The sequence below is a fragment of the Myotis daubentonii genome, chromosome X (assembly GCF_963259705.1).
Source record: "Myotis daubentonii chromosome X, mMyoDau2.1, whole genome shotgun sequence".
Lineage (NCBI taxonomy): Eukaryota > Metazoa > Chordata > Mammalia > Chiroptera > Vespertilionidae > Myotis > Myotis daubentonii.
Window position 1 is genome coordinate 124,437,201 of NC_081861.1, and position 130,605 is coordinate 124,567,805.

The 130,605-nt window shown below is 40.4% G+C and overlaps 2 protein-coding genes, 2 non-coding genes and 4 pseudogenes across 18 annotated transcripts in view; 5 read left to right on the forward strand and 3 right to left on the reverse strand.

Annotated features, from left to right (window-relative positions):
* The first annotated feature begins 16,956 nt into the window (after nucleotides 1-16,956).
* Nucleotides 16,957-17,683, forward strand: LOC132224696 (FUN14 domain-containing protein 1-like; annotated as a pseudogene).
* A 6,425-nt stretch (nucleotides 17,684-24,108) lies between these two features.
* On the forward strand, nucleotides 24,109-25,260 carry LOC132225256 (serine/threonine-protein kinase pim-1-like; annotated as a pseudogene).
* A 17,028-nt stretch (nucleotides 25,261-42,288) lies between these two features.
* Nucleotides 42,289-119,540, reverse strand: ZFX (zinc finger protein X-linked). 15 transcript variants are annotated; one of them, XM_059679057.1, is made up of 9 exons: nucleotides 81,552-81,885; nucleotides 71,968-72,264; nucleotides 64,634-64,722; nucleotides 60,772-61,338; nucleotides 50,661-50,801; nucleotides 50,090-50,233; nucleotides 49,267-49,419; nucleotides 48,593-48,733; nucleotides 42,289-47,778 (listed from the first exon to the last, which is right to left on the reverse strand). In XM_059679057.1, exons 3-9 carry the CDS (start codon nucleotides 64,692-64,694, stop codon nucleotides 46,595-46,597), a joined length of 2,391 nt encoding a protein of 796 aa, XP_059535040.1. In that variant the 5' UTR covers nucleotides 64,695-64,722; nucleotides 71,968-72,264; nucleotides 81,552-81,885; the 3' UTR covers nucleotides 42,289-46,594. The 15 variants fall into 15 exon arrangements, with proteins under 15 accessions (XP_059535040.1, XP_059535052.1, XP_059535041.1 ...); XM_059679069.1 differs by lacking the exon at nucleotides 71,968-72,264 and adding an exon at nucleotides 63,022-63,077 and having other exon boundaries at nucleotides 81,552-81,618; XM_059679058.1 differs by lacking the exon at nucleotides 81,552-81,885 and adding an exon at nucleotides 81,216-81,545.
* Nucleotides 69,662-71,352, forward strand: LOC132223712 (cleavage and polyadenylation specificity factor subunit 5-like; annotated as a pseudogene).
* Nucleotides 99,669-99,774, forward strand: LOC132225352 (U6 spliceosomal RNA). Its single transcript, XR_009450874.1, has one exon. It is a non-coding gene; the product is annotated as a U6 spliceosomal RNA (small nuclear RNA).
* Nucleotides 109,218-109,324, forward strand: LOC132225329 (U6 spliceosomal RNA). The gene has a single exon (XR_009450854.1). It is a non-coding gene; the product is annotated as a U6 spliceosomal RNA (small nuclear RNA).
* Nucleotides 116,093-118,858, reverse strand: LOC132223713 (histone-arginine methyltransferase CARM1-like; annotated as a pseudogene).
* An 8,260-nt stretch (nucleotides 119,541-127,800) lies between the features above and the next one.
* Nucleotides 127,801-130,605, reverse strand: part of EIF2S3 (eukaryotic translation initiation factor 2 subunit gamma) — a 13,505-nt gene continuing 10,700 nt past the window's right edge. Inside the window, exon 12 of the mRNA XM_059680085.1 lies at nucleotides 127,801-128,142. Coding sequence (XP_059536068.1) covers nucleotides 128,079-128,142 — 64 coding nt within the window. The 3' untranslated portion in view covers nucleotides 127,801-128,078. The remainder of the gene's footprint in view (nucleotides 128,143-130,605) is intronic.

Genomic DNA, 130,605 nt, shown 5'->3' on the forward strand with positions numbered 1-130,605 from the left:
TCAATGGATAGAGTGTCGGCCTGCGGACTGAAGGGTCCCAGGTTCGATTCTGGTCAAGGGCATGTACCTTGGTTGCAGGCACATACCCAGTAGGAGGTGTGCAGGAGGCAGCTGATAGATGTTTCTCACTCATCGATGTTTCTAACTCTCTATCCCTCTCCCTTCCTCTCTGTAAAAAAATCAATAAAATATATTTTAAAAAAAAGAGGACAGCTAAAGGGAGCTGTGGGACTATATGAAATGTAACAATATTTGCATAATAGGAGTGCCAGAAGGAGAAAAAAAGTGAGCAAGGGATAGAGAACGTGTTTGATGCAATAATGGCAGAAAAATTCCCTAACCTGGTGAAGGAAAAACTCACACAAGTCTAGGAGGCACAGAGAGTCCAAGGAAGAAAAACCCAAACAGGCCCCATGCCCAGAGACATCATAATTACAATGCCAAAAATTAAAGACAAAGAGAGAATCTTAAAGACAGCAAGAGAAAAGCAATTTGTTACCTACAAAGAAGCTCCCATAAGGCAGTCAGCTGATTTCATATCAGAAAGTCTACAGGCCAGAAGGGAATGGTATGAAGTATTCAAGGTAATAAAAAGCAAGGATCTGAAATCAAGATTACTATATCCAGCAAGGCTATCATTCAAATGAGATGGTGATATAACCCTGGTAAACATATATGTATATGCCCAATAGAGGAACAGCTAAATATATAAAATATATATGTAAAAAATAAATGTATAAAAAGACTTCTAGAGGACTTTAAGGGAGAGATTAATAGCAAAACAGTCATAACAGGGGATTTTAACACCCCACTGACTGCACTGGATAGATCTTCCAGACAAAAAATTAACAAGGAAACAGTGACTCTAAATGACACATTGAATCATATGGATTTAATTGACATTTGTAGAACATTTCACCCCAAAGCTGCAGAATATACATTCTTCTCAAGTGCACAGAGGTCATTCTCAAAAGTAGACCACAATTTAGGACACAAAACAAGTCTCTACAAGTTCAAGAAGACTGAAATCAGATCAAGCATCTTCTCAGATCACAATGGAATAAAATTAGAAATCAACTACAGTAAAACCACTCAAAAACATTCAAACATATGGAGGCTAAATAGCATGTTATTAAACAATGAATGGGTTGCCAATGAGATCAAGAAAGAAATAAAAAAACTTCCAGGAGACAAATGAAAATGAACATACAACAACCCAAAATCTCTGGAACACAGCAAAAGCAGTCCTGCAAGAGAAGTTCATAGCACTACAGGCCTACCTCAAAAAACAAGAAAAATTAATAATAAACTATTTAACCCTACAACTTAAAGAATTAGAAAGAGGCCCTAGCTGATTTGGCTCAGTGGATAGAGCATCAGCCTGTAGATGAAGGGTCCCAGGTTCGATTCTGGTCAAGGGCACATGCCTAAGTTGTGGGCTTAATCCCCGGTGGGGGGCATGCATGAGGCAGCCAATCGGCGATTCTCTCTCATCATTGATGTTTCTATCTACCTCACCATCTCCCTTCCTCTCTAACAATCAATAAAAAATATATAAAAATAAAACAGAGAATTAGAAAGAGAACAAGAAAAGCCCAGTGTGAATAGAAGGAAAGAAATAATAAAAATTAGAGCAGAGCCCTAGCTGGCTTGGCTCAGTGGACAGAGCGTCAGCCTGAGGACTGAGGGGTCCCAGGTTCGACTCCAGTCAAGGGCACATACCCAGGTTGTAGGCTCAATCCCCAGTGGGGGGCGTGCAGGAGGCAGCTAATCAATGATTCTCTCTCATCATTGATGTTTCTATTTCTCTCTCCCTCTCCCTTCTTCTCTAAAATTAATAAAAATATATTTTTAAAAAAGATTAGAGCAGAAATAAATGACATAGGGACTAAAAAATATATATTAAAAAATTGAAGAAACCAAGAGCTGGTTCTATGAAAAGATAAGCAAGATTGATGAACCATTAGCCAGATTCATCAAGAAACAAAGCAAGAGGATCCAAATAAATAAAATCAGAAACAAAAGTGGAGAACTAACAACTGACACCACAGAAATACAAAGGATTGTAAGAAAATACTATGAACAACTATATGCCAACAAGTTGGACAATGTGGATGAAATGGACCAATTCCTAGAAAAATATAATCTCCCAAAAATGAATCAGGAAGAATCAGAAAACCTGAATAGGCCAATAACAACAGATGAAATTGAAGCAGTAATAAAATTAAATAAAAACTCCCAGCAAACAAAAGTCCTAGTCCGGATGGCTTCACAGAGGAGTTTTACCAGACATTCAAAGAAGAATGAACACCTGTCCTCCTCAGACTATTCCAAAAAATCCAGGAGGAAGGAACACTTCTAAACTCTTTTTATTAGGCCAGCATTATCATAATTCCAAAACCAGATAAAGACACTATAAAGAAAGAGAGCTACAGGCCAATATCCCTGATGAACATGGATGCTAAAATCCTCAACAAAATATTAGCAAATTGGATCCAGCAATATATTAAAAAGATCATACACCATGACCAAGTGGGATTTATTCCAGGGATGCAAGGCTGGTACAATATTCGCAAATCAATAAACATGATACATCATATAAACAAATGGAAAGACAAAAATCACATGATCATATCAATAGACCCCAAAAAAGCATTTGACAAAATCCAACACCCATTTTTGATTTAAAAAAAAAAACTCTCAGCAAAGTAGGATCATATCTCAACATAATAAGGACCATATATGACAAACCGACAGCAAACATCATACTTAGTGGGCAAAAACTAAAACCATTTTCCCTAAGAACAGGAACAAGACAAGGATGTCTGCTTTCACCACTCTTATTCAACATAGTACTGGAAGTGCTAGCCATAGCAATCAGACAAGAAGAAATAAAGGGCATCCATATAGAAAAGGAGGAAGTAAAACTCTCATTATTCACAGATGACATGATATTGTACATAGAAAATGCTGAAGACTCCACCAAAATCTACTAGATTTAATAAATGAATTCAGCAATGCAGCAGGATACAAAATTAACACCTAGAAATCATGGGCATTTTTATACACCAATAATGAATTCTCAGAAAGAGAAACTAAACAAATAATCCTATTTACCATTGCAACAAAAAAATTAAGATACTTAGGAATAAACTTAACCAAGAAGGTAAAAGACTTGTACTCAGAAAACTACTACAGGACGTTGAAAAAAGAGATAGAGGAAGATATAAACCAGTGGAAGAATATACCATGATCATGAATTGATAGAATTAAGACCATTAAAATGTCTATACTACCCAAAGCAATCTATAGATTCAATGCAATCCCTATTAAAATATCAACAGCATATTTCACAGATCTAGAACAAATAAATACTCCAAAAATTTATATGGAACCAAAAGACCCAGAATAGCCACAGCAATCTTGAGAAAGAATAACAAAACTTGTGGGATCACAATACCAGATATCAAGTTATACTACAAAGCCACTGTACTCAAAACAGCCTGGTACTGGCACTAGAACAGGCTTATAGATCAATGGAACAGAACAGAGAACCCAGAAATTGACCCAAGCCATTTCACTCAATTAATATTTGACAAAGGAGGCAAGAACATACAATGGAGTCAAGAGTCTCTTCAATAAATGGTGTTGGGAAAATTGGACAGATACATGCAAAAAAATGAAACCAGGCCACCAACTTACACCATACACAATAATAAACTCAAAATGGATAAAATACTTAAATATAAGTCATGAAACCATAAAATCCTAGAAGAAACCATAGGCAGCAAAATCTCAGACATCTCTCATAGCAATATGTTTACGGATACTTCTCCTAGAGCAGTGATGGCGAACCTTTTGAGCTTGGTGTGTCAGCATTTTGAAAAACCCTAACTTAACTCTGGTGCCTGTCACATATAGAAATTTTTTGATCTTTGCAACCATAGTAAAACAAGGACTTATATTTTTGATATTTATTTTATATATTTAAATACCATTTAACAAGGAAAAATCAACCAAAAAAATGAGTTCGCGTGTCATCTCTCACACGCGTGTCATAGGTTCGCCATCACTGCTCTAGAGCAAAGGAAACTAAGGAGAAAATAAACAATGGGACTATATCAAAATAAACAGCTCTGCACAGCAAAAGAAACCATCAACAAAATAAAAAGGGAGCCCACTGCATGGGAGAACATATTTGGCAATGATACATCTGATAATATCCAAAATACATAAGGAACTCATACAACTTAACAAAAGGAAGACAAACAATTCAATTTAAAAATGGGCAAAGGACCTAAATAGATACTTCTCCAAAGTAGACATACAGATGGCCAAGAGATATATGAAAAAAATGCTCAAAGTCACTAATAATCTGAGAGATGCAAATTAAAATAACAATGAAGTATCACCTCACATCTGTCAGAATGGCTACCATCAACAAATCAACAAATCAACAAATGACAAGTGCAGGTGAGGGTGTGGAGAAAAGGGAACCCTAGTACACTGCTGATGGGGATGCAGACTGGTGAAGCTACTATGGAAAACAATATGGAGTTTCCTCAAAAAATTAAATATGGAACTGCCATTTGACCCAGTGATCCCAACTCTAGGAATATATCCTAAGAAATCCGAAACCCCATTCAGAAAGAATGTATGCACCCCCTATACTCATAGCAGCAGAATTTACAATAGCTCAGATTTGGAAACAGCCCAAGTGCCCATCAGTAGACGAGTAGATAAAAAAAAAAAAAAAAAACTGTGGTACATTTACATCATGGAATACTACGCAACAGTAAAAAAGAAGGATCTCTTACCCTTTGAGACAGTATGGAGGAACCTGGAGAGTATTATGCTAAGTGGAATAAGCCAGTCAGAGAAAGACAAGTATCCCATAATCTCACTCATATGTGGAATCTAATGAACAAAATAAACTGATGAACAAAATAGATCCAGAGACAAAGAAGCATAGAACAGACTGCAGAATCTCAGAGGGAAGGCAGGAGAGGGTGGGTGGGTGGGAAGAGATCAAAGAACTTGTATGCTGCCCTAACCGGTTTGGCTCAGTGGATAGAGCATCAGCCTGCGGACTCAAGGGTCCCAGGTTTGATTCCAGTCAAGGGCATGTATCTTGGTTGCGGGCACATCCCCAGTAGGGAGTGTGCAGGAGGCAGCTGATCAATGTTTCTCTCTCATCGATGTTTCTAACTCTCTATCTCTCTCCCTTCCTCTCTGTAAAAAATCAATAAAATATATTTTTAAAAAAGAACTTGTATGCTTATACGCATAACCCCATAGACACAGACAATAGGGTGATGAAGGCCTGGGGTGGGGGGCAGGGGCGAGCTAGAAGGGGTCAATGGGGACATAAGTAATACTTTCAGCAATAAAGATCTAATTTTTTAAAAATGAGAGAATCCAAACAAAGAGAGAAAGAGGCAATCATAAAACCAGTTTCCAGGGACAGTGAGTGGGAGAGGAAAAAAAGCTTCCATGAAGATAAGCATTCAAAAAGCAACAATTACGAAGGCCACAATGAAGCCCAATACCACAAAAGGAAGCCAACATGTAAGAGGAATCACACAGAATCCAGTAGGAATAATAGAACAATCTGAAAAAAATTTTAAAATAAATGCATTTAAAATGAACACACCAAAAAGCAGGTGGCTGTGAATCAAGAGCAGATGAAAATCTTGGAAATGTTTGTTAAAACACTGAAACAATGTTTTAGATGGCGCATTACTCAAGGTCCAGTCAGGAAAAGCAAAATCTAGGTATTTTCGACAAAAAGAACATAATGCAAGGAATGCATTACCCAGGTGACAGAGGAATGAGAAGACAGGAGGGGACCATGATGCATCCCAGAGATAAAAAAAAAAAAAAAAAAAAAAAAGGCAGGAAGCTACTGCCACCCCTATGGCTGAAAGGACAATAAAGAAGATTGTTATCAAACCCTAGCTGTTTACCACCATCCATGGGAACTAGAGTCACAGCTGCTGTGGCCATGGAAGTTATAGCTATCTGGCAGGAGATGGAGGCTCAAAGGAGACACAGTGGCTCCCAGATACATTACCCAAAGCCAAGACAGAGGGAGAAAAATACCACAGTTTCTCCCCTCCCTCTCCCTCAAGGCATCTGCCAATACCTTCCTTTGGCCAAACTACCCAGAAGGGATCATGGGATACATAGCTCCTTGTAACATGGAACACACGGGGTTAGGGAATGAATCTGAGAACAAACTGACAAATGGCCCAATATAATGAGATAAACAAGAGAGTGGGCCGCAAAAGGTGAATTCGTGATTTAGGAACCAGAGCTGCTGAACTCACTCAGAGGCAGCACAGTCACAAAACGATTTAAAATATGAAAAGGCGATTAAGGGCTAGGAGGGTAGGTGGAGAGGCACCAACACAGAGTTAATGAAAGTTCCAGAGACTGAAACTAGAAAGAATCAGGAAGTGGCAATATTTAAGGAGATAATGTCTAAGAATTTTCCAGAACTGAAGGCAGAGTCCCTTGATTGAAGAAGAAGAAGAAGAAGAAGAAGAAAAAGCTATTTCCAGGAAATTAGCTGTATTATTTGAACAAAGCATCCCACTGAGTACATTTTTTAAATCTTCAGAGCATTGAAAAGCTAATGAAAGAGTAAGGAAATATCAGGCCAAGAGAAAGCAGGAGCCTCCAGAATTAAACAGTTTCAAAGCCCAGAATTGGTTTTATCCCAAAGGGTTTGCTAATAAGGAACACTTGTGCTTCGATTTTAGTGGCTTCATGGGGAAATGTGAACACAGAACAATGCCAGGGCCTGCCCAAGGTAGGGAAAGTACAGGCAGACCTCGGAGATATTGGAGGTTCCGTTCCAGACCCTCCTCAATAAATCATCGCAGAAAAGCAGTCGTCATCTTTTTTGCTGGTGGAGGGTCTTGCCTTCGACTTGTAAAAAACACAACATCTGTGAAGTGCAATAAAGCAAAACGAAGTAAAACAAGGATGGCTGTAACCGGAGCCCTTTCCCATGTTAAGTTGGGACCTCACTGGCGTGCAAAGGGGGGGGGGGGAGGAGAAATCCTTCCCTGTGAAGTTGTGACCGTGAACTTGCAGCTCAGGTTCACACTGCTTGAGTAGTTCTGGGAATTGAGAGCTGTGTACCTGGTTTAAAGTGGTTCCAGATTGGGACTACCCCAAGAAGAAAACGCAAAGGCAACGTTTTTTGGAGGAAAGCGGCTTCATCCTAGGCTTCAGTGAATCTACAAAATAATTTTTCAAGTCCAGTCATCATAGAAGGTAGAAAATAAACAAACATATAGGAGAATAAGTCACCATGAGCTGAACCAGCTGAAACAACAGACTGCAGAATCAGACTTAACCAAAACTTTGGATACAGATTTTTTTTTGGGGGGGGGGGATGCTTACTTTATTTAAAGAAATAAAATAGCCCAGCCGGCGTGGCTCGGTGATTGAGCATCAACCTATGAACCAGGAGGTCAGGGTTCGATTCCCGGTCAGGGCACATGCCCAGGTTATGGACTCGATCCCCAGTGTGGGGCCTGCATGAGGCAGCCGATCAATTCTCTCTCATCATTGGTGTTTCTCTCTCCCTCTCCTTCTCCCTTCCTCTCTGAAATCAATAAAAATATATTTGAAAAAATAATAATAAAGAAATAAAATACATGATTAAAAATATCTACAAGAAGGGAAAAGTATAAAAAGTGACCCTTCTTGGTTTCCAATACCATTCTCCAATGAAAGGAATCAGGGCTCATTGGAGAAAAGGTTGTTCTAGGACTGGGGCAGGAAAAATACAAGATGAATGAGGAGCATCTTGAAGTGCCTGAAAGTAAAAAAAAACAAAGGCTCAAAAAACAAAACCATGGGTGTATCACAAAGAAACACAGGAGACAACCCGAAGGAGCTACTAATGGCCAAAGCTGGAACAATTGGGACAAGAAAAACGAAGTAAATAATGTAGTATTGAACTATAACCTAAAGTTATATTTTTAACGGATGTTTTATTGATTTTGAGAGAGAGAGGAAGGGAAAGGGAGAGCAAGAGAGAAACATTGCCGAAACCGGTTTGGCTCAGTGGATAGAGCGTCGGCCTGTGGACTGAAAGGTCCTAGGTTCGATTCCGGTCAAGGGCATGTACCTGGGTTGCGGGCACATCCCCAGTAGGAGATGTGCTGGAGGCAGCTGATCGATGTTTCTCTCTCATCGATGTTTCTAACTCTCTATCTCTCTCCCTTCCTCTCTGTAAAAAATCAATAAAATATATTTTTTTTAAAAAAAGAGAGAGAGAAACATCTATGTGAGAGCAATACATCAATCGGCTGCCTCCTGCACTCCCCCTATCAGAGATCGAGCCCAAAACTGGGGCATGTGCCCTGACCAGAATTGAACCTGCAACCTTTCAGTACATGGGGGGGGGGGGGGGATGACACCCAACCAACTGAGCCAGACAGCCAGAGCTAAAGTTATATTTATAAAATAAATATCCGTGAGTCCATACTGATGTCCATGTATAAAATAGTCAATATTCATTTATAAAGTAAATATCCATGAGTCCATACTGATATAAAAATTGAAAAAGAATTAATTTTTCAACAGAACAAGATAGAAGAAAATAAAACATATTTGAAGTGCTGAGAGTAAATAACTGCCTATTTCAAATTACGTATTTAATAAAAATATCCTTCAAAATGAAGGTGAAAGACAAATGTGTTTGGACACCAGGCTGATGGAATTCATCACCGGTAGAATTCCTAAAAGAAAATACTAAAGGGTGTCCTTCAGGCAGAAGGAAAATGATCCCAGATAGATTTGCAGGAAGAATGAAGAGCAAAGAAAGTAAATACATGGGCAGTTCTAAATTAATATTGAGTGCACAAAATGATAATAATGTTGGGAGAGTCTCCATATACACAACTACAATGGCATAGAGGTCAGGAGGAGGTATAAATGGAATCTTCTAAGGTTCCTGCCTGGTACAGGAAGTAGACAAAAAGGCCAGTTAACAACAGACTTTAATAAGTCAAAGATGCGTGTTTAATCTCTGTTACAATGACGACCCAGCAATTTTATTCCTGGGTATGTGCCCAAGAGAAATGTGTGCGCTGAACATGTGCATGAAAAAAAAAGCGAAGTGCAAAAAAGGTTCCCAGCAGCATTGGAGATAGCCCCAGATGTTGACAGAGAACGGATAAATCAATGGAAATATATTCATCCAGTGGAACAAAACCGAACCAAGGAGAGCCTCTATTACTGGACTTGCTTGACCATCTTTTCCAGCACAGGCACTGGAATGAATGAATTAATTTGCTTCACTCCGTTTAGGATTAAAAGCTTAAAAGTTCCCGAAGACTGAGTCACCCTCACATACTTTAGGCAACATGCTGACACTTTGGCTCTGTTGCAAAGATTAGAAGAAGAATCTGGCAGATGGAGCCTTCAGGGGCCTCTTTAGTTTCTGCAGCAGGAGTCCTGCCAGGTCCTCAATTTATCTTTCCACCAAGATCGTATGCACCTAGGGAATTGCCCAGGAGTAATCAGGCTTGCTGTTAGCAAGGCCAAACCATTAGGTGGTGTCCCCCTCCCCTCCCAAAACAGTCCATCCCTTTGGTCACTCATTATTCACATAACCCATCTTCCCCTATACACACTTTCCAAAATTCTGTTCTCTAAAATAATGTGATTCTTCCCCCACCCCTTACAACATAAAATGTACTCACACTTCCCAAAAAGAGACACACCAGTCTCCAAGTCTCCTAAGTTTCTGTGTCCAGCTGCAAGATAGAGATCTTTGGATCTGATCTGTTCCTCTTCAAATTCCATCACAATTCTGTAACCTACAGTCTAAATAACAAGTCTCCATCTTCATGTACGTGGAGAAAGGAGTCGGTCAACAGCACAAGAGATTCTTTTAAATGTACAGATTTCGCAAGGAAAGGAATTTGAGGATCATCTCTAATCTTTGTTTTTGCAACTAGTTGTGAGGTTTGCCGCCTCCATCACACAGTCATACTCTTGCCTTGCTGTGGGAGGGGTCCCAAATTGTAATCCCTGAGAGTCTGTGCCCTGTCAGTCCTGCCTGGTTAGGCGTCCTGTAGTCTTCCATTAATTTACCCACGGGAGACCCCTGACTCCCCTGGGTCCTCTGCCCCGCCCTCATAGGGTGGCAGCAAGCTATTTTGCATTAATCAAAGGCAAGTAACCAAGCCAATATCAAACCCCTCTTGGTTTGAACTTCACACCGTAGTATGGGGAAGAGGCCAGCAGTTTGTAACCACAGTGGCTCTCTAGATTCTGTCCCTGCTGAAACCAGGGACACTTCCTCATCCCAAAGAAAGAGGCTGGCCCAGCCGGCGTGGCTCAGTGGTTGAGCGTTGAACTATGAATCAGGAGGTCATGGTTCGGTTCGATGCCCGGTCAGGGCACATGCCGGGGTTGTGGGCTCGATCCCCAGTGTGTGGCGTGCAGGAGGCAGCCGATTAATGATTCTCCCTCATCGTTGATGTTTCTCTCTCTCTCTCTCTCTCTCTCTCTCTCTCTCTCTCTCTCTCTCTCTCTCTCCCTTCCTCTCTTAAATCAATAAAAATATTTTTTAAACTAATAATAACATTTTAAAAAATAAAACATTAAAAAACAAAAAAGAGAGAGGCTGCACTGCAGTGAGCTCAGTTTCTCACAGGCTCTCCTAGTGCTCACAGTAATGGGCGGCTGATTTTCTCAGAACTGGTGTGCATCACCTCTGGGTAGCTGGCATCCAAGGTCAGATCCACACCCTCCCCCACTACACACACACACACACACACACACACACACACACATATGCACACACTCGCACACACACCTGCTCTCCCAAGAGCCCTACAGAAAAAGAGAAAACCTGCCAATAAACACATGGAAAGCTTTTCAACCTCACCAATAACCACGGGACTACAACCTTAAAGAAGGAGAAATCATTTTTCACCCACCAGACTGGAAAATATGATATTTTGGCAAGGCATAGTAGGCAAATGGGCACTTTCCATACTTCAAGCGGCACAGCCATTTTGTCAGGCAATTTGGCAGTGTCGCTAAGACTGTAGCGTGCATGTTATATGGCCCAGCATCTCCCCTGTGAGGCATCTGCCCTAGAAAACACACTCCAGCACCGACAGGCAGGTGATGTTCACTGCAGCATGGGGTGTAAGAGTCAACATCCGGAAACAACCTAAAGGCTATCCTATGACAGAGAGAGGTAAAACATGGGGTTTTCATTTCATAGCCAAGAAGGAACTAGATCCACATGTATCAAGTGAGATTTCAAAACTGGATGAGATAGCTGAGTGGGGGGGGGGAGCAAGGAGGAGTTAAAAAAGTGAATGATATTGCAAGAGAGTATTATTTTTTAAAAAACAAGTACATGCATGTTTAGTATATAATTTTTTTTAAGTTCTGGAAAGATTTACTCCAAATTCATAATAAAGAGTGGAGGGGTGGGGAGGAGAGAGGCCTAGATAGGTTACTGTTGAAGAGGACTTTATCTGTATCTATGTGCTTATTTTCACCAGGAGAATGTGTTCATGTTTTATGCTTACAATTGAAAATTAATAATAAAAAATAATGCACGTTACTTTGGAAAGTAGATGTATCTTCAAATGTTCACTCACCTGATGTGTGGTAAAGACCTGCCTTTTGTGACATCCTCTTTGCAGGACTATGGTCTGAGTGGCCCCAGAAGCTTCCAGAAGTACACTTCTGGTGACGCAAAGTCTAACAAGCTAACCAGCCAGGCACAATAGAAAGTCTTTATGAGTTTTATCGAGCCAAATTCAAATAGGACACCTCTGAAGCTTTTGATATCCATCAAAATAGTGAGCCAGACTGGCCCTTGAATTAGTTACCTACTGCTGCCTAACAAATTATCCCCAAACTTAAGGGCTCAAAACAACACTTATTCTCTCACAGCTTCTGTGGGTCAGGAATTCTTATGGTGTTACTAGAGGTCCGGTACACGAAATTCATGCACTGGGGTGGGGGGGTCCCTCAGCCTGGCCTGTGCCCTCTCACAGTCTGGGAGCCCCGCGATTGATCGCCCCAAAGAGGTAGGCCCTACCGACCCAGCTGGGGCTCCATGATGGATCGCCCCTGCAGAGAGAGGCCCCACCCACCCACCACAGCCCGCCAGTCGGTGGCCTGGGCCTCCCTCTTTGGAGCGATCATGGAGCCCCCCGACTGATCGATTGCCCCGCTGGCCGGTGGCCTGGGCAATTAGGGGGCAATGGCCGGGCTCCTGATCAATCACATCGCACCCGCCTTGGCTGGCCTGGCAGCAGTGGCTGTCATAGTGTGGTCATCTGGAAGGTCATCCAGAAGGTCATTTGGCTGTCTGGTCTAATTAGCATATTATGCTTTTATTATTTTAGATTATTTTAGATAGTCAAGGTGTTGACTGGGGCTGCAGTTTCATCTGAAGGCTCTACAGGAGAAGGAGCTGCTTTCAAGCCTATTCAAAGGTGGTTAGCAGGACTGTCTCTCACAAGCTGTTGGACTGACGATCTCGGTTCCAATGAGGGCCTCAGGTTCTCACTGGTTGTCAGCAAGAGGCTGCCCTCAGGTCCCTGCCACGTGGATCTCTCCACAGTGTAACTCACAGCACGGCAGCTGGCTTCGTCACAACAAGCAAGCAAGAGGCACCAACGAGAGACACTTTGTGATGAAGACACAGGTCACTGTCTTTTGTAACCCAATCTCAAAAGGGACATCCCATCACTTTTGTTATATTCTCTTTACTAGAAGCAAATGACTAATGCCTCACACACTCAAGGGGAGATGAGCATTGTCAGGATCCAGTTCAGAAGCTACTACCACAGCCCCGTGAAGATTCTGTGCTCCGTTTATGCTGTGTTGAAATGGGCCCAGTGGGCCCTGGTCGGGTAGCTCAGCTGGTTAGAGTATTGTTTTGATAAGCCAAGGTTGTGGGTTCAATCCCCAGTCATGGCACATACAAGAAACAACCAATTAATGAATAAATAAGTCCAATGAATGCATAAATAAGTGGAACAACAAATCGATGTTTCTCTCTCTCTCTCTCCCTTCCGCTCTCTAAAATCAATAAATAAAAATATATTTTTTAAAATATATTTTATTGATTTTTTACAGAGAAGAAGGGAGAGCGATAGAGAGTTAGAAAAGTCGATGAGAGAGACACATCCATCAGCTGCCTCCTTCACACCCCCTACCGGGGATGTGCCGGCAACCAAGGTACATGCCCTTGGCCAGAATCGAACCTGGGACCATTCAGTCCGCAGGGCAACGCTCTACCCACTGAGCCAAACCGGTTAGGGCAATAAAAATATTTTTTTTAATGGGGCCAGTGGGAGAGGGGGAGGGAGTGCTCCAGGAATGGAGGAAATAGTATCCAAAAACCTCCTATCCTGGTGTTATTAGAGAGAATATTAGTAAATCCAGCAGATGGCACCCTTCACTGTGAGCTGGCACCCATTCCCTTGAGACTAGCACCTTCAGCCATATTAACGATTAATTTTCAAAGAAAAATAATACAATTCTAAATGATTGCTGTGATTTTCTTTTTTAAAATTTGTTGAAGATTTTGATATGTATGGTGTCAACTTATACCATAGCAACGTGTCAAGCCAGGATCTGAGTATTACTAAGAGAACAGTCATTTTCAACTAAGAGCATCTCGAGTCAGCATCACAACTGACAAATTCAGCATGTGGCCATTTGTACCTAACAAAAATGGCCATACTGTCAATTAACTTTTAAACCTTTCTTTGTATGGTTAAAATCTCGGGGTTGCTATAAATCTGAAGGGTCATCTAGCAGTATTTGCCAACCTCTAGTATGTGACTTATTAGTGGATCAGAACAGACATTCCTACAGGGCAGAGCAATCTTCTAGGTGGTTAATTTGAGTTCTGAGTGCTTGCTGTCTCTCTCTCTCTCTCTCTCTCTCTCTCTCTCTCTCTCTCTTCTCTCTCTCTCTCTCTCTCTCTCTCTCTCTCTCTCTCTCTCTCTCTCGTTCTCCAGGGGCTTGTGCTAATGGAGTAGCAACATGTGTTCTCTGCCTAAAACTTCCCCCAGAAAGCCAGCAATCCCCAACAGAGAGAGAGCCATTTCACTCCAGCCCTACAATTCTCAAAACAAGCTCCATGCCCAGCCAGTGTGGCTCAGTGGTTGAGCATCAACCTATGAACCAGGAGGTCATGGTTCAATTCCCAGTCAGGGCGCATGCCTGGGTTGTGGCTCAATCCCGTGTGGGGAGTGCAAGAGGCAGCTGATCAGTGATTCTCTCTTATCACTGATCTCTCTCTCTCTCTCTCTCTCTCTCTCTCCCTTCATCTTTGAAATCAGTAAAAGCATATTTTAAAAAAAAAACAGAAACAACAAGCTCCATTATCAGAGCCAACATCACAGCCATACAAGCAGGAAGTTTCCAACACAAACATGAGCATGCAATGATCACAGACTATCTGAGGAAATTCGCTGCCATGAAAGACAGGCACCAAGCTCAACCAACATGGAAAGTACCAGAGTTTGCCTCTGGTGTTTATGGAGGGATAGGGGTGCGTGCGTGTGTGTGTGTGTGTGTGTGTGTGTGTGTGTGTGTCCCCTTTCCACCCCACCTTCAGGAATCTAAAACATCACAAGGCTGAGGTAACAGCAGGAGTCTCTTTAAAAGTATGTACAGCACTGAAAAACTGAGGAGACATGAACTCTTTCAGCATAATTAGGTTCAAAATATATACCAACAGGCAGTTATCCTCCACAGAAACGTCTGATTGCTTTGTCACTTTCTCCCACAGGTCACAGCACCATGATGTCCACTTCCACCTTCAGGATCTAAAGTTTCTCCTCCCCCACCAAAAGGGGAACTGGACGGAGTACTGTAAAACAGACAGCCCACGACAGAAGTACTAAAAAGACCAAGGAACACGGGGAAGGGGCAAATACGCTGGAAATGGTTCAAGGAGGTTGCTCTCTATTAGCAGAAGGACTGGACATCGGAGCATCAGATGAGTTGAACGGATGAGGACAACCTGCCAAGTTCCTCTTTAGGCTGCATATGGCTTCGATTATGAAGTAAAGAACCAATGTTGTGTGCTTGCTTGGCTGAGGGCTTGGGTATGCTCCATCTTTTACCTCCCCAATCACACAGAACTTGGCTTTCTCCCAGCAGAAGACAGAGAGGAAAAGGTCATACACAGGGTGTTACTGACCATCCTGTCCCTTCCCCAATAAAGTAGGGGCCATAGGGCCTGGCCTACATTTTGCTATAAACCATCCTTGGGTATTTTTTTTATTGTCTAAAGTTTTACATATGTCTTCTTTTTCCCCAGTTGACATACTCCCCCCAGCCATTCTCACCCCAGGCAAGCCCCCACTGCCCCAGTGTCTGTGTCCATTGGTTATGTTAATATGCAGGCACACAAGTCCTTTGGTTGCTCTCTAACCCCCCTCCCCTACCATTTGTCTCTGGATCTATTCTTGTTCATCAAATTATGTTGATCATTATATCCCACATATGGGTGAGATCATGTGATATTTATCTTTCTCCAACTGGCTTATTTCGCTTAGCATAATACTTGGTATTTTTAATATTTTTTTCTTTTTTTTCATCATCTTTGCGTTTTAAAGTATGATAGTTGGCTGGATTTTAGAGTAAAACTTCTGTGAACAAGGAAACATTTTCACCATGAATATCAGACGATTGGAACAATGGAGTTGCCCAGACCCAAGTCGTGATAGATCTGCCGTTCACCCAGATAGCCCAGAGTGGAACCTTGGAAGGTCTGAAGTCAGGGCGGCAAATCTGGGGGAGAATATGCTGTTAGAACTGTATATATTGGAAAGAAACCCAAATATATACGGCATTCTGTAAGTCTACCACATTGAGAAAGTCTGAAGTTGTAAATCAGAGGTCATTTAAAACATAACCTCCTGCCCTAGCCGGTTTGGTTCAGTGGATAGAGTGTCGGCCTGCGGACTGAAGGGTCCCGGGTTGGATTCCAGTCAAGGGCACATGCCCAGATTGCGGGCTCCATCCCCAGTAGCGGGTGTGCAGGAGGCAGCTGGTCAATGGTTCTCCCTCATCATTGATGTTTCTCTCTCACTCTCTCTTCCTCTCTGAAATCAATAAAAATATAAAATAAAATAAAAACATAACCTCCTGCCCAGCTGGTGTGGCTCAGTGGTTAAGCATCGACCCATGAACCAAGAGGTCAGGAGTCAATTCCCGGTCAGGGCACATGCCCAGATTGCAGGCTTGATCCCCAGTGTGGGGCATGCAGGAGGCAGCCGATTGATGATGTTTCTCTCCCATCAATGTTTCTCTCTCTCTATCCCTCTCCCTTCCTCTCTCTCTCTCTAAAAAAAATTCAATAAAAACATATTTTAAAAAAACATAACCTCCACAGATGTCCAGTTTCTTAAGATATTAGAGTTGTTCCTGGATGGGGACAGAGGTCTTGTGACAGACATGCCTGCATTCACTCAAGTCCCTGGGACTGAGCAGCCTCTGTGAAGCTGGCAATAATATAGCCGGTTTGGCTCAGTGGATAGAGTGTCAGCCCACGGACTGAAAGGTCCCAGGTTCGATTCCGGTCAAGGGCACATGCCCAGGTTGTGGGCTCAATCCCCAATAAGGGGCATACAGGTGGCAGCCAATCAATGATTCTCTCTCATCACTGATGTTTCTAGCTCTCCCTCTCCCTTCCTCTCTGAAATCCATAAAAATATATTTTTAATTAATTAATAAGTAAATAGAATAGAATAGGCTTTAAAATCACTGACAGGGAACACTTGCTACCAGAAACATGATCAAGTAGTGAGAAGTAGCTCTTAAGGTACCAGATCAAAAAAGTTTGATCGTGACTAGAGATGCCAATGACATGGGACAAGAGTGGAAATTACAAGGATGGAGCATCGACCTTCAATACAGGCCGCTGGCGGTATAATGGCAATGCAGACCCCACCTCCCCAAGAATATGAAAGTGATGATGACTGTCATGAAGTGTTGGATTTAACTAAATATGCAAGAAGACACCACTGGTGGAATTGTGTTTTGGGCCACAGTCTGGACCTATGGTAGAAAAATACTCAGTAGCCACCCAGATTGTAATAGGTGGAGTGACTGGCTGGTGTGCGGGATTTTTGTTCCAGAAAGCTGGGAAACTTGCAGCAACCACAATAGGTGGTAGCTTTCTTCTCCTTCAGATTGCTTCAGATTGCTAGCCACAGTGGCTACGTGCAGATCGACCGGAGGAAAGTTGAAAAAGGTGTAAACAAAGCAAGAAGACGGATTAAGAAATGAGCAAAATCGCCGAAACCGGTTTGGCTCAGTGGATGGAGCGTTGGCCTGTGGACTGAAAGGTCCCAGGTTCGATTCCGGTCAAGGGCATGTACCTGGGTTGCGGGCATATCCCCAGTGGGAGATGTGCAGGAGGCAGCTGGTCGATGTTTCTCTCTCATCGATGTTTCTAGCTCTCTATCTCTCTCCCTTCCTCTCTGTAAAAAATCAATAAAATATATTTTAAAAAAAATAAAAATAAAAAAAAGAAATGAGCAAATAAGGCAGCATGTGAACTCAACAACATACTTGAAAGGGCAACAGACTTTGTTGACAGAACGTTGTGATATCCAGTGGATTTGTGGGAGGTTTTCTGCTAGGCCTTGCATCTTAAGGATATGAGTGTTCTGCCACAGTGGAGTCCAGAGTGACGAGAAATAACTAGCTGGACAATATCAAACTCACAACTCAGCATTTTGCCATCTGAAGTTTGGCCAACTACTATCTGCTGTAAAACAACCTATATGGTATGTGTGCAACAGTATTCTGAGCTGTCATTTATTCAAAGCAGATGTTCTTTATTGTGCTTTACAGTATAGTGCCAATAATTAAAAATGTGTATTATATCTACAACATTAGGGCTGACTTTTTTTAAAAAAAGATACTGTTTGCAATAAGCTGAAAAACTGTAATGCCCTTTTGTGGAAGGATTTAGAAATAGAATTATTAAAGATGTTAAACAGGTTTAATACCAATTTTAGATTGTTTTTCTCCGCAATTATCAGTTTAATAACTATAGTAAACAGTTTCAAGGAAGGCTCTTCTAAGGAAATATTACATGTTTAAAGCTTTTCTTCTTTCTGTTTTTGGATGTCTGTGGTTGATTATATATATATATATATATATATATATATATATATATATATCAACAATAAAGCATCAATTAAGTGACTCCCATGTTAGGATTGTTCATGAACCTAAGTTACCAAATTGTTTATTTGTTTGTTTGATTTTGAGAGCTGCCTCATAGCCCTAGAGAGAATAGCAGAATGGAAAATGGCTGCTATTCATTTGCCCAATTTATCAGTACATGTTGGTGAGAAGGAGAAAAGGCCACTACCTCAGACAGGAACAGCTATGACAGCATCCTCCCCCCAGCCCCTCCCCAGGGAAGAAAGCAGCAATGCTAGAAGGGTCAGAAGCACCAGGAGCACATCGAGTTGTCTAGGGAACTTTTGAAAAATACTGATGCCTGGGCCCTTCCCGCAGAGACTCAAGTTCAGGTGGCCTGGGCTGAGTCCTGCGCAGAGGAATTTTTAAAAATTATCCCAGGTAAATCTGATGTGCAGCTAGAGTTGAGAACCTCTGACCCAGGTTAAGGGTTTGTAATCCTAATTTACAGGCAAGATTTATTCAGCCATCTTAGACTTCTGGCAATCTTCAGAATTCTCACCAGTGAAGCTAATCTGAGGAAGAAAACAAGGTTACCATAGCTGGTCCCCAAAAGCACGATGAAATAGTAAAGCTCTCATTTCTCACATCACACAGAGCAGAAACTGGAGCGTGCCACTCCGTGACTCTAAAGCTTGGGAGAAGGAACAACAATGAGCCCAGGCTCAGCCTGGCATGGCCTCCGGGATGCCAAAAAAGTAATTAAACTCATGCCAGCAGGAGAAGGACGGAGACTGAACTGGAAATGTAGCCTCTGGGTGCCACTATTACATCCCGGGATTCTCTTTACAGAAATCTTCCAATACTTCCTTGGGAAAAGTGTGACCCGGGCTGTTTGTTATTCACAATCTTTCCTCACTGTGTTCAGTTTCTAAGGGAGAAAGATGCTTCTTAATGTGGCAGCTCTTGGGTTTTCCTTTATTGTGGAGAATCCACAGTTAATGTATAGGAGATTTTTTTTAATGTAAAGACCATAGAGATTCCACGTTGGAAAAAGAACAACAAAGGGGCTGGTAGGGAGAAGAAGCTGTATGGACCAGATAGTAGAGGGGATTTCAGAGAGCTGGAAAGTGATAGTGGGAGAGATTTTCAGAGATCTGTTGCCAGCTGTGTAAAGAGTACTGGGGAAGCAGCAGTGGGGAGAAGCAATGGTTAAGATGTTAGATAGGCATTAAAAATGCATTTCCTCTTTGGTTTTTCTCAAGAGACCAAGTAGAGCTGTAAATTACTCATCATGGATGTTGGCTGCTGACCTAGATTTCTTTGGATGGATGCCTCGCAGTAACTGGATCACATGAGGCCCTGACTTAAATTAAAAGTATTGAGAGTAGATACAACACAGAGAAAGTGAGTTAAAATTAATTATTAATATCTGGAGAAAGATTAGAGAGGCTATCACATTTATAAAGCAAGAATTGGTTGTTAAGAAACAAACTCATTTTAAGATTAAAAAAAAACTCTCTAACTGTAGAACAAGTTTTTCTGAGTGATCCTCTTAGAACACAGTGTAAAGGGGGAACAAAGGAGCTGAACACGTGAAAGTTAAGAGAACAAGGACAGAAGCATCGGCATTGATCTAATGAAAGTTCCCGAGTGGCTAAAGAGAATAGAGGGAAGGGGAATAATGAAAGAAATGAGATCAAAATGCCCCAGACGTAAAAAAAGAAAAAAGAAAAAAAGACACAGTTTTCATATTTAAAGAGTCAATCACAGGCCAAATAGGATCAGTTTACATTTTTTATCTGAATCTATTACGGTGAAATATCAGCACACCAAGAATAAAGAAAAAATCCTTAACATTTCCAAAGAGGAAAAACATATTGCCTTCAAAAGAACTAGAATAATATTATTCTCCGAATTCTCATCACTGCCTCTAAACGCTGTAAGAAAGAAAAGAATGTAGCTTCGACTATCAAGAGTGAAAACAGAATAAAGACATATTCAGACATGCAAAGAGTCAAAAAATGTACCCTCCCAAACCCTTTTCAGGAATTTGGAGAATGTGTTCCAGCGTGTTACTGTGTAAGCCTAGAAAGAGAAAGACATAATATTAAAGAAACAGCAAGTAGAACCAGGAAAATAAGAAGAAGAAATAATTTCAGGACAGCAGCTGCACAAATAACCTGGATGGATACCAAGCCAGTTGAAACAGGGGAAGGAGGCTCCCAGAGAAAACTTTTTGAGAACAAAATCCAACCCAGCAAATGCTGCATCAAAAAAATAAAAATAAAGAGCTCAAAAATGGCACGGCAGTCGTGAAATGACTGGTGAAGAACACTGTATCGATATACATATAGCGCGCACACTACTAACACTAGTAAACAACTGAAAGTTGGGATTATAAAATAGAACGCAAATTTCAAACACCTTGATGAAGTCAAATGAAGCATATAACAAAAACATGAAAGGCAGATTTTCTATATCTGGCCATAGTGGAGTAACTTGCTGCATACCAAGTCTCAGCAAGTACAACCAGAAAAACGAGGTAAGGTATTTTTTAAAATCTGTTTGAAGATATCAGAGCCAATTCAATGAGGGCTTTGAGAGCCAAGATTTAAAAAAGAGATGAGAAACACACAAAGATGAGACCAACGTTCATTTCTGGCTGCTTTTCCCTCCAAGGCATTTACTGATTCTAAAAAAGCAGCTGAAAGGCTGAGAGGCTTAGCAGAAGCGATGACTCATAGACCGAGGAGCTGAGCAGTGTTTCCAATAGTCTCAAAGGGATAGGGGGGAAATTAAAAGTTTAGGGTCCACCAAGGAAAAGAGGCTCTGATAAACACTCCATATTTTCCACTGGAATCTCAGAAGGGCCATATATTAGAAATAAGGATAAATCAGAAATGAATAAGCCCTCAAAAAGACTTACTCCCAGCTTCAAATCAGTTTAATCCCTGATTATATGAAGGAGAACTGCCTTTCTTTCAGCTGCCAGCCTAAAGCTAAAGTAAAAATATTTTCTTATTCTATAAGAAAATAACACTTTACAGAGAATCAAATTATCTCCGTAATTTTTCATACACAATGTCAAACACTCCCATCAGAAATTATTAAGAGGATTGTGGCCAAGATGGAGTAAGAGGATCAAATTTACCCTCCCACTGAAACAACCAAAAGATGAAAAAAATATCTATGAAACACTGGGTTACAAGACACTAGACATTAGGGCAACAAATGACAATAATGGGGAAAGCTGGGAGACAGACAAGGTGAGCCTTATGATCACCCCAACTACTGCCTTAGGTTTTGAGGTCACAGTGCAGGGAAGGGGAATCCAGCGATAGACTGGCAACCTCCCCGAATTGAGGAGACAGCTGAAAATCTGAGATCAAAATATCTAGATTCTAGCAGGAATGAGTTCCAGAGAGGAGAGACCTGCAAAAGAGAGGACTCCAGCTATCGGCAGAGAACACGTGAATGAGTTGTAAATGTAATTAAACTTGAGTATTTAGCAGAGAACTCAATAGGGTTATGTTACAAAATGCCCAAGGCCAGAGAAACAACCAAGTGAAGAGTTTAGAGGGAACAGTGCTAGCACTCAGAGTTTACCAGGGCCAAGAATACTGCCTGTTCCCACTAAACAGACTGGACAAACTCAAAATTCACAGGGAATTTGGCAGAGGATTCAGAAGAATCTTAGGTCAACTGTGGAGATAATTAACCCTAGACTAAACATTGTTCTGGTTCTATGTAACAGATCTGAAAAGCAGGACCTGCAAGGATCCGATTGTTTTCCAAGTAACTTAACTGTGTCACAGAATACAGCTCAAGAATGTTTATAGAAATACATTAGATAAATGGTGATGGAAAAATTTAAATGTAAAAAGAACTACAAAATTATCCATCACTTGACAAAGTACAATTCACAATGTCTGGTGTCCAATTAAAAATGACCAGGCATGCCGCCCTGGCCAGGTTGCATTGTTGCCCCATGCACCAAAAGTTTGCGGGTTGGATTCCTGGTCAGGGTACATCCCTAGGTTGTGGGTTCAATCCCCGGTTAGGGAGCAACCAATCAATGTTTCTCTCTCTCTCTCCTTACCTCTCTCTCTAAAATAAACCCCCCCCCCCACACACACACACACAACAACAACATATCCTTGGGCGAGAATTTTTTTTAAATTACTAGGCATGCAAAGAAGCAGGAATGTACAACCCAAAATGAGGGAGGTGGAATCAATCGATCAAACCAACCCCTAACTGACACACGTTAGAATGAATGGACAGGAACATTAAAAGAGTAATAAGAGTATTTCATATACTCAAAAAAGTTAAGACATGGAAGGTATTCTTTAAAAGACCCAAATTGAGCTTCAAGGAATGAAAATTACAATGTCTGAGATGAAATTATACCAAATAGGATAAATAACAGATTAATAATAGCCAAAAATTTTCCAAATATGATAAAAACTATAAACTCACAGATCCAAGAAGCTCCATGAATCCCAAGCATGAAAAACATGAGAAAAAATATATCAAGGCACATCAAAATCATATTGCTCAAAACCAGTGATCAAGAGAAAATCTTAAAAGCAGCTAGACAATAAAAAAAATCACAACAGAAAGACAGCACATTTCTCTTTGGAACAATGCAAGCAAGAAAACCGTGAAGAAACATCTTTAGAGTATTCAAAGAAATCAATCTAGAATTCTATACCAAGTGAAAATGTCTTTCAAAAATGAAGGGAAATAGAGACTTTTTCAAATTTACAAAAGCTGAAAGAAGTCATCACATGATGTGTGTTTTTACCTTAAAAAAAATTTATTTTTGAATGAAGAAAGACTCTACCTTTATTGAGAGGTATGATTAAGAATGTGTACACATCTGTAGAAGTATCCAAGGCTGTTTCTTGCTATGTGCCATTAGAGCAGCCGTGGGCAAACTATGGCCCGTTTGAAATGAATAAAACTAAAAAAACAAAAGACCGTACCCTTTTATGTAATGATGTTTGCTTTGAATTTATATTAGTTCACACAAACACTCCATCCATGCTTTTGTTCCGGCCCTCCGGTCCAGTTTAAGAACCCACTGTGGCCCTCGAGTCAAAAAGTTTGCTCACTCCTGCACTAGAGGGTAGTCTCCAACTCAGGCCTCAAGCTTCCTCTGAATAGCTTTCCGATTATACATGGTGAAATCACTCAGTTTACTAATCCCAGTCCTTCCACACCCTTCAGAAGCCCGAGTCACTCCTGCGTCATCTCTGGTTCTCCACTTTAGCACTGTTATCTGTAGCACTAAACAGCTGTTCTATATGGCTTGGGATAAAAGTCTAGTATTTTCATACATAATATAGGAATGATTTCAAATCAGGCACTCAAGATTTAAAATTATAAACTTATGAACAATAATAGATACAGAGGCAGAGCTGCCTCAAACTGATTGTCAAACTGCAGTGGGAAGGCCAGGGAGGGTTGGGGGGGGGGGGCAGGAGGGAGGGGGGTAAGAGATCAACCAAAGGACTTGTATGCATGCATATAAGCATAACCAATGGACATAAGACACTGGGGGGTAGGGGAGGCCAGGGGACTGTCAAGGGCAGGGAAAAAAAGGACACATATGTAATACCCTTTGTAATACTTTAAGCAATAAAACAATAAAAAGAAAAAAATAATGTAAAAAAAAAAAGATATGAAATACTGCAGGAATGCCAGTGCTTGAAGTGAAGATGTAATAGAAATCAGAATAACTAGGGCTCTCAGTTCTCCAGCTCTTGAAAATGCACATAGAAATGATGAGTTACCAAAAATTTTTTTAAAACTTTTTGGGCCGCGGCCGGCGAGAGGAGTTGGCGGTGGCAGCCGCAGCCTGAGCCCAGCCATAGGCGCAGCCGCCCCGGCTCCTGCGGCTCCTGAGGCAGCGGCTCCAGGCAGTCCCTGGCCCACACCCTGGAGGGTGGGATGCTCTTGTCCAAAAGCACCTCACTTGCCCACCTGCGCGCCGCGCCCTGCAACGACCTGCACGCCACCAAGCTGGCACCCGGCGAGGAGAAGGAGCCCCTGGAGCCGCAGGACCAGGTGGGCCCGCTTCTGGGCAATGGCGGCTTTGGCTCCGTCTACTCAGGTGTCCGTGTGGCCGACCACTTGCCGGTGGCCATCAAGCCCGTGGGGAAGGACCGGAGGATTTCCGACTGCGGAGGGCTGCCCAAGGGAAGCCGGGTGCCCATGGAATGGTCCTGCTGAAGAAGGTGAGCTCGGGCTTCTTGGGCATCATTGGGCTCCTGGGCTGGTTCGAGAGGCCCGACAGTTTCGTTCTGATCCTAGAGAGGCCCGAGCCGGTGCAGGACCTCTTCGACTTCATCACGGAGGTGGGGGGAGGGGGAGCGGCCTGCAGGAGGAGCTGGCCCGCAGCTGCGGGGTGCTCCCTCGCGACATCAAGGACAAGAACGTCCTCGTCGACTTCGGGTCGGGGACGTGCTCAAGGGCACCGTTTACACTGACTTTGATGGGACCCGCGTGTATGGTCCTCCAGAGTGGATCAGCTACCATCGCTACCACGGCAGGTGGGCAGCGGTCTGGTCCCTGGGGATCCTGCTGTATGACATGGTCTGTGGAGATCATTCCTTTTGAGCATGATGAGGAGATCATCAGGGGCCAGGTTTTCTTCAGGCAGAGGGTCTCTTCAGAGTGTCAGCATCTCATTGGACGGTGCTTAGCCCTGAGACCATCCGATCGGCCATCCGTTGAAGAAATCCAGAACCATCCGTGGATGCAAGATATGCTCCTGCCCCAGGAAACTGCTAAGATCCATCTCCACAGCCTGTCGCCAGGGCCCAGAAAATAGCAGCCTTTCCCTGGCAGATGGTCCAGGGAGAGGAAGCTTTTGTACCAGTGACACTTCTCACCAAGCAGCACAGTGCTTGATACAGCAACAACATTTACAACTCATTCCAGACCCCAGGCCCCTGGAGGGGCCTCAGACAGGGGAAAAGAAATTCCTCTGGGTGTCCTAGGCCTCAGTTCCTCGCAGATGCTCTCTCCTTCTCATAGGTGTGCAGCCAGCATTGCTGGACTCTGCAAAATCTGGGGTGAGGGGTGGAGTGGGGTGGGGGGTGGGGGTCAGAACCCTGTCATGGAACTGTTCCCTTCACTGAATACCCTGATGGTCAGGTTGGGGGAAAACAGGTTGGGGTGGGATAGGACTAGCACCATTTTTTAAGTTCCTGTCACCTCTTCCGAGTGCCTTCTGTGGGGACTCCGACTGTGCTGGGAGAAATACTTGATCTTGCCTCTTTTACCTGCTGCTTCCCCAAAAATCTGCCCGGGTTTGGTTTTCCCTGTTTTTCTCTCCCGCCCTCTTCTCCCCACCCTTCATATGAAAGGTGCCATGGAAGAGGCTACAGGGCTAAACGCTGAGCCACCTGCCCTTTTTCTGGTCTTCCTTTTTGGTTTTTACTTCACTGTTTCAAAGACAAGACCTCACACAAACACAACGCACAAACAATGCAAATCAACAAAAAAACTGTAAATGTGTGTACAGCTGGCATGATAGTGTACAAAAGGATTGTAGTTTATCTAATTTAACAAATTTTTTGCCTTGCCCTGACTGGCTTGGTTCAGTGGATTGAGCGTCGGCCTGTGGACTGAAGGGTCCCAGGTTCGATTCCGGCCAAGGGCATGTACCTTGGTTGCGGGCACATCCCCAGTACCGGGTGTGCAGGAGGCAGCTGATCGATGCTTCTCTCTCATCAATGTTTCTAACTCTCTATCCCTCTCCCTTCCTCTCTGTAAAAAATCTATAAAAATATATATTTAAAAAAAAATTTGCCTTTAAGTTATTTTACCTGTTGTTTTTTTGTTTTGGTTTGGTTTTTTTGTTTTGTTTTTTGGTTGTTGTTTTTCTGTTTGTTCGTTCGTTTGTTTGTTTGTTTTGAAAGATGCGCATTCTAGCCTGGAGGTCAACATTATGTATTTATTTATTTATTTATTTATTTATTTATTTATTTATTTGGTTCCCTTCAGCTCCAAGCTTCCACGGCTGCTGCCATAGTTTTCTTTTCCTCCTCTAACTTGGGGACCTTTTCGGGAGGGCTACCACACTTGCTCTGTTCTTAGGGTGATGGGGCTCAGGCGGGACTGCTGCAGGCCCCTCTCGCCTGCTTACCCAAGTGGGTGGGTTCTGTGGGGAGGGGAGTTGCTGACTTGTGTATATAGGGGTAGATAGCCGGAAACCAGTTCTGGACAGTGTGCCTTCCGGATCCTCTCTGGGGCTGTGTTTTGAGCAGCACGGAGCCTGCTGGTTTTATCTGAGTGAAATACTGCACAGGGGAATAAAAGATATATATATATGGCATCTTTTGAATAAAAACCTTTTATCTTAAAAAAAACTTTTTAAATTCTCACCCATGGATATGGTGTGTGTGTGTGTGTGTGTGTGTGTGTGTGTGTGTGTGTGTTTTAGAGAGAGAGAAAAGGAGGGAGAAAAAAACATTGATTGGCTGCCTCCCATATGCTCCCAAATTTTGGCTATTGTTAATCTGCTTCAATAAATGGTGCTGGGAAAACTGAATATCCACATGCAAAAGATCGAAATTTGACGTACTCCTTATTCCACACACAAAAAATTAACTCAAAATGGATAAAAAGACAAATATAAGACCTGAAACCATAAAATTCCTAGATGAAAACACAGAGAAAAGCTCTTTGACATTGGTCTTGGCAATAACTTTTTGGATATAACACCAAAAGCACAGGCTAAAAAGAGCAAAAAATAAACAAATGAGACTACCTCAACCTAAAAAGCTTCTGTACAGCAAAGGATACCATCAACAAAATGTTGCTACCTATGGAATAGGAGAAAATATTTGCAAACCACATCTGATAACGAGTTAATAGCCAATATAGACAAAAACCTGAATAAACATTTTTCTCCAAAGAAGACATACAAATGACCAACAGATTCATGAAAAGGTGCTCAACATCACAAATCATCAGGGAACTGCAAATCAAAACCACAATGAATTATCCCCCTCACACCTGTTAGAACGGCTATTACAAAAAAAAGACAAAAGAAGTGCTGGTGAGGATGTAGAGAAAAGGGAATCCTTGTACATTCTTGGTGGGAATGTTAATTGGTGTGCACATTATGAAAAAGAGTATGGAGGTTTCTAAAAAACAATTAAAAGTAGAACTACCATATGACCCAGCAATCCCACTTCTAGGTATATATCTAAAGGAAACAAAATCAGTATCTCAAAGAGATATCTGTATTCCCAGGTTCATTGAAGCATTATTCACAATAGCCAAGGTATAAAAACAATCTAAGTGCCTTTAATAGATAAAGTAAATGTATATATAAAAAGAGATTGTCAATTTAGATGAAAATAACTGCCAATCTAGAATTCTGTGTCTAGCAAACACATCATTCAAGAACAAATAAGATACAAAGACATTTTTAGACAACTGAGAAAATTTGCCACCAATAGACCTGTAGTAAAGAAAACTCTAAAGAGTATTCTTCAGGCAGAACAAAAATGATAACAGAGAACATATCAGAGAAAATAAGAGCAACAAAAACAATACATATGTGGGTAAAAATGAACACTCATATACTAAAAATAGTAATGTCTCAGAGGGTTTAAAACACAGAGAGAATTAAAATGTATGACAACAGTAGCATTTAAATTGGAGGAACTAATGTGGTTAAGGTGTTCTATAGTCCTTACATTTTCTCAGAGAAATGTAAAAGTACCAATTAACATTTGACTTTGATAAGTTAAGGAACTATGTTGTAATGTCCAGGGTAACCAGTATTTTTTAAAATATATTTTTTATTGATTTCAGAGAGGAAGAGAGAGGGAGAGAGAAATAGAAACATCAATGATGAGAGAGAATTACTGATTGGCTGCCTCCTGCACACCCCCCACTGGGGATCGAGCCTACAACCTGGGCATGTGCCCTGACTGGAATCAGAAATCGAACCCTGACCTCCTGGTTCATAGGTCGATGCTCAACCACTGAGCCATGCTGGCTAGGCATTAAAATGGTAAAAGAAACTTCTTTTAATCTGCAGACTAACAGAAGGGGGAAAATGGGGTAGTAAAAAACAATAAATATAAAATTAAGCAAGTAAGTAGATGAAATATGCATCTAAATTTACTCAACAATCTTGGCATCACCAAAGGTGGGAAAAACCAGATCTTCTGTGCCTAATGATGTGATGCAATATGAAGCATACAGCATCACCTATGAAGTCTTCTTGCCAAAAGAATTGAATATGAGCCTAATCAAGGCTTGACATCTAACTACCCCATTACAAGAAATATGAGCGATAGAAGAACAAGTTAAATGGCATTGCAAGGAAGCAAACAAATACAATTTGTGAGACATTCTATCCTACAAAAGGCCTGGTTTCTCTGAAAAATCAATTTCATTAAAAAAAAAGGTGGGTGAGTGAGTGAAGAACTCTTATAGAATAAGAGTCAATTAGAGAAATTTGGATATGGATTCAATAATACATGATAAGTAATTACTGTAAATGTTTCTTCATCTGATGATGGCATGGTAGTTCTATTTAATTTAAATGCCATCTGTTTGAGAAACACACTTGGCTATTTGTCTATGAAACTATATGATATCCAGGATTTACTTTTAAAGCACTGCAGCATAAAATGGGAGGGGAGAGATAGATGAAAGGGGATTGGCAAAAATGTTGATAATTATCGAATCTGGATAATAGGTAAACAAGGGTCTGTTATCCTATTCTGACTGTTTTTGTTTATGCTTGAAATTTTTATAATAAATGTAAAAAATATACAGCAGGTTAGGTAAATATTAAATATATCACTGATTAAAACAATTACAGTTAAAAGACTAAGATTGTAGTATTGATTTTTAAAATTTGCTTATATACTATTTACAAAAGATTAATCTAAGGCAAGCATGTCAAACTTGCGGCCCACAACGCATACTCATTAACGATTACTCATTTATTTCAGCCCTCTGTATTCAGCATGTCTCTATTGAAATAAACCTATGAAAATTGATGCTTTTGTTTTTTTGGGTTTTATTTGCGGCCCACATAAACATAAACCTTGTTTATTTGGCCCGTGTTAGCCTTTGAGTTTGACATGCTTGATAAGGCATGGTGATACCATAAGGTTAAAAGAAAAAAAGATTAAAGGAAAATGTTATGATATCTTTGTAAGCACATGGTAAGTTCTCTTGCCATTGCAAAGGACCGAGAAAACCAAGACACCCTTGGAAAACAAAAAAAAATGGGTAGACTTGCCCTAGGAAATATAAGAATTATTTTTAAATTATAGTAAGTCACGGGACGGCTATCCAAAATGCATAAAGAACTCTTTGAACTCAATAATAAGACAGATAGTCCAATTAAAAATGGGCAAAGGATTTCATCTTCTCCCAAGAAGATATACAAATGGTGAGCAAGCACATGAAAAATGCTCAACATCCACCTGGCTGGCATGGCTCAGTGGTTGAGCATTGACCTATAAACCAGGAGATCACAGTTCAATTCCCAGTCAGGGCACATGCCCCGGTTGTGGGCTTGATCCCCAGTAAGGGGGTGGGGGAGTGTAGGAGGCGGCTGGTGGATGTTTTGCGCTCACTCTCTCTCTCTCTCTCTCTCTCAAAATCAATAAAAAAAATATTTTTTAAAAGGGGGAGGTACCGCCGAAACCGGTTTGGCTCAGTGGATGGAGCGTCAGCCTGTGGACTGAAGGGTCCCAGGTTCGATTCCGGTCAGGGGCATGTACCTGGGTTGCGGGCACATCCCCAGTGGGAGATGTGCAGGAGGCAGCTAATCGATGTTTCACTCTCATCGATGTTTCTAACTCTCTATCTCTCTCCCTTCCTCTCTGTAAAAAATCAATAAAATATATTTTTTTTAAAAAAGAAAAAAAAAGGGGGGAGGTACCTAGAATGCTGTTATTCTGTGACAGGTAACTTCTGACTAAAGTTCTTTCTACTAGTACTAGAGAGAAATAAATCAGGAGCCCTGTTTCTCCATCAGGACAAGCTGCATATTTACAGACATTATCGCTCTCTTGCTGTTTTATTCAAGAGACATTGATTTCAAGCACTTAAAATTCTCAGCACAATAATGATCACACATTGGGGTGTGGGATGGAAGGGATTCTTTCTTCTCCGTATCATTTTATGATGACAAGACAAATCCAGGTCTTATATGTGAATGATGGGAATGCCCAAAGAAGCAAGATGCCAGTTGGAGAAGTAATAATTACACACATCATTTAAGAAAATTTCCTTCTGCTTAAGAGACTTGACCCCTTAGGAAGAAAGGGTTCAACAAATAACAAATCCCAAATCTGATTAAAATCACACACACACACACACACACACACACACACACACACCTAGATAGATCTTAGTGAACTTTTTCAATTCCAAAGATGAAGAAAAAAAATCACGTAAACTTTAAGAAATAAAGGAAGAGGCAAAATACACAAAAGAGAATAAGACCAGTATCAGACTTCTTATAACAATGAAGTTGGGGGGGAAAAAAAAAAACAGAAACATCTATAAACTGAGAAAGAAAAGGGATTGTGACCAAAAGTTTCTACCTCCCAACTAAGTTACCATTTGTCCAGGCAAAAGTAGTTATTTTGAGGTAGTCAAGGCCCCTGAAAGAATATACACCCACATACCAGATGTGAAAGCATAAACATGAAGTATCCATCAATCACACGACAATTTATTCAGCACAGAGATGTCAAATGGGGAAAGATGAAATGATAAGAAATAGCAGTAGCAATAAATCATGGAAAATAGCCTTATGTCTAAATAGATTATAACATGACTGATATCTATAAGGTAAGAGATAAGAAAGAACTGTCAAAATAGAAAACATATCAGACAAAGCTGAATTCAAGATCAAGTGTTAAAAAGAACATAAACAGATGGTCTGTTAAAGGTATACTTATGAAGATGTTATGTCAAATATCTATAGAAATCAAATTACATAAAGCAAGACTTGAAACTGCATAAAAACACCCTTATAGTGGAAGATGCTAATAGTTTTTCAAAAATTAAGTAGTCCGCCCTAGCCAGTTTGCACTTGATCTTAGCCAAAAGGCCGAGAAGCGATCGCCCTAGCCAGTTTGGCTCAGTGGATAGAACATCGGCCCATGGACTGAAGGGTCCAGGGTTCAATGCTGGTCCAGGGCATGTACTTAGGTTGCAGGCTCCATCCCCAGCCCTGGTTGGGCATGTGCAAGAGGCAATCAATGGAGGTGTGTCTCTCACATCGATGTTTCTGTCTCTCTGGCTCTCCCCTGCCCTTCTACTCTCTCTAAAAATCAATTGAAAAATATCCTTGGGTGAGGATTAACAAAAACAAACAAAAAAAATTAACTAGTTAAAAATTAGCAAGGATATAGAGGATTTTAAAATATAATCAGCCCTGGCTGGGTGGCTCAGTTGATTGGAACATCGTCCCATACACCAAAAGCTTTCAGATTCAATCCCAGGTTGGGAAACAACTGAGCAATGTTTTTCACATCGATGCTTCACTCTTTCTCTAAAATCAATAAAAACATATCCTCGGGTGAGGATTCACAACATTTTTTAAAAAGAAAATACAATCAACAAGCTTATATAAAACTAACTAGAGACCAACACTAAAGAGATTAATCAAACTTTTACTATTTGGAAATTAAACATATTAAAAAGAGGAAATTAAAACTGATAATGTGATCACTTCATAAAGTCTAATCACTAAGGTGTAGAACAGAAACTAATATAATATTGTATGTCAACTGTAATTGAAAAAAAACTTAACTATGTAGAACTATCTAGAAAGTGATAAAAATGAACAATTCATATGCAAAGAGACACAGCCAAAGCTATTTGTGTACCAAAGGAAATGCACAGCTTTCAAGGAGTTCTTTTTAAAATAAATTATATTTGAAACATAAGACATTTTAACTAGATTAACAACATCACCCAGAAGAAAATTGGAAAAGAAAATTAATAACAATGCATGAGGAAACTAATTAAATAGAAAACCAAAAAATATAAATAAACAAAATTGAGAGCTGCTTCTTTGATAATATCTATGAAATGGCTAAACCTCTGAAAGCCTATTTAAAGAAATATGAACATATTTATGAACATAGAGAGGTGAAATAGAAACATTCAGGATAAGAAAGAAGATGTAACCAGAAATACAAGAGCTTAAAATAATTATAAGAGAATATTGTGTGCATCTTTACGGCAATAAATTGAAAATCGAGAAGAGTGGTTCTCAACTTTGGCTACACATTGTAATCACGTGAGGAGTTTGGAAAATTACTGATGCATGGAGCCTCACTCCCAGAGATTCTAATTTAACTGGTCTGGGGTGTTGGATGTTCAAAGCTGCCCCGGGTAACCCTAACATTTTGGAACCCTGAATTCTTAGAGGGGGATGCGTGGTCCGTGGACCAACAGCATCAGCATCACCAGGGCGCTTGTAAGAAATGCAGAATCTTGGGCCCCACTCCAGAGCCACTGAATCTCAATGAGCACGTTCACATCATCCTCCAGATGATCTGTGTACACATTGTTATGCGAGATGTACTGATTCAGAGAAATGGACAGATGCCACGGGAAATATACGTGCCAACATTTATTTAGGAAGAAAGACTGATAGACGAATTCACATTGAAGAGATCAGAAAAGTAAACCTATCATTTATAAAGAGGCATCAGACCCAAATGCTTTCACAACTGAGTTCTGCCTAATCCTTAAAAATCAGACAAGGCCTCTGGTTTTTCAACCATGGCAGAATATCGAGCTAGAATTACATTCATATTCAAACCTGATCACAATGGTACAAAACAAGAAAACACCAGAATTATGAACATAGATACAAAAATTCCAATTCTAAATAAAATACTAGCCAATTTATGCTTCAGTATTTTGAAAGAAAAAGAAAAATTGCCTAAGTAGAATGGGGGGATAAGGACACATATGTAGTACCTTAATCAATAAAGAAATTTTTAAAAATTGCCTAAGTAGGGTACTTTTATCCTAGAAATATGAATATGGTTTAACTTTAGAAAATCCAGCACTGTAATTCAATATTCTTCATTACATCAACAAATAAAAACAGAAAATCAAGTCATTATATTAATAGGGCTAAAAGACATTTGATAATATTATTTTGTCATTGCTAATAAAATCTCTAAGTAAAATAATAATGGAAGGACACTACCCAACCTTGGAAAATGCTATTTTCCAAAACCACTATTATACTAAGTGGTTAATTACTGAAGTATTGCCATTAAAAGCAGGCATAGCACAGAAATTCCTGCTCTACTATATATTATTTATTCAGCATTGTTTTAGAAGTTCTACCTAATATAAGACACAAAAATGAAATAACTGACATCTTTTTGCCATATAACTGCACACATAGAAATTCAAGAGTACTAAAGCACAATTAGAATTGGGAAGATAACGTGGAAAAGTAGCTGGGTACATGAAAAGTATATAAAAGTCTAATAGCTTTTCTCTATACTTTAGCAGTATCTAGGTGGCTAAAAATTATAATGGGCTTATGAAAAGTATATGACCTATATATGAAGAAAGCTATGAACATTTTATTAAAAGATATAAAACAAGACCAGAATGAATGGAGGGATACGGATATGAAGACAAGATGAGAAAAATGCCAGGTTCGATTTAATATTAAAAATTCATGCAATTTGCCCGGCTGGTGTGTCTCAGTGGTTGAGTGTAGACCTATGAACCAGGAGGTCAAAGTTAGAAACGGGGTCAGGCCACATGCTCAGGTTGTGGGCTCGATCCCCAGTATGGGGTGTGCAGGAGGGAGCCGATCAATGATTCTCTCTCCTAATTGATGTTTTTATCTCTCCCTCTCCCTTCCTCTCTCTCTAAAATCAATAAAAACATATTTTTTAAAAATTCATACAATTTGAATAAAAAATCCCAATGGGTCTTCTTCGTGGGGTAAAATGATCTTAATGTTCCTATGGAAGAATAAATGTCAAGAAAACTATGAGAAAGAAAAGAACTTGCATTCTAGATATTACAGGTCACCATCGAGCACCGTGAGTGGAAGGATATTATTGGCACAAGAAGAACAAAGAGATCGGTAAAGCAGAATAAGACTTCAGAAATTAATCCAAGGTTATATAAGAACTTATCACACCACAAAGTGTCATTTCAGTTCAAGGGAGTAGAGGATGACTTACTAAATAAACAGCGCCGTAATAACTGGCTCTCTATCCGAAAGAGAAAAAGAAACTAGACCTACCAAACAACACACACGGAAAGAACACCCCAGAACAAAATGGCGGTGGAGTCTCGATCCATTGATCGATAGATCGATTGCTGACCTGGGTCCCCGCAGAGCTCAGGTGGATTGGGCTGAGCGACAGTAGCTGGGACATCCATCCCAAGCGCAGGGACATCGATCCCAAGCGCAGGGACATCAGCAGACAAAGGCTTGCGGCCTGAGGATAGCGAGTGGATGCAGGGCTGCGGGTTCACTGGGCGGTGGGGTCAAAGGACTTTAAGGATGATTACGCCTTAAAGGGGTAGCGACTGGCTTTCCGCACTTCAAGGAAGTCCCTCCGTAGCCTTTTTCCTCTCTTTTCATTTGTGGGGCCTTTATAAACGCTGGGTGAAAAAGATTTGTTATTGTGGTTGTTGATGCCAAGGAAAAACGCTGGGTCTTAGGAGTCACCGAAACCTGAGTTCAAATCGAATCCTATTTTCTCGCTGTGTGTCCTTGGGTGAGTTCCTTCACCTCTCTGAGCCTCAGTTTCCTCCTCCGTGAAATGGCATAATTAGTTCGTTTCACAGAGGATATTGTATAATGCAAGTTTTAGTACCGTGCCAGACAAATGATATCAGTAAAGAAAAGCTTGTATGAAATTTCACTCTAACTTAGCCCCACAGGCAGCATTGCATTCTCAGCTTCTCTTCGTTGTTCTGTCGGTGGGGGACTCTTGATATATATATTTTTTTAATTTCAGAGAGGAAGAGGAGGGAGAAAGAGAGAGAGAGAGAGAAGCATCAGATAAGAAAGAATCACTGAACGCCCCACACTGGAGATCGAGTCAGAAACCCCGGCATGTGCCCTGACTGGGAATCCAATCCTGACCTCCTGGTTCATAGGCGATGCTAAACCACTGAGCCACACTGGCTGAGGTCTCTGGGTCCTGTGTGTCTCATTTATAAATAATTGCTTTGGAGTTAGACCTGAGTTCAAATTCAGGAGCCTAGCGACCTCTGACAAGCCCTGTCCCCTCTCTACATTTCATTTTCTCCCCGTGAAGGTGAGCTTGATAATAGCGTGCATCTAGGTTGAGATGGTCATTAAACCTGGCTGCCGATCTATTCCCACCATATAGGGAGAACCCTGCTGGGCTCAGTCAGCAGTTGGTAATTATGGCACTTCACCCTTGAACAATACTCTTTGCAGTCTCATGCTCTTGCGTAGTTCCCCATGAAGTTGGCCTTCTCCAGAAAAGATTGATTTTGAGCAGGTCTCATGGGAATTTTGAAGTAAAGGAGAGTCTGAGACCTGTCTCTTTGTATTAAAATCTTGGCTCTGACCCTTACTAATGGTCTAACCTGGGCTATGGGAGATACTAAATGATCTCACAGGGTTCCTGTTCTTATTAGAGATCACTTAGAAAAGACTTGGCCCATAGTGGGTATTCAAGCAACATGTTTTCTGCTGGGTTAGGTGGCTCAGGAGGCGGCGAAGGAAATAGAGTTGATCAGAAAAGGAAGGAAGGAAAGTTTATTCTGCGTCCCTGGGAGACCCATGTACCCCCAAGGACAGAGCACCGTGGATTCACGCCAACAGGGAGGGGGGTGCTTTTTTTAAACTGCGGTTGGGTGAGGGGCGGGGACATGAGCTGAGGTATTCAGCTGAGGAAGTTCCCACTGCAGGGGGTCAGCAGGGGTATTCAGGAAGGAGTCAGTATCTGTGTGGGGCACGCTGATCTGTTAGAAATGCCAGGGAGAGTCCATTATCTCATCACACGTCTGCATGTGTCTGATCCTGGGCTCTCTCCGACCTAACATTTTCCTTTTGCTTTTCATAGGATCCTGATTATCATCAACCTCTTGTCTGCTAATCTTCCCACCTATATCACTGTTATTTTTCTAACTGTATTGTAAGCTGCTTAAGGACAAAGTAGTAAAGCTCACTTATATGCTATTTGTTTCCAGATGCTTTTATTAATATTTTCTCATTTAATGCCAATTACAGTGTCATGATGACAAAATCTAGGTCTAAGAAGGGTAAAATGTTTCATTTAATCCTTTCAGCAACCCTAGGAAGTAGGTAGGTTAGGTATTCTCAATGTACAGATAAGGAAACTTAGGCCTAGAGAGGGTAAGTAACTTGGCCAAATGAGATAGAATCAAAACTAAAAAGAACCAAGGACTGCTTTGTCTGATCCAAAGCTTTTTCTGTTACACACAGCCTTTTCTTTGCTTCTCAGCAGCATCTAGCAGTGTAAGCCAAGCATGTCAAACTCGCGGCCCACAACGAATAATTTTGCGGCCCAGCCAATATAATGGTGAAGTATGGTACCTATTTGCTTTGTTTAACAATGGACAGGTTATTTTGATTTTCTGAATTATATAAATCATCCCATTCAATTAAATGCCTTATTGATGGTAATGTGAATATCCCATGGGTTGGGGTCATACTGGTCTTAGAGAGCACATTCTTCTGTACCTGGAAACAGGACAGCACAATTATCCTAAATGGTTTTAGTGGCACAGGTGGTGCGTTCCAGCTGACTTAGTGGTCCCGAGACCAGGACAGCACAATTACTCTAAATTGTCCTGACATCTCAGTGGTCGGGAGACCTGAGGGCTCTAGATAATGTGTTTCTATCAACTCAGTGATCCGGAGACCCAAAACTGTAATTTAGATAACATGCCTAAGTTTAACCCAGGTTACCCAAGGGCTCTAGATAATGTATTTGTCAATTCAGTGACCCCGAGACCCGAAACTGTAATTAACATGCTTAATTCTGCTTCTGTAATCTGCTTTTTTGCAAGCCAGGTGCCTCATTCCAAACCCTGGGATGTAATCAATACCTTTGTGATCTTTGCCTATATAAGTCTGGTTTTGCCACCATCTTATTGCTATGAGATTTGGGAATGGCTCCTCATAGTCCCGGATTGCAATAAATGTGACTCTTTAATTCGACTTCTTGAGGCGTCCTTCTGTGATTTGCGGGGTACATTACAACAGTGGTATGTAAGAAACATTTTAATTAAAATTTCATAATTTAATTTTTACAATGTCCTATTACACATAATTATTAATAATGAACTACAACGTTTGCTAATGACTGATTACTATAATCATGTTGCACTCATTTCCCTTATGTGCCTTAAGTGCAGGCACACCATTTCTCTCCACTAATACCAGCAGCGAATATTTTAGCAGTCAATTGCCAAGTTTGGTGTGCGCAACAGGAAATATTTCGCTTTCGAAGAACAAGAAAAATAGGATTATTTGTGTTATGCTTATTAATTTGTGCAGTTATTCAGTGTCTGGTAAGTTAATGTTCAAGAAAAAATATTAATTTTTATTAAAATGTTCTATTATTTTAATGATGACTCACTTATTTCAGCCCTTTGTATTCAGCATGTCTCTATCAAAATAAACCTACATTTCTATGAAAATTGAAGCTTTTGTTTTTTTGTGGCCCACATAAACTTAAATTTATTTGGCCCGTGTTAGCCTTTGAGTTTGACATGCTTGGTGTAAGCACTTCATTGATGAATTATAGTAGACACAATATAGATAGAGGAGATGAATAAGAAAGAATTCAAGCCCTAACCAGTTTGGCTCAGTGGCTAGAGCGTCAACCTGTGGACTGAAGGGTCCCAGGTTTGATTCCAGTCAAGGGCACGTACCTCAGTTGCAGGACTCCCGGCCCTGGTTGGGGGCATGTGAGAGGCAACCAATCGATGTCTCTCTCTCACATCGGTGTCTCTTTCTGTCTTTCCCTCTCCCTTCCATTCTCTCTTAAAAAAATCAATGGAAAAAAATATCTGGTGAGGATAAAAAAAAAAAAGAATTACAAAAACTGAAAAGCATAGACTTATATGTTGTCAACAGAAACCAACATGTAACATTGCTGAGGGGATGATAATTTCAAGAAAGGATTCTTATCCAGAGAGGCCCCCTGGGAGAAGTGAAAGTTTGAGATAGCAGGTCCTCAAATAACATTGTTTTGTTCAATGTGTGGACGAAAAGGGGCCGCATGCTAACCTGGCTAAGTCAGCGAAGGCCTGCGTGGAGCCTTGCAAACTCAAAGATCTGAACCACAAAGGACGGTCTGACATTAAAACCTTTAATTAAAAAGCAGTTTATAGTGGGTAGTCATGTCTAGGCCAATATCTTCCTGACAAAGATCAACTTCGATCTTTACTGAGCCTATTGACATTTTGCATCTAAGGTAACATACCTGTGAAATGTCAGGGTAATTTGTAACTTCCCCTTTTCCGGACCCCCCAGGGCACACCCATTGTTATTGTTATTGAGGTAATTGTCGACTGTTAACTATCCTGTACCCACCTGTGTAAAGGAAGTATGTGCCTATCATTTTACTTTTTACCCAAGCCCAGGGATTCCCCTTCTCCCCCGCTTTTGCTTTCTACCACTGGATATCATTAATGGATTTCTTGTAACCCATTTAAGTCTCCTCTTTTTATTGTAATGTATGATAAGACAAGGTGAAAAACTGCCATTCTCTGGAGCATTATCTCCATCCAGTTAATTGTCGACAGTTTGGCTCAAATAAACTCACAAAAATTCTTTACAGGTGTGAATGTTTCTTTAACAAATGTCTCCTTTCATTAAAAAACATTGATGAGATGGCCTTAACTGTTGTTTATATCAATTAGCCTGTGGTAAAATTGGTTTCATTATATGTCGTTTTGTCCCGGTTGCAATAACACGATGTTAACCAAGGACTTGCTGTAGTCTTACAAGTACTTAGTCACAGTTTGTGTGCAGCCTCCTATTTTTCCATTGGGATTAGGCTCCCTCTTCTCCTACTCCTTCACCCCTCCCCCACACAAGGGCCTGTGTTCATGTTAAGGAAAGAGCATACCACTGTGCTCATGTCTTGGGCCCAGCTCTTTTGCAGCTCTCAGGACCTTGAAGCTATTACCCAGTCTAAACAGGGCCAGAGGTTCATTGCCCATGTCACAGGTCTGGTGAATCTTATGTCCCCAGCGATAGGGTAAAAATCTAATGAGTGAGGAATGTAAGGGTCCCAAGATTATTTCCTACACCAAGAACCTTAGTGACAGATAGGAGCCTCTACTGAAGACTTTTTTTAAAAAGAAAAGAAAGAAAAACTACCCTAACCGGTTTGGTTCAGTGGATAGAGCATCAGCCTGCAGACTGAAGGGTCCCAGGTTCGATTCCTGTCAAGGGCACATGCCCGGCTGTGGGCTGCAGGAGGCAGCCGATCAATGATTATCTCTTATCACTGATGTTTCTCTCTCCCTCTTCCCTCCCCTCTGAAATCAATAAAGATATATTAAAATAAAGAAAAAAAGAAAAACTTTGTGTCTATAATATAATACATCAGCCCTGGCTGGATGCCTCAGTTGGTTGGAGTGTTGTCCTGTACACGAAAATGTTGTGGGTTTAATTCCCCACTGGGGCACATATGGGAGGCAACCAATTAAAGTTCTCTCTCTCTCTCCCTCTCTTTCTCTCTCTCCTTCCCTCCTTCTTCCTCTCTCTCTCAAAAAAACCCCCACACAATCATGTATCAAAATAATTTTAATTGTATGAAAATCCAAACAAATTAAAATAATACAAATACCATAAGAAAATCTAGGCACATATTTATAAAGAGCCTTGGGGTAGAAAAGGCCTTTTTAAGTAGGACAAGAAACCCCAGGAATCATAAGGGGGGGGGGGAGACATATATTTGATTAAACAAATATTAAAGATTTGGGGGTATCAAAAGGCAACATAAACAATAACAAGATAAATCACAGACTAGAAAAATATGCAACAAACATATTAGAAAGTTAATAGTGGTGATGGAAGGAGACTTGACTTGAGGTGGTGAACACACAGTACAGTGTACATACAGATGATGTGTTGTAGAACTGTACACCTGAAACCTGTATAATTTTGTTAACCAGTGTCACCCTAATAAATTCAATCAAAAGGGGAAAAAAGAAAGCTAATAGGCCAAATGTACAAAAGGCTCTAAAGAGAAAATGGACCACAGGATTTGAACAGGTGATTCATGATAGAGAAAACTCAAAGGGCTATTAGACATATGAAAGTACTGTATTACTTAACTCCACTGAGAGCCAGGTCAAAACAGATTGAAACAATGATGGGAGAGCAAGCTTTTCTTACCCGTGCTATTGACTCTAACACACACTGTTTGTAAGACTGAGAAGAATGGGCCCTCCCATATATTGCTGTGGGAGTGTGAACTGCTAATGGTAAATAAACTTCATACTTTGCTAGTGGGCTAATGCCAGAGGACCAACAGAATTGGACTAACCCTTATTATTTCACTAGAGGCCCAATGCATGAAATTCATGCATGGGTAGGGGCCCCAGGCCTGGCCGGCAATCGGGGACAATCAGGTTCCCCTCCTACCCGCCTCCTCCTTCCCTGCCACCTACACTGCCATGGAGGGTTCTAGCCTCCTGCTTCCCTCGCTTCCTCAGCACCCCGCCACCACCACTGGTCGCCCGCCATGTTCCGCACCACCCCCTGGTGGTCAGTGCACGTCATAGTGAGCGATTGAACTCCCAGTCTCCTGGTTGAACTCCCGAGGGGACACTTTGCATATTAGCCTTTTATATATATAGATGAGGATGACATAAGGGAACTCCTCTCTGCCTTCCCTGAATCTGGGCCTGGGAGCACTGGGGAGAATACTGTAGCCATTCTCACCCACATGCTCCATTTCTCTGGTGGGAAGCTAAGCAGTCTCCCTATAGATCACTAAGGGGAGGGTAGGCCCCACACCTTCAAGTAACTGGCTGCATCACTCGAGGCCTACACTGGGGGGGAAACAGATTTGGCCTCTGGATCTCCCAACCCAGCTTTACTAAATGAAGTCACACACTCAACTGGTGGTTTCTTGAGTCTATGTTCAATGTGGTTAGGACCCAGAGGGGATGGGTATAATTAGAACCTCCAAAACCCCAACGGATGGCTTTGCAATCCCTCCCCTTACTTCAAAAAAGCCCAGGCAAAAGGAAACAGGTTCTGCTTTTATAGCCAAACACAGCATGAAGAAGCAGAAACTGGCCTCTCGGATAAAAGCAAAATAATATAGTTCTAGTGAACTATTCTATTTTTGTCAATACATTTGGATATTTCTGTGGTAATTCACATGATGAACAAATGCCATCTACAATTCTTAAGCAAGTTTTCTGTAGCAAAGTATCCTAATGGCTTTACAGTATCAGCAGGTCACTACAATGCCAAATCCCTTGTGTTCACTGATACCAACAATACAAGTAACTTGGGACCAAGTGAATAGAAAAAAAAACAATCATTCTTGAGTTTTACCTCAAACTTAATAGACTAAAAAAATTGCCATCTCAAAGGTCACAAAAGTGATTTTAAAGTCCAGCAGGTGCCCTAGCTGGTTTGGCTCAGTGGATAGAGCGTCGGCCTGCGGACTGAAGAGTCCCAGGTTCAATTCTGGTCAAGGGCACATGCCCGGTTTGCGGGCTTGATCCCGTGTGAGGTGTGCAGGAGGCAACCGATCAATGATTCTCTCTCATCATTGATGTTTCTCTCTCTTGCTCTCTGAAATCAATAAAAAACATTTTTTTTAATAAAAAAATAAAGTCCAAGCAGGTGCAGGTGTTATACCTGTATGCAACACTGATACTTTCATTGGTGCTAGAAATGCTCAACTACTAAAGGGGTCACATCACTTCCAGCTTATATCGTGTCAAGCATTTATTAACCGTGTGATTTATGTTTCTTCATTTCCATGTGTGTGTTTGTGTATGTGTGTGTGCGCGCGCGCATGCACACACACATCCTGTCTATAGCCAACACTCCACTAGGGTAACTTAAAACAAAATAGGAATTTATTTACAACAATAGCAGATGTCAAAAATAACAGGAACAATATATAACAAATCCAAGAATTATTTATGAAAAAGGCAAACAATATATACACAAAAGACAAAACAAAACCCAAATGGGCAAAGTTAATTTTTACTTTACCTAAACAGCTACAGATACGGGTTTTCAGATATGAATTACTTAAGTAACATTGGGCCAATTAGTTAAACACATACACACTTTCCAGTCCCTCTCTTTTACTTGCTGACTCTTCCTCTGAATTCTTATCCACCTTTGAGGAGTGTAACTTAGGGGAAGCCATACAAGATTAAGTGCAGGCTATTTACATGTGGACTAAAGGATTTACTCACTGACCAGCAGACTCACACTTTAAAAGGGGTAAATCCAAGGTATAAACTGAGTCCCATGTCACCTTTAACTGCTTATCTCTGGCTTGTGTGTATGTGTGTGTTTCTAATCTTTGAAGTTCCTCAAGTGCTCTATAACAGCATTTCCCAAACTTGAGCATGCAGCAGAATTACTTGGAGGACATGTTAAGACACAAGATCACTGGGTCCCACACCCAGTTTTCTGATTCAGTGGGTCTTGGGTAGGGCTGAGAATTTGGCAGCACTTGAAAATCACTGCTCTGAAACAGCAACCCTTTTAGAGTTTGGTCATGACTTTCTTTATATGAATTCTAGAATTTGTGGGAGCTCAAGGAAATTGTCAATACTAAGATTCCCAGAGAACAGAGTAATACACTGCCTGGGATCACAGACTGGTATGATGTTATCTGTCAGGTATTTTATTACAACCAAGTTTCTCAGCATGCTACAATTTTCTGTCCAATTTATGGCTCTGGACAGTGACATTCACCATGTCCTCTTGATCCTTTACCTCAAGTTTTTATTATTTACTGTCTCAACTATTAGACAAATACTTATTCCTACATAGTTGAAGATCAGCAGGATCTCATCTTTAAAAGTCAATGACTGAAATCTATCTTGTTCTTTTTTAAGTCCTGATAACTTTTACCTAACTTCTCTTATTATGGCAATGACCATTCTCTAGTATTTTGTGTCGTCTAGAACCCTCCAACTGGGCACAAAGGGGAAACTCTAGGGCAGGGTTTCTGTGGTGGAGGTGGGGACAACCCCCACTGACCCAATGTGCAATGCATTGATACTAAAATGAACTTAAGTGCTCTCAAAAACCACTTTATGCAAGGGAAATTTATCTCCAGGTAACTGGAGATGCTAATAAAACAAATCCTTTATGAAGATAAAAGAAAAAAATAAATTTCAAGGACATGCTCATCAAAGGACTCACCAATCACCTCTTAACTCCTCTGAATTACTTGCAAATCCGCAGGGCTGAAATATTATCAGTATTTGCATTCAAGTCATAAAATTCAAAGCAATCAAGCATTTTGAATTCCACTGCTGCATAAAAGGAATTAAGAAATGGGGAAATGAAAATAAACCACTGCTTTTGATGTTTATTAGGTTTACAAAAACTGTACATTTTTTTTTTTCTTAAGAAAAAGCATTAACTTAGTACTGGTATCAAATAGACTAAACATTCAGTAACAGGAAAATATTCTGATTTTTATTTTTGCACATTATTCTCAAGTACACAATTACAATAATGTCACACATCCCTATATGATTTTCTTTTTATGTATTTTACTTTTTTTACAAAGTGTACAGAGGGAGGGACATACAATATTTAATAGGATATTTCTACAGAACAATAACTTATATTATGTCCTTGTAAAAATCTGTACCTCTTTAAAACATTTAACTGAAACATCCATTTTTTTTAGCTTTGCTAATCAAAATTGTTTTAAGTAAAACTAGGTTGTAACTAATGTCAGTACATAACAGTGACTACAATTTCATTTTCTCTTTATACAGACAAATACATTTTATCATATTCACTTGACCAAACCCTTAAATACTTTTTAAAGGTTTCAATATTGTGCTTTAAAAAGAAAAGAACTGTGTATGATTCCAGACTATGTAAGAGAAATATAAAGTGTGTAAAATGCTGTGTTCTTTATCTTTCAGTTTATTTAAAAAAATATGACCAATTATATTTTCTGTATTAATTTTATATGATGTTTTAAAATTAATAAATTTCCACTTTCATTTAAGTGTTTTACATTATCTCTGGGAAAAATTAAAAATTAGGGAAATTTTAAAGGTTCTCAAAAAAACAGAGCTTTCAAGAATAGTACTGCAGGGCAATGAATCACACAATTTTAAGTTACTTTTTTTTTAAAAGCACGTTATAGAGGCCAAGAGGGCACAGGAGCTCCCACTGGGACAGGCCCATGCCTTGGTTTCGACTGGCATTCAGGTTGGAGTTCATACCAGCTTAAAAGTACTTGACTTAGAACTGAAGTAAATAAATCCAGTACTTCAGAGGCTTGTCAAACACACGATATTTAGAGTTCTAATCCTATAAACTCTTGAATACAGATCAACGGCAAAGAGAAAGATGAAAGGTAAAAACCTAAAAGCACAAAGAGGATGGAGCACCATAATGAAGTGGCAAGGCAGCTATCAAGTGGGAAGAAAAGTCCAAAATCTCCCATGACGTGCCAGGTACTCGTATGTGCTGACAGCCAATTTAAGGAACCCCCCCCCCCAAAACTGTCTTATGTTCTCTAAAATTTATTCTAACATAACCAAATTCTAATTAACTTTAGCGTTGCTTTTATGAATTTATAAATCTGAGTCTGAACTATTTGTTTAAAAAAAATCAACTCAAAGAAAAATAAAACAGTGAAAGACATGGTGATATTCCAAATAAGGCATCAGATTTTCCTCATGCACTTAAAACATACCTTTAATGTTATGTTCTAATCAAAGCCAACTTGAGCGTTAAGTGTTTGAAAGTTTCCTAACTACAACTAAGAAATAACAGAGTAGGCTGAACTTGCCAAGTATAAATCATAATTAGCACCCGATCTCTGATACACGAAGCCATAGCTTCTTTAGTCTCCCTCGCTTGGTAACACAGAGTTCCCTCGGGGGCTTCTCAGAGAGAACTGAGGAAGGTCTGTCCGGATACTCGTTAACTTTTCAGAAAAATATAAAGGCATGGAGCTGAAGGTGTATGAAAACATTCTATCTAGAAACATCTTAACTTCTATTTTTCAATTACCAAAGATATTTAAAAGAAAATACCTTTACTCTTTAAAAATACGAGTGTCCTTATTTTCCTTCTAATTCTTCACCTGAGTAGTCTCTCTGAAGAGCATGCTTTACAAAATGCTCTCATACATCCCTGCATCTTTCATGTTATTGTAAATTTAATACTTTTCATTATAGATTTTAAACAACTACTACTTGGGGTTGTGTGTATAAATATGTAAAATAAGCAATACACACAGATACATGTTTTATATATATATGTGCATATACATAGTTCAGGGTACATATACATATATAAAGTTGCAAAAGATCCTATGAGCCACAAATTACCTCTAGGAGATTCCAAAATGCAGTCCTCAATAAGTCTCATTTGTAGCACACAACCATTCCAAGACAAAGCAGCACAGACAGAATAATCAAAATACAACAGGATCAAGCAAAATTTGTCAATAAAGTTTTCTAAGACTTTGCTATGCAGACAGAAGATGTAAATACTCCAAAGAAAGCCCCCCAAAGATATATTTTGTCCACTAAACAAAATGAAAAGTAAGCACAAACCCACCCACTGTTCTTTACTCAGCAATGCCAGGGATGCAAAGCTCAAATGGAAACTTTCATTGTCATGTGGTCTGAAAAGATTAAGCAAGACAAGTACATGACTTTCGTGTTAGCCTAATTGGACGTGACTGTTAAATCTCCCATTTATGTTAGATGTCTCTGACAATTTTATTGTAAGAAATTTATGGGGAGGGGGGGGAATAGTTACTCTGAAAGTAATCATGTTGACTCAATCTAAAGTTACCCTAGCTTTATGTTAAATGGTCTTAGAAGAGTACCATTAAGATAATAAGCAAGGTAAATATTTAAATAAATATAAAACTAATAGAAAATTTCAGTATAGAAGGATTACTTCATTAAAAGCAACTTGCTTGTTGCTGCTTTTCCCCATTAATTAAACAAACTGAATAGAATTCAGAACACACTACTGAACAAAATGTTAAAAAAAAAAAAGTCAACTACAAGCAATACTCTATTTGTACACAGAATAAATCAATATACAGTATTGTATGTGAACAAGACTGATTGGCTTTAAGATGAATTTTCTGCTCCAAGGCCTGCATCTCCACAAACGTCTGTAGAAGTATTGTTAGGGCAGGCCCACTTCTTTATGATGCCGCATTATGTGCTGGTTCTTTTCCGAAGGTCTCCGGAACCCTTTCTTGCAGTACTCACAACGGTGAGGGTAGTCTTTTGTATGAATGGAAATAACATGCCGTTTAAAGCCTGAGGCATCTGTAGTGCTATACTCACAGTACTCACACTGATACACCTTCCTGCCACTGTGTGTCTTCATGTGCTTTTTAAGCTCATTCTGCTGCCTAAATCCCTTTCTACATCTCTTGCACCTAAACGGAAGATCTTTTGTGTGAACCGAGAGAATATGGCGACTCAGAACGAATGGATCTGCAATCTTAAAGTCACAATGTCTACACTGGTGCATTTTTTTACCCTTGTGGGCAGCCACGTGCTTCTTAAGTTCTGAAGGCCTATGGAAGCCTTTATCACACATGTCACACTTATGCGGGTAGTCTTTCGTGTGAACTGAAATTATGTGTCGTTTCAAATCACTGGAGTTTGAACTCTTGTGGTCGCAATGCAAACACTGGTGTGTTTTGCTCTCTTGGTGAATAAGAGCATGTTGCTGCACCTCTTTGGTATCTGAGAAAGTCAGAAGACAAATGTCACACTTGAATGGCATCTCTTTACTATGCTTAGTTTTTACGTGCGTTTTCAAGTTGGAAGAGTCTGCAGACCTGTATTCGCAGTACTGGCATTGGTACGGCTTCTCCCCAGTATGGATGCGCATGTGCTTTTTGAGCTCTGAGGGGTGACGAAAACCTTTACCGCACTCCACACAGATATGAGGAAAGTTCTTGCTGTGGACCGCCAAAAGATGGCGGTTCAATAACCCTTGTTCAGCTGTTTCATATTCACAAAATTTACACTTGTACATTTTGTTGGCTCCTTTTTCCTTATGCACCATTTTGTGAGTAAACAAAGCCCCAGCATGAGAGAAATGCTTCCCACATTCATCGCATTCGATGGCCTTCTCTGTCTTGCTGGTCAGCTTGTGGCTCTCCAGGTGGTTGTGTAAACTTATCTTCTTGTTGGTAGTGTAATCACAGTCAGTACAGCGGTACTTCTTCTTGGCAAGGTGTTCAGGGTGGTTTTTCATGTGCCTTTTCAAAAAACCTCTGGACTTAAACTTTTTCCCACAAATCATGCAAGGATAGACAGTCAAGGGATGTCCATCAGGGCCAATTATTATTGCTAAGAAAGGAAAAGAAAGGTACATGAGAGATCAAACCAAGTTCTATTTTGGTTTCATCAAGAATTTAAAGGGTGTGTTCTGGACATTATTGGGCAAAGACTCTTAAGTTCAGCTATTTGCTACTTAACATTCCTTTTAGCATTTTTCAACATAGGAGATATATCAACCCTGTCATAAAGAGGAACCTGGTCTGCAAACTTTATTCGGTATGACTGTACCAACCTCACTCCCTCCAGTTTAAAACAATACATGAATATGTAACTTCTATCAACTAGTGATTAAAGCTATTATTATCAATTTAGAAATCAGTGGGAAATTATTCATAAAAATAAAGTGTTGTAATCACAATTTCTTCTTTGGTTATTCCAAAAACATAATTTATGTCAACTTACAGTAAAGCTTAAATGGGCATACAAGAATAGACAGGAATATGTCACATGACCTTAAGTACCTGTTCTGCTGCTCTGTAAAGTATGCCTCTTTACGCTGACATAATCAGATTCTTTTAATATATTACTTTTAAAAAAGTTAATGTTTGTAACATATTTGAGGGATTTCTTTTCATTTCCACACAAAAAAATCACTGAGTTTTTAATTATTTCCATCCATGTTCGATCCATTCCGTTTCTTTTTATCCAAGAAAATCATTCATGAATATCACTGAATTCTTAAAATTATATTTTCAACTTTGATACGCAAAAGTTACATGTGGTCTAGCAGCTAAAATGCCATCACAACACCTCTGTGGATACATACTAGTTTCATCTGAGAGCTCGCAAAGCACGCTGCGCTGTGGAACTCGTGTGCCCTCACCTGTTTGGTACTGCCTGGAATCAGGTCTTCTCCTTTTCTTTGGTTTTTGTTTAGCCAGTCTGCCGAGCCCAGCAGACTCATCTATGTGCAAGAGGGCACTTGCAGTGCCATTCCGGTTTTCAATTCCATCAGAATTATTACCTAACGATGCGCATTAAAAAACAAAATTATACTGCATTATAAATTATAAAGAATTAGGGATTCTTTATTAACTACAACAACAAAAAGTAAGCCATGATACTCATGAATGACAGAAATTCCCCATTCTAGATAATGGGTTTCATGACCATATTTATTATAACAAGACGGGAAGAAATGGCCGAGCTTCCAAATCTAAAAAAACACATGTTAGCATTTTGCCCCATGGACTCTCTTGTCTCCCAAAATTGAAAAGGCATGGGACAGATATAATCAAGATAAAAGTTTCAGCTTGAAAGCCTGTGTGCTTCTTGTAGTACTTCCTTCTACATGCTATATACATGAAGAAAAATCTTGTTAAAAACAAAGACAAAAAGTAGACTTTATAATCTTCCACTACTCCTGTTCAAATCAAGTAACCATTATAGGGTACTGGCATTTCAGATTTCTGAAACCTAAAACCACAGAAACCATCTTTCAAGCATGAATTCACATTCAAGAACCAACTCAATTGGAAGAGCTGCTATGCAACTTACCGTAAGCTGCTGCCCACGCTATTGGCATGAAGGTTTTGATTTCATTGTCATCGATTTGCTGTTCGTGTGCGGCGGCTGCTGCGGCTGCTGCAGCGGCATCCTCTTCTCCTACGATCACTTCCATATAAACTTCATCAGCAATTTCAGCAACATCTAAGTAGAAAATTATATAAACTTTTGTGACCAGGTTTACAGAGATTACAGGAAAGATACTGTCATTTGAATTCAATTAATAGACAAGTAGAAAGAAGGTTCAAATGTTATATACCTAGAACACAGTTTTCGCATATAAGCACTCAAATATTTGAATGAATCATTCATTTCTTGGTTTTCACCATAATTCATTTTTTCATTGTTGACACTATTCGTTTTTCAATGAAGTTCTTAGAATACATGAGCTATTGGTGTTTCCCTTGGAATACGGCAGCATAACAATCTCTACAATAATTCTACTTGTTTCCTTTAAATATTGGCCATATTTAAAATTTTTTATTTTTTGTTAATCCTCACCTGAGGTTATTTTTTTTCCATTGATTTTTGGAGAGAGTGGAAGAAAGGGGGAGAGACAGAGAGAGAAACATCGATGTGAGAGAGACACATAGATTGGTTGCCTCCCACACGCACCCCGACTGGGGCTGGGGATGGAGCCTGCAACCGAGGTACGTGCCCTTGACTGGAATCGAACCTGGGACCCTTCAGTCCACAGGCTGACACTCTATCCACTGAGCCAAACCGGCAAGGGCCATATTTAAAGTTTTTTTTTTTTTTTAAAAAAAGAACTACAAGAACATTAAATTTTCTCCCACAAAGACCACCTACTTACTTAAGTCTTCATCTTCTTGCTGAGAGTCATTGACAGTCATATAAACCATCTTTTCCCTTGGCACACGAATACTGCTATTCTGATCAAGTAGTTCAACTCCATGGTCATTCTCAGGCTCGCTCTCCACAATGTCTACGGTGCCACCTATTAGGGAAGATGACAGCTCCAAGAATTTATGGGAAAACTTCATTTCCTCCTATTTCACGTATCACATTTTACATACTTCTCTACTGCTACATTGGAAACCTTGCTTAAATGTAATTTTATTGATTTCAGAAAGGAAGAGAGAGTGGGAGAAAGATAGAAACATCGATGATGAGACAGAATCATTGATCAGCTGCCTCCTGCACACCCCCTACTGGGGATTAAGCCCACAACCAGGGCACTGAACCCCAACCTCCTCGTTCATAGGTGGATGCCCAACCACTGAGCCACGCTGGCCGGGCTGGAAACCTTGCTTAAAAGTTATCTTCAGAAAAGGTTTCAAATGTTCTCAATCTAATCCACCCAAAAGTAATCAGGTTGAAGTGTTTAGATCAGGATGAGTAATATGTTGAAGGTGTCCTCTTACCTAAGTCATCCTCTCCAGGGTCAGCTTTAAAAATGTACACCTTGATGACTTCAGGGCAAGAACCATCCACTTTACAAGGATCAATTTCCGACTCTGTCATTCCAGAGGAACCACCATGTTCTATTTTGCCAGCATCATCCACTAAAAAGGCAGGGAACACATTACAAATAACATTAGTAGGTATTTAAATGTTAGCATTTTCAAAAGTCTTTTTTTACAAATATAATCTTTAACTTGATTCACATAAAAATGAACGATTTTACCTAGACAAGTAGACATGTGGAGCATGATGGGAAATGTGCCAATAGCTAAGCTAAAGCCTGTCACAAAGGGTCTTGTGTAACCAGGCAGAGAAGATCAGACTTGATCCTTGGCTGGTGGTTTCTCAATCTTGTCAGGTGTCAAAATCTCTTTGGGAACTTAGAAACAAAGGCCAGCAACCAGCAGTTCTACAGAATCAGAATCTGCAGGAGTGGGACCTGATATATAGACAGATTAAGAGGTACCCTACCCTAGGGATTCTGATCAGAGTTTTGAGAACCTCTGCTATAGGTGATGAGACACTTTTAAGCCAAGCAGTGACAAGGTGAGACCACCATTTTTGCTATACCATGCTGGCCTTGAGAAAGCTGGATCCAAAGGGGTTAGGACATGAAACAGGATACCACTTGTGAATCTACTTCAATAATGCAGGCGACAGATACCAAGGCCTCGAATCGGGCAGAGGCAATACAGATGGGGAAGAGGGCTGGACTTGAGGCCTGTCTTAGAACTAAAATGGCAGCACTTGATGCCCAACTAAAAATTGAACATGACAAGGATAACTATAGGATTTCTGATTTGGGTGATAAACAACTGGGTGAAGAAATGTTAAGAGAAATGAGGAAAAGGATCTCTCTTCCTACATGTTAATTTAATTACGGTCCAAGGGATAACATCTCTGAAAGCTCTCAGAGCTGGTGTCTGTCCCTATCCCTCTGTACTCATAGCACACTTTGATTGTTTCTCTAAGTGTATAATTCACTATATTGCTACTATCTGAGGTTTTCCACCTATCTTTCCCATTGACAGAGTAGAACCTGTATTTTCATTATTCAGTCTTTTAAGATAGAGTCTGGTGATAGATGATCAGAATATTGATGAATCAATGATTTCATGAGTGGCTAAGACGTGAAGTCAGTTGCTGGATATTCCAGTCTGAAAGCTGAAGGCTGACACAGATTTGGGAGCCTATCAGCTCCATGCTAACCAAGCCTTGAGATCATAGAATGAGAACCTGCAGTATGAGGCAAGAGCGGGCTGAGAAAATCCTGGGAATGTCATAGTCTAAGGGAGGGACAAGAAGAGTTCAGAAAGGAAAGCTGGAGAGGTTGATGGAGAGTCATAAAGGAAGCCAGGGAGCTAAAAGTTCTGAGAATTCTAGTAAGACCCATGGCAATAATACAGCATGCATTATTCAAGGAGGAATGTCTGCACTGACCAGAGTCACCTAGAAGTCATTGATGTTCCTGGTGAAAAGTGGTGTGGTGAAGGCTATATGGGGTCAGATGTGGATTGAGGATTCAATGGAAGCTATGAATTTCTTTATGAAGTCTAATTTTACTGTGAACAGAGAGGCAGTGACTAGAATGCGTTGCACGGTCAAGGACTTTTCTGTTTGAGAAAAATACTTATGCATGCTCAATCTGTAGGAGAAAATATAATAGAAAGTGATGGGCTGAAACCAGACATGATATGAAATTTATAGATCAAGATCTCAAAGGAAAAGGGAAACGGAAACGAAACTAGGTGCAAAGATAAAGGAGCCCTGGCCGGTGTGGCTCAGTTGGCTGAATGTGATCCTGTGCAACAAAAGGACTCCAGTTTTGATTCCCATGCCTGGGTTGCAGGCTGGATCTCCGGTAGGGGGGGTGTGGGAGGAGGCCAATCAATGCTTCTCTCCCTCTCCCTCCGTCGCTTAAAAAAAATCAATAAAAGCATTTTTTTCAAAAGGTAAAGGAATTTTCCTTAAATAGGAGAAATTTGCTATACCTTCTGAGATGAGAAGGTAAACATGGATGAGAACATAGCTACATTGTGTTTAGGGAAAGGAGAAAGGTTGTAATGCAGAAAATTGGAGGAGTTCATGACTGGTGGCTTCAACCGTAGATATGAAACAGGAAGGAAGGACTTGGTTACCAGTGAGAGAATGGCAGACTGAGTTAAGAGCTTAAAAAGTTAGAGAAAATGAGTTGATCCAGGACAAGCTTGATGATATGAAGGGTCAGAGACCAGTTGGTTAAACTCTGCAGTTTAAAAAAAGAGAGGTTCTCTGAACTCTGAACATAACTACCTATATTCAAGTATCTTGACTACATTTTATAAAAATGGTTTGTAGGGGGGAAGAATCAGAATTATGTCCTTATTTCTGGCCTGATGTGTACCTGCCCTTTTTCAAGGCTAAATATTTTTATGATATACCCAAGCTGATTGAGCCAATGTTATTTTCTTAAAGGTAGCTTTGGAATTTTAAGCTGAAATAACATTATAAGGATGAAGATCTCACCAAACTAGCAGGAAAGTCCTGAATAAATTTATGTCTTCAAAGAATTCATCTCTGACAGGTGATATTGTTGATGAAGCTTGGCCTTTTCTGGCAAGGTTTGTCCAAACTGATTCTAACAAGTACTAGAAAATCAAATGCCCTTGTGTTTACAAAGAACAAGGTCAGGCTAGCTGTTTTTGGGTACACTAGTTTGTCAGTACTCAGAAGATAAACCTTTGATGACTGGAAAATCTAATCATTTTTGAGCTTACAAAATGTCATGTATTTACCTATAACTTGAGCTAAAAGACTTTTCTGTTTGTTTTCATAAATGTGTGGGAAACACATTTCAAATATACAGGCTTACCGGAGCCAAGCAGTTGTTCTACCATTTGACAAAAGTAGAATTCCGATTTTCACCTTGAGAATTTGCCCCACTAACTCAACCTATGAAATTATTCTAAATATGAAATATTACAGAAGTGATTTGTTTTAAAAAAATACTTTGCTGGTTCTCTTACTCAAAATTTCACTCTGATTTTAATGCTATCATTAAAAATGAATTTCTATTAAAAACAGATAAAGAAGGCTTAGATAAAATTGAGTCATCATACCTATGATTTCTGCGTAAGTGCCTTCTTCTAATGCAGTAAAATGAAGAACTAGAGCTTTAGAATAGACCTCTCCAAAATAGAAGAGCATAATTCCTGAAAATTAAGACTACTTCTAATAATAACTACCATTTGCATGGCATTTCACAATTTCCTTAGCATTTCCTATGTACTTTTACTTATTTGATTCTCATCTTTTCCAGATAAAGAAATAAAGGCTCTGAGGTGGTATGTGACTTGCCCAAATAGGTGAACTAATAAGTGAGAAGTGGGAGACAGAGTGAGGAGGTACCTGTCTTTAGAATCCAGATCTTTATTTTCATCTTTTGATTTTTAAGAAATTTATGTTCACTGTATATAATTTAGTATTTTAAAAAATCAACAATAGTCCCACCAACCAGAGATTCTATCATTATCTTAGTAAATTTCCTTCCCAGTTTTTTAAGTAAAATTGGCATCACATTTTCCTCCAGCCTTATGGAATAATAATCTTTGTATCTCATCCAACAGTTTTAAACTGTAAAACTAAAGAAAAAATTGACTTAGCAATTATCTCATTATTAATAGCAAAACTATGGCAAAATATAGGCATATTTTATACTGCTTCAAGGGAGCTTCAGTAAAAACCCTGAAGACCAAAAATTAAGGGTTGCTTATTTGTAATACTAACAGATGCTATGGAGTCTAAAAATATAGTTCATTAAGACTTCAGAAAACTCAGTAGTTTCTGAAAATAAAAATTACTTGGGGTGGGGGGAATAGGGGATACACCACTTCAAGCAAACTGCTTCATAAAGGAACACTGATCTAATTTAAAAATCAGCAAAACGAAGCTGATTTGGAGAACATTTGATGGAGAATCTATATAATAAGAAATAACAATGGTTGTGATGATAACACCAAATATTTACCTACCACATACCACATGCCAAGCATGATACTAAGCCCTTAAAATATACCATTTACTCCTCACAACAACCTTATAAAACAGGTGATAATGTTTTGTTATTCTCACCTCTCAAAGCTTCAAAACAGATTTCGTTATAATTTTTGCAAAGATAGAAAAATACATGGTATCGGATTGCTATAGAATTGCATTTTGTGTACATTAACATCGTAAAAAGAGACATCACACCAAAATCCCTTAGACACTGCCCTCGGTCAGCTTTCTTAAAACAAAGATCCAGTCACCTTACTCTCTAGCAGATAATGGTGCCCCATTTCCTACCAAGTAAAATAAAAATTGCAGTCTAGCAACTAAACTCTGACCAAACTGCCTTCTGCCTTCACAGTCTTATCTCCTCAGCACCCCCACGACTATGCCATGTACCCTGAAGTTATTAGTATGTTATTTCCATTCCTTTGTGCTTCTGTAACTTTGCTTTAAATTATATACATATTATAAAAATTGTACAGCTTATTATTTAAGAAAAGTATAAAAATAAATTAAAATGTGCTGAAAAGCCCACCATATGGAACTATCAATAAAAATTACAGATCATTATTCAGACATTTCTAGGCATACTTAGGCATTAAAAGAATGGGAGACAGACTGCACAGAGATATTTTTTTGTGTGTGTGAAAACTGGATAGTGTAACATGCTATTTTTAAACAAAAAATATTATATTAGAATTTACTCAAACTTTAATTCCATTCCCTGGCTTACCAATCCCTTGCCCCACCTCTTTTTTATGGTGAGGAGAGGGGAGGACTACACATCTTTGCCTTATTTGAGCACTTTATTCTTGGTATAAATCTAACTGAAATCAGATTAAACTGAAAACTCTTAATTCATTAATTTTTAGTACTGATTTCTAAATAAATCTGAATGCCTACAGTAAAGACACAGTAGCTTTAGATAAACAGAAACTTTAATTTCATCAGAACAAGCTTAAAGCTTGTTTAACATCTTCTCTAAAATATTCTTAGTTCACTAAATTAGACTTTTCTCACATTTCAGAAATATCCCCATACTGATATATTTTTAAAATACTAAAATTTTATTCTGTGATTTACCAAATGGTTTCAAGGTACAAAATGAAATTGATCGAGTACATACATAAAAGTAATGGTAAGATTTACACAAACCATCAGCCTGTAGGACAAAGAAATAAGCAAATACTTTAGCCTGTCTCCTGTGCTAATATCCCCTAGAATAATTCGATTCTAAACCATTAGACTGTATTGATCCTCAGAGTTCATGCACTAAACATAAGGGTTTGCATTCATTCATTCATTCATTCACTCCCTGAACCACTTTTTATTGGATGTCTACTATGACCAAAGTTGTGCTGAATTAGGAGCTAACATCAGACCAAATGGTCAAAACACCTAAACTAGAAAAGGCCAGGGTCATTAGGCTCCATATCTGCAAAGGTGCCATTCACACTATAGCTGGACAGCTGACAGCTGCATGCGGCAATCCTGTAGACAGATCTCTAGCATGTCTAAATGTATTCCTCCTCTAGTAATTGGTTTGCCATCTGCCCAGATGCACAAGCCAGAAACCAGGGAGCTTCAAACCCTCCGCCTCCCAACTTTAATCCAAATTCCACTTCCTAAATATGTCATGAAGTAACTTTCTGCCAAACTCTACTGATAGAACCTCATTTCAAACTAGCATCGTCTGTTTCTTACCTGGACTACTAAATCATCTCTCACAGCGTATTTTTTGTTTTTAATTTTAGTCTTCCCTTGTCTGCTCTCAATATTGCCACTAAGATTACTTTTGTAAACTATAACCCTAAGCATATTATTATTAATCGGCTTACAACGATAATAGCTCCCCACATCAGAAAGGTAAAGCAGGCTTATTGTATTCAAAGGCCTTTGATTTGTGCCCAATTTTGCGACTCTTACTTCTCAACATTTCCTCCATTCTCATCATTAAAGACATTTGCACTCCAAAGAAAAAGTCTCTGAACAATCAAAGACCTTCCACATTTCCCTGCCTTTAAATATGTTCTCTGCCATTTCTTCCCCCTCAGGTACCCACTGAACATTTTATTCATCCTTCAAATTGAGTTCATCCCAAATTATGTTTAAAAAATATAATAATAATCCCTGTCTTTGATAAATACTTATGAAATAAATGTGAGATTTGCTTCAAAATAGAGGGAGGAAAATGAATAGGAGATATGAAATAAATTTAGTTATATCTTCAGCCAAGCTCCCACAGAACTTTGGTTTATACTTTCATAGCATTTAGCTCACTCAAGTGTACCAAAAATCTCAACATTTTCTCCCTTAGTGCTCCCAAAATACTTTGTATATCCAGTTATATCTTTTCACACTCAACTATATAATTACCTGTTTCTGTCTGTCTTCTCTCCAAGACTGTGAACTCTTAAAAAGCCAGAAACTTTCACTGTTTATCTCTAACAGCTAACAAGATTCCTAGTTTATCGTGGCTGATTAATAAATGTTATTGAATGAAGACATAAGAAAAGTAAACATAGGCAAGAGTAAAAATAATCGTTTAGATGATTCTTTTTTCTCATATAAACATAAATTTGAAAAAAAATAATTTTTTAGGTAGAAAAACAATGGAATAGGGTGTGGAGGCTGTCCTCGTGGCTTCTGCTATTAAGGAGTAACTAAGAAAATGTGTAAGCCTCCTGCCCAAATTATTTCCTAACATTGCTAAAATTGGGTTTTCATGAATATTGTAAATTTTAATAATCACTGAAATTCAATGTGCCTCCTCTGTCCACCAATAATCACTTTTTATCCCAAACTCTACTGCGTTGTAGTATTAACTTTACACACACATACATATACACACGGACCAAAAAAAGACAATATGAGAGTGGAGTAGACACTTTGTTTTTTCCTTTATTTTGTTTTATTTATTTTAGTTTTTTTCCTTGCTTTTGGTTTCTTCTTCTTTTGATTTTAGTAAGCACTGGAATAAAACTTTTCCCACTGATTTTTTTAGAGAAAGTGAGTGGGAGGGGGAGAGAGCGAGCAACATCGATGTGAGAGACACAACACCGACTGGGTGCCTCCCCCATGCGCAGGGATCGAACCTGCAACTGAGGTACCTGCCCTTGACTGGAATCAAACCCATGACCCTTCAGTCTGTAGGCCAACGCTCTTACCACTGAGCCAAACCAGCCAGGGCTGGAATAAAACATCTGATTTCAAATCTTCACCATAATGCTAACTGGATGTGTAACCTTGAACAAGTTACATAAACTGAGCCTCAGTTATCCAAGTTGTAAAATGGTGATAACACCAACATTATATGGTTGTTGTAAGGAATATATATATAAAGTTTTGGAACACAGATACTATTTATTAAAGGTTTACTATTACCTATTTTTATTATTTCCAACTTGTTACAAATCTCCAACTGAAAAATTTTTCTTGGGATAAAAAATCTTGTTTTAAAAAATTTAAAAATTGGCCATAATGACAATCCTAAACATTTCTCCCCTGAAAAGAGAGCTTTATTAACAAACCTCACCAAATAAACTTAATTACATCTTCTGATAAAAATGTCAATTGACTCAAGGGTCATTAGAAGCATTCAGCACACATTACCACCTGAGCTCTTCCTTTGATATATTAATTCAAATGGACTTAAATTATATATATGCCACCAGACCAAAAGTTTAATAAGCATTAGTTAAGAACTAACCAACCTAATGATTTATTAACATTCAGTTTTTATAAAAGCAGTTGCATATTGTAGAAAATAGTGTTTTGAACACAATTTTATCCTAATGAAAAAGTCAGTGGCCTTAGAATATAAAAACTAAATGGAGATCACAGATACAGTACTGTCATCAAAAGTTTTATTAAAGTTATGGTCTGTACAAAGTAAAATTTCCAATTTTATAATCAGCATGTTAAAAATGGTGGCATACTTTCACTTAACCAGACTAGTTTAAAGGGTTCTAAGCTTAAATTATTTGCTTATAGCCCTGGCAGGCATGACAGTGGTTAGAGCGTCAGCCACACACTGAAGGATCATGGGTTCGATTCCGGTCAAGAACATGTACCTGGGTTGCAGGTCTGATCCCCACCCCACTTGGGGCGCATTCAGGAGGCAACCAATCGATGTCTCTCTCTCACATCAATGTTTCTCTCTCTCTCTTCCACCTACCCTCCTTCCTTCTCTCTCTAAAAAAATCAATGGGAAAAAATAACCTCAGGTGAGGCTTAACAAAAAAATATATATTTATTTGCTATAATTTTTAATGTCTTTTTAAAAACTGTTTAAAATAACAAAGTAATATTTTATTAAAATGTGTATTAGAAATGAAGCATCATATTGGTTTATATTAGAATAGAGGCTCTCCGGCCCAAGTGTTTGGCAGAAGGGAACCCCATGCTCCAGAGGCGTATTAGTTGTTTCCTTTGATGTTACTATAAAAGGTAGAGGCACACCAAGTACCCTAGTCTTCCATAAGAATGCATTATGTTGCCACTGCTTATTAATTCCGCTAATCCTTTAAAAACTGAACTATGCATTTTTGCCTGGACTTTTAAGTTTTAGACTTTAATATTTAGGGTAGTAAATTTTGCAAATTCACTACCCACTCCTGACAGCATAAAACTAGTATAAGGATGAGCAGATCCATGGAATAGAATTAAGAGTCCAAAAATTAACCCCTCATATTTATTATCAATTATTTTCAATAAGACCCTGGCTGGGTAGCTCAGCTGGTTAGAGTGTCATCCTGATACACCAAGGTTACAGGTCCCATGCCTGGTCAGGGCACATATAAGAACCAACCACTGAATGCATAAATAAATGGAACAAATTGATGTCTTTGTCTGTCTCCCTTCCTCTCTCCCTACAAAAAAAAAATAAAATAAAAAAATCAATAGATAAAATTTTAAAGAATTTGTTTCAATAAGGGTACCAAGAATATTCAATGAGTAAAGAACTCCATTTCAACAAATGGTGCTGCGACAACAGAATATCGATGTGCCAGAGAGAGTAGTTAGCTCGTGACCTCACACCATATATAAAAATAAACTCAAAATGGATCAAAAGTCTAAATGTAAGAGTTAGCCCAGCCAGCGTGGCTCAGTGGTTGACCACTGACCTATGAACCAGGAGGTCGAGGCTCGATTTCCTGATAAGGGCATATGCCTGGGTTGTAGGCTCAGTCCCGAGTAGGGAGCGTGCAGGAGGTAGCCAATCAATGATTCTCCTTCATCATTGATGTTTCTCTCTCTTCCTCTACCTTCCTCTTTGAAATCAATAAAAATATATATATTTTAAAAATAGTGGGTCTTTATTTATTTGACGTTTAATTCCTAAAGGCATACTAATTTCCATACTGGGTCAGAGTTGTGGTCTAGCCAACTGAGGACTTGATCTCTGAAAGCAATGCCAAGAAATATGTGTAAGAAGACAGTTATCCTCCCAGATGTTAAACATTTAGAGGTGTGCTCCAAAACACCTTACTTTTCTTCAATAACCTGAGTCCATCATACTTAAAATCATGTTTTAGAATCATTTGTTTCAATGCTATACCAGAGCCTTTTCCCATGCTATCTATTATATAAGTAGTATTTTACATAAGCATATAAGTATTACATAAGTACTAACATACATGCATATACAAGAATATAAGTAGTTTGGTTATACATTTTTTTCCAATTTAAACTCCTTTTACGTTTCAATAGGGTTCCTAATTCTAATAAAGGCTGGTAACAGCCTAATCACATCCTTCATGATTTCAAAGTTCAGTTCTATTCCTTCCCATCTTTGTCTTTCTAGACTGAAGAAATTTCATCTTTCTATTGTATCCTTATAAGAGAGAAAAGATGCTTTAATTTGTACAATTTTACTTTTCTTAATTTTGAGTTATCTTACAGGCTCCAAACTGAAACAACAATGCAGGAAGGTTTATGAGATTTACTTTTATAGAAGTCAAGAAATTTTCATCTCTGATGTAAGTTAGGAAAGACAGCCTTCAAAAATACCTTTGAGAATCACTGTACCCCAAGACTTACAGGAAATCATAAGGTAGTCCTCACAGTTGTTCTTGTCATCATCTTGCTGGTCCACAGGGATCCCATTGGCATCTATGACTGCTTCCGAGGCACAATCTGCTACCAACACTTCTTCTGAAACTACATCCGTTGTCAGAGGATCAGTGACAATTTCGGCCTCAACTACACTATCATGAACTACGTGTTCAACGTGTCCAACGTCAGACACATGTATAGATTCACTTGTCAAGACGTGTTCTGGTATAGACATTGATGAAGTAATATCGGAAGCTAAAACATCATCTGGGACTGTGCAATGTTCTAAAGAAACTTCTTCAGTTACATCTGAGTCCAGCACTTGCTCAGGAATGATGACCGTTTCAGATACATCTGATTCTTCCATGATATCTGGGCACTGAACATCTTCTATAACAACGTCCTCGATAACATCTTGGATTACAACTGAGTCTGGGTCATCAGGAACAAAGTTATGCACAGTTATGTCTGAATCCACAACATCTGAAACAAAAACGGTTTCTTGAACTTCCACAACAATTTGATCACCATCCATGTGTGCAGCATCAGTTCCTTAAAAAAAAAAAAAAAATTTAAAAGCACAATTTCAAGTAGGCATGTATGACTGCCTCAGCTAATGTAAATGTTATTTAATTTCTACCAGGAAAACAGACTAGCTTCTCAGTTTTCTCAAACATTCATATAGATTAAAAAATTAAAAGGGAATCCATTTTTGAATATCAGAAATGAAAAATTTTAATATTAAGAACTTTTTATACTCATCCCAAATCAATTGATAAGAAAATAGAAAAACCAAGCAATTGAGGCAGTCACAAAATAAAAATGTTCATGAAAGTAAAATTCTAGGCTCACTAAAATTAAATCCATATGCATATACTTAAGGGATGATTATAAAAATTAATAAGTAAAGCAACTTCAGGTGGCAAATATACCATTTTCCTTTATTATGTGTTTTTCATCTCTTTCATCTTACTCCATCTCTCCCTCAACTACTACTTTATCTTCTTTCCATCTCTCCCATGTATTTCTTTTAGTTCCCTTCCATTTTTCTCCTCTTTCCCCCTTTGTTCTGATATAATATCTCATCAATATCCTACATTTATGACTATGGAAATTTAGAAATTATCCTCTGAATCTAAGATGTGAAAGGACTGGGGCATAAATAAAAGAGGACTAGGGCGGGGGCTGGGTGGAGGGGGGCAAAAGTGGGTAAAATGGGGGACATCTGTAATAGTGTCAACATGGGGCAGGGGAAAGACAGCTACAAGGCCACAGCTAGAGGAAAGGCAACTAGTTAAGGAGCCTCTGTGAATAGATAAGATGAATAAAAGTGCAACTGCTCTGGAGCAGTAGAGGGTGAGGTTAGTTGGAGCGGGGCCTACCCCAACTTCACCAGGGTACTCTGCCTCCATCCAGCCTCCTTGCATCACCCCATACCCTAATGCCCCAGGCAGTTCCTCAGAGTATAAGAAACACTACTCTAGTCCACTCTGCAGTTAAGAATAAAGGTACAGGGTTGAATCAATTAAAGCCCAGTGAGATTAAATGACTTCACCAAGATCACACATTTGTACAGATTATGGTACTCAGTAAATATTACTCTGAATAAATGCCACAAATGGGACTCCAAATCAGATATCCTTGTCAAAACACATAAAATACAATAAAACAAATCTGGTATCTTGGCTCCTGGTCCAGAGAAAAGCAAATGAGGTTTTTATAAAAATCTTAGTTAAAAAGCAATTAATTTTAATTAGTGATTCTGGATGTAACTCAGATCAGGCTGAATCCAAGCAGCTGCCTAACTCAATGACTGTGTATCACTGGCCAGGCCCTCAGAGAGACACATGATTTTGTTTAACAAACACAAATGATCAACAGAGGTCAAAGAACCTTTAAAAATGTAGGAAATCTTGAAGCCAATTAATAGCTATTTTAGTTACATCTAGAATAAAAAATGTTTGCTTTATTTTCTATAGAACTTCTACTAAGTGCTTTTATACTCCTTTGTTTTCAATATTCTCAATATTAACATCAAGCAATAGATCACTATAATCTCCATTTTACAGATAAAAAGACGAAAGCATTTAGTGGCAAGAGCAATAGTTAAAAAATCTAAACCAGAGAACAGGGTTTAGACACTTATTAGTTTTGTGACCTTGGGCAAGTCATTTAACCTCTGAGTTTCGGTTTCCTCATCAGTAAAATGAGGATAGTAGTATCTGCCATGCATACCTCACAGGACTGTTGTGATGATCAAATGGGAAATGTATGGGAAGTATTCTGAAAAACTGTAATGAGAGGTTTCATTATTATTAGGACAAATGAAAATGGAGGCCCTGGCAGATTAAGTGACTTGCTCAAAGATAAACAAACACCATAAGTGTTAACAACCATGGCTAAAATGAAATAGCCCTTCAATCTACCACTTAGCCCATGACCCAGGATTGCTCATGACAAGATTAAGCTAGCAAATACTGTACATTTTTCCTCAAAGAGCTTCTTTCTCTTTCAAGCACATTAATTATACATGTTCTAATAAAAGAAGAATTACAACTGCATTTGTTATCAAATTGAAATTACCAAACTTGAGTCAAAGACCATTCTAAATTGTTAAGAAAAATAAACATACCCCTCCAACACATACACACACTGGATTTAGAGATTAAAGAAGTGAAAATTAAAAACCACTAATATTGAATTTCCTGATATAGTTAATTGCTACTTCTTCTGCTACTTCTTTAATATACTGCAATATGATCATTTTAAGCCCAATGGAAAACTCATTAATATTTTATTTATAAAGGTAGCTACCTAGTGTGATATAAAACCATCTTATATCATAAAACCTAGTGTAATCACTTTACGATGTTATGTAATTGGAATGATGGATAACCTAAAATTATGAATAATTTTTTTCTATTTTTAAAACTTCATGAACTTAATTTTCCTTGTACAGTTTGGATAGTGGGGTAAGACTGTCTTCCTGAAGCAAAAGGCTCCTCTTCTCAACCTGTGAAAGATAGGTTGTAAAAGTAGGATGGGGTCAGAATGTAGAGGGCCTGAGGTTTATAATTTAACTGCTGGGTAATGGAAAAGAAAGAAATTACATGATCCATGTGTTACTTTACGATGAGTACTCTGGCTGGGGGACTATATAAAAGAGACTAAGGCCCTGGCTGGTGTGTGGCTCAATTGGTTGAGTGTCATCCATGCACCAAAAGGTTGCTACTTCACTCTGGTCTGTGTTCTCAGTGGTTAGAGTATCAGTCCACGCACTGAAGGGTCTCAGGTTCGATTCCCAGTCAAGGGTACATACCTGAGTTAGGGGTTCACTCCCTAGTTGGGTCATATGTGAGAGGCAACCAGTCGATGTGGCTCTCTCACATTGATGTCTTTCTCTCTCCCTCCCTCCTTCCCTCTTTAAAATCAATAAAAATATTTCTTTTTTTAAAAAGAGAGACTAAGGACAAGAAAAATAATAACTTCAAAATTATTGCAGACTAGGAATGAGATGATAGAGCCTGTCTATGTGGTGGGAAGTAAATATTAGCAACATTTTCAAAGAGAAAACTAACAGGACTTAGTGCTCTAACTGGGCAAGATAAGAGTACCTGAGGATAACACTGAGGTTTTGATACTGATGCTGTTACTGACAAAAATTTAAGAGTTGGTTGTAGGGGAGCCAAATTTTTAAGGAGGAGAATAATGTGCTCACTTTAATATTTGTAGACTTGACACAAGATACCTAAGTGTGAATATCAATGTGAGAGCCTCGCAATTTGTCCACTCGATAACCAACTCCAAATCTGGTAGATGGAAAATAGAGCAACCCAAATAGTTATACCTGTTGCAGCAAAAAATGAGTTTGGCTCTTGTGGTTGTAATTCAAGTCCATCTTCATCCATGGCCTTTAATTTTCATCAGTCACAGCTCCTAAATTAGGGGGGGGGGGAAAGTAAACCAAGTATTACTTTTATTATATCATGTATTTAAAATGCACCATATTTACATTTCTGAAACACTCGTAAGTATGTCACAGATGAACATCTATCAAAAACATATCTACCTAGCCCTGGCCAGTTTTGCACAGTGGTTAGAGTGTTGGCCCTTGGACTAAAGGGTTGTGGGTTTGATTCCTGGTCAAAGAAACGTACCTGAGTTGCAAGTTCAATCCCTAGCTCCTGGTCAGGGGCACATAGCAGGCAACCAATCGATGAGTCTCTCTCACATCAATGTTTCCCCACCCTCTCTCTCGCATCTCCCCCTCCTGTCCACTCTCTCCTCAGGAAGGATTTAAAAAACAAAACACATCTATCTAAAATAAAAGGGAACTTAATTGATTTCCAATGATAATAGGCATCTATAAGACAAGGCAAGGCAGAGAAATCAAACAAGTCAACTTTGCCTAGGCTTTTTGCTTGAGATACTGCTTGCATATATCAAGTGCACACATTTTGATTAATTTTGACACATGCTCTTAAACCTACGTAATCACTATACTGCCCAGATCAAGATACAGAACATTTCCAGTACCCCAGCACTTGTCTCCTCTCAGTCCATACACCCCACACTCCCACAACGGTAACTGGTTTTATTAAGGTTCAATTTAAACACACTCTGTACCTTATTGGGGGGAAATGTCTACACGATTTTCATATTACTTTTCTAAATTTAATGTAGTCTGCTTTCAACCAATACATTCAAGATCAGTAAAAACTCAAAGTGCATAATTATAGTAAACACCATTTGGGATTTCTGCCTAACTTATAATGACATCTCTTAACTAACCTTCTGATCTAGAGAAGTAAATTCCCACAGTGTATTTATACTCTCCTCGCCATGTAGTTGATTGGCACTGGCTATAAAATGATAAAAATAAGTTCATCTTTGAGCACAATAAAATCAAAGTCCTGTCCCTGAGAACTAAAACCATGAGCAAGGGTCACTCAGCCTCTTTCTCCTGGTAGCTATTATATAGGAGCTGAGAAAGGCCCTTTTCCAACTTCAGCTTAGACTAGTGAAATAAAGTTTATAAATGAAAAAGAATCCAGTGAATGCCCTCAGAAACAGAGTAGAGAGAGAACAGGGAAGGGAGGCTTACCAGTATTTTTTTAGCTCCTGGCTCTAGAACTTTCTGAGGTCCAACTACAGAACCTTATCTGCCTTGAGTTTGTGCAAGACATCCCAATGACCTCAATGCTCCCTTTTCTACTTAAGCCAAAACTTACAGCAAAAAGAACTTAACCCATAAAATAATATACTATTTAATATTAATGACTGTTTCAAAAGAGCAGACATCAAAGATTGTGGTTTACTCATATTGTAAGTATTGCATAAACCTCCTCCCCCTCATTGGTTTCCTTATCTCTATCTACATTTTCACTTTCTAATCCAACCTAAATAGTACTATTAGACACATCTTTCTGTTACCTTTATCATTTTTTGTTGATAACATAAGCTCTGAATGCTTATTAAAATTTCAAATGACAAGAGTCATTTTTATAATGCATCAGCTAGGTCAGTGGTTGGCAAACTCATTAGTCAACAGAGCCAAATATCAACAGTACAATGATTGAAATTTCTTTTGAGAGCCAAATTTTTTAAACTTAAACTATATAGGTAGGTACATTGTTATTAACTTAATTAGGGTACTTCTAAGGCTTAGGAAGAACCACACTCAAGGGACCAAAGTTTGCTGACCACGGAGCTAGGTGATGTCATTCCAGCTAAATTTTTAATGGCTCCTGCCATCTTCTAAGTCTGGGGACTAAACTATCTGTCCATCATATTCCCTAACTTTCTTTCGAGCACCTTCCCCCACCATGACACGCACACATTTCAGCTAAACAAAAATGCCCAATGTCCCCAAACTCTATTTGACTCAGGGTTTCTTATACCTGGATGGAACACCTTTCCCCTATCCTCTTGCTAGAGCCTTTCCCCCAAAAACCCCTTCCCCACCAAAAAAGAAAAAGCTGAAAATCTCTCTCTCCTCTGAATTTCCACAGCAATTTATCCTTTTTCCTTTTTTTCTGATTGTACTTGTTTGCTATAAACCATAGTTATTTATATATGCTTTTCAAATGCTAAAACGTATGTGTGTGTTTGTGTATATATTTCTTAAAGAAATATCCATGAGAAACTCAATATTAATAATTGGATTTTCAACATGTCAACTGAGACATATTCTATTTATTATCAAGAGTAAGCATGTTTCATGTTATTTATTCAAACTGCTTCAAATTAAAAGGACCAATAAAGAAAAACATTTTCAACTATGAAAAATGGAAAGTTGTCAATACTCTCTCCCCACCAAAATCACCCCTGGCCATAATTCTTTTTCACCTTTAAAAAATGTAATTACAAAATGATAAACATGAATTAAGCTTCTAAGCATAATGATAGACTACTAAAATGAAATTAAGCCAATTAAGAAGGCAATAAATGCAATTCATTAATGCATTAAATGCCCCTCTCCCCAATTCTCCTACATAAACCCAACCCCATCTGCTCTAAGAATTCTCAACCTGCACAATCCTCCTTAGCTTTTCTATTGGGGTTGGACAGATAATTAACTCCCTCAATTTTGAAATTCTCTCCTTCCTGGGTTTCTTTAAGCTGAGTTCTAGCCCTAACCGGTTTGGCTCAGTGGATAGAGCGTCAGCCTGCGGACTCAAGGGTCCCAGGTTCGATTCTGGTCAAGGGCATGTACCTTGGTTGCGGGCACATCCCCAATAGGGAGTGTGCAGGAGGCAGCTGGATCAATGTTTCTCTCTCATCGATGTTTCTAACTATCCCTCTCCCTTCCTCTCTGTAAAAAATTAATAAAATCTGTTTAAAAAATAAAAAATAAAATAAATAAACTGAGTTCTAATTCTCTTCCCACCTTCCCAACTGCTGTTTACTCTGCCTCCCCTCACCCATTATTGCAGCCTTGCCCAAGGTGGTGAGCTCAGTCCTTTTGTTTTCTGCTTCCTCTTTATTCCAAGGTTTCAACTACCATTTACACAAAGGTGATTCCCCAAACACACACACTCAGGCTAGTACCTGACACTTCCACCAGACTGCTGCATATTTTCATCGGGATAAAGCCCTGCTTCTCCTGACATGACCACTATGGACTTTTCCTTCTTCTCTGCTTATGCTCAGTCAGGTTGTCAGATCTTATCCATTCCTTGTCCACAACTTCTCAGGAATCTATCCCCCTCCCCCCCCCCTTTTTTTATTCCCACTGTCACCGTTTACTCTCAGCTTCATATTTACTGATCCCAGGGGACAAAAATAACCTCTCAACTGGCCTTTCATTTTCTGCCACTCCCACAACAAATGACTAGGAACCTTACTACAAGTAAGGGCTGGTGCCAAGTACTGAGGCAGACTAATCCTTCAAAGCATTGCTTTGATCACCGCACTCCCCTGCTCAGAAAGCTTCAGCAGTTCCCCAATATTCAGTGTGCTCTAAGAAATTCACCCAAGCACCATGATAAACTTATCTGCTATATTCTCATCATTGGACATCATACCCATTTCCTAACAGATATTATAGCCCAAATATATTTTTATATTTAATATATTTTTATTGATTTCAGAGAGTGAAAGGGAGGGAGGGAGGGAGGGAGGGAGGGAGGGAGGGAGAGAGAGAGAGAGAGAGAGAGAGAGAGAGAGAGAGAGAGAGAGAGAAACTCAGGTGATCAGTTAAGTATTCAACGAACAGTTTTTACCGGTTATTTTTCCTTCTGTTTTGTCACCAAATCAGAAAAAAACATGTTCTGTACTTCCAAGCAGAGATGACTATACTAAACTTTGGGGTTAGAAGTAATTCCTCTGACAATCAGAATGAAACCAATGTTCTTAGAATGGTGTCTACTCAGAAGATTCTAAGGCAGCCATGGGCAAACTACGGCCCCGCGGGCAGATCCGGCCCGTTTGAAATGAATAAAACTAAAAAAAAAAAAAAAAGACAGTACCCTTTTATGTAATGATGTTTACTTTGAATTTATATTAGTTCACACAAACACTCCATCCATGCTTTTGTTCTGGCCCTCCGGTCCAGTTTAAGAACCCATTGTGGCCCTTGAGTCAAAAAGTTTGCCCACCTCTGTTCTAAGGGCTGTGATAAAAGGGTGCTCCTGACTTTGCTGCAGGAACTGAGGTCAGAGACCAGTTGAATCTGAAGACAAACAAGTAGAAAGAATCTAACAATTTGGGTGAACACACTAAAATTTGGTCCTAAAATGACAAGCCTTCTTAAAACCTTATTTTTCCAAAGCCCCTATTCGTGCTCAGATTAAAAGTTGCCAAAACACCCTCTGAGTTTAGTTGCATTAATATTCTGTGAATACTAGACACTAAACCTTTCAATGCCTTTGTCTTTAAGACTGTAGCTTGATATTAGGAACTGCATACACTTTCTATCTAGTTTTTCGTAAGTAAAGCAGTTTAGCCTCCTTAATGAAATGTTGCTATTTAATGCACTCAACAATTTGTCAATACATGTTCATTATATAATATTCTGTATATCATGTATAACTCAACTCTTTGGATCACACTTTGATTTTGTAGTGAAATTTTAAAAAATTAGTTTAGTAGCTTTTGTTGAGATTATGGTCAGAAATCCTATTTATATGTTCCCTCTAATGAAATATTCGGCCTTTAGTTGCATGGAGTGGAGTGTTTGAAGCACTTGGTGTGATCAAAGGATAAAGACAGTGTTTTGACATAATATGAACTGGAGATTAATTTAGACTACATTTTACCCAATATAAACTAAATAAAAATGTCAGGGGAAAACTTTTTAAAAGGGAAATTTCTGGCAAATGCAATACATGATAAAGAAAGGTCGGTATTATCTTATTGAACTCCTTAATGAGCAATGTATCTCCTCGTATTAAAAAATCTTTCTGATAATGCAGAATTATGGGTGGTTTTTTTTAGATTAAAGCATTCTTGCTTTTATGTTACTTTATTCAAGCTAATAAGTGCCTTCTTTAGTTTTCTAGCACTACTTGTAAAACTCATGTAATGCAGCATTTACAATTTTTAAACTTTTAACTATCCTTAAACTATAAAACTTCTTTAAATTACTCTCTTGCCAGATCACCAACATAGTAACTTGACTAATACTGATCCCTACTCTTTCCCTCACCTACATGAACACATGCTTCCTATTACTGTTTTTCCTAAATATATTACTTTGGGTCTGTAAGGTTCTATAAACTCAGTGCTGACACTAACAATGCTTTCTGTACATCATAAACACTGGTGAGAAGATAATTTCAAGCTTTTCAACAACTATAAAATTTTTAAATTGAAAACTGCAGAATTATGGAGTGCTTATACAGTGATCTTTTGCTAATGCAGTTAAGCAGTATGTTTTGTACCTATAACTTTTGTGTGTGTGTGTGTGTGTGTGTGTGTGTGTGTGTGTGTGTGTACCTATAACTTAATAAACACTTTAATTTTGTTTTTTGGGGGTTTTTTGTTAATCCTTACCTGAGGATATTTTTTCCACTGATTTTCAGAGAGTGGAAGAGGGGAGGGAGAGAGACAGAAATATAGATGTTAGAGAGACATATCAAGTGGTTGCCTCCCACAAGGCCCTCCACTGGGGCCAGGGATCAAACCTGCAACCCAGGTCCGTGCCCCTGACCAGGAATCGAACCCACAACGCCTCGGTGAGTGGGCCCATGCTCTACCATTGAGCCACACCAGCCAGGGCAATCCTTTAATCATTTTTTTTTTTACAATAACAGGCTAGATAATGCAAAGGGCTGGTTTACAGTACACCTGCTTCTTACATGACCAACAATGGGCATGCTCCATTGACTATCAGCTCCACTGAGTATCAGTGGCATTAATTCCATATAAATTTGAGAACTGGTCTACCAAAAAAAAAAATTTATTGGGATGACTGGTTAATAAAATCCAGTTAGGGTTTTGACCAGTTGGGCAACAAGCACATCCAGGAGACCAAGCCCTTCACCTTGGAGCACACCATCAACCTGTATCCTCTTTTCAATTATACTTCTGCTACAAAGCAGCACCTCTCTGAGGACAGCTCTGTTGCAGCCAGATTTCAACACATGAGGGTGATATTTGATAAAATTGAAATGAGGACTGTAGAAAGGGTTCCAATTGTACATGAGCACTGGCTACCCCATGTGTTACTGCTATAGCTGGGAACAACTTTCTTCAAATTACCTGATGGTGAACTTAACCCAGGAGAAGATGAAGTTGAAGGACTAAAATGCTTAATGACAGAGATACTAGGTCGCCAAGGTGGAGTCCTGTAAGACTGGGTCATTGATGACTGCTTTGGTAACTGGTAGAGACCAAATTTTGAACATCCTCAGTATCCACATATTCCAGCACATATTACAAAGCCAAAGGAACTTAAGTTGTTTTTGGTTCAACTTCAAGAGAAAACCTTGTTAGCAGTCCCTAAAAATTATAAGCTGGTAGCCGCACCATTGTTTGATTTGTGTGGACATCGCACCAGGATATGGGCCCATCATTTCTAGTCTCCTTCAGCTTTTGAGCAGGTTCAATTTTATATACAACTGAATTCCTGCACAGTGGATCAGTAAAAGAAGCCGTCTCTGTGAGCACAGTATAAAATAAATATGGTAGAAAAGTTTTCTTTGTTGTATCTCTTTCCCAACCACTCAATTGCCACCTGCTTTCTTTTGTTTGAATAGTAAAGTTGATATAAAAGAACTAGATAGTGGTATAAATAAATATGTTTAGTTTGCTTTTGTTTCTACTCATACGTTTTGTACATTAAAGAAAGCAGACTTCTAAAAAATAAAAATAAACCTGACTTTTAAATTGTTAATATAGAGAAATACAATTCATTTTTGCATATCAATGTTCCCCAACTACAATGCAATAAAACTAGAAATAAATGTCAAAGACCAAAGAAAAAATATTCCATAAATTTTAAAACAAAGTTCTAAATAATTCAATGGGCAATATGAAAATCACAATATATTTAGGACTAAATAATAAAAATCAATTCATATCAAAATCATCACAACCAGTTATAGTTCGAGGAAAATTTATAGTTTTAAAGGCACATATTATAAGAGTAGAAATTAAATATTAATGAGCCAAACCTCCAACTTAGATTTTTTAAATGTTAGAATAAATGCAAATAAAGTAGAAGGAAAGAAATCTTACCAAATGAGCAGAAACACAAAGGGTCAATAAGAACTATTTGAGCCCGGCCGGTGTGGCTGTCAACCCACGAACCAGGAAGTCAGGGTTCGATTCTCGGTCAGGACACATGCCTGGGTTGCAGGCTCGATCCCCAATGGGGGTGAGGGTAATGCTGAAGGCAGCCGATCAATGAGCCTCTCTCATCATTGATGTTTCTCTCTCTCCCTTCCTCTCTCTGAAATCAACAAAAAATATATATTTTTAAAAGAAACGAACTATTTGAAAAGTCTTAATAACATAGGCAAGTTACTGGCAGTGCTGAAAAAAAGAGGGACAAATTAATCAAATTAGATATTTTAAAGTCAGAGAAACCTATATCTTATACCAATATAATTGAAAAGTTACATTTTTCTGAATAGTCAAGTCCTGAACACGTAGCTCAGTTGGTTAGATATCACCATCCTGATATGCTAAGGTTGCGAGTTCAACTCCCGGTCAATGCACATGCAAGAATCAACCAATAAATGCATAAATAAGTGAAACAACAAATTTCTTCTGTTTCTCTCTCTCTCTCAAATCAATTTAAAAAAAATAAGTCAAAAAGACTTACCGCCACCAAAGAAACTTAAATCAAATCAATTCACAGAAAAGACACCAGGCAGTTTCACAGATGAATTCTAACTTTCAAGAACAGAGTATTAAGTAAAACTTATTTCAAAAAGAAAAAATACTGCCATACTCATCTTATGAAGTTAGCATAACCGTGTTTGTTATCAAAACAATACAAAGCCGACATGAAAAAGGAAAAGTACATAGCAATAATCCAGGAAATCCAAAGATAATTTAAAATAGAAAATCTACATCCTAAAGATAGCTGACTGAAACTAATACAATATTGAATGTCAATTGTAATTAAATTTTTTTAATTTAAAAAAAGAAAATCTATGCGACCCATCAAACCAATATATCCAGCAAACACATTAGAAAAATCAACTTCTGTTCACAATGAAAACTCTAAAATAAGCATAAGAGAATGTAATAAATAACATCTACCCCATCCAAAAAACCCCACTACAATAGCATGCTTAATGATAAAATATTAGAAGCACTCTATTCAATTACCTAGACAAGGATGCCTGTTATCAATGCTTTTATTCAACACTGAGCTAGAGACAGTAGTCAATGCAATTAAAAAAAAAAAAAAAAAAAGAGCCTTGGCCAGTGTGATTAAATGGTTAGAGCATCAGCACACACACCCAAGAGTTGTGGGTTCCATTCCCAGTCAAGGGCACATACCTGGGTTGCAGGTTCGATCCCCACCCAGGTCTGCACGCATGCCAGGGGCAACCAATCCATGTGTGTCTCTCACAATATTTCTCTTTCTATCTCTCTCTCTCTACCTCTCCTTACCTTCCATTCTCTCTAAAAAAAAATCAATGGAAAAAAATATCCTCAGGTAAGGATTAACAAAAAGAAAAAAGAAACAGGAGGCGAAATGAATGAAAAATAAAACCTCATTCACACACAACTACCTAGAAAATACAGAATTTTAAAGTGTTATTGCTCCCACATTTCATTTATTCTAAAGATACCACCAATTTTAAGTAACATCCTTATTTTATATACAACTAAGAAAAAAACACTGCCAATTAAAGGAATGCCATACATTATTATCTAGAATTTTCATTTTAGACTTAGAGAAAATTATTTTAGACTTAGACATATTTTTGTATTTTGTGCATATAAAAAAAATAGAAGCAAAAGAAATTGGTAGGGTACTCCTAAAACTCCACATTCAGCGTCCTATGAATTACTTTTCTACTCAAAACTATTCAAACTTTCCTAATAATATTGCCCTCTGCCAAGAGTGTTAGTGAGGCAGCGTTTCTTAAAATGCTCCATTATTATCTTTGGGATTTTCTTTCCAGTCAAACACCCACTTCGCCATTTCTCCTCCCTTAGGTTGTATTGTTTGGCATGAAAAACTACATAACAATGCACATACTCATTTAAGTGATGACAAAATGAAGAGTCTTGATCAAGTTTGTGCATGTGCAGGCAACAATAACTATATCATGACTGCTACCAGGACAACATTGATTTCAGGACACCATCAATTCAAGATCTATTTTGATTTCAGAGATGTTAAAATGTTAAGGGAGGAAACTACATCTCAAAATCTATGAAATATTGTAATATGAGAGTTCAGCGGGGTTATATATCAATACATGTAAGTCCATAGTGTTCCCTATACATCAGCTTAGATGCTTAACAGAAATAACTAAATAAAAAAATCCTATTCACAACAAAAATTACACAGTATCTGGAAAAAGATCTAATGAAAGCTGAGCAAGACTTTATGAAAAACAATAGAGCACACCCAGATTCAAATCCCAGCTCCACTATTTAGCATATATCTATCTGTATCTATATATTTATTCTATAAATTTGATGCAAATACAATAAAAATCCAAGTTTTTCATAGAAACTGACCCAAAAATAAACAAAGGAAGGAAAATAGTTTTCACCTGAAGAAAAAAAACATATTATTAAGATTTAATTATAAAGCAATCATTATTAAATCACAGTGGTATAGTATGGTTAGTCAACAAATGAAACCAGGAGAAACTAGAAACAGATATGTATATTGTGAGAATATGATAAACCTCAAGAGCTGCATTATAAATCTGTGGGGAGAAAGGCTAAACTACTTGGCAAATCCATATTAAAAAGATAAAATTAGCCCTGGCCAGTGTGGCTCAGTTGCTTGGAGCGTCGTCCTGTACATCAAAAGGTGGCAGGTTTGATTCCCAGTCAGGGCACATACCCAGGTTGCAGGTTAAATATAAGGTCAGGGTGCATTAGGAGGTAACTGATTGATGTATCTCTCTATTCCCCCCTCCTTCTAAAATCTATAAAAAATATAAATAAAAATAAATTAAAATTTTAAATTAGCCATGGCTGGTGTTGCTCAATGGTTAGAGGATTGGCCTGCACACCGAAGGGCCATGGGTTCGATTCCCAGTCAAGGGCATAACCTGGGTTGCAGGTTTGTTCCCTGGCCCAGTTGGGGTACATGTGGGAGGCAACCAATCTATGTCTCTCCCTCACATCAAGGTTCGTTCTCTCTCTCTCTCTCTCTCTCCCCTACCTCCCTCCCTTCTACACTCTCTCTAAAAATCAATGGAAAAAAATATCCTCAGGTGAGGATTAACAAAAAAATAAAAATAATTTAAAAAAATTAGATCACACAATAGATTTAAAAAGTTCCAGATGAATTAATGACCTAAATATGAAAAAGCACAGCACTATTATAACCTTGGAGATTGGGGGGGGTGGGGGGGGGGATGGGACATAAGCCATAAATGAAAGAAAACTGATTACCATCTCATCAAGAAGTCTTATACCAAAAAAAAAAAAAAATTCCATAAACAAAGCTAAAAGATAAGCCACAGCCTAGGAAATGGTATTTTCAGTGTGTATAACTACAAATTATTAGTATTCAGAATATAAAACTATACATAAGCCAATGAGAAAAAGACAACCCAATTGAAAAATGGACCAAGGATAGGCACAAGTAAGTCACAGAAAACTCAAATGGCAAATAAATATGTGTGTGGGGGGGGGGGGGGGGCCTCAATCTCACTAGAAATTTAAGAAATGCAAAATGAAATCAGCTATGAGATATTCTTAACACCCAACAGATTGGAAAACAATATGTAGTGTAATCTTTTGGCATTGGTCTGGAGAAACAGAGGCTCGTACACAGCTGGTGAGTGTCAAATAGGACATAATTTGACAATTCCCAGTAAATGTGACAAATGCAGATTCCTGAAAGCAGCAATTCTACTACTATAATCCCAAGAGAGAAGAACCCTGTACAGTATAAAGATGTTCACTGAAGCACTGTTTGGAATTATAGAAAATTGCAAACCAAATGGTCTCTCCATAATAAATGAATCACAATATATTTATACATTGAAATACAAATAAAATGAATGAACTAGATCAATAGTTTTCAAACTTCTTGGTCTCAAGACCCCTTTCACAGCCTTAAAAATTGAGACCTCCAAAAAGTTTTGCTTATGTGGGTTCTATCTACATTTACATTAGAAATTAAATCTGAGGCATTTTTAAAATAATTTATAAATTGATAAAACAATAAACCCACTTTATGTCAACATAACACATTACTATTTTCAAAAAAATAAAAACAGTGAAAAGAATAGCATTATTTTACAGTTTTGCAAGCCTCTTTAAAAATCAAGCTTAATAGAGGCCAGCTGGATCCCCTTAACTGCTTGTGTTCAATTTAAGATATCATGTGCCATATAGCCTTTGTACAGCACCGATGCAGTGTACAGAGGAATGCGGCTAGAAGAATCTTAAGAGATCCTTGGGAACTTCTGGAACACACTTTGAGAATCACTAAACTAGATCCACATACAACATGGATAAAACTCAAAAACACAATGCTAAGTGAAGAAAATGACAAACAGTATGGTACTGTTCATGTAAAGTGAAAACACACAAAGCAATACATACTTGTTTTTGGTACATACATATTAGGACAGTGGTTAGTTACTTCTGGCAAAGAAAAGACAGGAATGGAATGAGGGGCACTCTTTAACTGAATCTATGAGATTTTCTTTCTTTACACAAACAAAAAATGTTATGAAGCAAATATATAATTAAATATTAAAATCTGTTAAATCTAGGTGATTCTTGCTTCTCTAAAATATTTGTAAATTGACACTTGTAATTCTGAAATATTTCATAATTTAAAGTGGACCTCCCTTTGAGTAAATATAGTTGTAAGAATCTGGATTTTATAAAACATTGTTTAGAAAAGTAATTTCACAGGAATAAGAATACACTGGCTATATTAACCCCAAATAGTTAAGCAGTGGGGATGGGGTGGAGGTTACTCAACTTAAGTGGTGTACCTTAGTATGTATACCCCTTGGTCAAAGGACACACTGACTAGATCAGTGAAGGCGAACCTTTTGAGCTCAGTGTGTCAGCATTTTGAAAAACCCTAACTTAACTCTGGTGCCCTGTCACATATGGAAATTTTTTCATCTTTGCAACCATAGTAAAACAAAGACTTACATTTTTGATATTTATTTTATATATTTAAATGCCATTTAACAAAGAAAAATCAACCAAAAAAATGAGTTCGTGTCTGACACGCGTGTCATCGGTTCACCATCACTGGACTAGATGATTGAATAGTTGAAAACTATTCAACTACATAAAACTCTCTGCACCCAATAATTAATTGTTTTTAGAGATAATGACCATGTGCCAGGTACTGCTTGGGGACAAGAATAAAACTGTTTCTACATTGAAAGTTTAGAAAAAATGACAAAAATATAAATACAATTAAAATATAATAAATTAGCCCTGACCAGTGTGGCTCAGTTGGTTGGAGGGTCATCCCTTGCACAGAAGGGTCTTGGGTTTGATTCCCAGTCAGGGCACATACCTAGGTTACAAATTCAATTCCCATTTGGGGTGAGTACGGGAGGCAACTGATTGATGTCTCTCTCTCACATTGATATTTCTCTTTCTCTCTATCCCTCTCCCTTCCTCGCTTTCTAAACTCAATTTAAAAAACAAAAAAACGAAAAACATCTCCTTGGGTGAAGAGTAAATGCTAATAAATTAAAGATGTCCACATTGCTATATGAGACAGAGGAAAATGAGCCTGGGAAAATAATGATGCCATTAAGAGAAAGAAAACTAGAAGTAGGTGTTGTTTTAGGGACACTGGGTTTAAAAAAGATTATTTTTCCAATATTGGACATCTATTTACTATGTGCCAGGTAAATCTTGTTTCAGCCGTGTTGAGACAGCCGGGAACCTGGGTGGAGATGGTCAGTAGGCAACTGAAAATGATAGATGAGAAACTAAAAGAGAGGATGGGCATGGTATGAAACACTGGAACCCGGAGAGAAGATTTGAGCAAAAAAGGACAGAAGATTGACCTTGACGGAAACTTCATGGTATAAGACAGAGAAGGCAAAGAGTTTCTGAAACACAGAATACTTTTATGTGACACACCCAGTGACATGATGTGGAACAGTTACCCAATTTAGGAGTAAGTGGGATGAAAAGAAAAGTACTGGTGAAAGAAAAAAAGACAGGTGAGGTTTTCTGCACGATGAGCAAACCTAGGAATGTTTATAAGGGGAGGGAAAGGCACCAGTGGAGTTAGAAGGCAATGATGCAATCGGCAGATTCAGATTCACTAACAGGTCCGTCCTTTGGGACGGGTGGGGTGCACAGGAAGAGCAGCTGGGCCTGAAGGAGGCCAATTCTTTCTGCAGGGAAAGAACAGGAGGAAAGCCTTAGAGACTAAAGAGCATGATATGGAAGGAAGTAAGCGCAAATGCTCAGATTAGATGATCATCCATCCTGATTTAAGTAAAAGATTAGGTAATCTCTGCTAATGCTGAGGGGTTTCCAGGGCGGGTTAAGGAATTTAAGAGTAAAAAAGTCTGATTGCTAGTATGTGCACATACAATAAAAACAAGGTCATCATTGACAATACAAGTACAGATGGGATTAGAAAGAAAGTATTTACAAAATGAATGTGGAAAAAAAATTGTTTTAATGTATTCTGAGCATGTTTTTTAAAAAAAGGAAACTTGCACCTATCCCAAACATCTACATAACTTAAAAATTAACACTTCAGGTATCCAAGAGGTAAGGTAATAAGGTTTTCCAGATCAAAGTCTACTCTTTCACGAAAAAAGCATTTTATACCTAACAGTTGGAGATAGAAATCCTTCTAAACTATGCACTTATCTGTCTCCTTCATTACACAACTTGAGTCTAACAATCTTTATCTTGAACATCCACTCTTGCTGTAGTAAAACATCTACTGCTGCTGTACTGTGTATGCAACCATTTTCTATGTCTTTCCCAGCTGGCAAGAAAGAAAGCAACTGGTTCTTCTTTCTAAATGTACGTTTACTCTTACCACCTCCACAACCCAGCCCCTTAGCAACTTGCTTCCAGTGGGCCTCGTACAACGCGCTGTTTCTTAATCGTCTGTAAACCATGGCCCTTTATGACAACCATGAGAATCTCCAGTTCCCTCCCGTCCTCTCATGGAGCATCGATACTCTGACCTGCCACAGTCTAGGAATGGAAAAACTATAACAAGTTTCTAGTGAATATTTGTTTTATGTCGTAAAATTCTACGGCACACATTCGGCACATGTGCATCTATAATAGTCAAAGATTAATCACAACATGAGAAGGCTTCGCTTAGCAAACAGCCTTGGTTACTCTCACAAGGGAGAACCGGGATTGCAAAGGGCCATCTGAAGGCTGCTGCCTTTTTAGTAACCGGCGCTTCTAACCTACTTCTCAAACACTGATTCTTTCAAAATTACCACGGGAATGCTTACAAATTCATTCCTCATTTTAGTAAAGTAATCTACGGCACTAGTCCTGTATTTTTCACCTGGTAAAGGAAAAGTTAGGAACCCCTCCCTGTTTGTTTACTAGAGAAATTATAATAACTGAGCAAAAGGTTATTTGCAATGAGAAGTTAGGATACAAAAAAGGAGCAGCTATCTAATAGATGGATCACTGAAAAGTAGTAAAATTGGCTTAACTTCTGAATGTTCTTCATAATCATTCCAGTAGTGAAAACACTGGTGAACTTACTACTCTCGTTGTTTCTCAATTCTGAAACTTTTCCTAGTCTAATGGAACTACTAAGCGAATATAAAGCCCACTAACTTGAGGGCTCCCCGGGCTCCCCCATTGGGTTTATAAGCCTTAACAACTTGCAAGCAAGCTCTTCCACCACCTACCTTTTCTGCCCAGAATTCCCACCACTCCCCTACCTACACTATCTACTCCAACCAAACTGTAAATACTTACTGTTTTCCGAAGAACATTCACCCTTCAAATGTCCCTTCCCCACCTCCGCCACCGCTTAATAAAGTCCTACCATCATTCAGTAACCTCAAAATGTCAGGAACACTTCCCTGATGTTCCGAAAGGAAACGTGCCTTCCCCCTGAAACCTCAGTAATTAATTGTACCTTTCTCTCGCAGCACTTGAGTGCACTTCGCCTCGTCTCCTCTACCATTAAACAACGAACTTCTTGCAGCCACGCTGCATTACAAGACCCGTTTTAAATCGTTCTTAGCACCCAGCACAATGCATCGCTAACACTGGGCTCCGAGTTTCCTGGAGAGTTGTACGGTACGAACGATCAAAGGTACTTTAAAGGAAGGAATTACACCTTCGAATCTTTCAAATCAAACAAAGACTCCTAAATACCATAATAGATACATGAACAAAAAATACCGCATCACATTGTTGTCCCTCGGTAAGAAAATAAAACTTTCTGCCCTTCCCCTTACTCCTTAAAAACAAGTAAATACTACCAACAGATCGCGAATAGCTTAAATGCACCTTTTTCAAGAAAGTAGTTTCAAGAAAAAAAGTTATTCCCAAGTAAATCAGCTCAAAAGACTCCTTCAAATGCTATTCCTCCGTTCTCGTCCTGTGTAATTTTCACTTTTTCTCCTATTGGATAAGAGAGTGGTGAGAACTTCTTCTTAGCCAATTGGATTGCTACTGCTTTATTTAGACTCTGAAGAAGGCAATGATTGTTGGAAAACCGCATCGAGGGCGCCTTAACAGCCATGACTTTGACTTACAATAAAATGTCTTGGGGTGCCACTTGCCGTAGTGAGCCCAGATATTTGGGCTGCCATCCGCCCCGATCGCCCTTGGGCCGCTAAGAGAGCGAGGAAAAGACGCGGGGCTGGGGACGCAGAGGGAGACGACGTCGCAAGCGTCAGAGCGGCGGCGATGGCCGCCTGCGCAGCTCAGTTAAAATGCAGCGGAAGCAACAACCCGTCTAGGGGCTGCGCGAGGCAGGGCAGGAAGGTGGCGCTGCCGCCGAGCGCCAGGAGCCCATCATGGCGGCGAGGGCAATGGCCGCGGTGGGAAGCAAGCACACGCAGCCGCGCCCGGCCTCCAGGGCCCGTCACCGGAGCCGCCGCAGCCGCAGCCCGCCCTCCGACGTCCCCCCTCCCCCCACCTCCCGGGCTGTAGCGGAATTTTCTCTTCCGACACCGCCTTCAAGATGGCGGCTCCCCCTCCCGGCAACCCCTTCAATCGTCCCCTGCAGCAGGCGCCGAGCCGCCGAGCCGCCGCCATCTTGTCCCCCGGCCCTCCCCCCCTCGCCGATATTTACATAGCGAAAATCGGCCCGGTCGGCCTGCGGCCTTCACCTCACGCCTGCAGCCTTCGCCTCCCGGCCAGGCCTCACCCTCGCGCGGTGCCCCACGCCGGCCGCGCCGTCGACCCGCGGCCTCTCAATCGCCTCCCAGGCCACCGGGCGACCCTCCCCCAACCCGCGCCCGTTCACTGAGCGCGCCTCCACCGCAGCTCGGGGCAGCCGGGCTCCTCCCCGGGCCTAACTGCGGCCTCCTCGGGGCCTGGTCGGCGCCGCGCGCCACGCCGCCCGGCCTAGCGCGGAAGGGCGCCTTGAGGGCCGCCGACCAGGCCGGGACCAGGCCGCTGCACGCGCTCTAGGCCCCGCGGCCGCGGCGGCGCCCGGAACTCACCGGACGGGCGTGCGGGCGGGCGGCGACGGTGGCGGGTACTGCAGGCCGGCCTTTCTCTGGAGCACTGGGCCGGGCTCCGGCTGGTGGGGCGGGCGGAGGGAGGGAGGAGGGGCCGAGCTCGGAGCTGACAAAAAGCGGCCCAGCTCCCCGGCACGGGCCCGCCGTCAGCACGTCACGTCACCGCCCGGGAGAGAGACCCAGGAAAATGCGGAAGGGTAGAGAGGCCCCCTCCTCCGCCCGGTGGGTCCCCCTGGAGCCCCGGGTCGGTGAAGCATACGCCCCGCGGCCGGGAAGCCTAGTGGCCTCGCTGCGACGGGGTCTCCGTGACAGCGCCCCCCTTCTTTCCACCTCCTCCGCGCTCCCGCCCGCCACCGCTACACACGCGCCGCTGCCGCCGCCTCGGCTGTAAAGCCCGCGTGGGGCCCGACTCGGCCCGGCCGCCCCCCACCATCTCCTGTGGGCCGCGGCCGCCCCCCGGGCCCTCCCCGGAGACATACTGCCCGTCCTCACCCGTCCTGGCCGAGGCGCCTGCTCGAGTTGTTTGCAGGCCCTCAGACCCCCGCCCGCAGTAAATGTGTTTTCATCCCCGTGGCTGGAGAAGATAAATTTAGCAACCCCCGCCGTCCCCTGCTTTCGCTTTAAAAAAAAAAAAAAATCTTTGAAATAAAATGAAAATAGGCTTGCCAGTCGAAGTGGGTATGTGGGAAAGAGGAGGGGTAGAAAGGTGATCCTAAAGCAACTACGAAACCATTTAATTTAATTTTTTAAAAATAAACATGCAGCCAGAAAGCCTAACTGATTTTATTCGTTTGCGGGGGTGGGGAAGAAAAATCAGGAAGAGGGTTGGTTACATTTGAAACGGGTTTCGCACAGTGCAACGGACAGATTTTTAATGTATATTTTCTACATATATATCGGTGTTTCAGAGTTTGGGAGCCTATGAAATGGAAGTCTTGTGTAATTGTTTCATAAGATCAGTTTTTCACATTCTCTAATAAATACGGAAAGGGAGCAGAATTGGGTATGGGTGTTTTTTTTACAAACTTCCTTAAACAGCCTCTTAAAGTTTAAAAGAAAAACGACTGGAAAGAAGGGGTAATATGTATTTGATTAAACAAAGCATTTATCAACCCCAAAAATGTGTATTTTGCTTTTTCATTAGTTTAAATGTTTAAGCTCTTTCCATACTAAACTTGGGACCCAAATTATGTTTAAAAGTTATACTTAAATGGTAAACAGGGTGGTTTTTAATCAGGATATCTGACGTACTTTATTTCTTTACTAAATGTTAGATAAAAACATTTTAAGCAGTACAGAACACAAAAGTTTTAACATAAATAGCATACTGTTGTGAAATCTCATTTTAAATACAGAAACCATATATTTTCATTTCCTGTCATAACTTTTTAAAACTCCCAGAATGCAAGTCGTCCTTTCCCTCAGACATTTTACAAACCAACGGTACAATAAGAAGAAATGTCTGAGAATGTACGGGATGGTAATTTTCCTTTCAATAGTTCAGCTTTGATTTTTTTTTCAGCGGTTAAGTTTACTTTCAAAAATGATAAATGACAACATGTCTTCATCATTTGTAGAAAACTCCATCAGGCTATGATATAGACTCTATTCACAGAAAGGTAAATATAAGTGAGAAAGAGAAATAGCTTGTATACTCACACTAATATAATTTCAAAAAATTGATTACCAGCATTTAGGTACTTTCCAAGTGCCTCTGTTTAATGCTATGGTATGTCAAGAATGGGGTCTAATCCATGCAACTGTAAGCAGCATGAACACAAAAACCTAATGTCAGCATTCTTATTAGTTCTTCCATAATTACCATCAAATACTTCTAAGTCCACCAGTATAAAGTACTTAAGAGTGTCAAGGAACACAAATGAAAAAAAGGTTTCCTCAACTTAAAAGACCAGAAGTAGTTTAGGTATTGATACTTTTATAATAAAAGAACCCTTTGCCAGTACTTTTCATGCATAAAGACTTTGATGGGAAACAAGAAAAGGAAAGCCTATTTCTATTAAATAAACTTTTATTAAAGTCCAACAAAAATTACTCCATAGATGATTATGCAGGTGAAGTCAACTATACTTTTATTTTTCAAAAAAAGGGAAAGTAACTTCTACTTCAAATCCACTTATGGAAGGCTGTAAAGAACAGTGTATGATAAAAAGCATTTTACTAGAAATACCCTTAATATAAAATACTTATGATAAAGTGAAGGCACAAAGGAAGTGTGAACAGCAGAGATCAGAAATCATTCCATGTTGCCCTGCCTGTATAGCCCAGTTGTCGCAATATGCCAAAGTTGCAGGTTCAATCCCCAGTCAGGGTACATGCAAGCATCAACCAATGAGTGAATAAATAAGTGGAACAACAAATTGATGTCTTTCTCTCTCTCTCTCTCTCTCTCTCTCTCTCAAATCAATAAAAAAATTTATAAAACATTTGATGTTATAATAAAATCAAAACATAGTTTATGAGAATATTCACAATAGGACCTTGAGGACACCTAAGATCACTGAACGCATTTGGTAATTAATCACTGGGTGATTAACCTGACACCTTGCACTTAAAGGACCTACTACAGCAGTGATAGCGAACCTCTGACACGTGTGTCAGAGGTGACACGCAAACTCATTTTTTGGTTGATTTTTCTTTTTTAAATGGCATTTAAATGGCCGAAACCGGTTTGGCTCAGTGGATAGAGCGTTGGCCTGCGGACTGAAGGGTCCCGGGTTCGATTCCAGTCAGGGGCGTGTGGCTGGGTTGCGGGCACATCCCCAGTGGGGGATGTGCGGGAGGCGGCTGATCAGTGTTTCTCTCTCATAGATGTTTCTGACTCTCTCTCTCTCTCCCTTCCTCTCTGTAAAAAAATCAATAAAATATATTTTTTTAAAATGGCATTTAAATGTATAAAATAAATATCAAAAATATAAGTCTTTGTTTTACTATGGTTGCAAATATCAAAAAATTTCTATATGTGACACGGCACCAGAGTTGTTAGGGTTTTTCAAAATGCTGACATGCCGAGCTCAAAAGGTTTGCCATCACTGTACTACAGCCTACTAGCATTGATACTTTTGTTCATTGTTTTAGTATTAAGGACCTATAGAATTCTGGGCACAGGGAATAAAATGATGTGGTACTTGGAGAACTCTGAATAAGGAGGTTACCTATGGCAGAATAAAAACATTCTTAAGTCCTTCCATTTTCTCAAATAAAATTTGATATAGGGAGATTGAGAGCAGAATATTTCAAAGGTATATGCTGTGAATACAAAATAGATGATTACAAAACAGTCAAGGGATTTTGGTTATGTGCTAAATTCTATTTGTTCCTTCAGAGCTGTTAATGTATATCAGATAGTTAAAAAGCATCTATTCAAGGTTTTGACAATGTTTTAATAACTTAACTAAAAATTCCTGACATGTTTATAGGTCCTTGAGCCAGAAATAATACAAGGCCTTTCAATCATTTTTCCAGAGAAAGATTAGTCAGAAAAGAAGCTCTTAAAAAAAGAAGGAAAAATACTGTTAATTTTCACTCCACATCACTAACTGCTGGAAATCCAAATAGAAAACAGTAAGTTATTGGTTTATGAGAAAATATAGACCTCGAATAATGTTGTGGTAATTATTTTATGTCCCAAAGGTTAAAAAATACTTACTTTCCCCTAGGAAGTCTCTAATTTTATTGAACTAAGCACATCCTATAACAATTAACCATCTATCTGATACTTGATACTCAAGTCATCTTTTTTTTTTTTTTTACACTCAAGTCATCTTATATGTACTTATCTTAACATGAGCAAGTTGCATCACGGAATTCAGCTGGCTATAATTAATGCCAAGTAAGAATTTTTAATTTGAGTTTTTGAGCCACACACCCTCCCCAAGGGAAATAATTTTAAAATGAACAATGACTGACAATTAGGTGATTTTCAAACAGTATTTTATAACGAGTCATTAGTTGAATAAGACATTGTTTAATTCCTGAATATAAGTGAGAAAATAATGAGCATGCTGGGTGTCCAGATTGCTGCCTCTATGTACAATTTTCGACTAGAGGAACCACAGTTCTGAGAGAAATGACTGGTTCCTGGGCTGGAGTGGAAAATACAAGATGAACCAGGAATATCTCCTCATAACAGAAAGCTTGCTAGGTGTCAAAAGGTGTCAGGAACCAGTTTAAAGAGGTGCCAGTTTGCTAAAGATTTAAAAATTTGAATGTCAAAAGAATAATTGCTATGAATTGAAATGCATCAAGTAGGTGGATGAGTTTGTAATGGCATTTTTAAAACTGAACAACTAGCCCTAACCGGTTTGGCTCAGTGGATAGAGCGTCGGCCTGCGGACTGAAAGGTCCCAGGTTCGATTCCAGTCAAGGGAATGTGCCTTGGTTGCGGGCACATCCCCAGTTGGGGGGGTGCCGGAAGCAGCTGATTGATGTTTCTAACTCTCTATACCTCTTCCTTCCTCTCTGTAAAAAATCAATAAAATATATTTTTTAAAATAAAAAATTAAAAATAAATAAAAATGATCAACTACCCCTGGCTGGTGTGGCTCAGTTAGCTGTGCATCCTCTTGTGCCCCATTAGGGCACATGCCCAGGTTGCAGGCTCAATCTCCATTAGGGGCGTGCAGGAGGTAGCTGATAGATGTTTCGCTCTCATATCAATGTTTCTCTCTCCCTCTCCCTTCTTCTCTCTCTCTCTAAAAAAAATAATCAATAAAAATATATTTTAGAATGATCAACTAGTGGTGATGGTTGCACAGCTTTGTGAATATACTAGAAACTAGTGAATTTTATGGCACGTGAATTATAACTTGTGGTGTGTTTTTTTAATGATCACTTTTGGAGAAAAGCTACAGAACCAACTCATTATTTTGAAAACTAGTAAAGGGAAAGATCAGGCACTTATACTGTATGAACTGTTCCTCAGGTTAAACACATAGTTGATGAAGGGCATTTTCTTTTAATAGAAGTATTTCAACTAATACATGAAGACTTGGTAGAGTTAGATGCCACCATTTTGCAACCGCTAATGAATCAATGGACCTAGGCAACAATCATCAGTGGCAGCTAAGCAGAGTGACAACCAGACAGATGCCTCATGATGGAAGTACAAAATACCACTGATACCATTGTAATTAGCTAGTTATTAATAATGGAAAAGGAGCAAAGGGGGAAGGCCGGGCATTATAAGCATGCCATTTGGGCAGCTTTAGCAGGAAGTCGCAACTTTGCACTCCCCGGGGAACCGCAAGCCAATTCCCTGAAAAACATTGGGGGAAGGGATCTAACAAAGGGAAAACAGATGCATACCTAGTAAAGTTGGGGTGACATAGAGAAGGTACTTGCCTGTCAATCACACCTGGGGACAGAGATGGTTGGCCAGAATGGTCTTGATGACTGCAAACATGCAAATATTTGGGAATACATAATACCCTAAACAAAGGAGCACTCTCTCTTGTTGCTCTCTTGTCATGCTTGACTCTCTGCGTAGGGGCTCTCTTTTTTGCTCCTGTTTCCTTGCATTCACCCATTCGGCCCATGGCCATGCGGACCCCACACGCAATGGACTAATGGACTGCAGTGGGAAACACAAGCTAAGCTAGCCTGATGCGGACTAGACCCAGCTCCAACATGGAAAGGAAACTCTGGACACTGGCTCTGATTTTAGCTCTGCTGAAGCTCCAGCTACATTTCTATGACTGGATTAAGGGAAATGGGACTCTGGAAACCCAGGGGTGTAATTCCACAGAAATAAAGCTTTCTACTATATCTCATCCTCCCCTGTGAGCCTCAGAAAACTCCTTTTCTCTGGATATCACAAGAATTCCAACCCCACTAGCAACCGGGAAGAGGAGGCCCTCTCCTATCCATTAACACCACTAGCCAAAAAAGTCAAACTTGAACTTGATTAAGCCTCTAGCTCTAACTGCCAATTTACAGGAAATACAGGGGACAGACAACTATATCAATGGAACCACAGCGGTGCAATCAACTGAATCAAGATGGTGGGAAACTCTGGGACCTGCTTTCTTCAACAAATAAAGAGAAAAAAAAATTGGAGGGGAAACCAATAGATAAGAAAAGACTTAAAAGACATCAATCAATTGCTGTATATGAAACCTATTTCAATCTTGATTCAAGCAAGTGTAAAATAAATATGAGACAATTGAAGAAATGTGAACACTGAGTGGATTGTTTTCAACAATGACAAGATACATGTTGATATAAACAAAGTATTGTTAATTTAGTTTAGGTGTGATTGTATCTTTAAAAGAGTCCTTATGGCCCTAACCAGTTTGGCTCAGTGGATAGAGCGTCAGCCTGCAGACTCAAGGATCCCAGGTTCGATTCCGGTCAAGGGCATGTACCTTGGTTGTGGGCACATCCCCAGTAGGGAGTGTGCAGGAGGCAGCTGATTAATGTTTCTAACTCTCTATCCCTCTCCTTCCTCTCTGTAAAAAATCAATAAAATATATTTTAAAAATAAATAAATAAAATAAAAGAGTCCTTATGTTTTAGAGATACATTATCAAACTATTTACAGATAAAATAATAAGCTATCAGAGATGGCCTTGAAAATAACATGGGAGAGTGAGGACAGAACAGGGGTTGAGGGTGCAGTGGGTGGAGGATGTAATTAAAATAAGACTGGCCACGAGCACACAATTGTTGAAGCTGGATGATGGACACATGAGTGCTTGATGTATTATCCTCTTTGTGTGTGTATTTAAATTTTTCTATGTTTTACATTTTTATTGAATTTAATCAGGTGACATTGGTTAATAAAATTATATAGGTTTCAGGTGTACAATTCTATAGTACATCATCTATATATTATATTGTGTGTTGACCACCCTAAATCAAGTCTCCTTCCATCACCATTTATCCCCCTTATACCCTCTCCTAAATCCTCTCACCCCCCGCCCCCTTTCCCTCTGGTTGTATATTTGAAATTTTCCACCGCAAGTATAAAAAACAAACAACAGCCGAAACCGGTTTGGCTCAGAGGATAGAGCATCGGCCTGCGGACTCAAGGGTCCCAGGTTCAATTCCGGTCAAGGGCATGTACCTTGGTTGCGGGCACATCCCCAGTAGATGTGCAGGAGGCGGCTGATCGATGTTTCTCTCTCATCGATGTTTCTAACTCTCTATTCCTCTCCCTTCCTCTCTATAAAAATATCAATAAAATATATTTTTTTAAAAAAACAACAGTACAAAGACAAAAATACTTCAAATATCAAAGAACCTTTGGAGTGGAGCAAGCATTAGATATTAGTTGCTTCCTTTCTCTTTTCTATGGACCTTATAACCACTTTCTAAATCAATAAAATTAGACCACTTATGATTAAGAAAACTGCAGTGGTTTTCAAATTTGCAAGGGCAAACCTTACTAAAGATGCAGACTCCTGAGCCTCAATTCCCAGAAATTCTGATTTTTAGTAGGTCTGGGATAAAGTTCAGGAATCTGCAATTTAACCAGCATTTCAGGTGAGTACACAGACAAGTGGGCACACACCAATGGTACTATAAGAAATATTAGTACATCCTGGTAAATGCCTCTTTGCTCATATTTATAAGTTTCACTTGCAGTATAAAGAAGTAAAATTGCTGGATATGCCACATTTTCAATATTACTCTCCAAAATGACTATACTAATATACATTCTCTCCAGCAGAAGAGAATTCCCAACTCCCCATTCTGTGGCCAACACTTGATGTGCTCATACTTTTTACTTTTTGCCAAGAACATAAGTATCTTACAGAATGACCTTTCAGTTAGCAACATTTGTTAAAGCAGCTCTTGAAAATTCTCCCACATTTTGAACAAAGACTCCTTTTTAATGATGTTTCATTATTGTAATTATTTTCATTATTCTAATTCAAATGACTTTTCACCCCAAAATGGTTAAATAAATATGCTCAAAGGAGTGACAATGAAACATTACATTTTAAGGCAAAAATGTTCTCACCAGTTATAGGACATAATTCCTCGTCAGAGAATCTCATATGGAATAAATTTGAATTGTGCTCTGTGTTTACATGAACCACAAATGATTTTTACTTGTTTTTGCATTCAGGCATCAAGCAAATAGAAACAACCCAAATTGAGAGCAAAACAGGAAGAAGCAGCTGGCAAAAATGTGGAAAGTTTCATAATTCTCAAAAAGGTGAGGCAAGCCAAGGACACAATAGTAATCTGACTGAGTAAAATTAAGGTTTCTATAAAGTGTGAATTGCGCATATGACTTCTAAGTGACCTAGCAATGGAACCCCCCACTTTATGGTCATTATATTCAGGGAAAATTCACATGAAAATCAAGTAAGTAGTCAAGTGTCAGAGTATTACGTGATCTGGTCCAGTCAGTTTGGGAAGGTTTTTGCTAGAAAAAAAAATGACTTTGTGAGGAGACCCCCCAAAATGGATTATGAACAAAAGGTTCAAACTGAGCCTGAGCTCTGGAGCAGAGCTTCTCTAACTTTAATGGGCACACAGGGCCCCTGGGGATGTTGTGGAAATGCTCCTGATGCAGGATGGGGCCTGAGAGCCTGCATGTCCCACAAGCCCCAGGGCAATGCCGAGGAAGCAGGGCTTTCTGGGATCCGGCAGAGCTGTGGCCCCTCACTCTGGCATTGCATGAAGTCTGTTACCGAGAAATCCTGTAGCGCAAACACCTGCCAGCTCTGCTACTAGAAAGACAGTGGCACAGGGACAAGGCAGAAACCCATTTGGGGCTGGGCTTGTGGCAGCCAGTGGCTTAGAGTCCTCCCGTGGGCATGGTGTGGCCCAGGAGGGTTGAGAATCAACAGCTCTTGGCATTGATTCTGCGTCACCCACATCCATGCCCCTAGGAACTGGGTGTTCAGGTGTGGAGGAGAGTGATGAGAGCGTTGACACGGAGACAATGACCAACAAATTACAGGTGTGTGATGTTCCTGGCCAAGAAATACATGATGAAAGATGTTTTATTTTATTTTCTTAATGTTTGTTTACTGACTTGAGAGAAAGAGAGAGAGGAAAGGAAGGAGGGAGGGAGGAAGGGAGGGAGGGGGAGGGAGAGATTTGTTGTTCCACTTATTTATGCATTCATTGGTTGATCCTTGTATGTGCCCTGACCGGGGATCAAACCAGCAACCTTGGCATATTGGGACAATGCTCTAACCAACTGTGATAGCCGGCCAGGGCATGAAAGATTTTTTAGAAAACGGTTTTTCTGAGCTTAAGGGAGGTCTCCCTTAAGTGTAAACTGAAAGAACTTACCCCATTTCAGGGAGGATTACCTAATTACACACATATGGCAGTAAGTTTCAGCTACAAAGAAAACAACCTGCGATCCTCAAGACAGGAGAAAACATCATTTGTTCCGCACACTACTTGATGCTTTGCGTGAATTCTCTCATTTAGACTTCATAGCATTCCAAAACAGGGTGGTGCTGGCCTTTAAGGTGACCAGATTCAGGAACTCAAACTATGTTGTCGGGATCCCTTTGCTCTCCAGCTGCCTCAGCTCTCTCATTCCTCCTGGGGGCCCACAGGCTTCCTGCAGACGTGGCAGAGGCAGCTCCTGACTCACATGATCATAGCTCAGTAACACCAGAAGAGAGAGAGGGAGTCTTCCTCCTGGTTTCACCAGAGAAGGTCTCCAGTTGTCTTTCTGCCATGTGCTCGCCCTTGGATCCATCACAGTGGCCAAGAGAATGGAGCAAGAGAACTGGCCAGGCCCTAGCCGGTTTGGCTCAGTGGATAGAGCGTCAGCCTGCGGATTAAAGGGTCCCAGGTTTGATTCTGGCTAAGGGCACATGCCCCAGTTACGGGCTAGATCCTCCCCAGTGGGGAGCGTGCAGGAGGCGGCCAATCAATGATTCTCTCTCATCACTGATGTTTCTATCTCTCTATCTCTCTCCCTTCCTCTCTGAAATCAATTATATATATATTTGGCCAGGGGCTGAGGGTACTGTGATTCAAAATCCCATCAGAATTAAAAGGGTGGAGTGAGAAAAATAAACAAATAAAAGAGAAGTTTGGCCAACAAGTGCAAAGGGTACACAATGGGGAGGTCTATGAGTTGCCCCACTATACGGATGATAACAGTAAGGATTAGGGGTCAAGAAACTTGCCCAAGGTCATACATCCAGTATAAATTGAGGAGGCCGGAATACAAACCAAGGCAGTCCCACCTTTGCTTTTAACCACTATGCTACAAGGCAACAAAGACCGTTTGGTTTCAGACTTCTCTGCAATATCAGCTTTCAGAAGAAAATAGAGCAACAGCTAGACATTTTTAGAGAAAAAAAAATTGTAACCAAAGATTCGTACACTCTGCCAAACTGTCTATCACCACAATAGCTAACAAATATTACACACACCGTGTGGCGGGCACTGCTGTAAGTTCTAAGGGGACCTCTGTGCTACTACACCTGAGCTGGGGGAGGGAGGATGGTGTCCCACCGCTCTAGAGGGATCATTGGCCTGGGTCCTCTCTTGCTCCTCCTCCTGATTTAGAACCACTGCCCTGTGAGCAAGTTGAAGCAGGGGGGTCAGTACCACGTTTAGTAGAATTTTTGTCCTACTGGGGAGACTGGGCAGGGGAGGGAACTTTAGTCCTCTCCCCTGCATCTGCCTGGATGAAGCTGATGAGAGATGAGAGATCTGCAGGCTTGCCCTTCCTGGAGTGAAACCATGGTCTAAGACTGGCAGCGGGAGTAGGGGTGGGGGTTGGGGGAAGAGAGCCCCATCTTCTGGGCTGAATTTTCCAACAGAGCTTCCATCACACTGAGTTGGGGAGCCGGAAGCAGTTCTCGGCTCAAATGCTACAGACTCCCACTGTTCTTACTAAGGTTTAAGCAGGAGATTTTCTTGAATGAATGTTTCTATTTGCTGTATGTCCTTGGGACAAATTCCAGAGACTTTAAACGGTTGGGTTTTTTAAAAAATAATTTTCACCAGCTAAATGGTTCTTTTACTGGGGAGAGTGTCTCTACTAAACTCCTCACCTCAACGTTTTGGAAATCGGCTGCCTCAATCAGGTGTTTTCTTTTTAAAGTGAAAAATACATTTGGTAGCATTTTAAACTCATGATTCAAACATATTCCATGTGTTTCAATCCACTGCAATTATTTTTATTGGTGCTCAAATTATACCAACTGTGCCTAATAGGAACTTCTTTACGTTGGTTCCTGAATCCTTCTGACATGACCCTCAGTTGTTCATAGCTTTCTTGCTATTAAAATACTTGAGTACATTACCTCCCCCAGACCCAGAGGATGCTCTTGAAAACCTTAAAAGTCACATTTAGCAGTATCAAAAAGAGTATAGATATCTTCCAAAGAAATGAATCAGATAAAAGCAAACAGTCAAAAGGGGAAACAAACAAATTTTAAAAATCGTCGCGAATAAGACATGGAAGCAACCAAAGCATCCTGCAATAGAGGACTGGATAAGTGAAATAAGTCAGTCAGAAAAAGCTAAGAACTATATCATTTCACTCATATGTGGGATATAAAACAGAAACTCATGGACACAGACATAAATAAATAAACCTCAAAAATTTTAAATCATAAAACAAATAAAAATGATAAGGAAACATTAAAAATAGCATAGAAAAATATGACATAAATAATTAAACAAATGCATTAGTGATCACTATAAATATAAATGGGATCTACTCCCCTATTAAAGATTAAGATTCACAATTGGATTAAGAGGTCAATCTTGCTATTTCGGACATGGATGGACCTCTAAAGAGTATTATGTTAAGTGAAATAAGTTGGACAGAGAAAGACAAATACCATATGATTTCACTTATATCTGGAATCCAAAAAACAAATGAACAAACAAAACAGAAACAAACTCTTAGATACAGAGAACAAGCTGATGGCTGCCAGAGGGGAGGGGAGATGGGGGTTTGTTCAGAAAAGAGGAAAGGGATTAAGAAGTACAAACGTTTGGTTATAAAATAAGTCATGGGGGATGTAATATACAGCATAGGGAATAGAGTCAATAACATTGTAATAACTATGGACAGGGACAGATGATTACTAGACTTATTGTGGTGATCACTTTGTAAGGTACATAAATAGATCACTGTGTTGTACACCTGGAACTAATATAATATTGTATATCAACTATAATTAAAAATAAGTTTTAAAAATAAAATTTGAATTTCATACTATTTAAATGAATCACAAAATGAAACAAAAAATTAAGGTAAAGAAAAGGGGGAACATATAAAACAAATGCAAATTAAGAGAAATCAAAGATGGAAATATTTATGTTAGTAGAATCTGACATTAAAAAGTAACACTGAAGCCCTAACCGGTTTGGCTCAGTGGATAGAGCGTCAGCCTGCGGACTCAAGGGTCCCAGGTTCAATTCCGGTCAAGGGCATGTAACTTGGTTGCGGGCACATCCCCAGTAGGGAGTGTACAGGAGGCAGCTGATGGATGTTTCTCTTTCATCGATGTTTCTAACTCTCTATCCCTCTCCCTTCCTCTCTGTAAAAAACCAATAAAATATTAAAAAAAAAAAAAAAGTAACACTGAAGCCCTAACCGGTTTGGCTCACTGAAGGGTCCCAGGTTCGATTCCGGTCAAGGGCATGTACCTTGGTTGCAGGCAACATCCCCAGTGGGGGGTGTGCAGGAGGCAGCTGATTGATGTTTCTCTCTCTCTCATTGATGTTTCTGACTCTCTATCCCTCTCCCTTCCTCTTTGTAAAAAAAATCAATAAAATATATATATTTTTAAAAATCTTTAAAAAAAAAAAGTAATACTGAGCCCTAGCCAGTTTGGCTCAGTGGAGAGAGTGTTGGCCTGCGGACTGACGGGTCCCAGGTTCGGTTCCGGTCAAGAGCGTGTACCTAGGTTGCAGGCTCGATCCCTGGCCCTGGTTGGGACACGTGCAGAAGGCAACCAATCGATGTGTCTCTCTCACATCAAATGTTTCTCCCTCTCTGTCTCTCCCCTTCCTTCCACTCCTTCTAAAAATCAATGGGAAAATATCCTCTGGTGAGGATTAACAACAACAAAAGTGACACTGAAAATTATAAAGCCAAAATGTGAAGGATAAAGAATCATTTAATAATATGACTAATAAATCTGAAAACAAATATGCACACTAGACAATAGCCCGTTTTTCCCCCCTAGTGCCCATGCAACATTTACAAGAATAGAATATATAGCTGCACTCACAGTGGCACTGAAACAGGGTTAAATTGCTGAAGAAGGGGCCCAAAAGGGCAAAGCTTTCAAATGTACAGGGAAAGGACACACTACAGCAAGAGCCTGTAAATCAGAATAAACATCACAGCATGTGACTCACAGGAGGGGTCTGGAGAGGCCAAGTGCGGGCTCCTTATCTCTTTCCTGCCCCAGGCCTAGAATCAGCCATTTTTCAAAGAGCTCTGGTTCCATTTATTGGAGAATGGTATTTAGAAACAAAGGTCTGGATGTGTTCTCATTGCTGCTGAGTGTCACTGTTTCTAGGCCATCTCAGCACTCAGAGCCAGGAAATATTATCTAAGCATACTATCTCACGTATACTTACATATCTGTTTTTCTGTATCTACTAACTACAGTATTTATGGACAGTTCTTTTTGTCATTAGTTTTACATTATCTAGTCAAAGCACCATCTTTCTTTTTTTAAATTTAGGTATAATTGACACATAATGGATGTCAGGTGTACAAAAATAATGGTTCAATAGTTGATCACCACAATAAGTCTATTTAACACCCATCACTGTACATAGTTACAGAATTTTTTTATTAAAAAATTTTAATGTAGCCCAACCGATGTGGCTCAGTGGTTGAGCACCGACCTATGAACCAGAAGGTCGAGGTTTGATTCCCGGTCAGGGCACATACCCAGGTTGTAGGCTCGATCCCCAGTAGGGAGAATGCAGGAGGCAACCGATCAATGATCCTCTCTCATCACTGAAGTTTCTATCTCTCTCTCCCTCTCTGAAATCAATTTATTTATTTATTTTTTTAAATATAATTTATTGGTTTTTTACAGAGAGGAAGGGAGAGGGATAGAGAGATAGAAACATCGATGAGAGAGAAACATCGATCAGCTGCCTCCTGCACACCCCCTACTGGGATGTGCCCGCAACCAAGGTACATGCCCTTGACCAGAATCGAACCCGGGACCCTTCAGTCCACAGGTTGACGCTCTATCCACTGAGCCAAACCGGTCAGAGCTGTAATCAATTTTTAAAAATCTTAAATTAGAAAAAAAAAGATACCCATGTCTTAATCCTCGGAATCGATGAATGTTACATCATATGGCAAAAGGGACTTTGCAGATGTGATTAAGTTAAGGCTCTCATGATGGAGATTATCCTGGATTATCCAGATTGGTCTTAAATGTCATCCTAAGGTTCCTTAAGAGAAAGCTGTAAGAAAGTCAAAGGAGGAAGGAGGAGTCATGAGAATGGAAGCAAGAGGTTGGAACAATGGGAGGAAGGAGTCAGCTGAATACAGGAGACTTCCAGAAGCTAGAAATGTCAAGGAAACAAGTTTCCCCCTGAGGCTCCAGAAGGAACCAGCCCTACCACACCTTGACTTTAGCCTAGTGAAACTGATCTCAGACTCCTGGCCTCCAGAACTGTAAGAGAATACATCTGTGTGGCTGTAAACTACCAAGTTCGTGGTAGTTTTTTACAGCAAGGATATCCCTATGGTTTTGCCTTTTCCAAAATGTCACATGAGCGGAATCATACAATACTTTTGGGTCTTTGGAGTCTGGCTTATTTCATTTAACAAAATGCATTTAAGATTCATCCATGCTTATGTTATGTATATTTTACCACTAAAAAGAGATTCATGCATGTTGAGTGAATCAAGAGATATTTCCCTCACTGACTAGTGTTCTATTGTATTCATCTACCAGTTTATCATCCACCTGCTGAAGGACATCTGGTCGTTTCCAGTTCTTGATGAATAAAGCTGCTATAAACATTTGCACATAAATTTTTGTGTGCACATAAATTTTCAATTAACTTAGCTACTAAAACTCATATGTATTCATAGCTTTTAGGACATGGAGATGTAAATTTAAATACCATTACCCAGGAAACACATTATTAAGTAGTACAAACAAAAAGAATCGCCGGCCTTTTAAGGCCAAGGTTACGTTCACAGAACAAGCCATAAGTTCTGATTTCCAGATGTCTTACAAGACCCAAAAGTATTATATGATTAGACATAACATTTTCAAGGACATTTTAAGAAACAAGAAAATCATCTTACTCTGTTGCTGGAATTTCTTTCTTTCTCTCTTCCTTCCTTCCTTCCTTCCTTTCTTTCTTTTTTTAAGAGAGAGGAAGAGATAGAGAGAGAAACAACGATCAATTATCTCCCATATGTGCCCTGACCAGGGATCAAACCCACCACCTTTTGGTCAAGGGAACAATGTTCCAACCAACTGAGCTGCAGTGGCTGAGGCTGTTGCTGGGATTTCTTACCCCAGCAGTTAGGAGGGTCTGTGAGTTTCCAGTTCAAATGCTGAAATTCTGTTATTTAGAACTGAGACAGATCTAAGGTTAAAACTTACTATGGAAAGGAAAGGGACAAAATAGAATTATAAACAATTGAAAATGACCATGTAGTGTTATCCACCTACAGTGAGAACAGAAAAAAACTGATAATGAATATTTGAATTTCTGATTTATTATATTGGCAATACATTCACCCCTGGTCCTTAGTATTGTCTGCTATGAAACTTGTCAAATCGTTTCATAAACTCAGTAAAACTTATCTGCTTTTTCCAACAGATGTGCAATGATACCTCTGCCAGTAGAGTTTTGCCTGAACAAAGAAAAAAATAAGTCATTCAAACATAAAAATGACAAAAATTTTTCCATAAGGGCCAAAACTACAGAGGAATAATTCCAAGTCACAATCCTCAAAGCAAACTCAGGTATGAGTCACATAATACCTAAACGGCCTGTAAAACCACCTACAAAGTGTATAATAAGTATTTGTTGGTACATGGGACTTTCTCTTACTTACAAGCTAACAAGTTAGCCTGTTTCTATCCCCTGGAAGCCAACAGCATACTAAGTATGAGCATCATCAGCATATTTGCATGGACTCCCCACTTCCTCAAGTCCGACAGGGGCAATATGGAGGGGCCCAGGTGGACACACTATGTACCCAATGCGGGTTTGCATCGCAGCCAAGGAATACTGGCCTTGGGGAATTCACATCTTTTTAAAAAATATATTTTTATTGATTTTTAGAGAGAGAGGGAGAGGGAGAGGAAGAGAGAAACACTGATGTGAGAGGGAAACATCAATCAGCTGCCTCCTGCACACTCCCTATGCAGGATCGAGCCTGAAACCCAGGCATGTGCCCTGACTGGGAATAGAACCCAAAACCTTTCGGTGCATGGGACAGTGCCTAACCACTGAGCCCACTGGCCAGGGCTGAACTCACATTTTTTATGGCAAACGTGCTTTCTGTCCGAGAAGGAGATAGCATCTCATCTCTCCAGGCAACTCCCTGCAAATACCGCCTTGAGAGATGAAGGCCCAGGTAAAGAGGGTCAGGGACTCGCATTCTTGGCATACAAAACAAGAACATCAGGGACACTCTGGGCTCTGATAGATTCTATCTCCCAACAATATTATGCCTCGAGAGAAAATAGGCCATCTCTCTTTCCACATGAAGTGAACCTTAGGAATATTTCCCTTCACCACTGCTTTCAGGGGCTAGAATGCAGCCATCCATTTTTACCCAGTGACAGCAAACTGTGCATATACCAAGCCTGTGTTTTGCTGTTGTCCAATCATAGAGAACTCTCTGGAAGCCATAAATGTGAGTTAAGGAAGAAATATATCAGAGGGAGCAAGTACCATAGCAGGGTTGTTGTTTTTTTCCAATATATATTCATCTTTATTTTCCCATTATTAGTGGAAATATTACCCGAGAAAGGGTTTTTTTCAAATGAAAATTCTATAGAAAATTATTAATGGCATTATCTTCTATGTAGTTCCTAAGATGGTGGTTCCCTTTCAATTAATATGTTTATCTTTTCATAGGGTTGGGGTTTTTTGTTTTGTTTTGTTTTTGAGAGAGAGGGGAAGAGAGAGATAGAAACACCTATGAGAAACAGCAACATCGATTGGCTGCCTCCTGCACACTGGAGACAAGGGATGGAGCTTGAAACCCAAGCATGGGCCCTGAACAGGAATCGAACAGGTGACCTCCTGGTCCATGGGTAAATGCTCAACCACTGAGCCATACCGGCCAGGCTTCATAGAGTTTTAGTAATATTAGTCTAACATAAACAAAATGAATCTCATAGCGATGGCACCAAAAAATGATAAACGTTGTAAGGATATCCAAACGTTAGCTTGTCACCATTAAGACCATGGGAGTTTATTTATTTTTTTATTGATTTCAGAGAGGAAGGGAGAGGGAGAGATAGAAACATCAATGATGAGAGAGAATCATTGATCGGCTGCCTCCTGCACGCCCCCTACTGGAGATCGAGCCCACAACCCAGGCATATGCCCTTGACTGGAATCGAACCTGCGACGCGCAGGCCGACGCTCTATCCACCAAGCTAGGGCCAGACCACGGGAGTTTAAAACACTTCTTCATACACATTACTTGTGCTTTCTGACTAGCTGGGACTCAATCACATGTACAACGTTATCATCTCCTAATAGAATATAAAAATGTCACATCCAATTTTCTATTTCCATGGATGAGAAAAGACCTATTACCTGATAGTCATCTCAAGCGGCATACACCCCTCTCCTTTCACGTTTTACATTTCCTGCCTTCGCTTTCTGAGTGAAGCTGTCCAGAAACTGGAAGGCAAAGAAACCTGTAGATACAGTCCCTTCCCAGGGCACAAAGCAGACAGAGAGGAGTGGAGTGAATCTGGAAGGGCAAATGGGAGATAGCCAGCGCAGCCCATAAATGGCATTGATGTCATTGGTGTGATTTTCTAAACCATTAAACCATTCTTGGTAAAGTTCCAAACAAAACAACACACACTCCTTTCAATTTGTCCAGTGGTTCCGTTCCTGGAAAATTCCAGGATATTAAAACTGTGCAAAAAAGACTGTGAGTTATGCTCGCTTCGGCAGCAATAGACTAAAATTGGAATTATACAGAGAAGATAAGCATGGCCTCGATGCTAGGATGACATGCAAATTTGTGAGAGCATTCCATATTTTTAAAACTTCAATTTTTGAAAAAGAAGACAGTACTGGGGAGCTGACATGCAAAATGAGATTGGGTTTGGGCTCAGACCATTACAAATAGCTTTTTCATATATGTGACTATCTAAGGGGACATTTGAAAATTACGTAAGAGGTAGGAAAATCTGTCCTGGAAAGAATGTCACATGCATTGAAGAACATATGACATTCTTGGCTCCTTCCCATTAACTGCCAGGAAATCCCTGCCAGGGGAGTCCTGTCAATCACTGTAACAACTGAAATAGCCCCACATGTGTTCAAAGCATACCCTTGGGTGGTACTGCCCTCAGTGAGACCCACTCTCCTAGGTGAAATATTCTTCCTTGCAGAATATGAGTTTGATATTTCATCCTCTTAGTGTCCGGGGGCAACACAAAATGGAAGAAATGACTTCTCAATTTATGGGTCCTTGTTCAATCCAATATACTAAAGTCTCTGGCCCAGTGACGGAACGCTGACTGCCATTTCTGGAGACACATACTTGTGAATTTAAAATTTCTGATTTTGTATAAATAAAAACCAAGAAAATAACTGGATGTGGAGCTCACGCTTCATATGGAGCCCAATAAAAGTTTTAAAAGAACCATATTCCATGTCACTTGGTATTAACCTGTAACATTTTTCTACTTTTAACTTTAGTACATTTTAAGTAATACATACACATTCTATAAAATTACAAAATATAGACACAAAAGTACAAAGTAAAAACATCACATACTGTGGTAGACAGAATAATGGCCTCCCCGCAAAGATGTCCATGACTTAATCCCTTGAATCTTTTTCACGGCAAAAGGAACTCTGCAGATGTTACTAAGTTAAGGATCTTTTGTTTTGTTTTGTTTTAGAGAGAGGGAGAGAAACAAGGAGAGGAGAGGCCCAGATGTCCAGGCATGTGGGAGAGCGGAGAGGGGAGAGAGGAGAGGGGAGAGAGGAGGGGAGAGAGGAGAGAGAGAGAAAAGAGAGAGAGGCATTGATTTGTTGTTCCATTTATTTATGCATTCATTGGTTGATTCTTGTATGTGACCTGACCAGGGATTGAACCCACAACCTTAGTGTATCAGCACAATGGCCTAACCCAGTGGTCGGCAAACTGCGGCTCGCGAGTCACATGCGGCTCTTTGGCCCCTTGAGTGTGGCTCTTCCACAAAATACCGACTTCTGCGCATGGGCCACGAAGTTTCAAGCGCACTGTACATGCGCACCTTCACGTGGTATTTTGTGGAAGAGCCACACTCAAGGGTACAAAGAGCCGCATGTGGCTCGTGAGCCGCAGTTCGCCGAGCAGGGGCCTAACCAACTGAGCTACCCAGCCAGGCTTAGGGTCATGAGATAAGGAGATTATCCTGGATTATCCTTGTGGACTCCATGTAATCACAGGATCTTTCTTAAAAAAAGCAAGATGGTCAGAAGGCAGAGAAGGTGATATGATGAAAGAAGCAGATACTGGAGTGATGCAGGCAGAGCCAAGGAATGTTCGCAGCCTCTCGGGGCTGGAAAAGGCAAGGAATGGGTTCTCCCCTACAGCCTCCATTAAAGTCTGTGGTGTTTTAAAATCTATCATCTCTCCACATTTATTAATTGGCATTCATCTTTTGAAGTAGAGCTCCCCTTATCCACTGGGGATATTTGGTTATTGAAATACAGATTCTACTGGAAAGGCAGAAAAATGATTAACTCTTTATTAATAGCCAAATTACATAGTAAGAGTTGATTTAATAGCTGCCTCGAATGCTGACAAGTAAACATCTTCAGACTTTTGAACATCATTATTAAACCATGGATTTTCATAGATTCCACCTGTTGCAATTCATTGCCACCATGAATCTTCATAAGGCTCTAAATGCCCTGACTCTGGCCAGTGCAACGTGACCCCATTGATCTTTGAGAACTACTGATTCCTAGCACAACAAAATATCCCTGGCTTTCCTTGCACTTTTCCTGTCCCAGCCCTGGAATAAGCTATTTCTCCAAAAGGCCCAGCTTCCTTTTACTGGGGAATGGTTTTCAGATACCACAACCTGAGCACCAGGGAGGTTCATTATTCGAACATTACAATGAATGGTGGCAATGCTGTTCGGCCATTTCAATAGGTAGAACTAGAAAAATTCACATAGTGTGGCTGACAGCCTCTAGGGTGGCCCCCATAATCCCTACCTCCTGGTGTTCATGCTTCTGGGTGCTCCCTTCCTCATGAAAATGGGAAGAACCATGACTTGCTTCTAGTCGTTAGCAGATGACAAAGGTGACAGGTTGCATATAATATATGATTATAGTCTGTAGGACTGTTGCCAGCCTTACAAAGAGTCTATGTCCCTTGCTGTCTTTAAAGAAGCCGCCTGCCATGCTGAGAGCTGCCTATGGAGAAGGCCACTTGGCAAGGAACTGAGGGCAGCCTCCAGCGGACAGCCAGCAAGAAACTGAGGCCCTCAGTCCAGCAGCCCGCAGGAACGAAAAGCTGCCAACAACCACGTGAGCATGGAAGCAGATGCAATGGGAGCCTGGGCGGGCACCTTGACTGAAGCTTTGTTAGTCCCTGAAGCAGAGCACCTAGCCAAGCCATGCCGACTCCTGACCCACAGAAAAAGACAGAGAATAAATGTGTCTTGTGTTAAGCCTCTAAGTTTGTGTTCATATTGTTATGTAGCACTAGATAACTAATGTACTATTTAATAATGGGTTTATGTGAATATTTTCAATTCAATTTTAATATTATAGTGTTTTCTTTAATTTCTTGGATTTTATCCTAATTTTTTTGTTTTTTGTTTTTTACAAGTAATGGAACTTCTAGCCCGATCCCCTGGAGGACTGCACACCAAATTGTGAAAATAAGGGATCTCCTCTCCTTTCTATTTTTTCATTCTTCCTCTCTTTGAAGGGGAACATTTATTCATTAATATTTTTCTCCTATGGCCTTGCTCACTTAAGTAAACTAAATCTATGAAATCACTTCAAAATAATTTTAGTCCTAGGATTCCTTTAATTACTGTAATATTTCTTGTTAATATAGCACTTCGTGGTTTAAAGTGATTTTTTTTTATTTTTTTCATGTATAAGTTTCTCTAATAAATTTTGGAACAACATTCAATTAATAGAAATTTGATTTAGGCAAAATTAGAATACAGATTATTTGCTTCTCTCTAACAGTGTTTATTTCCCCAAAAAGGGCACATCTATGCTTTTAAAATGTTTTTTTTTAAATATATTTTATTGATTTTTTACAGAGAGGAAGGGAGAGAGACAGAGAGTCAGAAACATCGATGAGAGAGAAACATCGACCAGCCGCCTCCTGCACATCCCCCACCGGGGATGTGCCCGCAACCCAGGCACATGCCCCTGACCGGAATCGAACCTGGGACCTTTCCGTCCGCAAGCCGACGCTCTGTCCACTGAGTCAAACCGGTTTCAGCTTAAAACGTTTTTTTAAAACACAGTTAAATACATAGTTTGATTCTTTGTATTTTTAATAAATATATGAAATAGAAATTCAAAGTCCAAGCTCTGGACAACCATTTATGATGAACAAAGATGTGCCTAATTAAAACCAACCACTTCTTTTTTAATATTTAGTAAGGAATATTTATTTTATCTTTAAATTATACAAGTACATTAATATTTGTATTATTTCTGCTCAAAAACTAAATGTCTCCAAACATCCACTTGAAATGATGTTATAATACTAATAAAAGAAAAACACTCAGATTTTTAATACTTATTTATCACTTTCAGGTTTAACACAAGATGTTATAAAACAAATAATTCAACCTGACAAATAACATTTCCCAAAAGTACTATTTTCAGTAACAATTTCTCTCTATTAACTGAGGCTTGACAATAAATATTGTAAAATATCTCACAACCACCCTGCACATGGGTCAATAAATATTACTGTAATATATTTCATAGAAGGTAACAGGACAGGTTTTATAGAAGCTTAAGAAACAATGGTTAAGTTCTCCTGACCAAAAATATATCCACTAAGGAAGAGATTAAATGATGTAAGTCAAAGAATTTTCTGGCACAACTTCATATGTTCCTTAAAACTCTGTTCTGTCGTGAAACTTTTTTTTCTGGATTATTAATGCATTAAAGAGGTTGAGGGAACATTGAGAAAAAGGTCTGGGTCTAGTATAGAGCCTGGCATATCAACTCAATTAATGTTAAATAAATAAATTGACAATTACTGGAAGGAAAGAAGGAAGGAGTGCAAAGAGTCTAATGAATGACCTTAAGTGGCTTTAAGTTTCTCTGAAATATATTTAAATATCTTTAAGGTAATAAAGAAATACAAAGCAATGAAGGACTGAAGGAAGTTAGCCAAAACCTTAGTGAAGGCTGATTTCCATGAATCAATGAAAGAAATAGGTTATAAACACAAAAATGAGGGTTATGTAGTCTGTGGGTACAACGTCTACTTTAAAATTTTGGAATCCATGTCATTTTGTTTATAAAAGGATTAGTCTAACCTTTGAGGTTGTGAGAAACTGGAGATCTACTAGTACCCTGAGATCTCACAACTTATCCAGTCTTTGACCAAGCAGCAACTTTAGTCAAGAGACAGCAATTGTCACTGGAGTGCTATTGGGCTCCACAGGAAAAATACTGCCCTCTAGGGAACATTATGGATGGTTATTAATACTTTTTTTTTTTTGACACGTTGGAGTGAAACTACCAAACATTAATGAAAAAGGGAATCTTAAAAGCCACAAGAGAAAAAAGGTATTACCACTAAGAAATGAAAATTATATAACCGACAGACTTTGTATCAGTCACCAACTGCTGCCAGAAGACAGTGGAATGATATTTTCCAAGTGAAAAAGGGAAATTATTACCAACAAAGCATTTTATACCTAGATAAATTACCATTATACAGGCAAAATACAGACATTTACAGACATAAAAAGTAGTTTACCACTAATAGAAATACTGTGGATGTGCTGATTTATGGTGCCAGCCAAAATAGAATAAACCCACTATAGTCTATCTCTCCCACTTAGAACAACTATAACCTCTGGGGGTGGCTGGGGGAGACACACACACAAAAGCAACTACCTAAGAACTCTGAAATGTAAGCAAAATCAGGTGCATTGAGAAGGGAAGTAAAAATTTGAAGAGATGAGGGGTGAGTTACCCATATATTTTAGCTACTTTCTCTCCCAACATTGATCAGAGGAGAAATCTCCAGCAGAGCTTGCTTAGACAGTACAATGAGAATACCTCCAAGGAACCCTATACTTCTGGCCAGACAACTGAGAAAAGGTGCCCCTGAAAGTTGGAAGTGTGGAAGGAATAACAAAAAGGAGATTGCTGGAGAAGGAGTTAATTCTGTATATGAACTAGCACAAATCCCAGACTCAACTCTGAGCTGAGCATGCATGGGACAGACCCAAAGTAACAAAGCAAAGACTTTGAGAGCTAAACTATTATATAAAACACCCCTCAACCTAACTCCTGAGTAGAGCATATGCGGGATAAGACCAAAGTACCAGAGCAGAGGCTTTTGAACTGACATTGGGACCACTGCACACAAAGCTTGTAGTCTGAACCTAACCAGGTTGATTGCCTGCTTTTTTTAAAAAAAAAAAAATCTCATCCACCAGAGGACTTTAACAGGACCCAGATTCTTACAACATAAGATTCAAAATATCCAGTATACAATCCAAATTATTTGACATACAAAAAATCGAGAAAACGTGGCTAATTCCCAAGGGAAAAGACATTCAACAGATGCCAAATCCAAGATAACTCAGATGTTGAAATTAACAGACAGACTTTAAAGCTGTTATAATTATGCTCTATGAGGTAAACACACCCTTTAGATAAATGAAAATATAGTTCTCAGCAGAGTAAAAATAAACTATAAAAATAACCAAATGGAAATTTTAGAGGGTAAAAATACAATATATAAAATTAAAAATTCACTAGATGAGCTCAATAGAAGTAGATGTCTTAATATATATGTGTATATATATACATATATATATACACATATATATCCCTTATTCTATATATAACATGAAATATCACATATATATTTATATAATATATATTATATATTTTTATAAAGAGAGAAAAATGAAGATTATGTAGGCTGAGAGTACAACCCCTATTTTAAAATTTTGGAATCCATATCATTTTGTCTATAAAAGAGGATTAGTCCAGCCGTTGGGACCATGAGAAACTGGAGCCTTACAGCCCCGATTTCACAACCTACTCAAGTCTCTGGCCAAAAAGCAGCCTCAGGAGATACAGCAATTGTCTCAAAAGTGCTATAGGCTCAACAGGGACAACACTGCCCTCTAAGGAGCATTCTGGAAGTTTGTGGGTATGTTTTTTGAAACTGCAAAACATCACTGACAAAGAGGGGAGAAAACAAACACACACACACACACACACACACACACACACACACACACACAAAATTGTGGGGCTGGCAAATCCAAAATCTTCAGGGCAGGCCAGCAGGCTAGAGACCCAGGGAAAAACTGTAGTGTTAAGTCCAAAGGCAGAATTGTTTCTTCCTCAGGGGAGGTACGTTTTTTTCACTTAAGGTCTTCAACTAATTGGATAAGGCCCACCCATATTATTGAGGATATTCTGCTGTACCATTGACTTAAATGTTAATCACAATAAAAAAAATATACCTTCACAGATGATCCAAGGTGGAGGAAGGTAGAAGTCATACTCACTTCCTCCTCGGACCAAACTGAAAGTACAACTAAAATAAAGGAAAATCAACCTAAATAACCAACTGAAGGCTAGCTTAACAAAAGTTTTATTAGCAAGGATTTACAGAAGAAGTCATATCGAGACTGGTAGGAAGAGTGGAGATGTGAAAAGGACTGGACCCGTACTCACATGCAGTGGCTGAGAATCCAGAGGGATATCTCAGCGGCAAAGGTTCCCCCTGCTAGAAGCATGGGGTCTCAACTCCAGCAGGGCTCCCAGCCCAGAACACTAGAGCCTGGAAGAGGAGCCCACGTAACATCTGGCCGTGAAAATCAGTGGGAATTCTGTCCACCAGGGAGATGGGAGTCTGCTAGAAACCCAGGCACCCTCTTAAAGGATCAGAGCACAAAATCTCACTCACAGCCACTCACCGTGGGCTCCAGAGGAGGGAATGATGCTCAAAGAAGACAGGAGAGACTGGGTTGTGTGGCTTCGAGGAGAAAGCTGAAGGGACAGCCGCCAGGAGACCTGTGCTGAGTCCCTCTCTTACCTTCCCACAGATGCAATCTTTCCTGGTAGTTACAGCCTGGGGGAATGTAATAGACTCATCTTCCTGGCTCCCAGTTGCTCCACGGTGCTGAGCTCAAGCCCTGAAGAGGAGTCAGTTGCCTGCGCCTGTGGTGTAGAATTTCTTGGAGGGCTCTTGAGGATGAACTCAGGAGATGTCAGAGACTGAGTTATGTAGCTCTGGGGTAGGGACCACGCCTCCTACCACGCTCCTGACTGGAGCTTATCCCCTAGAGGAAATCCATTAGCCCCACCCTCCCAACTCCCAGTGGCCCCTCCCTGCCAACCCGGTGTCCTGCAGAATTGTCACCTGGCTGTGGCCAGCCTGGGCTTGCAGTGCAGAGTTTCTAGAAAAGCTCTGGGCAGAATTAGGAAGAGACTGAATTCTGTGACTCTAGGGCGGGTGCCAATTTTCCCTCACATGCCTGACCAGCACCATCATTCTTGTATATAGCCCTCCCTTCACACGGCCAAATCTTGGTCTCTTTGGGTCTGATGAACTTTGCTGGCCTCACCCTGATAACTCCACGAGACCCTGCCCCACTACAAAGGTCTGCAGGCACCCGGATGGTGGTGGCTGACCTTGGTGTACTCTGGGACTTTTGCTGAGTGGTTTCAGTACCAGCACTGGTGCTGAGTTTGAATCTGTATCATTCTGGTGAAGAACACATGCCCCTACCTGGTGACTCACTGAGAACGTACCTCATGCAACTCTCATATCACCAGAGGCTATTTCACTGAGACTAACAGGAAGCCACAGGCGGAGGTGGATTTTGGGGGTGCTTTGGGCTATTTGCTGACCTGCTCCCAGGCGTGGTGCTGGTGGAAACCGGCCTTGGTGTGCAGCTTGGCTCCTCTCATCATACCCAGGCCCAGCAGAGGTAGCACAAACTGTAGATTCCTTTGTAGCTCCAAACAGGTAGCCTTGAGCCAGTCACAGGCAGGGCCTAATATTGACCTGCTGCAATGGAGTCCCTCCCAAGAGGCCCCAGAACCAGCACACCTGGTGGCAGGCTTCAGACCACAGCAGAGCACCACCCAATTAGTTCCTCAAGAAGCATGCCCAAAGGGAAATCTCAGCAGGCACAAACCCTGTTGGGGAAAATTTTGCTTTGTGGGGTCAGCCTCCACACAGCAGTTCATACACTGTGGTTGGGGTCAATCCATATCTTCACCCAGCCTAAGAATCGACCCCACCCACTGAGGGACCAACAACAATCAAGACTCAACTACAACAGGAGGGCTCACATAACCCATACAAGGGACATTCCTGGAGCACCTAGCTCAGGTGATCAGGGAGACTGTATCACTGAGCCCCACAACATACCTACTACATAAGGCCTCCATACCAAGACAAGAAGACATAGCAGATCTACCTAATGCACAGAAACAAATAAAGAGAGGCAGCCAAAATGAGGAGACAAAGAAACATGCCCCAAATGAAAGAACAGGAGATATCCCCAGAAAAAGAACTAAATGAAATGTAGGCAAGCAATCTACCAGGTATAGAGTTCAAAACAGTAGTTATAAGGATATACAAGGAACTTAGTGAGAACTTCAACAAAGAGATAGTAAGCATAAAACAAAGGACATAGAAACAACGAAAAAGAATCAGTCGAAATTTAAGAATACAAAATCTGAAATGAAGAATACACTAGAAGGATTCAAAAACAGATTAGATGAAGCAGAGGATTGAGTCAGCAACTTAAAAGACAATGTAGCTAAAAACACCCAGAGAGGCAAAAAGAAAAAAATAATTTTAAAAAATTATGTGAGAGAGACATATCGATTGGTTGCCTCTCGCACTCTCTAAAAACCAATGGAAAAGTATCCTTGGGTGAGGATTAATCAGAAAAAATAAAAGTACAGCCAATATCCCTCATGAATACAGTTGTAATACAAATAAATAATACAATGATTAATAAATAACACAAGAATAAACTCTGGGCCCTAGCTGGTTTGGCTCAGTGGATAGAGCATCGGCCTGGGGACTGAAGGGTCCAGGTTCAATTCCGGTCAAGGGCACATGTCTGGGTTATGGGCTTAATCCCTAGTTGGGGGCATGCAGGAGGCAGCCAATCAATGATTCTCTCTCATCAGTGATATTTCTATCTCTCTCTCTCTCCCTCTCCCTTACTCTCTGAAATCAATAAAAATACATATTTTTTTAAAAAAGAATAAACTCTGGTGCTCGCTTCGGCAGCACATATACTAAAATTGGAACGATACAGGCAAGATTAGCATGGTCCCTGCCCAAGGATGACATGCAAATTCGTGAAGCATTCCATATTTAAAAATAAATAAATAAGAAATAATTTATTTGAAGAGGTGGCTGTTGACACACACACACAGAATAAATTCTGTTTCACATACAATTGTAAACCTACTTTTGCCAACCCCTGTATTTAGCAATTAAAATTCAGAAACATATTAAAATAATTATATGGGCTCTAGTATCCAGAATATATCAAAAACATCTACAACTCAACAACAAAAGGACAGACAACCCACTTAAAAAATGAACAAAGGACTTGAATAGACACTTCTCCAAAGAAGATATACACATGGCTAACAAGCATATGAAAAGCTGCTCAACATCACTACTCATTAGGGAAATGAAAATAAAAATCACAATGAGATATGACTTCACACCCACTGGGATGGCCATAACACGAACAACAAAACATAAAATAAAAAGCATTGATGAGGATGTGAGGATGTAAAGAAACTGGAACCCTCACACATTCCTGGTGGGAATGCAAAATGGTGTGGCCACTTTCGAAAAGGTTTGGCTGTTCCTCAAAAAGCTGAAACACTGAATTACCATATGACCCAGTAATTCCACTTCTAGGTATATACCCAAAAGAATTGAAAACAGGTGTTCAAACAAAAACTTATACATGATGTGCATAGCACCACTGCTCACAATAGCCAAAAGATGGAAACAACCCAAATGCTCATCAACAAATGAACAGATAAACAAAATATACCATCTTATTCAGTCATAGAAAGAAATGAAGTACTGACACATGCTATGACATGGATGAACTGCAGAAACATTGTGCTACGTGAAACAAACCAGACACAAAAGGCCACACACTGTATAATTCCATTTACATGAAATATGCAGAGTTGGCAAATCCGTAGAAACAAAAAGCAGATTAGTGGTTGCCAGGGGTTGGGAGAATGGGAATGAGGAGTGATTGCTTAATGAGGATGAGGTTTCCTTTCGGAGTGATGAAAATGCTCTGGAATTAGATAGTGGTGATGATTGCACAACATCGTGAATGTACTTAGTGACAATTGTACACTTTTAAATGGCTAAAATAGTAAGTTTTATGCTATGTGTATTTTATTACAGTAAAAAAAAAATTTTTTTTTAAGAGTCATACACGCCGAAACCGGTTTGGCTCAGTGGATAGAGCGTCGGCCTGCGTACTGAAAGGTCCCAGGTTCGATTCCGGTCAAGGGCATGTACCTGGGTTGCGGGCACATCCCCAGTAGGAGATGTGCAGGAGGCAGCTGATCGATGTTTCTCTCTCATCGATGTTTCTAACTCTCTATCTCTCTCCCTTCCTCTCTGTAAAAAATCAATAAAATATATTAAAAAAAAAAAAAGAGTCATACACCATGGCCAAGGGAGGTTTATTCCCTGGATGCAAATCTAGTTCAATATTTAAAATCCCTTCAACAAGCTAAAAAAGAAAAAAAATCACATAATCATATCAATTGATGCAGAAAAGCATTTGACAAAATTCAACACTGATTCCCGATAAATATTCTCAGAAAACTAGGGATAGAAGGTAACTTCAACTTGATAAATAAAACCTATAAAAAAACCTTAGAGCTTACATTATACTTATTGGTGAAAACTGACTGTTTTCCCCATAAGAACAGGAACAAAGCAAGGATGTCTGCTCTCATCATCTTATTCAACATAGTACTGAAAGTCCTAGCCAGTGCAACATGACAAAGAAATAAACTGAAATAAAATAAAAGGAATCGTGATTGAAAAGAAAGAAATAAGGTTGTCTCTATTTGCAGATGACATGAATGTTTATGTAAAAATGCCCCACCGGTGTGGCTCAGTGGTTGAGTGTGAACCTATGAACCAGGAGGTCATGGCTCGATTCCCAGTCAGGGCACATGCCCGGGTTGCAGGCTCGACCCCCAGTATGGGGCATGCAGGAGGCAACTGATCCATGATCCTCTTTCATCATTGATGTTTCTATCTCTCTCTCCCTCTCCCTTCCTCTCTGAAATCAATAAAAATATTTTTTAATCTATAAAATAACTCCTAGAGCTAATAATTTTGACAGCATCACAGGATACAAGATAAGTGTATAACATAACTGTATTTCTATATATTAGCAATGAACACATGGACATCAAAATTTAAAATAAAATACCATTTACAATTAGTAAAAAATAAAATACTTAGATATAAATCTAACAAAACATGTATAAGACTTGTATCCTTAAAAACTACAAAACCCTGTGCAAGAAATACAAAAAGGTCTAAATAAATGGGGAGACTTTTTGTGTTCGTGAATTAGGAGACTCAACATAGAAAAGATGTTAGTTCTCCCCAAATTCCTGTACTACTGGTTTAATGCAATTCCTATCCAAATCTCGTGTGTGTGTGTGTGTGTGTGTGTGTGTGTGTGTGTGTGTGTACGACCAGGGCTGGGGAACGAGTCTGCAATCAAGGTATGTGCCCTCGCCTGGAACTGAACCCGGACCCTTCAGTCTCTGGGCCAATGCTCTATCCACTGAGCCAAACCAGCTAGGGCTCAACAATAATTTATAGATGTAGACAAGGTTATCCTAATATTTACATAGAAAGGAAAAGGAACTAGAATAGCTAAATTAATTTTGAAAAAAGAAGAAGAAAGTAGAAAAAAATTAGTCTACCTGATTTCATGATTTATTATATAGCTACAGTAATCCAGATTGTAGACGTATAGACATAGGTCAATGAACAGAATAGAAAATCCAGAAACAGACCCACACAAAGATACCCAACTGATTTTTGACATGGATGCAAAAAGTAATTCAATGGAGGAAGGAGAGTATTTTCATCAAATGGTGCTCGATCAATTGAACAGCCATAAGGCAAAAAAACAAAACAACAAAAAAACCCTAAACCTGAACCTCACACCTGATATACAAATGAACTCAAAATGGATTGTGGACTTAAATGTAAAACATAAAATTATAAAACATTTAGGGGAAAAACATAGGATAAAATCTTCAGGACCTAGGGCCAGGCAAAGTGTTCTTATTTTTATTTTTTATTGATTTCAGAGAGGAAGGGAGAGGGAGAGAAAGATAGAAACATCAATGATGAGAGAGAATCACTGATCGGCTGCCTCCTGCATGCCCCCTACTGGGGATCTAGCCTGCAACCCGGGCATGTGCCCTTGAACGGAATTGAACCCGGGACCCTTCAGTCCGCAGACCGATGCTCTATCCACTGAGCCAAACCAGCTAGGGCCAGGCAAAGTGTTCTTAAACTTAACATCAAAAGCACCATAAAAGGAAAAATGGGTAAGCTGAACCTCATCAAAATGTAAAATTTTGCTCTGTGAAATATCTAATTTAGAGGATGAAAAGTCAAGCTACAAACTGGGAGAAAATATTTGCAAACCACATATCTGACAAAGGATTAATCTCTCAAAACTCAACTGTAGAAAAGCAAATATTCCAATTACAAAATGAGGCAAATATATGAACAGACATTTCACCAAAAAGGATATACAGATGGCAAAAAGCCCATGAACGCCATTAGCCATTAGAAATGCAGATTAAAACCACAATGAGATAGTTTTGTAAGATGTTACCATTGGGGGAAAATCAGTAAAGGATACGTGGGATATCTCTGTATGATTTCTTAGAACAGCATGTGAATTCATAATTATCTCATAATAAAAAATTTACTTTTAAAATAAGATGGAATACAGAGAAAATGGTGCTGAGAGGGACATTTATAGCTTTAAATATCTGTATCACAAAAGAAAATATCAAATCAATAACCTGTGCTTCTATTTTAGGAAACTAGAAAAAGAAGAGCAAACTACACCCAAAGCGAGATAAGACATAATAAAGATTAGCACTGAAATCAATGAAACAGAAAACAATAGAGAACATTTAAAAAACTAAAAGTTGGTTCTTTGAAAAGACTGACAGAGAGAGAGAGAGAGAGAGAGAGAGAGAGAGAGAGAGAAGACACAAATTACCAAAATCAGGAATGAAAGAGGATACAACACTACCCACACTACAGAAACTAAAAGGATTAAAAAGGGTTTGTATGAACAAGTTTATGCCCACACATTGCACATCTTAGATGAAATGGACAAATTCCTGAAAAGACACAAATTATCAAAATCAACCCCCCTAAGCAATAGAAAATCTGAACACACCTACAGCAAGAAATCGCATTACTAATTTGAAATCTTCCCCGAAAGAATAGCTCAAATCTAGGTAGCTTCACTGGCAAACTGGTGAGTTCTATCAAATATTTAAAGAAGAAATTATTACCAATCCTTCACAAACTCTCAGAAAATAGAGGAAGACAGAATACTGCCCGATTCGTTCTATGAGGCTAGCTTTACCCCTTACCAATACCAAACAAAGCCATCATCAGAAAAGAAAACTAAAAATCAATATCCCTCATTAACATAAATGTAAGAATATTTAAGAAAATATCAACCAACTGAATTAAGCAGCATATAAAAAGAATCATACACCGTGACCAAATGGGATTTAGGCTGGGAATACAAATACTGAGGGAAATACACGGGCCTAATGTTAGCTACAAGGAAAAAGAACGCCTTCCATAACAGATCCTTGAGGTTTCTCTGTGTCTAGTGGCTGACATTGACCCTCCTCCCCTCCAGGCCCCAGGGCCTCCTGTTCTAGCTCTTGGCAGGGATTAGGGAGGCGGACCCAGAGGGGCTCAGGGACAGGATAGCAGCAAGAGGCAGGGCCTTCCCGACAGCTGGAGTGGGTTGTACATTCAAGTGTGAGGTGAACTCTTTTGTGACACATATATGGAACTGCACAGGCCTGGCCCCACCCTGTTCTGAAGTCCTAGCACGGCCACCCCTCACCACTGAGCCTCTGAGTTGGGGGAGGGGGACTGCTGGCTCCGCCTGGCCAGCCTGGTTTCTCAGAGGGTCTGTGGATTAACACTGGTTCTTTTCATAAAAAAATAAAATTAAAAAGCAGCATGTTATTGCCCATTGTGACCAAGGCCTAGGGAGGCCCCGTCTGGCTAGGACTGCCTTCCCACTGGAGATATGCAAGGGGGGCCGGCGCTGGGGAACTGGGCAGGGCCACAGTTGCTCCCTACCACCCACCCACAGGGCCTGCAGCTGTCAGGCCTGGGCACGTCTGTTTCGTTAGATTTCAAGCCCACGTCAGGGTAGAGAGAGCAGGAGGGGGAAACAGGGATCCCATGGTATGATCTTGTGTAAAATATGGCAGTGACCCACGCTCGGGGCCAAGATGTGAGTGGGCGGTGGGGGTAGCGGCAGCAACACTGTGTAAAAAGTGTCCAAGTTCGCCCTAGCTGGTTTGGCTCAGTGGATAAAGCATCGGCCTGTGGGCTGAAGGGTTCTGGGTTTGATTCCAGTCAAGGGCACATGCCCAGGTCATGGGCTTCATCCCCAATGTGGTGCATGCAGTGCAGGAGGCAGCCAATCAATGATTCTTTCTCATCATTGATGTTTCTATCTCTCACTCCCTCTCCCTTCCTCTCTGAAATCAATCCTATATAATAAAAGGCTAGTATTCAAATAGACTGAAAGGCAGAACAACTGAATGGTCACGACAACGTGCACTGACCACCAAGGGGGCACGTGCAGAACATGGCGGGCATCGGCCGCGGTGAGATGGTGGAGCAGGTGAGCAGGGGTGCCAGACCAAGGCAGGGCGCTGGTCGCAGTCATTGGGGCAAGCCTCTGGTGGTTACTGAAAATTCTTTGCTCCCACGCTGTGGTCCTGCCCGGCATTGGCCCCGATCGCTCGGTGCCGTCAGCAGATGCGAGTGGCTGCTGGCCCTGATCGCCCCTCAGGGCTTCTCCACCTCTCCCTGCTCTTGAGAGGCAATCGGGGCCAGCAACCACCTCTCACACCCGCTGCTGGTGACAGTGACGACCCCACTTGCACCCGCTGCCAGCACCAGAGCTGCTGCTCGCACCCACTGCCATCGCCCAACGCTGGTCCCAATCGGTTGGCACTCTCAGCGGGTGCAAGCGGCAGCTGATGGCCCTGATCACCACTGAGGACTTCTCCACCTCCCCCTGCTCCTGGAGGGCGATGGGGCCAGCAGCCACCACTCACATCCACTGACAGCACCGGCCCTGCTTGCACCCTTTCGCACCCACTGCTGGCACCAGCCCCAATTGTTCCGCACCATCGCACCATCAGTGGGTGCGAGCAGTGCTGGCTCATCAGCACATGGGAGCAGCGGCAGCAGGAGTGGGGCTGTGGGCAGACAGGGGACCAAGGCTGAGGTGAGAAGGGCCGGGCAGAGGTGCAGAGGATGGGCTGAGACCTGCCCCTGTGCCCGCCACAGCATCGCAGCCCACAGTTCCTTTCAAGGTGCACGAGTTCATGCACTGGGCCCCTAGTAAAAATATATACATATTTTTTAAAAGTGTCCATTTCTATAGGCAAAGAGGACCATGACCAGTATTTGGGCTTCTCCAATACTGGGGTGAAAGCTGCGCAGGCGCAGGGGTGGGTGGACAGGGTCTTCATTTAGTTTCTTTCTTTTTTTTTAAGTTTATTTTAAATATATTTTTTATTGATTTTTTTTTACAGAGAGGAAGGGAGAGAGATAGAAAGTTAGAAACATCGATGAGAGAGAAACATCGATCAGCTGCCTCCTGCACATCTCCCACTGGGAATGTGCCCGCAACCCAGGTACATGCCCTTGACCGGAATCGAACCTGGGACCTTTCAATCCGCAGGCTGACGCTCTATCCACTGAGCCAAACCGATTTCGGTATCATTTGGTTTCTTGGTGCTGTCAGTCCATTCCTCACTGGAGGGACCTAGCTCCCCTAGTTCATGGTGTTGGTTGGGATGGACATGGGTGAGGCCATGGAGATGGCAGGAATGCTCATGGTGAACTGACTGTTCACCGGGTGGTGGGTGCTGGAGCCCCACCACTGCTGCCCTGGGTGCCAGAGGACCCTAAAGGAATCAGGTTGTTGTGGCCCACACTGGAGCCGCCTGCGATAACATTGCTCAGGTCCAGGCAGTCAGCATCCCAGCTGCAGCCATCGCACTGCTGAGGTTTAGGTGCTGCCCATGTTCCACGTGCTCTCCAAGTGGGTGTAGTGGGACCCAGGCTGGGGTGAGGGTGTCGCGCCTGTGTATCTGAAGAAGGGGGTTTTTCAGATCCAGTAGGTGACTGGATTTGGAACCCGTCTGGTCTACCTGGGCCACAATACTGATGTTGTAGCTCTGTCTTCTATAAGCAATAAGCAGGCATGTCCCTGAGAGTGTGTCCCCAGCCTTGGCAAACAGTGGTGACTGCAACAGGCACCAGACCTGGTACCAGTGGGTCAGGGGCTCTGTTGGGGCCTGGACAAGCCACACAGTTATCATAAGCCAATGAGCGTGACGTCAAACCAGAAAGCCAGACCCTGAAGCAGCCCGGAATGCAGCATGTGGAATTTTTTTTTCTTTTTTCTCTTACCACTCCCCCCCTCCCCCAGCATGTGGAATTTGAATGGGATTTCTATCCTGTGCAAGTCTCCATCTTTGGCTTCTAAGGACTTCACCGTGTACTTGACAGGCATGGCCATCAAGATCCAGGTGCCAGCCCCGACGGGTTTGGCTCAGTGGATAGAGTGTTGGCTTGCGGACTGAAGTGTCCCAGGTTCGATTCCAGTCAAGGGCATGTACCTTGGTTGCGGGCACATCCCCAATGGGGGATGTGCAGGAGGCGGCTGATCGATGTTTCTCTCTCATTGATGTTTCTAACTCTCTATCCCTCTCCCTTCCTCTCTGTAAAAAAATCAATAAAATATATTTTTTTAAAAAAGATCCAGGTGCCGAAACCGGTTTGGCTCAGTGGATAGAGCGTCGGCCTGCGGACTGAGGGGTCCCAGGTTCGATTCCGGTCAAGGGCATGTACCTGGGTTGCGGGCACATCCCCAGTGGGGGATGTGCAGGAGGCGGCTGATCGATGTTTCTCTCTCATCGATGTTTCTGACTCTCTATCTCTCTCCCTTCCTCTCTGTAAAAAATCAATAAAATATATTTTAAAAATAAATAAATAAATAAATAAAAATAAAAATAAAAAAGATCCAGGTGTCAAATGTGTCCACTACAAGCTTCTAGAAATATTCATCCACAACAGTGCCTCGGAGGGCCGACAGATGGCTGGTACCAGAATCTGGCCTTAGTGAATTGTTCCATGTAGAGCAGTTCACCCATGAAGGGCACGGGGTAGTCATCACCAATGATAGGGAACATGTTTCCATTAGGCCTCAGGTACCTGGCATGTTGGTAGCTCTCGAGCATGCACTCATTGAACAGTATGTAGCCCATAGGCCAGTGATGGCGAACCCTTTGAGCTCGGCGTGTCAGCATTTTGAAAAACCCTAACTTAACTCTGGTGCCATGTCACATACAGAAATTTTTTTGATATTTGCAACCATAGTAAAACAAAGACTTTTATATTTTTGATATTTATTTTATATACTTAAATGCCATTTAACAAAGAAAAATCAACCAAAAAAATGAGTTCGCGTGTCACCTCTGACACGCCTGGCATAGGTTTGTCATCACTGCCATAGGCTCTGAGATGGTGATGTACACTGGCTCAGGGAGCGAGACCTCTTCTACCTTCCTGGAGATGACCATGATACAGTAGCTGAGTACAGTCGGTGAGGTTATTCTTCACCAAGAACTACGGGGGCTGGGCCACGGTGCTGCCCTCCAGTGCCTATGTCTTCCTTACCCCTGCTTGGACAGCAAAAAGCAACAGGAGCCCAGCTAGTGTGACTCAGAGGTTGAGCCTCGACCTATGAACCAGGAGGTCACCACTGGATTGCCGCTCAGGGCACAGGCCCAGGTTACCGCTCGATCCCCAGGGTGGGGGGTGCAGGAGGCAACTGATCCATGATTTTCTCTCATCATTGATGTCTCTCTCTCTCCCTCTCCCTCTCCCTTCCTCTCTGAAATCAATTATATATACATATAGATTTTTTTTTAAAGCGACAGGATCCCAGAGCCACAGCCAACATCAAGAACGACCTTGTCCTTGAAGTCCCTGTGGCTCTGCAGTATGGCACGCTGCTAGGTGCTCATCTGCACGTAGCCTTGCATCCTGTTCTGCTCCCGGGGCAGGTGGCCATAAAACTGGAAATACTGCACGGAGATGGAGGACGACTCCTCCCTCGCTCCAAGAACACGGACCGCTCCAGGCTATGGCCCCCGGCAGGTCTTTAGGATATTGCAGAAGGAATAGATTTTGGGTGCGGCAAACTGGATGAGGACGCTACTGCAGCCCAGGGTAATGACGATGAAGGACTGCTTGCCCACGCGGCTGCACTCCGTCTCGCGGGACACCGAGCCCCCCTCCCCCCGCCACACACACACATCTTCACGGCTGTAGAGGGCGATGCCTGCCTCGGCGGGGCTAGAGCGCATCGCCTGCGGCTCCGCGCGCCCCTGATCCCGCCGATCGCATCGCCGATGGCGAGAAGGTGGGCGCCAGGGAGCCCCGATTCGGCCGCGCAGGGCCCCGAGACGCCCCGGCCCGCCACCCCCACAACGCCCGCCCCGCCGCCGCCGCCGCTGCCATCTTAGATGCGGCTCCGGCTCCGGCTCCGGCTCCGGCTCCGCTACCGCCGCGCCCGGGCCCAGGCCGCTGCCTGGATCTATAAATTTAACGCGATCCCTATCCAAATTCCAGCAGGCCCTTTTGGGGGAAAATCGACAAGCCGGGCTTAAAATTTCTACGGAAATTCAAAGGATTGAGAATAGTAAAAACAATTTCGAAAACAGAAAAGTTGGAGGATTTCTATTACCCGATTTAAAATCTTACTTTACAGCTCCTGGTCTCCCCGTGGCTCTCGGCTCCTGCTCTGGCTCTCCCGGCTGTCCGCCTGCTCCGCCCCGTGTGCCGGCGGACCTCGGGAAGTGGTCCCGGCCCTGGAGCCTGCAGGGGGTGGATGAGACTCCGCAGCACCCGCTGCAGGTCGCATACGCCGGGGTGGAGGTAGACGAGCTGGGCAAAGTGCTGACGCCCACCCAGGCTGAGAACCGACCCACTAGTATTGCAAGGGATGGCCTTGAGCTAAGTAAACTCTACACCTTGGTCTCGACAGACCCGGATGCTCCCAGCAGAAAGGACCCCAAACGTAGGGAATGGCACCATTTTCTGGTGGTCAACAAGAAGGGCAGTGACATCAGCAGTGGCACAGTCCTCTCTGATTATGTGGGCTCTGGGCTTCCAAAGAGCACAGGACTTCACTGGCCGCTGAAGTGGGACGAGCCCATTCTCAGCAACCGACCTGGAGGCCACCCTGGCAAATTCAAGGTGGCATCTTTCCACAAAAAGTATGAGCTCAGTCCCCAGTGGCTGGCACGGGCTACCAGGCAAAATAGGAGGATACGTGCCCAAGTTCTGTGAGCAGCTGTCTGGGAAGTGGGGGAAAGCCAGGAAACAGAAATCGCCCCGGGGCCTCAAGCAATGTTCTCAAGTTCAGCTATGCATGTAGATTTCTCTCCTTCCCTGTTCCCATTCTCATAGGCGAGACCTGAGCAGATCGTGCTTTAGGGTGACTTTTCCTTCTGCCTGTCCTTTAAAGGGTCACACACCCTGCTTTATGTTTTGCTCAAACTTGAACTCCATTTTGGGGGATATTTTGGTACTATGATGGGCTCATCATTAGACATTAGGAAAATGCAAATTAAAACCACAATGAGATACCACTACATATCCACCAAAATTAGAATAATAGAAGAAAACAGACAATACCAAGTTTTGGAAAGGATGTGAAGAAACTGGAACTCTTAAACATTACTGAAGGGGATATAAAATGGCACAGCCACTTTGGAAAACAGGTTAGCAGTTTCTTAAAAAGTAGAACACAGACTTACCATACAACCTAACATTCCACTCCCAGGAATCTACTCAAAGAAAAATGAAAACATATGTCTACACAAACTTGAACGCTAATGTTCATAGCAGCATTATTCTTAATAGCCAAAAAAGTGGAAACAATCCTAATGTCCATCAATTGGTGAATGGATAAATGTGGTATATCTTTACAGTGAAATACTACTCAGCAATAAAAAGAGACAAACTGCCCTAGCTGGTTTGGCTCAGTGGTCAGAGCATCAGCCTGCAGACCAAAGTGTCCCGGGTTCGATTCCGGTCACCTCCCCAGCACTGGGCCCTGGTCAGGGCTCATGCTCACATTGATGTTTCTCTCTGTCTTTCCCTCTCTCTTCCACTCTCTCTAAAAATCAATTGAGGCAAGGATTAACACCCCCCCCCAAAAAAAGAATTTAAAAAAGGAAACAATGCTGAAATAAACATCATGAGTAAATATTTCTTTATGATACATTCCCCCATGTGGGATTCTGGGTTAAAGGGTGAGATATTTTAAAATCTTGTTATATTTTAAAATCTTGTTATAATCAAACTGCCTTCTTTAAAGAATGTACCTGTTTATATCCTCACCAACACTGACTGCTATAAATTGTTTTAATTTTTGCCAATTTTAAAGAGTGAAAAATGAATCACACTGTTAGTTTTCACATTCCTTATTACTAGATAGGCTGAGCACTTCACAAATGTGTATTGGATATTTGTATTTCTTCTATAAATAGCCTATACATATTTACGAGATGGATTTTCCCTGTTGCCAAAAAGCTGAAGTCAGACACATTATTCACTAATGGTGCCTTATCCTCCAGAATACAGTGTGATTTTTACCCTGATGCCAAATGTTTGTAAACATTCCTTTAAATGCAAGCATAGTAAGAGGAATATTTGTCTAAGTTCTTCCTGAACAATGATATGATCTCTGAGTATAAAAGAACAATGGTTCAGCACAAAACTCATTTTCATGATCCAATAAGACGCTATCTTATAAGTCCCAACAGTCCTTTCCTGTTGTGGAGTCTGAGGCACTAAGAAAACTCCATGGAGGTGAGATGCTGCATATGCTCCTGCCTGTGGGACCATTTCACTGTCACTAACTTCTCCAGATGCCCAAACCAAATCAATGTGCTCATGAGTCTATACGAGTTCTCTTCCTGCTAGTTTTTAGCCACCTAAAGCAATGCAATATGTATTTTGTCTCATTTCTATTCTATTTTTATATTACTGATTTGTGCTGGGAATATTAGTTTTTCACGTGTCATGTAAGTTTTAAGAATTTTCTCTCAACCTATCATCTTTTAAATCTGCAATATCTTTGGCCATAAGTTTTGAACTTTTATTTATTGGATCTGTCAATTTTTCCTTTATAATTTTTGGGTTTGTTTTGCCTTCCCCATCCAAATTACTAAAATAATCTCTTATTTTCTTTGTTCATAATTTTGTCTCCATGAAGTTTTACATATGATTTTCAATAAAATATCTCTATCGCCAAATAGCTAGCCATTTGGACTAAAATACAGTCTATCTTTTTCTTCACTGACATAAAATGTTACCTATAGTATATATTATTAAAATTTTAGATCTGGTTATCGTTTGTTCCAATGATTGATCTATTTCTGTATTAATACCATGCTTCTTATATTGTGGCTTTATATGTCAACTCTCCCATCATAATTCCTTTTCAAAGTTTATTTACTATTCTTGTGAATTTAGTTTTCCAAATCTTTATGTTTAGCTGAACAAGTTCTTTAAAGTCTTATTGAAATTTTTATTGATTGCACTTTTATGGAAAAAATGGCAGTCATCTGTACAATGTTGGGTATTCCCATCCAAGAATATTGCCTATTTTCTTATTATTCATATCTCCTTTTTTGTCTTTCAGCAAATGTTGTTTGTATTCATATATACCTTGAATATTCTTGCCAAATTTATACCTGGATGGTTTATAACTATTGCATTTTTTCTGATTTGTGTATCTGTGTGTTGTAAATGAGTAAATTATTTAGTAAACTAATAATTTTTGCATGTTCATCTTGAACTCTGTCACTTTACTGAATTCTCTTAGCAGTTCAAGCTTTTCAGTTTCTGGGTTGTCTTTCAAGTAGACAACCTTAGACCTAGTAAATAATGTTCTGTCACTTCCACTCCCAATATTTATATCTCATATGCTAAGCCCCAGAGAATCATGTTGTAGAATTGAAGTGGCAGCTGACATTCTTTTTTTTTTTTTTTAAATATATTTTATTGATTTTTTACAGAGAGGAAGGGAGAGAGATAGAGAGTCAGAAACATCGATGAGAGAGAAACATCGATCAGCCGCCTCCTGCACATCCCCCACTGGGGATGTGCCTGCAACCCAGGTACATGCCCTTGACCGGAATTGAACCTGGGACCCCCCAGTCCGCAGGCCGACGCTCTATCCACTGAGCCAAACCGGTTTTGGCGCAGCTGACATTCTTGACTTGTTCCAGGACTTGAAAATTCAGAAACAAAACAATAACATGAATTCTGGTGGAATGCAATTGATGACTGCTTCCCACCCTGTAAATTTCACCCTAGTTATTTTATTAACCCCACAAGCCCCCTTTCTATTCAAGTGAAACTTTTTATCAAGATGAAAATTTTTCATCATTAAAAATGATAATTCTGATAGTTCTCTAAGTACACAAGTTAATAGTTTTCTTCTCTACATCACCTATGTTTTTAAATTTTTGAATTGTACCAAATACATCTTCAAGGTATGCTTTGTATTTCAACCGATAAAAACACTCAAGTGTACACAAGAATGCATTATTTTTGATATATATTGCTGGACTTAATTTACTAATATTTTAATATAAATTGTATAACTTTATTAGAGGCCCAGTGCACAAAATTCATGTGGGGGGGTGGCGAGTGGAGGGGGTCCCTCAGCCCTGCCTACACCCTCTCCAATCTGGGACCCCTTGGGGGATGTCTGACTGCCTCTCGCAATCTGGGACCACTAGCTCCTAACCGCTCGCCCGCCTGCCTACCTGCCTGATCATCACTAACCACCTCTGCCTGCCTGCCTGCCTGCCTGATCGCCCCTAACTGCTCCCCTACCGGCCTGATCGCCCCTAGCTGCTCCCCTGCTGGCCTGATCACCCTTAACCAGCTCTGCCTCGCCCCACACCTGGGACCCAGGATTCCTTCCTCCAGCCAGTCGCAGGTACCCAGGACCCAGGCTTCCCTTCCTCTGGCTGGCCGCAGGCACCCAGGACCTGGGCTGGCTTCGCCTGGGCCAGCCCCAGCCGCAGGGGACCATGGGCGGGTGGCTTCACCCAGGCTGCAGCCGCTGGCACCTGGAACTGTGGGGTGGGCGGCTTGTTCCTCTCCCAGGCTGCAGGAACAGGCACTGACACCCAGGACCATGGGGCGGGCAGCTTGTCCCTCTCCCAGGCTGCAGCCTGGCTGGTCCCCATTCCTTTCTCACAAGCTCATTTGTGCCAGGCTGGTCCCCATTCCACTCACCCCAGTGTTGAGTGTCTGAGCAGTTCTGGCATGAGGTTGTGAGGGCGCAAGGGCATGAGGACATGACAACTATTTGCATATTAGGATGAAGTCTCTAATGGTTTTGTTGTTTTTTGTAGTATTCTTTCCAGTTTTGGACAGCAGGGATAGAATAATTTTGAACAATGAGTTAGGATGTCTCCTTTTTTTGCCCCCTCTTCATTTCCTATTTTCTGGAACAATTTAAGTATCAGAATTACCTATTCCTTAAAATTTGGCAGAATGTGAAAATTTTTGCAACGGTACTTTTTTAACATGCTCAGTTTCTTGATTATCAATATTTTAAGGGTACCTGCTTCATTTTTGGTATTTTAAAAATGTTTTTATGTACTTCTAGAAAAGTATCCATTTCACTGGAAGCTTTACCACATTTTTTTCTAAAAATGGCATTTCAGCCGAAACCAGTTTGGCTCGGTGGATAGAGCGTCGGCCTGCGGACTGAGAGGTCCCAGGTTCGATTCCGGTCAAGGGCATGTACCTGGGTTGAGGGCATATCCCCAGTAGGAGATGTGCAGGAGGCGGCTGATTGATGATTCTCTCTCATTGATGTTTCTGACTCTCTATCTCTCTCCCTTCCTCTCTGTAAAAAATCAATAAAATATATTTTAAAAATAAATAAATAAAAATAAAAATAAAAATGGCATTTCAGAAATTTTATGAGTGCAACTTTTTGCACACTCTTATTAGAAGGAAAGTTCTTTTTTCTCTGCAAAAGCCAAATGTAAACACACACATCTTGGGAGGTTATACACAAAGAGTGAAATAGTGCAGAGCTTTTTAGGTCAGCCTAGATATCATTTGGATGATGTCACAGCTTCACTGTCCTTATGCTCCCCCCACCCCCACTTCTGTGAGACTAACTTTATAATTTATCAGAGTTGTACATAGCATTCGCTTACAAAAAGGGTAACTACTTATGTTGAGAACAGACTGCAGTGGTGAAAGTGTGGAAGCAGGAAGGAGTTATAGGGTTATTGTCACTGGTGACTACAAGTAAGATGGTAGCAGCGGAGGTGATGAGAACTGGTCAGATTCTGAAAAGATCTTGCTGACGAGAGCCAACAGAATTTAGATGCCATGAACTTTCATCAGCAACATCACATTATAGGCAGATTCTCAACTAGGTATATCTTTTGCTGAGAATCACTGTACCAACTTTAAGTTCTATGAAAATAAGGCCCATTGTTTTATTTGTATATTCCCATTTACACGAAGCATAGTGTTTTGCAAATTTATTGAAATTCATGGCAGAGACTTCTGGTTTCAATTTTGACATGAGCTTAATTAAATTAGTTGCGCTAGCCAGTGTGGCTCGGTTGGTTGGGCATCATCCTGTGCTCCTAAAGGTTGCCGATTTGATTCCCAGTCAGGGCACATGCCCAAGTTGTGGGCTGGATCTCTGGTAGGGGGCGTGCAGAGGCAGCCTATCAATATTTTGCTCTCATATCAGTGTTTCTCCCTTTGTCTCTAAAAATTAGTAAGAATATTTTTAAAAATAATAAATTAGTCAATTATTGCAAAGCTCTGGATCTTACATCATTCCAGAATTTCTGGTAAATGCTTAGAAAACACAGGGGGACATATTAGATATAAACTTAATGTTTGGATTAGAACCTTGTTTTATTTAAATGTGTTCCAGACGCTATAGCACAACCCTTCAAAGTCAATCAAGTATGTAACATGAATATGGTTCCTCAAAACTTATACTTTCATAACTCATAGTCATAGATACTAAACTTCTATGACACACCAGCTTCAATGCCCAAAAGAGCATACTATTATGACTATGGCATCCAATCCCACATTAAATGCAAATTGAAGAAAAGCAAACTAGGGTATTATCAGACTACCAAAACTCAATAAGATTCTGTGTTATCTGATACACCTACTTCTCAACTCTCTAAACTTGTTTCTCAACACCGGAGTTTTTAAAAACATCACACCTCAGCTCCACCCCAAGCCAATTAAATCAGAATCTCTGTGGGGCATCTATCTTTTATTAAAAAAATACTTATTTTATTGATTTCAGAGAGGAAGGGAGAGGGATAGAAACCTCAATGGTAAGAGAGAATCATGGATTGGCTGCCTCCTGCATGCCCCCTACTGGGGATAAGCCTGCAACCTGGTTATGTGTCCTGACCAGGAATTGAACCTGGACCCTTCAGTCCGCAGGTCCATGTTCTATCCACTGAGCCAAACCAGCTAGGGCAAGCAGCTTTCTTTTTTTCAGATTCCTCCAGCAATTCTAATGTCATTCAGAGTTGAGAACCACTGCTCTAACAGAATCTTATGAAACAAAAAATAAGTAAAAAATTAAACAGCACAGCACATGAAAAGTACAGGAACATGGAGAATAAGTTAAAAATCAAAGGGCACACCCCTTGCTTTCTAACATCTTTTCTCTTGAAAGCTCATTAGATTACTAATATTAAAAAACAAAACAACACACAAAACTTTGCCCGGCTGGTGGCTCAGTGGTTGAACATCGACCCATGAACCAGGTCAGTTTGATTCTTGGTCAGGGCATATGACCGACCGATTGTGGACTCCATCTCTGGTGTGGGGTGTGCAGGAGGCAGCTGATCAATGATTCTCTCATCATTGATGTTTCTCTCTCCCTGTCCCGCTCTGTAATCAGTAAGTATATACCTATAATAAATCCCAAAGATTACTATTAGAATCTCATAGATAAGGCCTTGGAAGATCTTATCTAGAAGCACCTGGTGTAACAGTATTTGCAATGGGAGAAGGCTGTTGGATTTCAGGTGTCAACCAACACAATTACAGGATTTCATAGGGAAAGGGTGAGAACTTCTGACTTGTTTCTTGTATTCCAGTCCAGGAAAAGAGAGAAAGGGGGGTGGAGGAGGGGTGTGCCCACAGTAACCAGCACTCATGCTCCAAAGCACGTCAAACTCGCAGCCCACAACAAATACTTTTGTGGCCCAGCCAATATAATGGAAGAAATTTATATATATATATATATATATTTTTTTATTGATTTTTTACAGAGAGGAAGGGAGAGAGATAGAGTTAGAAACATCGATGAGAGAGAAACATCGATCAGCCGCCTCCTGCACATCTTCTACTGGGGATGTGCCCGCAACCCAGGTACATGCCCTTGACTGGAATCGAACCTGGGAACTTTCAGTCCGCAGGCCGACGCTCTATCCACTGAGCCAAACCGGTTTTGGCGGAAGAAACTTTTTAATAAAAATTTCGTAACTTGCCCTAGCTGGTTTGGCTCAGTGGATAGAGCATCAGCCTGCGGACTGAAGGGTCCCAGGTTCAATTTCAGTCAAGGGTACATGCCTGGGATGCAGGCTTGATCCCGATGGGGGGACGTGCAGGAGGCAGCCAATCAATGATTTTCTTTCATCATTGATGTTTCTCTCCCTCTCCCTTCCTCTCTGAAATCTATATATTTTTTTAAATCTGTAACTTAATTTTTACAATATCATTATACATAACCAACTACATTCACTAATGACTGATTACTATAACTGTGTTGCATTCATTTTCCTTATGCACGTTACGCACAGGCGCACCATTTCTCTCCACTAATACTAGCAGCAAATATTTTAGCAGCCGGTTGCCATGTCATTAGTCTTGGACTGCTTGTTGTGCGCAACAGAAAAGATTTCGCTTTCGGAGAACAAGAAAAATAGCTTTATTTGCATTACACTTATTAATTTGTGTAGTTATTCAGTGTCTCGTAAGTTAATGTTCAAGAAAAACTATTTTTATTAAAATGTTCTATTATTTTGTTAACGACGACTCATTTATTTCAGCCCTGTGCATTCAGAATGTCTCTATCAAAATAAACCTACGTTTCTATGAAAATTGAAGCTTTTGTTTTTTTTTGCCGCCCACATAAACTTAAGCCTTATTTAGCCCATGTTAACCTTTGAGTGTGACATGCTTGCTCTGAAGGATAATTTTATTTGAACCTATTCATTTCTTTTACTCAAAATTGTGAAAATAAAACAACATAAAATATGAGGCAAAGGGAAGCTGGTCTTCAAGAATTTGTATCTCCAAGTTTTTACTGATGTAATAATCCTTTCAAGTCTGAAGTTACTCAAAGATGAATCATGAAAATAAGAAGAAGAAATTTATTTCAAACAGGTTCTGTGGTACATGTGCTACAGCAAAAGCTAACTGTAGTAGTTTCATGTCAAACCAGCAGTTATGTAATTTAGACATTATTTGAGAATGAGCAGTTTCTGAGAAAATCAATCCAGTAATTTTTGCATTTATTGTAGACCCTATTTCAGTACTAGAGAGGTTACATTTGCATCACCGAAAAATGAGAGTAATCACTAAGGTGAAGTTCACTCCCCAGCACTACTTTGAAAATCTGACTTGTTCCGAATTCTTCAGTCATCATCTACTGTTGGCTTGATTGTCACTCCTCTTCTTATTTGACCCCAACCAATTAAACTGCAAAATGAAAATAAAAGAAACTGTGATTTTTGGGCTATTTCATTATTACCACACAATCATTTGACATAACTGGTTTTACTTGCCTATCTGCTCAATCTGAATGTTTCCAAAACCTGCTTCTCCATAAAGCTCACACTATCATCTTAGATTTAGACCCAGACAGATGGACTCTAGTCAGAATGAATGACAGAAGAAAAAAAAATTGCTACTATAAATATGCTCACCTTCACTCTATCAAAATACACCTACTCCTTCAGAACTGTCAAGAGCCTTCCCATCCACCTAAGGAACCATCTTATCTAATAATAGAGAAACATGTAAATTGACCATCCCTCCACTAAGCTCACCAGCCAACCAGGAGTATGCAAATTAACCCAACAAAGATGGCAGTTAATTTGCATGCGTAGGTGCGAAGCGGCAGAGCGAAGACAGAAGGCTCTGGGCCAGAGTAGCAAAGATGGAAGGCTCCAAGCCAGAGGAGCGAAGGCCTGGGTCTCGGGTGCTGGAGGAAAACCGGTGCCAGCAGCCAGGGGAAGGGAAGGCCTATTGCACGAATCTCTTCGTGCAACGGGCCTCTAGTGCTGTTATAAAACCCCCCACTCTGATACTTTTAAAAAAATCTCATTCTCTATCCTTTTCTCCATTCACAGCACCTCAGCATATCACAATGGCTTTAGCATAACCTTAGCTGGTAAAGGAAATTAAACTAAAGGACTAGATAGTCTATTATTGGCAGACTAGTGGCCCGGTGCACAAAATTCATGCACATTAAAAGGGAATTAGAGGAAACATTTTAATATTGCTATTTGCCCTTTATAATAGAAGTGTCAGAGATGAAAGAAAATTAGTAAAAATACATATATGAAAATCTCCCTCCTGTCAGAGTCTGGGGCACGCCGCGGGACCGAGAGTCAAGTCCCCGCCCACCCAAGTGCACCTCAAAATCGCGCCAGACCAAGATCTGATCAGCCCCACCCCCACTGGGCAAACAAAGACCCGGCTGGCCCCACCCAGGGGCGTGGCTTCAGGTCTCCTGGCCCCGGTGCTGGGGGGCATGGCCTCAGGTCCCGGGTCTCCTGTCCCGACAACCATTTGCATATTAGCTCTTTATTATATAGGATTACTCTCAACAGTAGAGAGACCTCTGCTCCCTCTTCCAATGTCTGCTCTAATAGGTGACTGACTAAGCTGGATTGTTAACTCAACTGTAGCTTCTAGAACAAAATCCACCTCCACATGGATTAAAACTACAATTCTAAAGAATGTAAGAATCACCCGGCCAGTGTGGCTCAGTGGTTGTGCGTCGACCCAGGAATCAAGAAATCACTGGTTTGATTCCCAATCAGGGCACATGCCCGGATTATGGGCTCGACCCCCAGTAGGGGGCGTGCAGGAGGCAGATGATCAATGATTCTCTCTCATTGATGTTTCTCTCTCTCCCTTTCCTTTCTTCTCTGAACTCAATAAAAAAATATTAAAAAAAAAAGAATGTAAGACTCATTCAGATGCTCTCATTTCTGTGAACAATTTTAGTGATTCTCTAAGGATACATCACCACCTATATAAGTATTCCAGCCGAAACCGGTTTGGCTCAGTGGATAGAGCGTCGGCCTGCGGACTGAAAGGTCCCAGGTTCGATTCCGGTCAAGGGCATGTACCTGGGTTGCGGGCATATCCCCAGTAGGAGATGTGCAGGAGGCAGCTGATCGATGTTTCTCTCTCATCGATGTTTCTAACTCTCTATCTCTCCCCCTTCCTCTCTGTAAAAAATCAATAAAATATATTTTTTAAAAAAAATAAGTATTCCAGCCAAGAATATAAAACCTGAGTCTAATCTTAGGAAACATCAGATAAACCCAAATTGAGGAATAGTCTATAAAGTAACTAGCTTGTATTCTTCAAAGCTGACAATGCCAAGACAATGAAAGGTTAAGGAAATTTCAGATTAGAGATCAAAGAGACATGAAAATTAAATGCAATGCATGACCCAGATTGGAAGGACGTAGAGGACAATATTGGGACAAGCAATAAAACTGGAATATGGACTGTAGATTTTATTATTTTATCAATGTTAAACTTCTTTACATGGTTATATAAGAAAATATCTTTGTTTTTAGGAACTATATGAAGTATTATGAGATCAAGGGGAGGGGCATGGTTATAAACAACCTAATCCTCAAACAGCTCAGAAAAAAATGTTTATACATCTAATAACAGAATATGCAAATTAGCCAGGATGCCATAACATCACAACCGATCTACAAGCAGTGGAGAGGTACAGGAGGGTGGGGCAGCAAGCTAAGAGTAGGGAGAGCTATAGGAGGGCGGGGCAGCGAGCAATGAGCAGGGGAGAGCTACCAGAGGTGGTGGGCAGGGTGGCCAGCTAAGGCAAGCAGCAGAGAGCAACTCCTAGTGTGTGTGTGTGTGTGTGTGTGTGTGTGTGTGTGTGTGTGTGTGAGT

Coding starts and splice junctions, on each gene's coding strand:
- ZFX (XM_059679066.1), bottom strand. CDS start 64,694: ATGGATGAAGATGGACTTGAATTACAACCACAAGAGCCAAACTCATTT. Junction 50,802..60,771: donor GGACTACCTTATGATTTCCT/GTAAGTCTTGGG, acceptor CTGCCTTTTTAG/TGGATGATGCTGGCAAAATA. Junction 49,420..50,089: donor GCAAGAAGATGAAGACTTAA/GTAAGTAGGTGG, acceptor TTTTCTACTTAG/ATGTTGCTGAAATTGCTGAT.